Source organism: Telmatherina bonti, assembly GCF_933228915.1.
Source record: "Telmatherina bonti genome assembly, chromosome: 11".
NCBI lineage: Eukaryota > Metazoa > Chordata > Actinopteri > Atheriniformes > Telmatherinidae > Telmatherina > Telmatherina bonti.
This window is the reverse complement of record NC_136629.1, coordinates 13,354,332-13,485,537: the sequence shown is the minus strand read 5'-3', so window position 1 is coordinate 13,485,537 and position 131,206 is coordinate 13,354,332. Positions and strand designations below refer to the sequence as shown.

Genomic DNA, 131,206 nt, shown 5'->3' with positions numbered 1-131,206 from the left:
ATTTGATAGCTCTACAGTGCACATAAATCAATAATGTGTTATCAATAACTGTATTAAATATTAATAGCTACTAATTATGTCAGAAAAAGTTATGACTAAATACATTTTGTCTGCAAAATGGACGTCATTATGATGAGATACTATAGTTCATATATCTAATGGGCAATAATTTGGACAACTTAATAATGAAGAGGACCACATCCAACCAGAAAGTCACCGAACATCTCTGAAGTATAATACAATTTCAGATTACCAAAAAATGGAAAGATGTACAGCAGGTTTCATGAAGGGTCTCAAAAAGTTTTAAAGTGCCTGAAATTATGAATTTAGGTCTATAAGGTGTTGAAAACAGTCAGATTTTCATCCAAGGTCTTATATATGATTGAGACAACTCTTCATTTTTTTACTTATCTTCATGCCTGAGAAGTGTTGGCCTCATAGGATACATTGAATAAAGCACTAATCTGAAGGGGATTATGTCCATCTTTCTGAGAGGCTCAGATAGCTACAAGGGTTAGTACATAGTGATTAAACCCCAAAACCTGTGATGAATATAGGCAAGACATGCCCCAGTATGCAGCTTCTTCATTAACTGTTTTGTCTCAGAGTAACCTGCAGCCTGAATGACAGATAAGAATAGTGGATGCTTGTCATCACCCAGCTTTGCTCGCTGTCATCTTAGTCAGTGGTCTTAAATTTAGTTCATGACCCTTAAAAGGTCTGAAATTTAATTGGATGAAACCTGGAGGAATGCTGTGTCAGGGATACTCTTGAATATATAATTCATTCATTATGGAATAAATAGCTTCCAACACATGGAAGCCCATTACCTTAACACCTGTTGTGTCATCAACAGGTAAATCCATTCCAAAGTTGTCACTCTTTTCTGGTGCACTCTGCACACAAATAACAGTTAATCAATGTTAGATTTATATCTTCATCAATTCAATGATGTTAAGCAATATTGGGAAAAAAATGTATTTATCTTAAAATATTTTGATATATTACCTGGTATGCCTTGCAAATCTTTTTGCGGTTCACACAGGTATTTGGTACATTTAGGTCTTTGCAGACATTTTCCCAAAATCCTACACCTTTGTGGACACTGTACTTTGTAACACTTGTACCGGGTTCAATGAGCTTGTCAACACTTCGCACAACATCTTCCGTTCTTTTAGAATTTCTCCGTGCCTTTATAAAGAAATGTCACAAAAAAATTTTTAAGAATGACAATAATGACAAGTTATTCACACAGATATATATATATATATATATATATATATATATATATATATATATATATATATATATATATATATATACATATATACATATATATATATATATATATATATATACACACTATTCACAAAAAGTTAGGGATATTCAGCTTTTGGGTGAAATTTCACAACAAGCCTAAAATGCATTCAAACCTGTACAGGTGAACTTAATGTGATCTTCTCTAAGCTTTTAAATGCACATGTCCAACTGTTAAATGTTTCAATAAATTTTGCACAAGTTGCTGTTCTCTAACAAGGAGCTTAACGGCAAAAATCACAGCAGGTGTGTGATCCTTGAATTGACCAATAAATGTCCTGGTTCAATTAGAGCTGGTGTTTAAACAGTTGTCCTCATCATGCTGTTCACATTTTGACATCATGAGACCAAGACGACACCTAACAATGGAACAACAGTCCCTTGCCATTGCGACGCTTCAAACAGGACGTTCTCAGACAGAAGTGGCCACTGAGCTTGGAGTGTCACAGAGTGTCATCAGCAGGTTGCAACAGAGATATCGAGAGACTGGAAGAGTCACAGAAAGGCCTAGAAGTGGACGTCCTTTGGCCACATCCCGTGCTGATGACCGCTACATTGTGAACACTGCCCTGAGAAACCGGATGATGAATGCCACTCAACTCCAGGCACGTTTAAGAGAGGTGAGAGGCACCCAAGTGTCACGTCAGACCATTCCAAACCGTTTCCATCAGCGTGGTCTGTGTGCTAGACGACCTGCACGGGTACCTGACCACACCACCAGGCACAGGCATCATCGTCTTGCATGGGCCAGGGAGCATTTACGCTGGACGAGGAACCAGTGGGCCTCAGTGCTGTTCTCTGATGAAAGTCGATTCACACTGAGCAGAAATGATGGCCGGCAGCGATGTTGGAGACGTCAGGGAGAGCGCTATGCATCAGCCACTGTTGTCACCAGGCCAGCTTTTGGTGGTGGCGGTGTTACAGTGTGGGCAGGGGTGTCCACTTGGTACAGAACTGCCCTACACTTTGTGAATGGTACAGTGACAAGCCCATACTACCTGAATAACATCATTAATCCAGTGATTGTGCCCCTACATGAACAGCACAGGCCTAATTTCATCTTCATGGACGACAATGCTCCTGCTCATCGAGGCCGCATCATCAGGGAACGGCTGTTGGAGACTGGTGTACCTCAAATGGAATGGCCTGCACTCTCTCCAGACCTGAATCCCATTGAAAACCTGTGGGATCAGCTGAGCCGTCGTGTAGAGGCTCGAAACCCTGCACCCCAGAACCTCAATGACCTGAGGGCTGCCCTTCAAGAAGAGTGGGATGCCATGCCTCAGCAGGCAATAAGTTGCCTTGTGAACAGCATGAGACGTCGTTGTCAAGCTGTAATTGATGCTCAAGGGCACATGACGAAATATTGAGACGTTCAAATTTTTTGTTGTGGTGTAATTACCATTGTTGTTACCTTTTGTGTTGAATGAATTTTTTGAGATGAGGAAATCAGTAGTGCATCCTTCTACTTAAATGTCTTACTTTTATTATATTATATCACTGTAGCATGAACATATTGCATTTTCCATAAATTTCACCTGAAAGCCAAATATCCCTAACTTTTTGTGAGTAGTGTATATATAGTGGTGGTGAGAATCTAGCATGAGGGCAATGCATCAAATTTAGCTTCAAAGACAATTTCATTTGCTGCAAGTGATATAGTTTTATCTTTGGTTACATACTAAACAAAATTTAGTATTTGGTAAAAAGAAAAATTACTTTCTTACTTCAAAATCCGTTTTTATTTTCCATAATAAGTCTCGAAAATTATATATGTGAGATAATGTGGAGGCGGACAAACAATGAAACGATACATGACCCCCATCTCTTTTCTAACTGGCAAAAATGGTGGCGTTTCAACTCTCCCCCATGTTCTAACCATCCCCATCTCACTACACTTATTGGTCAATAAGCAGACGCAAAAGAAACTTGCCTTTCCAAATGTGGAGAAAGTGCAGTATCTGTAAAATAAAAAATAAAATAAAAAAAATACATGAATAAAAATGAAAAAAGATGACATATGACAATTAATTTAAGACTAATTTCTTGGAAAAGATGAATAGACACATTTCTAGGAAGTCCTGGTTATAATAGTGCTTAAGCATTCTATTAAAAACACAACAATCAAGCTTAATTTTACTTGTAGTGCGGTTTAAATACGTTTCTAATGAGATATTTTGTCTGTGAACTTGTGTTACGACTAAACTGTTTAGGAAAGATGAATAAAAATGTGGTAATATTGTAATGTTTAGCATTAATGTTTAGCATTGACGTAGGTAAGTATCTTATGGCTACAGTCGAAGATTAATACTTCATCATCACAAATTTATCAGACTAAAAGCAGCAAGAGGCGTTTCTATTCCCACTAGCGCCATACCCTGTAGCTAACTTGTAGCCTTTTATTTCCAATGGCCGCAAAACTTCTTTTTTTCTTTTCTTAAATGACGAAAAGTAACGTTAAGCATATCTAATGCATGCTTATCTTTTTCCCCCTTTGGTTTGCTGGATTAGGTTGCATAATATTTCTTGTTATCTTTGGGCAATCGTGAAAATATCACAGTGGGGGAGGGTGTTGAAATTATGTCCATGCTCTATTAAATACGCTTTCTGCAAGTCTTGGATGTCAAACGTTTAAATTTTTGGTCACTTACCTTTCATGTCTTGCCTTCGTATTGCTCATCTTGTCACCAAGTTGACTGGTGGAATTTAAACAAAATGCTGTTACATATAAAATGCCCTTAGAAAAACATCATCCTGTGGAGCCATGTCGTGGAACTATGATCCGTGTGCAATTACTGGTACCTGTTGTGGGTGTGGTGTTACAGGAAGCACGAGGGAAAAAAGAAAAGTTATACAAAATAATTAAAGCAAATCCTGTGTTTATGCCTGCTAATAACGCCCGTGGTGCCTCCCTGGACGGATGGTCAACAAAAACAAAGGGTAGTCTCAGGCTATGACCATTATCATCTTAGGAAAAAGTTTTGGTGGGTTAACAATGTCCTTTACCCATGTTGAAGTTGTATTTTTTTTCTTCTCCCAGGAATCAATCTACCTATTATCCATGAACCAAAATCTATTTAAAAAGAAGAAATGAATTAATTCACCGAAATCTGAAACTATCTAAATATCACTTAATTTATTGATGAGAATACTGTAGTTTTAGGACGTTAGTTTAAACAGTAATCAGTGTTGCCAACTGAGCGCCTTGTCGCAATATTTAGCAAGTTTTCAGGGCCTTGTAGTTATTTTTTTATATATAAAAAAAAAATAAAAACAGTGACAAAAAACGCCTTAACACCTGCAGCATGTAGTTACGTGAAAACCATCTCTCTCTCTCTCTCTCTCTCTATCTATCTATCTATCTATCTATATGTATATATATATATATATATATATATATATATATATATATATATATATATATATATATATATATATATATATATACGTGAAAACGAGAGGCGGATGGCTTGACCGCAGTTGTGGTGGGAGGGTGGGCCACCTTGTGCTCTAGCTGCGGTGTCCTCGCAGAAGACACAATAATTGCCATCAAGGAGGAGGTGCAGGAGATGGAGAGAAATAAACACAACTCTGACAGAAATGACACTAAAGATAAACTTGTGAATAAATCAGAATTCTCCACGTCTGATGTGTTGCATCACTTCTAGACGCTGCGTAAAGCAGCAGCGTTTGGTTCCAACATGAGAGGATGATTGACAACACAATCATTCAGATTGGATGATTGTGCAGGTGAACGCAGGTGAAGCGTGGATGCCATTTAGTACCATGTTATGTAACACCTCCACTATCTGCACACATTTTACTGCATCGAGGCACCTCCACCTGCCTCCATCTGCCCGATGGCCGCTACACCACAGCGTGTCAGGTTGTGGCGCACAGAGTTCTGTTCTGCGCTCTGGGTTGGAAAAAGGAGTGATCAGCCGCGACCTGTCAGTCACTTCCCCTTTGGAAGGTGCCAGGCTCGACTCCAGAGTCTCCAAGCTCATCCACACGGACAGAAAAGCCACTGTGTGCCTTTACCCATTGGGGTGTATTTTATCTCAAACCATCTCTACATGTTTTCCATCTGCAGGTCAGGGAAACACCCTGATCAGCCTGGGCGATCACATCATTTTAATGCAATTATTCATTTAGAGCTTTATTATTATGACAGCTTCTGTACGACTTATTAACAGTGTGAAATGACTTTTCACATGTAGAACTGCTTCGTTTCAGAACAGATGTTAGTGGTTGACGTTTTACGTGGTGAAGGAACAATATCAAATGTGCGTTTTGGTTTTTTTTTGTTTTTTTGGCAAACGCTGTTAATGTACAACATTCTGCGTAAAAGTTTAGATTTAATTTACACCAATTCTTTGGTTTTATTTTCTGCCTTTGGTGTCGCCATTTCCCGCTTCTCCAGATGTTGTGTGTATGCCAAGGTCAGAGTTGGCGTGGAAGTAGGGACATTTTACCGCCAAGTCGTGTTTTTATAAATCCCAAAATTTGACTATAATTGGCGTATGCCGGGATTTGTGCATGCGACAGCTTCGTAAATGAGGCCCAAGGGCATTTCATTAGCTGGTGTATGTAGACATAGATGGAGGTGATAAACTCAGAAATAATGAAACAGGATGATTGCTTTAAATGCTCTGTATTCCGTTCTGAGCTTCATAGACGGTAAATACACATGGGATAAATGAGTTGTGGTTTCCTAAAAATAAACAAATACAATCACTCACATTCTCTCATAATATCCAACTTGATAACTGAACATATTCCACATTAACTAGGCACTATTAGTCAATCTTAATTTCACACAAAGGCTGCCATAACAAAGACAATGAAACATATGTAAACCACAGAAGACTGTCACCACGTGTACTTGCTAACATAAATAGCACTTAGCTTATTAGCTTAGCCTGAGTTACAACTTAACTAAAAACAAGCATTTTCTTCCATATTAAACCTGTACAAGCACCCAGAATCAATGGCATAACTTGTCATTGACCGTTAAACTTATTGGGAGCCATTGCTGTATGAAAACAGTATTTTGTGTGGGTCAACAAAGTCAATGATGTGACACGCTCCACAGAGCTGGAATCCTGCTTCCACGCCGTATGAGGATGTGATGACAAGTCCTAACGCTTCAGATCAGGGCCCTCATAATCACATGGTTAATATTAGTGATCAGATGACACACTCAGATTGATTCTGATTAATCTGCTTGTAAACCAACAAGGTAGAAGAACATGTTCTTGTGTTTGTGTGTCTGTGTGAAGCTTTTCTGGTTTCCAGCATATATATATATATATATATATATATATATATATATATATATATATATATATATATATATATATATATATATTTATGTGATGGCAGTTAACCTAGAGAGACAGTTAAGGATTCCATCACACATCACCCAAACCAGTTGAGACCTGACATCACCCTGAACTCAGAGGCCACAAATCAGCTAATCCTGCTTGAGTTAGCAGTGCCCTGGGAAGAGAGGATGAAGGAGGCACATGACAGGAAGAGGGAAAAGTACCAAGAGCTGGTGCAGGATTGTCAGAGAGAAAGGTGGAGGACCAGGTGCATGCCAGTGGAGGTAGGCAGTCGGGGAACATAAGAAGCAAAGAGGAAGCGTCTGCCTGACAACAGAGACATCTCATCATGACGTCAGTGTTTTCCAGCAGGTGGGAAGAGACAATGCTGCTCCAGTCTACATCATTGACCTCCTGGTTTCTGATCTCGTTCAGTTCTGCTGTCAGGTTTGATGTATTTTTTCATCAGGAAAGGTGACAAGCTTTTGGCCTCATTTTGTTGCTGTTAAATGTCAACCAGATGAGCAGTTTGAATAATGCCATGTCAGTTTAATGCTGGGATTTATGTGCATTATTTTGTATCCCCTGCATGTCCTTTCTGGAACTTCCCAGGCCGACATTGTTAATAAGTTTGTTCTTCATCAGCAGTTAGCGGCAGCTGCTGCATGGGCCCCTCCACCGTCCAGAAGAACCACTAAGAAGCCAGGTCCTCCTGCAGCTTCCAGCTGCAGTCAGAGCAGAAGGTGATCGCCTCTGCTCCATGACCAGACTGAAGCCACCACACAGTCTGCTTTACGGTCACATATTAACGTCTAGTAATGAAGAAAGTGGATGAAAACATTTTTAAAGCTAAAATTAATGTAACATGTTTTCAACTGGGGCAGGTAATGTTGGGAAGCTAGAAAGATGTGAAAGTGGCGCCCTGTCTTGGCTCCTCCCCCTCTGGTTTTCCTCCTTGCGTGATCCAAGGCTTTTTTTATTTGCAGTTTTTCCACCAACAATTTTCTCTTTCTCTGTTTAGCAGAAGGAGGCAAATAAACCGAGCCGGGTTGGAAAAATCCTTCCTGCATTTTCTCAGCCATGTTTGCCTTCCGAGTTTCTTCTTCACTACTTTATATTTTCATCCTAACACGCTGTTTATATGCAGGGTGTGGAGTCAGGAAAAGAATCTTACTAAATGTAAGAAAGGAACAACTCCATTTCGGCCCGAACATTTGGATTGGTCAATTTTTACAGATTTAAAGTAAACTGTTGGGTCTAACTATATTTCTTATTGTTCATGATTATAAAATGTACAGACTACTATCAGGATGAGGAACCACTTCACCCAGAGTTAAAAAAAAAGTTTCTGAGCAAGATTACCTTTTCCCAGCTTTAATTAAAGAGCAGCTGGAGCTGCTGAAGTATTTAAATTGATACTTTAACTTTAGGTCTTTCTGAGGCTGCTGGATCAGGATGTTGCAACATTGGGATCCTGAGTCTGACTCTTCTCAACAGGAAGTTATCAGAGTCAGATGCAGATGTGTTGCAGCAGGGAAACTCCAGCCTCCTCTCTGCTGAGTCTTTTTACTGCTTTAAACAAAAATATTTGAAGTTTTTATTCTGTTCTGGCAGGAAAACTCACTGAAGTTATCTGCTGATTTAATCTTCTGCTTTGATAAACGTTGCATCGTCACATGCAGGAATCTCTCATTTAACTTCCTGAGAAAATTAGATAGAAAACAGTTTGATCATTTCTATCTCACAATTTATCCTGGACTTTAGATGTGAAGGACTTTTCAGCTTTTGACTGTGCAGCATTCAGAGGTAAATATAACTTTATTTCTACATGTTCACATAATTTATAGAGGGAAACAAAGACAGACTTTCCTTCATGTGGATGTGAATTAGTTTTATGTATAAAGATTAAAAAGCAGATAACAGATCTGCAGGCAGACATGTTAAGTGTGACACTAAAGCTTAGTAATATTATATTTCAAATAATTTTGTTTGACATATTTTGATTGTTTCCAAAGCTACTTATTTTTGTTTAACTTGTGCTGTGGGTTTGGACGACGTGCGAGAGCCGGTGTTATGTTTGTTATGAGAGTTCTTCAGGGTTTACCTTGAAGAGACTGAGCATTAATGTTTTGGGGACTTCCCTTCATCTGTTTACAGCTGCTATAAATCATAAATAACATGACAAATTAAACAAATATAAAGGTTTCTATCTGTTCTTGTGACATGTTCCTTTATTTTTTTCAAAATGAATTAAACTTACATACATGACTAACTGGTTGCATCAGTGCAGCGTAACTGATTTTTGCATCACTGTTCTGCAACATAAACAATACAACAAATAGGATAGAACAAAATAAACATCCAGCATTTAATATTTTAAATCTGTTTAGAGAGTCTCTGGGATGCTTTCATCTGTCTTGATGTTCTCAGGATTGGTTTTTGCAGTTGTTCTGGAGATTGTGAACCATCAGTGGTTCTTCAGGTTAAGTTCTGTCATCCAGTAGATCAGGGGTCTCCAACACATCGCGAGACCCTTTCCAGTCACTATTTAACAATAACAATGATGATTATATAAATAATAATAATGATCAACCCTCAAAAAAATCAATCAGGCATTTAGAAAAAACTGGTTAAAATAATCAACCAATCAAAATGACAGATGTCTTGTCCCTTTTTGAGATTAAACAAATTATTTGTCAGCTAGCTGCTAATCAAACGATTAACCTGTGCAGCTGTATGATTTAAACAGGGCAGGGGGAGGGAGGAGGCACGGGCCGATCAGATGAGGTGCCGGGCTTTTTGTAGAAAAGTTCAGACATACCAGTAAAAGACAAAAAACGCATTATTTCCATAAAGAGTGGGAAAAAGACTTTTGTTTCACAAATGTGAAAGGCAAGTCCGCGTGTCTGATCTGCGGCACGAGCCTGGCAGTTGGTAAAAAGTGTAACGTGGAGCGGCATTCCACCAAACGTCACAGCAGCTTCTCTTGGGACTTTCCAGCAGGAAAACCTGAAAAAAGAGAAGGTAAAAGATTTTAAAACTGTACTCCAAAATCAACAAGCTCTGTTAAAAACACCACTGAAGAAGGCCACTGCATCAACCGAGGCATAATTTGTGGCGCACATCGTTTGTGATCAAGCACAAAAAGGCCTTCACTGATGGCGGGGTCATTAAGGAGATCATGACAGCTGTGGCAGAATATAAGATGAGATTCTGTCTGCTTTTGCTGGTGTCCAACCTGGTGGAAATTTTGTGGCATGGAGGGTGCGTGCACTGTCCTCGGATGCAGTAAGACAACTGGAGTGGGACCTGAGCGGGTGCTACTGGTTTTCACACCAGTGTGACGAGTTCATGGATTCCAGTGACACGGCTGGCTGTTTCCAAACAGATGGCTTTTGATGACTTTTCCACTAAAGAGGAGTTTTTGACTTACTTGCTCTGAAAACTACCACCAAGGGGGTGGATATTTACAATGCCGTGAAGGAATACTTGGTGGAAAAAAACGTATCCAATGGAAAAACTGGTCTTATTAACTGATAGGGTACCATGACGGGTCATCACTTGGGATTTATCGCTCATTGCAAAGCAGACCAGGAATTTCCTAAATTTCTGAACTATCATTGCATCATTCACCAGCGGGCTATTTGTGGAAAAGTCTTGGGGTTTAATCCTGTCTTGACACCTGTTGTTAAAATCATCAACTCCACACGTACAAAGGCCAAACAACACTGAAGCTTCAAGCTTTCCCTGGAGGAATGTTCTGCAGATTATGGAAGTCTTGCTCCTTCATACCGAAGTCAGATGGCTGAGGAGGGGTAAGATACTACAACGCTTTCTATCCTTGCTTGATGACATCAAGGCTTATATGGAAATGAGGGGAGAGGAAACTTCATTACTAAGTAATGCAGAGTGGCTAGATCTGGCCCTCTTGGCCGATGTGACTGAAAAATGAACCAACTGAACCAGCAGTTGCAAAGTAAAGTATCGGTGCTGTGAAGGAATTCAGTCCCAAACTCTCATTTTACATCCAGTAAATCTAAACCAAAAGATTTCAACACTTTCAGTCAGTTGCAAAGATGCTGGACAGCAACACAGGAGCAGAATAAGTGTTGAAGGTACAAAGATACATCTGTTGTCCAGACTGGGACAGGAGTTTTCAGAGAGATTCTCTGACTTTTAGAAAGTTGGAGCCCTGTGTCACATTTATTGCCAACCCTTTCCTGGATGTGGACGTCAGTGAGTTGTCAGGACAGATGGCTGATCTTTTCAGCGTTGATCCTGTGGAGATGGAGACGGAGGTCTTCAACCTCCAAACTAATGTCCATCTGAAATCCCAGCAGTACTCACAACATTTCTGGAGTTTGGTAGAGATAGAAATGACAGAAATCTTCACCAGCACAATATGATGGGTGTGTGTATGTTGTAGTGTGCTTGTGTATGAAGGAGTGTGAGGGCGGATGGAAGGGGGGCTATTGGGTGTGTATGTGTGTAGAGTGGAGTATGTGATGGGGGCGTGTGTGTGTGAATAAAGGGGGTGTGTCTAATGGGGCATGTATGGGTATATAAAGGGGGAAGGGTGGGGTGGAAGGTGTTGGCATGTATAGGGGGCAGTGTATGAGGGGAGGTGGGGTGGGAGGTGGGGTGGGGTGTGTGTAAAGCAGAGGAGTGTGTGAATGGGAACTGAGTAGGGGGTTAGTGATAAGGAGTGTGAGGGTGAGTCGAGGGGGAGTGTGTGTGTTTGGGGGGGTGTTATGGGGTGTGTGGGTGTATGGGGGAGTAGGTGGGGGGTAGAGGGGTGGGGGGTGTTATGGGGTGTGTGTAAGTCATGGGATAGATAGGGTGTGTGTATGGAGGGAGTGTGTGTGGGTGGGTGTGTGTGTGTGTGTGTGGTTGGAGGGAAGAGGGGTCTTGGTGCGGCCAGGCTGCCTCTCGGTGGCGGTCTGGGTGTCCTGGCCCTCCATTGGCGTGGGCTGGGCCCTCTTCCCACGGGGGTGGGGTGTTTGTTTTGGGCTCTTGGGGTCCTGGGGCCGCGCTCTGTCTGCCTTGGGTGGCCAGTGCCCGGCGGGGCTGGGGTTTGCCACTTCCGGGCCGTTGGCCTGTTCTTCCTGACTATGGGGGGCTCTGCCTGGGACCCCCGCCACCTCCTGGGTGGACGCATGGCTGCCTCCGAAGCGGGGTGATTGGGGTCTGTGCTCCTGGCCTTCTTCTCGCCTTTGTGTGGGTGGGGTCGCATTGGCATAATTACTCTTCTCTGATCACGTTCCAGTCTGTATGTTCTGCATGTGACACTGACTCGCCTGCAGGTTTATTTACTAACAACGGCTGCTTTTCTTTCTGTGTGATTTAGCTTGTGAGTCCTAGGTCTTCCTGATAGTAGACTCCTGCAGGGGGAACGCAACTCCAATGTGTACAGGTGTATGGATGTGTGTGTATATATAGGCGGGTGTGTATGTGTGCTTATGTACATGCAAATGCATGTAGGTTGTTCTCTTTCTCATTATTTCTTTTTCTCTTTCTCTCTCTCTTTTTCTCTCTACAAAGTGTTTTTCAGTTTTCTCTTCTTCTCAATTCTCTTTCTGTCGTCCTTCTGTCCTCTCCGGTCCGGCCCAGCAATACAAACTTTGTAGTACAAACAATTATGTAAAATAAATAGAAAAATAAAATAAGAATCCAGAATATCAAGGGGAGCATTATATTTATACTACTTTCCTGGGCAAAGTAAATTTGCTCAGCAGAATACAGCATCCAGATAATCATTCTGCTTGCTTAAATGCTGGGCAAGCCAAAAAAAAAAAAAAGAAGAAGTCTTCACCAGGCTGCTCTGAAAATAAGTGCTTTGTTTGGGTCCATATATTTGTGTGAATCTGCCTTTTCTGACATAAATGTCATCAAATCAAAGTAGAGAAACAGATGGAAAGATGAGCATTTAAATGGAAACACTCCTGCAGACAGATCTCTGGTTGGATCCATGCAGTTCCAGTCTTCTCACTGATGGAAACTGTTCAAAATACAGACGTCATACGATGCATGAGATTACAGTGGATTTATGTCACAAAGTTTTATCATTTGTGTTCTTATGTTTTGACACAATGTGAATTTAGAAAAGATTCATTCATATTATTACCAAGCTAGTGACCTTAATTTTTTTCAAGAGAACAACATGCATTTGCTAGTAGTGAATTTTATTTTATTTTATTTATTTATTTATTTATTGTATTTTTATACATCAGTGTTCCCTTTCGCAGTATTCTAAGTGTTGAAATACATGCAACAGGCACATTTGTGAATTTAAGTTATCAAACACAATTTCTGTCATGTGAACATTTTAAGGCATTTCATGCAAAATGAGGAAAGGCAATGTAAATAAATGTTACTTGACATAAGTAGCTCTGTTGCGTTTTCATTGCTTAAAAGTAATTCTCAGAAGATAAAAGGTTGGAGAGCCCTGCAGTAGATTTTTCTTTCAGAAGCCACCTGTGTGCCATCCTCAGTCTTCATGTTGGAAGACCTGTGGTTAATCTCATAGAGAACATGTGCTCGGCGCGCTCATGTGCTGCGTTTGTCTGAATCTTACATGGTCTCCAGCATTCAGCTTGGGCAGTTTGTTTGTCAAAGTTGAACATCTGTTTTGACTTTTGTTGTTTGAACTGCTTTACACTGTCCCCTCCATCGTCTTCAGAAGGTTCTTATGAATGGGGACATTGGGCCTAAGTGCAGGGGACACGGAGGTCTCCAGTGGTGCAGAGCGGTACACCAACAGACTGGTAGAAGTGGGTTTCAGTCTCCTTCAGTCTTCTGCAACAGTCATTTCACTATCTGCACCGACTTTCCACAAACCCATCAGACTGTGGATAGTGTGGACTGGAAGTGAAAAAAGTTCCACTCTTCAGAAAGCTGTTTCAAAGCTCGTTCAGAAAAAATGTGGTCCATTATCAGAAAAGATTTTATCAGGCGGCCCATGTCTAGAGGAAGTAGCTTTCAGAGAAGTTATCACAGCATCTGCTGATGTGGTGTGCAGCCTGCAGAGTTCTGGCAACAAGTTGTAGTCAGTAACTAGTCTTTCCTGCAGAACTACCTTTTTATACGGCTTTTCTGGCACCCAATGTGGTCAAAAAGGCTCAGCTGGATTCCTCCTTCGATATTTTAAGCATGTCGCACATGTCGTTTTATACGTGACTTATGATCTCATGATTAACTCATGGCAAATACATCACATCATAAGCTCTTGTCTTACAATTCTCAATTCCAAAATGTCCTTTGTGTGTCCTCTGAAGCACGACTTTACGGAGGCTTGTCAGGATCACTGTTTTACTTCCCTTGAAAATAATCCAACCAACCACGGACTGCAGACGTCTCTCTGCCGTTCCAGAGGGGAGTTCCAAAAAGCTGGATTAAGGGAAAGCCTGGCTTAACTTGATAAATTTGTCTCTTTTAAGAGAGACTTCCATCACCGTGGCTTATCTGAATGCCCGCTGAGTAATCATGGTAACTTATGCTCCAGAACTAGCATGCTCGTGGGCAGGCTAACGTTAAGTTTAGCTTAGCTGTGTCTCAAAGGTCTGATGGGCTGAAACAGACTCCTAAAAGAAAGTTCCACTGGGTATGATTCATGGTAATTATTGAAACAAATTAATGTCTTATGTCATGGTTTGGACCTTTTGTGTCTTCAGTTCTGGGTTCCTGTTTTTTTTTGTTGTTGTTGTTTTTTTTTCTTTTTTGTACTTTTCCCTGTATTGCTCCATTGTGTCTTGTTTCCTGTTTTGCCTGCTGTTCATTTGCTCACCTGGTTTCATTTAGTTAAGTCATTCCACCTTTGTCTTGTTTTGTGTGTATATGTACCACTTGATTTCTGTTCTTCAGTGCTGGTTCATTATGTTTGTGTTCTGCTCAGAGTTTAGTTAGTGATTAAATGATATTTCAGCATTTACGTTGTTGCCGGCCTGTCCTTCTCTGCATTTGGGTCCACACCTCCACCAATCTATGACAGTAATCCCAAATTTCACAAACACCTGACCTGCACTGTCTCTGGTTGGCTAACAGCAAAACTGGGATCAGCTGAGCCCTGTTCATACAGGCAGGGAGAGAGAGAGAGAGAAAGAAAGAAAGAAAGAAAGAAAGAGGTCATGTAGAGAAATAGATGAAGAGAGCATCTAACCAGTTAATGGAGTTAAACAAGCTAAAGTTAAGTCACACTAAAAACCACAGCTGTTCTACATTCTTCCTTCTTGAAGAGGGATATTGGGTACCTGTCAATCAAAAGGACAGGTCCCTAATTATGCCAAACTTCGAGATTATATAACTTCGAAAAGGAGGAGTTATGAAAAACTCTTTAACTTCTAAAAACTGGAGACTCAACACATCATTACTTAAAGATACTGACTTCATTAGTTTCTTTAAAAAAAGAGTGGAATAAGTATTTACAAAATAATGACCTTTTAGGAACATCAGCATGCATGTTGTGGGAAGCAGGAAAAGCTGTAATGCGAGGACAAATAATCTGTTTTTCATCTTCTAAGAAAAAGAACGAGAATGCAAGAAAATCACAGTTAGAACTTGAAATTAAAACGCTGGAGGATGCCAATGGTGTCTCCCTGGGTGATGACATCTTGAATAAAATATGAAAGGCCAAGATAGAGCTAAATGAAATACTGAAGAAGAAAACACAGCTTCTACAACAAACACTTTTCTTGGAGAACTTTAAATATGCCAACAGGTCTGGGAAATATTTAGTCAGTCAGGTAAAAATGAGTAAGGAAAAAAATATCTCATACTCATCAGGGACCATGACCATCAAGAAATAAATTTAGTATTCAGGGACTTTTACCAAAACTTATACACACTACAAATGAATCCATCAGACAACAATATAATCCTTTTCTCAGTAGCATCAATCTTCCTAAAAAAATTATGTACAGGCAACTGCCTTGGAATCACCTCTCTCAGTAGAAGAACGCCACAAAGCCCTCCAATCAATATTATACTTATCAATATTATAGACTACCATTAAGAGTTTAGAAACAATAAGTATTTCTTTAGATGCAGAGAAAGCCTTTGACATAGTTAACTGAAAATCTTTATTAGCAACTCTACACAAATTTAGATTTGAACCCTCTTTTATGGACTGGATACAAATATTATACAACTCACCCAAGGCCTGTGTGAAGACTAATGACCAAATTTCACCAAGCTTCAGTTTACAGAGAGGCACCAGACAAGGCTGTCCACTTTCACCCTCACTATTTGCTATCTTTATTGAATCTTCAGCAGCTGCTATCAAGCAAATTAAAGATTTCAAAGGCATCCAGGGAAAAATATAAAACACAAAATAAGTCTTTTTGCCAATGATATATTACTTTTCCTACAGACTTCATAAACTTCTCTATCAAAGACCCTCTCACTAATCAACATTGTTGGGAGTAATGGTGTTTATGTATAAAGGCGTTACTAACTGCATTATTTTTTTTTATAATGGAGTACTCTAATTACTTTTCCCATCATTGTAACGCCATTGCCTTTACTAAGAATATAAAGTCTTTATATATGTATGTATATGTACATATATATATATATATATATATATATATATATATATATATATATATATATATATATATATATATATATATATATATATATATATATATATATGTATGTATATGTACATATATATGTATGTATGTATGTATGTAATATGTATATATGTGTATGTATATATGTGTATGTATATATATATATATATATATATATATATATATATATATATATATATAATGTGTGTGTGTGTGTATATATGTATGTATATGTACATATATATATATATATATATATATATATATATATATATATATATATATATATATATATATATATATATATGTATGTATATATATATATATATATATATATATAATGTGTGTGTGTGTATATATGTATGTATGTATGTGTATATATATATATATATATATATATATATATATATATATATATATATATATATATATATATATATATATATATACACACACACATATATGTAAGGAGCACCGCATGTATTATCAGTTAAAAAAAAAAAAAAAAACCTTTTTACCCATTAGTTGAAAAAATTCCAGTAATCAATGTTTTCTCACACCTGCCGATGCTGGCCGGGGAGCACACCATGTATTACCAGTAAAAACAACTTTTTGATGAGACCATACATATCAGATTCCAAAAACACAGAAAAGATATAGTTACCCTTTGTGCAAGCACGAATAGGGTTTGTTGGTTATTGATAGACCCATGTAAGAAGATTGGAAAGGGGGGGTGCATCATCAGGAATCATCTTCATAATTGACAGTGATAAGTAACTGATGATGGGATGAAACAAGTCTAACTTTTGCATTTAGACTGTTTTTGTTCAAGGCATATGTTCTTTCCTAATTTGTACTCGTCTGCATCTAACATGCAGTGAGACGCACATGCTACCAGTTTTCATTTATCAATCTTTTAAAAACAGCACATGAAAATTGTCAGTATATTATTGAACAGTGTTAGAAATAGAAAAATAACCTAACTGGTTTCACACAACCTCATCTGTCCAACTGCAGGTTTCACGCTGAAGAATGGAAGATTTCTCCATCAACACAACCTCAGGAGATCAAAGCTTTGATTATAGCAACATTTATATCTATGACACTGATTACAACTATGATTACAATAATGCCAGTACAGCAGAACTTACCATAAATGTGGTGCATTGGATCATCGTCTGTACTGGACTTCCTTTGACTCTGGTGGCCATCGCTGCAGTTTATTCTCTGGTGTGTATCAGATTGACCTTCTTCAGTACAATGAATGTTGTAAAAGATGGACTTCATTTTAGCTCAGCTCTGAACCCAACCATACATTAGATTATTGAATATATAAATAGATATGTTGTAAATCATGGCCACTTGAAGTTCAGAAAACATTTCATACTTATTTAGTAACATGTATCAATATTTTTCTGCAGGTAGGAAAAGATCACATTACTCCAGTCTACATGATCAACCTGCTGGTTTCTGATCTCATTCAGCTCTGCTGTCAGGCTGCATGGAAAGCAGAACACTTTAATATATTCACTTTTTGCCTCCATATATTTGGTCTAATGGCCAGTGTTGGATTCATGGTGTGCATCTCCTTGGAAAGGTAAAAATATATTTAGTGTGTCGATCTGGTGTCAATGTACAGCTCTGACGATTAAATACTTTATTTCTGAAGCTCTTCAGCAGTATTAGCGTCTATGTTTCTTTGCAGGTATCTGATGATCACTCAGCCGCTGTGGTTCAGATTCAGAAGAAACATCAAGAACTCTGTGGTTGTTTGTGTCGTGGTCTGGATGCTTCCTCTTGTTTACGTCATCCCCACCTTCTTTAAGGCTAGTTTTCAGCTCATAGATACCGTATGTGGAGTCTTTCTCCTCCTCCCCTTCCCTCTGTTCATCTTCTTCCTGGTTGGGACCAGTAAAGCCCTGTCAGCAGCTCGTAGTGTCCCTGCTGATGAAAAACGAAGAATTGTAGCCATTCTGGTTGCAGTGCTGCTGATTTACACACTGCTGTTCCTGCCCAGTATTATTCTGATCCTGATGGAAGAAGCTAAATTTAACCCCATTTTGAACACCACAGCTTTTTTGCTGCTTAAAATCAGTCCTCTTGCAGACTTGACGTTGTATATTTTCATCAGGAAAGGTGTCGTCGACGAGCTTTTGGCCTCTTTGTCTTGTTGTAAAATGTCAACTAATCAGCAGGTGATCAGCATGAGTAACGACATGCCAGCTACATGCAGTCAGAGTGTATAGATTTTACCATTTTAGACAAGAAATTACAGATTTTCAGACGTAGAATTATGGTATAGATATAAGAGAGATAGTCACCCGGCCTTTGTTAATTATTCTTCTGTTTTCCTTTCGGCCTTCCTTCTGAGCTGGAAGAGTTTATTTTCTCAGCTGACATTACTGTTGTCTTCTTGGTGTTTTGTTGCTTCTCAGTTTCTTGTTCTAAAAATGTTCAGTAAATAATAAGTTAATAAATCTTTTCGGCGAATATGTTAAAATGTCTTGTTCTGTATTTGGCTTCATATCCACAACCAGCCTGGTACCTCTGGTGTTCCTCAGGTATCAGTGCTTTGGCCTCTGCACCACAACCCACTTTTGTTTTGTTTGCAACTCGTGGTCCTTTAAGATTCTACAAATGTTCTCCTGAAAGATACATTATAAAATGAGCAAACTTGCTTTATGTTTGCACATCAGTAAAATAAAAAGGAGACCAGAGCAATTTTACTTATTACATATAATGCTAAATATAATAAAAGTGAAACTCAATCATCATGCCAAAAAAAAAAAAGCCTGAAACCTGTTTTCAGTATGTGTAGTTTAACGTCCTAGTTACTCATAATTATACAATATATACTGTTTTCAATGTTCCTCAGATATCCAAGAGGTCTGCATTTATTATCTGAGGAGCATTCCTCCCCATCTTCATCATCCTCCATGACAGGCCACAAAATTCTCTCTCAGTGACTGGAAAACAAGTCATTATTGTCATCTTTAATGCATCTTTGTTTATATGAAGGACTTTGCACAAAGTTGGTTTGACTTTGTCTTCGAGACTAATTATAAACATAGACCATAAACAGCATGATATAAGCTAGGCTGTTTTGAGTTTATAAAAAGTTTCATATTGGTATGAGGATTGAGAGATTCTGAATTCCTTGGAAAAATCTTGGGATCGATTTTGCTCTCTCCTTCAGAAGGTCCCAAATCTTGACGTCCTTCGGACATTTCCTGAGATGCTTCACCTGTCAGCCTGTCCTTGAAATCACCTTCAATTAAAAACCAGAAAACATTTCTTGCTTGAAGATATGATACTTCTGACCCCGCTTCGTTGATAAGACACATGTATCTCTGTATATTTAGTGAATAAATCGTCAGCCATCATGTTGAGTACGATTGCTGCTGAAGGAAACCATGCTAACATGTTAGCAAAGCACTCTGTGTAAACAGACACACATTAACAATATTATTAAAAAGAAAAATAAACACAGTAAACATTGTCACTCACCGCTTGGAATAGCAGCCGCTCATGCAGCCACTTCAGTATCATAAGGCAGGTCCCAGCCCAGGACAGTAAGGCCATGCACTGCTGTCTTCCTGTCAGCATTCCTTCCAGCTAGATGAGCAGAGTTTACTTACAGCTGAGTCACTTCGGTTTCAGGTGAGAAGGTGGGTATTTATTTTCTTGCATTTTAAGACATTAAGTGTGTAATATTATGATGAACTTTAGAATATTTCATTATGTGATAGAAAACGCAACATTACTGCTGTTCCTTCTCTAGCGATACCTGTCCTGCAGTCTGCAGATGTATTCCTGATTTAAATATGGAGTTAAAAAAAGGTCCCCAATCACTGTGTTACAGCTTTAGGTTACATCAATCCTTATCAAGTGTAAATGGCTGTGTCATGTCAGATCAACCACTAGGTGGTGGTCTTTCATTACTGGTTTAAGTGCTGGAGAGGAAGAAGCAGTTCAGCTGGGTTTTCTCATCTGGGTTATGTTGTGTTGTATGTATGTATATGTACATATATATGTACATGTACATATACATGTACATATACATATATGATATATGTACATGTACATATATCTGTGTACTGCAAGGCTTTTTCATTCTGTTTACGGTCGCCTCAGCATCTGCAGAGCCTCCTGATAAAATGATGGTGATTTTGTGGTTTTCTTTGCTTTTGAGTCTTAAAAATGTCCTTATTGTTGTTCAGGTTTTGTTTGTTGAAATAGCTTGCATTCTATTTTTAAGGGCTGATTGTGTATATAATTATTTTGTGACTGTATATTTTAGGATGTTCTTAAATTTTGTCTCAGTGTGTTCACTTCCGTATTTTTGTCATTTCCTTGTATTTGAGTTTTCCTGGTGTCCAGTGAAGACGAGCACCCGTATGGAACTCTTCAAGGCCTTTTATTGTTGAAGCCAAGGGTCAGCTGCATCACGTAAATTAAATAAAATTCCTTACAGACTGGATAATGGAACAAATGTCAATATCAGGGCAATCCTCAATGTTGATTGTTGAAGTTTGTGGTGATTCCCATACAAGACATGGACTATTGCAGGACTTAGACCAGAAAAAGGGACAACTCTGTAGGAAGGAATGGTCATCATTCTTCCTAAAACAAATTAAAGATAAATTATTTTATATATGTTCCATTACGCTGAGATGAACAAAGTACATTTAAAGTATTTATGTATAATTAAAAAGTATGTAAAAAAAAACATGAAAAGAAAAGGTGTATAGAAAAGTATGAACATATTTAAGTGTGCGTTTATGTAAGATGTATTGTTTCATCCAGGAAAACACACTTTTTGTTGTTATCAATTCAGACATCAACAAGTTAAAAGTCTCCCAGAAAGATCAGGAGAAACTCTTCCATCATTCACCTCCAATAGACTGGAGTACTGGAATGGTCTTTTAACAGGACTTACCAGTAAAACCAATAGACTGGAGTACTGGAATGGTCTTTTAATAGGACTTACCAGTAAAACCAATAGACTGGATTAAGGGAATGGTCTTTTAACTGGACTTTCTGTAAAACCAGTAGACTGGATTGATGGAATGGTCTTTTAACAGGACTTCCACGTAAAACCAGTAGACAAGATTACTCAAACAGTCTTTTAACAGGTTATCCCAGTAAAACTAGTCGACTGGATTACTAGAATTGTCTTTTAAGAAGACTTCCCAGTAAAACCAGTGGGCTTTTAACAGGACTTCCTGAAAAGTTCATCAAACATCTGCAGCTCATCCAGATGCTGCTGGAGCTTTAACCAGGACTATGAGATGTGAACACATCACACCAGTTTTAATATCTGTAAACTGGTTTCCAGTTTGAACTGGTTTCCAGTCAGTCACAGGAGAGTTTAAAACCCTGCTGATTGTTTACAGAATCCCAGAACGGTTTAGGACCAGAATATATTTCTGATATTCATTCATTCCTTCATTTTCCTAAACGCTTAGTCCGATCAAGGGTTGCAGGGAAGCTGGAGCCTATCCCAGCAGTCTTTGGGCGAAAGGCAGGGTACACCCTGGACAGCTCGCCAGTCCATCGCAGGGCCATTTCTGATATGTTCAGAGAATATAAACCAAGTACACCAGAGTCCAGACCAGATTCCAGAAACATTGATGAAACATCTTCTGGGAAATACAAGTTGATCTACGGCGTTCTCAGTTTTAGGTCCATCTCTTTTCTTTTATCTCTAGATGCTGACTTTGGGTTCGTCACCAGCATAAACTTCCATAGTTATGTTGATGTATGCAGCTTTACACGGCCTGGTGACACTCACCGTATAGACGACCTTCTTAACTGAACCATCTATATTAAGACATAAATTACAGTAAACTTCCTTCAGAACAACCAGGACAAAAATGAAATTTTAATAGCTGGTCCTGAAGCACACAGGGAATAACTACTTTTAAAACTTCAACCATTTTCTTTTGATCCCTCTGAAGAAGCAAAGAACCATGGTGTTTGAATAGAACCTTGTTATTATATCCCATTAAAAACATAATAAAAACAGGATTTTTTCATCTCAGGAATATCTCCAGAGAGACGGTTCCTCTCTCAGGCCAATGCAGAGGCACTGATCCATGCTTTTATCAGTTGTAGTATAGATTACTGCGATGTTCTTCTCTCTGATCTTCCTAAGAAGACCAGAAATCCACTGCAGTTTTTACAGAGCTCAGCTGTTCATCTACAAAGTCCAGAAAGAGAACTTGTATGACACCAGCTTTATTACCTCAGCACCGGCTCCTTGTGTGCTTTCAGACTGGTTTTAAAATGCATTAATTATTTTTCTGAAAAGTTTTTGCCCATAGTGTTTATCTTGCTTTTAGCTTACAAACTTTCCTTTTTTTCTCAGTTTCAGTAGAAACTCTGTATTACAATCATACAAAATACATAAAGAAATAAAATAAAAATCCAGAAAATCAAGGAGATCATCATACCAGTAATGCTCCCCTTGGCAAAGTAAATTTGCTCAGTAGAACACATCATCCAGACCATCATTCTGCTTGCTTAAATGCTGGACAAGACAAAAAAAAACATTTGTTTTTTACTTTGTTGAAGTTTATTTTGTGTAAAGTTTAAGCACAGTATTTTCCTTCTGAGTCACATGATCATGGCCGCCAATCAGATGTCATGATGTTATGATGATGCTGTGAGTGATAAAGATATTTTGTTTTGATATTTTACTCATTAAATGGAGATTATTGCACTAGTTTAAGCTATAATTTTACTTTTATATATTTTCAATTTTCCCATTAATAACTGTAAAAAATCTTGTATTATTCTGAAGAATTTTTTTGTCTTTATAAAATTATAGTGACAATGATACTTTTTCAGTATCATTTATTATTTTAAAAGCATTTCTTTCAACTATTACTGTTATTTATATTTAATATTGCCTTTGCAGCAGTTATATTAATGCACACTGTACAGTCAGGATTTACCTTTAAAGCGCAAGAAGTATCAATATTAAAATTGATGACAACAGACCATAAACTAATGGTTTTGTATCGACAGGGGAAATGTTGGTATCGCCTATCCCTACTGGTGGTGAAGCAGGTTAAACCTTGATAGATGAGCGATGAGGAAAACCCCGTTAGACTTGAAGTGAAACATGACTGAAACAGAAAGTCAGAACTCTGAACCCTCGCTGACGAGGTCTTCTCTGCTCAGGGGTCTGACATTACATAACACTGAACCGTTTACTCCCAGAAATGAGTCATCATAAAAAAAAAAAAAACTGCGCCTCCTCAGATATGACTCAGCAGAATGTACTGACACCAATGACTCAGCGAAATGAAGCAAAGAGCAAAGTGTAAGCAAACATGTTAATTTTGAAATTTTGTCCCGAGATCTGTCGTGTTTGTTCATCTTGTGTATTTTTGCGTCTGAGCAGAGGATAAAAGTCCAACTTCGCTCTGTTTCATCTCAGTTTTCAGCTGGGTGAGTTTTTATCGACACAAATCCAGAAACATGAAGTTTTATCTGCTGCTGCTTCTGTTGCTGCCTCTCTGCACAGGTACGTACTTTTTCCTTCAGTCCAGGTACCGCTTCTTCTAGTCCAGTTCATTAGAAATGAACAAACTGCTTCATAACTGATGAAACATTTTAACCACTTTTACTTTTGTGTTACATTCATGTGTTTTACACATTAAAAACTAATTAAAGTAGCGGAACTGCCTCTTTTTTTTTTTTTTTTTTTTTTTTTTTTTTTTACAGAAAATTGCTTCCTGAACTTGTCTATAAACTTAAGAACTTTATGTCATAAACAACTAAACAGAGGATTTCGACCTCATGAGAAATTTTACTATAAAACAGGTATCAGGAAAGGCGAGAAGTCACGACTGAAAGGACGATAAGGTTCAAAATGCAGACCAGTAACATGAGCCTGAGTGAAGGAAAAAATCAAATTGCTCTTCCGAAAGCTGCACTAATTTAAGTGAATTTGTTTCATTTTATATATATATATATATATATATATATATATATATATATATATATATATATATATATATATATATATATATATATATATATATATATATATTTTTTTTTTTTTTTTTTTTTTTTTTTTTTATCTCAAATGGTTAACAGGACTTAATCCTGTTAACTGATTAACTGATCAAAATATGCAGATCAATAACACTTTACCTATAATGATTGACATTAATATGCAAGTTTTAATTTGATCTCAATTTAGCTGTTTTAGTTTTGGGTTTTTCTGCTTGTTTTTAAGTCTGAATAATATACTATATGATGTTAATAATATTTTATAGGCCTTTCTAGTCATCTTGCCGATAAAAGCACAAGTACAATTTTTAATTGTAATATTCTTATTAAAATTTTTATATTTATTACTATTATTATTATTACTACTAATATTACGATTTTGAACTTTTGAAAATTATTAATAGTATTTTCATTTTTATTATTGAATAGTTAACTATTTTTATTCTAATTATTTGTAATATAATTTATTACAATTATTTTATTTGTTAATTATTGCATTTTAATTATGTTGTTACTTATGTTTTTATTTTTATTATCACTCCATGACTGTTATTAATGATGGAAATCTGGTTATTTACAAAGATTCGGCTGTATTTTTTTCTTCATTTAGCATCACATTGAGAAATTGTTTGAGTTAATTATCATTTTTAGTTTTTATGTTGGTGCAAAAATTCTGTTTTTATCAAATCTTTTCATGTGTGTTTTTTTTTTTAACATAAAATATGTATTTAATATTAATGTCATATTTTATTCATATGAAAATTTTAAAGATGAAATTGGTTGAATCGTCCTCTCAGTGGGGTAATTAAGTTAATTAACCGTCAAATCCAGATTGAGCCGGTATAATCTAGTTTAAACCTGATCTGCTCTGTTTTGCAGCTCAGTATTCTATAGAGTGCTACGGTGAAGACTTCCTGCTGGTCAGAAACATGCTGCTGCAATGCAACAGCAAGACCCCCCAGGCCTGTTACACCAAAGGTGAGTGTGGATAAAACCAGGACCCAGATAAAACCAGGTCCAGGTGCAGTTTCTTATCTGGTTTCTGTTTGCAGATAATGGAGAGAAAGGCTGTACGATTCTGAAGAACTGCAACCTGCCGAAATGGACCTGCTGCCACACCAGTCGCTGCAACGCCTAGAAAACCATCACAGCAACATTTCGCTCCACGATTCTGCCTGAATGAACCATAAAATCCTGTTTAGTTGTTCCACAACTTTCTGTCAATCAAACACACTTGTCTCTGATTGGTCACTCTCCGGCTTAGACTTAACCCTGACGGGTCACGTCTATAAGTCACATAAAAGGCTGAAGAAAATACAGAAATAAAAGTTTGTGATAAAAGTAATCCACCAAATGTTTAAGCTTCATGTTGACTTATTCCTTTCATATTTTTGTTTCATTTAATTTTAATCTCCATTTTTGTGTTTTAACATCGACAGCTTTGCTAAAGTCTGTTAAAAATAAACATTTTTCCCTTTGAGATCAATTTACATGCATTCATGTCTCTTTCAAATCAATAAATTCAAGTCAAAATGACTTGTTTGAGTCTCTGCAAAGGAACCATGAAGCAACCTGGAGTTTGGAAATGTGGTTCATTTGAAGATGACGACTCCTGATCGATAAATATTTCATTTAGGAGTGATGTCCTGAAAGAACCCAACCAGTCAGAAAACACAGAAAACTAAGAACTAATGAGCGTGTTTAACTCGTAAAGGGAACATCTCGATGTTCTCGAGATCGTACAGACCAATGCTGTCAGCTGTTCTGTCTTTTCACATGTCTGAGAATTATCAGGACACTCGACAGAAAACGCATAATTGAGCTTTCTTAATACTCTGCGTTCTGGACTTTAATGGTACAAAGACATGAATCGTTCTCCAGCAGTGCTGAGAACCTTAACTTTGTCTTTTGCATAACGCTGCAGCTGAGTTTCGCTTCATGCAACACGCTAGCAACCGGACATCAACACACCGGCTGCCTGAACACACATCTTGGCCAATGCATCAAAGAAATACAAAACATTATGATAGGAAGAGAGACAGAATAAAAGACAAGAGTTGAGACTTTTACCGACTAGAGAGATCTCAGAGTACAGGTAGGATGAAGATGAAGAGGATGAGCTGTCAATAGATGGCGCTACTGAAAACCCCTGCAAATGCTCTGCAGTTCATCTGAGGACTGAAGTTAGACATTTCTGTTTTCAGATTCCGGTTTTGACACAATGAATGTTTTGTTTATATTTTATATAGAATATTCAATTTAGAGGAAAAAATATATAAATGGTTTAATTTATTTTTGGATTTTTTTCTCTTTTCAAAGATTTGTTTTTAAAATGACGTAGTTGTGACAGGAACTGCATTGATATAACAATTAAAAATCAGACTCAAAGGAAACATGAACAGTCATTTTCTTCTCATTTATTTGTATTTTGTTTAAATCTTCAGTACAGTCTGTCGTCCGACAGGAATGCGTTTAAAAAGACATGATTGGCTCAAAACAGTCACATGAAAATCAGCATGAGTATCAGTGTTGACTCTGAACACTGATTATGAACGCTTTAATCCAGAAACTCCCCGAGACCCCATCAAATCCACACCCTGCCCCCACCCCATCCACATTTCACATGGCCCCGCCCCTCCCTGAACATCCAGGCAAGTTCCTGAACTCTGCACAAGCCCTTTATAGAGACGAGCATAGAAAACATGAAGAAAGATGAGTATTAAAAAAGGCAACAGCATGAAACCACCCCTCCCCCGTTCATACCACCCCCACACCCCTTAAAGACCCCACCCCAGAGCGACATCATCATCCAGACATTCGAAAACCGTTTGAATAGAAATGGTCCAGAAAAGACAAAAACATCACCAGCAGTCATTGAGAGTCACTGACCAATCAGAATAAAGATGTCACATTTCCTGTCACATGATTGGACCAGAGAGGTGAGTTGAACATGACAGTGGCCAAGTTTTTTTTTTTTTTACAGTGTTGTTGAGGAGCTGCTGCCCTCTAAAGATGAACAGAAATATACAGACAGGCATCTGCAGTATATACAAACTGCTGCTGCACAGATCCTAAATTACAAAGATGTCTCACTCTGATTGATTCTGCAGTCAGAGTATGAACAACAACACGTAGGTCACAGCTTTTAATCTGGAGGACAACTTGGAGTTCCACACTTCCTGTTTATATGTGCATCTCAAATCAGAAACATTGGCAAATTTCTTTAACTAAAACCCAGACTTTCCCTGAAACTGGAAAACTTCTAATTGAGTTTTTTTAACCACTTTTATAGTTCATTTATTTTAGACTACATCCACCATGTTTGTTGACGTTCTCAAACAGTTTCTTCAAACTTGGGGGGTTCAAACTGAATTTTTAATATGATCCCATTAATAAATAGTATTTTTTATTAGTAAAAATTATTTTTAATACATGCAAATTATAGTTTTAATTACTACAATCTTAACTATAAAACAAGTATCTAAAATGAATAACCCCCAAAACTTCTTGTTGCTTCCTCCAAGGTTTGTTTAATTACTTACAGAGATAAGAACCAAAAATTGCAAACAATCCCCCTTTTGCACCTGAATCAATTTTCACATTTTAAAAAATGAAAAAACTTTCTCAAATCAGGGAACTTTTACCTGAAATGCTGATTTCAGACATAAATGGCAGAACTCCAAACATTGCACCTCCACATTAACAGGATGAAATCACGAGCCACCATCGCGTCATTAACCACAGATAATTCCTGATTCTGTCCGCTGTTAAGTCGAGCGTCCCGCTAAAATCAGCTGAATTTTTTGTTAGAAGCTCCTGTTTGCAATATTTAATGGATGCACAGATTATTATTATTAGTAAAACTTAAAAACAGGAAGAGTCCGTGGTTTTTCACTGGCTTAAAAGTGGAGTTATGAGAACCGGACATTAAAGATGAAAACATCCATCTGTCGTATCGACCATCACTTTGTCATTGTATGCCCAACTGCAATTAAAACGTAATCTGAATGTGAACCAGAACCAAAACAAGGACCTGAAAAGATGTCCTCATTTCGCCTATAACAGGCATGGTCCCCACAAAGGCAGCTGGACCAGAACACATGCACACTCTCTCTCTCTATGAAGGTGGGGTCAGGGGGGGCAGGCCCTCATCGCTGGGCGTGGCTGTGTCGTCACTCGGCTCAAGACTGTCCTTCAGACTTACTGTGCTGTCTGAGGGGGGAGGAGTCGACTCAGAATGGGGCGGGGTCAGCTCAGAAGTAGGTGGGATTAATTCAATGGGGGGTGGGATCTCAGGTAAGGGTTCCTGTGTCCCATTGGCGGTCGGTGGAGGGTTTGGCTCAAGGATGGGCGTGTTTGCTGATGGAGTGGGCGTGGTTACACTGGGAGTGGGCGTGGTTGATGAGGAAGTGGAGGTGGTGAGGGCGGGGTTGGCTCTGCGGGATGCAGAGTTAGAGATGAGGCCGTCACCAAGAGAGAGAGATTTCTCCACCACTCGCCACTGCATGATGCTCGTGTCTTTTCCTCCTGTCGAGATCAGGTGACTGTCGTTGAACAGGAAGCTGACGTTGGTCACATGACTGCTGTGGGCGCTGTATTTATGGCTGGGAGCCTGCAGACACACAGAATATTGATTACTGATCTATTGTTTAAACAAATCACTTCAAATCACTTTCTATAAAGTCCTCACTTCAAATAAAATTCCTTACCTCCTGTTATCTGTACCTAGCAACTTTTCTCCGATAAAATACATAAAATGTATAATTAAATAAAAATCAAATAGATAAAAAGATATTATATATTATAATTTATATAATTTCACTATATATATATAGTTTAAAGAAAAAGATCAGATTTTTAAAAAAGAAGTCACTTTAATACATTTTTATGAAAATAATTTTTTAAAAATAAAATTACATTTATAAGAGATTAAATATAAATGTAAATATCTTACGGATATAATTAAAAAATATCATATAATAAATTAAATAAAAAAATAAATTACAGCTTATTTTAAATTTATCATATATCATTTTTTAATATATGTTAATGTTCATAGTAATATTTATAGAAACGTCGTATTATTGTTAATACTGTTATTAATATTACCGTTATTATTATTTTAATAATTTTTACTTATAGAAAAAATTAATTAAATATTGATTATTGGGAAGTGTTGGGATAAAATAATTTTATTTCTTTTCAGATATCCAAGTAGAAATGGTCATTTTCAATGTATGTTCGTTATTCATGTGTCCTAATTATTGTTTATTACATGTCTGTAATAAATCGACAGAACTGAGTACAAACCCTGACTTCACTTTTCTCTTTAAATTCCAGCTTGTTGATAATGTTTCCTAAAAGAATCATTAAATATAAACAACCTAATAAAGTACTTGTTAATGCTGAGACATTTTCAAGTTATTTTACTGGTCCAACTCAGGACCCGATCCTTAAATCTGAACTAAGCCTGAACTAAATATGAAATAAACCAGGACTAAATCTAGACTAAATGTGGACTAAACTAACTCAATCTGCACTTAACCTGTATTAACCCTGGACTAAACTTGAACTACACCTGGACTTAACCCAAAATAAACCTGAACTAAACCTGGACTAAATGTGAAGTAAATCTGGAATAAACATGAGGCATGTAGTGCGCAGCTTGATTTTCTCTTACTGAGGTAACTTCGGGGTTAACGCAGGGTTTTCCGTACCATGATGATGGTTCGTGTTTATCACCCCGGTAACTTCAGCTGAACGGCTAACCTGCGTCGGAGCAGGTTATGTTCTAGATAAGAGATCGATGAGTATAAAAGCACCACCTCTTGACCAATCAATTTGAAAAAATCAGCCCGCCCATTCTCACGACGTCGGCATGCAGATCTTAAAGGAGGCGCTTAGGAGAAAGAGTTTTGAGAGATAGACGCATCCTTCTGATGAAGAAATAAAGTCTTGTCAATGACCGCTTTGAAATATGTTTTTGTTTAAGATTGAATATAAAGAAGAAACTGAGGAAGTTCTGCCTGAAACATCTGGGCTGTAACGTTAGAGTACTTTTTATACTGTCTGATAAATTAATAACATATTGTTTGCCAAATTTACGCATTAACAGTCAGCTATTTCTGCCCGCATTCCTTCTTTGCTGTTGCTGTGGTAACAGTGATGTTTTTGAACTGGAATATGTGTTTAAATTCTACATAATCTGAATGTCTGCTCCTCCTTTGTGAAGTAGCTGCTCTGCAGGGTTTCTCAAAGTTCACGATCGGTCAGAGGCTGCAAATTCTGCCCCTTTTATGTGAGCACACTGATCTTGATTTTTATTTTTTAAATATTTATTTAACCTTTATTTTACCAGTAAGATCAACTGAGAAGAACTTCTTGTTCACAATGATCACCTGGCAAGAGGCCCCAGCAAACAATACAAAAACAGACAAAACAAGATCAAACGAGGCCAAGGAAGGACAGGTAAAAGGAAACAATACAAACAAAACAAGATTCTGAAGTTAAAACAACTTAGATAGCTATCAAAATAAATGGATAAAATAAATTAATTCCATTTTAAACAAGGCAATTGATAGGAATTTTGCAAGTAGCTCCAATCCTTTGCTTTGCAATCCAAAAGGACTTCTGACAGGAGACTGTACGGGCTTTCGGGACAGATAGGACCTCAGGAGATCGTTACTATGGGAACGTTTCAAAAAGTTGGTGAAGTTCTGGCGTGTTTTCACTAAAAGAGTCCTGTGGGTAAATAGGGACCAGTGATGAAGACGCTTGGTGTGGAGGGATGGCCAACCAATCAATTCTACAGATCACAATGAGTGGAACACGGTGCACCATTGGCAAAGCAGATGGATGAGTGGTAGAGCGCATCCAGGCAGTTAAGTCATAAGCAATAATCCGGAATAGAGTATGAAGACCTTCATCAAGGTCCAGAGTGTGTGACAGAAGCCTGATGGGAAAACCTTGGTTGAATTACTGAGTTGATAACCAGCTTGGTAGTACCGCTTATCCAGACCCTGAATGTCTGGGTAAGTCAATGCAGGTAACCGAGCGATATCCCAAGTATGTTCATCTCGCTTCGTAGTACAGACCTCTGGACTAAAGCTGAACTAAAGAAACTTGTTCTGCTTCGTGTTTGTTTCAGAATAAGTCTAAATTTACTGCTTTATGAGGACATTTTGGTTTCAAGTCCAATGGAGGACGTGTGTCTCACCTTCGGGGTGGAGCAGGGATACGAGAACAGGTGAACCTTACAGAAGTCGTCTGCCAACGCAATCACCTTCCTGTTATTTGACCTCATCAGAGCGTTGATATCGGTGCCGTCTGAGCCCTCCGGCCAGACACCTGAAACACACACACACACACACACACACACACACACACACACACACACACACACACACACAAGCAACAGATTCTTTCATCAGATATTTGGGTTCTTCAGAAGTTTGGAGACAAAACCAGCACCAGAACCAAATCAAAGTTAAAACAGCTGTTTACACATACACACGCATACACACACAAATCCACAGTCATGTTTACTGACCAAACACGTGGAATCCCAGTACGCAGGTGTACGTGGCCCAATCAATATCTTTACACTCCGAACGATTCCGGATCAGTTTGCATCCATTAGGAACATCCCCTAAAACACACAGCGGTTACTACACAATACTACACAGTACTACACAGTACTACATCATAACCTCTATAGAGTCCTACACAGTGTTACAGAGGTGCTGGGCGGACTACTTACAGTAGAGGATCTCGTAGTCTCCAGAGTTGGACATGATGAAGTTGTTGTCAGGTGACCAGTCCAGGTGTGTGATATAGCTGGAATGTCCCTGTGAACACATTCAAGGAACTCATGAGGACACCTGGACACATTCATCCTCATTATCATTACTTTTATCATCATCATCATCACCATGATGAAGACTGCAGGCAGTGTGATGTCATTAAAGGGGTCTTTTTCTTTCCTAATGGTTTTATTTAATGGAGGGAACTTCAGATCTCAGACTAGACGGATGTCTGATCTCCACATGTTCAGAGGTTGAAGTTCTAATTTGTTTTTTAATAAAGCCACAAAACTTCCTTAGAAATGTTTTCGTGCTTCACATGTGCCACATGTGAAAGCATGTGATACAAATGAAGCTTGTGATACACACAAAGCATTTGATACATTTAAACATTTGAAGCACACGAAGCATGTGATACACGTGAAACGTGATGAACATGAAGCATGTGATACACGTGAAACGTGATGAACATGAAGCATGTGATACACGTGAAACGTGATAAACATGAAGCATGTGATACACGTGAAACGTGATAAACATGAAGCATGTGATACACGTGAAACGTGATGAACATGAAGCATGTGATACACGTGAAACGTGATGAACATGAAGCATGTGATACACGTGAAACGTGATGAACATGAAGCATGTGATACACATGAAACGTGATGAACATGAAGCATGTGATACACGTGAAACGTGATGAACATGAAGCATGTGATACACATGAAACGTGATGAACATGAAGCATGTGATACACATGAAACGTGATGAACACGTAGCATGTGATACACGTGAAACGTGATGAACATGAAGCATGTGATACACATGAAATGTGATGAACATGAAGCATGTGATACACGTGAAACGTGATGAACATGAAGCATGTGATACACATGAAACGTGATGAACATGAAGCATGTGATACACGTGAAACATGATGAACATGAAGCATGTGATACACATGAAACGTGATGAACATGAAACATGTGATACACGTGAAACGTGATGAACATGAAGCATGTGATACACGTGAAACGTGATGAACATGAAGCATGTGATACACGTGAAACGTGATGAACATGAAGCATGTGATACACGTGAAACGTGATGAACATGAAGCATGTGATACACGTGAAACGTGATGAACATGAAACATGTGATACACGTGAAACGTGATGAACATGAAGCATGTGATACACGTGAAACGTGATGAACATGAAGCATGTGATACACGTGAAACGTGATGAACATGAAGCATGTGATACACGTGAAACGTGATGAACATGAAGCATGTGATACACATGAAACGTGATGAACATGAAGCATGTGATACACATGAAACGTGATGAACATGAAGCATGTGATACACATGAAACGTGATGAACATGAAGCATGTGATACACATGAAACGTGATGAACATGAAGCATGTGATACACGTGAAACGTGATGAACATGAAGCATGTGATACACGTGAAACGTGATGAACATGAAGCATGTGATACACATGAAACGTGATAAACATGAAGCATGTGATACACGTGAAACGTGATGAACATGAAGCATGTGATACACATGAAACGTGATGAACATGAAGCATGTGATACACATGAAACGTGATGAACATGAAGCATGTGATACACATGAAACGTGATGAACATGAAGCATGTGATACACATGAAACGTGATGAACATGAAGCATGTGATACACATGAAACGTGATGAACATGAAGCATGTGATACACATGAAACGTGATGAACATGAAGCATGTGATACACGTGAAACGTGATGAACATGAAGCATGTGATACACATGAAACGTGATAAACATGAAGCATGTGATACACGTGAAACGTGATGAACATGAAGCATGTGATACACGTGAAACGTGATGAACATGAAGCATGTGATACACGTGAAACGTGATGAACATGAAGCATGTGATACACGTGAAACGTGATGAACATGAAGCATGTGATACACGTGAAACGTGATGAACATGAAGCATGTGATACACGTGAAACGTGATGAACATGAAGCATGTGATACACGTGAAACGTGATGAACATGAAGCATGTGATACACATGAAACGTGATGAACATGAAGCATGTGATACACATGAAACGTGATGAACATGAAGCATGTGATACACGTGAAACGTGATGAACATGAAGCATGTGATACACGTGAAACGTGATGAACATGAAGCATGTGATACACGTGAAACGTGATGAACATGAAGCATGTGATACACGTGAAACGTGATGAACATGAAGCATGTGATACACGTGAAACGTGATGAACATGAAGCATGTGATACACATGAAACGTGATGAACACGTAGCATGTGATATTATTGTTACAGCTCAAGATGATGAGGTGGATAGATGGCAGCCAGCAGGTGCCGCACTAGAGACACGTTACAAAGTGAATGATTTTCGACTTAATGAAAATAAAAGTTATCTTTTCAAGTTACTTCAAGAAGTTATTCACATAATCGGAAATATAAAGAGAAAGATGGTTTAAAACAAAAAGGAGGAAGGACACAAGTTACTGCTAAAGAGGAAAGCGCCTCTGGTCTCCGAAATTTAAAAAGAAATCAAAATATTTCGTTCTGAAACGGCTGGAAACTTTGGAGCCGTAAAGAAAGATGTAAGTGAACTTAAAGAGGGCCTTGCTGAGCTGAAAATCAGAATGGATGCAGCAGAACAAAGAGTTGTTGAAAATGAAGATCAGGAAATCAATATGGCAAAATCATTAATCCACAGCCAGCTGAAACAACTTGATGCAAAATGTGAAAACCTGGAAAGTCTTGATCGATGGAACAACTTACAAATATACCCAGTGCCAGAAAACTGCGAGGGGAACAATTTGGTTGAGAAAAACTAATCGAAGATAAACTTGGATTTGGATTTGACGGAGATGTGCACATTCAAAGAGCACACGGAACTGGAATAAAGAAGACTGGACTGGAGATTCCCAGACAAATAGTGAAATTCCAAAATGACAGAACTAAACAGCGTTCTGCGTGCAGTGTGTTTTATTTGCAGATGATACAAATTTATTTTCTTCTGCAGATGGTTTTAAATCTACTGTAAGAGAAATATCAAATGAAATGACTAAATTAAAAAGATAGATTATTGATAATAAGTTAATACTATCATTCTGCGAGCCCATAGAAGTAGCCTGTAGAGGCTTTGCAGGTCGCTCTTTCTATAAAGTCCTCAGCCAGCTGGGAGTGACAGGGACAGCCAAGAATAGGGTCATTAGATCGACTAGCAAGGCAGCAGAGAAAGCCTCAACCGGGACGCAAGCCAGGACTTGACCACCCTGTCGGAGTCGCCTGGGTGAGGATGTCTGATGTTGCAAAACCCAAAACACCTGATGAACCCAGGACACATCAGTGATGATGCGTCCCAGTAAATCCACGAGATGTTTCTTTGACACGCTGAATTTGGAAAAGACTAAATGTATGGCAGGAAGTTTAACTTTCTATAGATGGAGTTAACGTAGAAAGAGCATTAAAAATCAAGGTTTTAGAAAACATATTAGATGACAAACTCATACAGAAAAAATCACATTATATACATAAAAACAAAAGTAGACAAAATATTCCTAAATAAGTTTAATTTCTAGAGATGAATGCGTTGAGGATGTTGTGTTGTGCTTCGATTTTACCAGATTTCACTTATTGTTTGGTAGTATGAGGAAATACTTATAAGATTAATATCGCCCTCATTTTTTGTTCCAAAAAAGAACCCTAAGAATAATCGATAAAGTTTGCTACAGAGAACATAAATAGACTTTTTTTTAATTTTATCTGGATTATTGAAAATAAAAAGATTTCATTTAGTTACAAACATCAATTGTAATGTATAAAGCAAAAAAACAAAAATTTACCTGAATAATTACAGAAATTTTAGTTAGAAAGGAAGTGCTGTAGACGATGGCTGGATTTCAACCCAAATTATCTCAACTGACCATAAAACAAATGTGTATTTCTGTTGCAGGCGTTAAATGTTAACCTGAAAAGTTTTACATCTATTGTTTTGTTTAAAAAATGTTTTAAAAGATAAAAATGAGTTGCTATGTTTTAGAAGATGACAAGAAAATTTAACTTGTTATTTCCTTCTATTATTTTCTTCTGTTTTATGTGAATGTAAGCGGTGTTGTAGCGAATTGAAGGTAATATATAGAGAAGAGCAGGTTTTCTTCAACCTGCTCCTTTTCATTTCTGGTGTAGTGAAAAGAAGGAATATAAGTGAATATTTATTTATTTATTTAAATAAATAAAATAAATATATAAATAAATCTCCAAAGGAGTTCACGCTGAAGTTCTTCATGTATGAAAGCAGAACAAACTTGTGGATTTTACTCACCGAACACTTTCCATACCGACTGTACTTGCGTCCTCGCTCAGAGACGGTGTAGAGGTAAATAAAGTTATCGTGGGATCCGACGGCCAGCAGGCTGCCGTCTGTGGAGCACAAACACGTCATGTCGATCTGACAGCTTCATCATCATCGTCATCATCATCATCATCATCATCACCCACCAACAGAGAAGCGCATCACTGACAGCTGCTCGTTCCCATCGGTGTGGATCCCGACCAGATCTGTGGTTTCAGCATCCAGAACAAACCACCTGAAAGACCAGAGACAGAGATCCAGTTCAGACCAGGTTCAGCCCCCTGAGCCTCCTGACTGCAGATGGGCAGCTGTCTGGACAGGTGGGCACACCTGAGGTGGTAATCAGTTGCATCTGTTTGCTGCCAACAAGCCGGGAGTCAGATGATGTATTTATTGACTGAACACATTTCAGATTCAGAACAAATTTTTATCATCTGTGCTCATCATCAATAAACAGAACCGGTCCAGAAGACTGCAGTCGGATTGTCCAGACCGCCGGACTTCGTTCACCAAACAAACAAATGAGTTCAGAACAACGGCAACCCCCAACAATGGCCGATCCTAGCATCATCTACACCCAGCCAGTACTGTGGAATCTTATCTAGACTGTCTTTTCCTCTCTTTTTTTTCCCAATATCCAGTTGCTAGCGTGTCTGGTGCCTATAGGGGGATCCATGATGCTAATTCTAGTTTTTTGAGCTTTCTACAGTGATGTAGTCTTGAATATTCATCAGACATATGAGCGGCACAGTTTTTTATTTGAGTTTTCCAGAGCTCTCTACATTCGGTTTCCATGGTGACGGAAACTATTGGTTTTAGAGGTTTTTTTTTTTTTTTTACTTCAAAATTTTAGTGACGTCCCGGAGGAGGGACTCAGTGATTGGTCATCTTCTCCAGGTTCGGCAAGTTCACAAGAAGGAAGCCCCGCCCACCTTCACTGCTCAGTATAAATACTCCTAGCAGTTGACCAATCAGACGCAGCCTGCAGGCAGGACATAGGGCGGAGCTTTCTCTGTTGGCTTGTTTCTGGCAGAGGCTGATCTGAGAGGATCAGATGAATAAAGGGTTTTGTGACAAATGCTTGATTTTTTTCTTGGCCTTCTGGACATGCAAATTAAAATAAATTAGACTGAAATGTGCATAATAGAGACACTTTAAAGAGAAGCCCAGCTGTAATGTCCTGGTCTGGATGTGCAGAGCAACAACAGGTTCAGGGATGTACATAATAAATGTTCCTGAGCCTTAAAGACAAGTTCAAAAGGAACGTTTTTATGGTCAAAATGTTCCATCCTACTACTGTGAGTCCTGGATCCACAGATCTGGTCGGGATCCAGAACTCACAGATGAAAACTATAGAACTGAAGAAAACAATTGTTATCCTACAAACATCCAGTTGTCATACGAACATCTGAGCTCTGATATGATTCAACAAGGTCAGCGTTTGTTCTGATTTTCTGCTGGTCAGTTTATTTACAATAATAAATTATAATAAAAAAAAAACTTCTTTCATTTCATGAATTCAACAAAGGTTTCATTTTATCCATGCAATAAACTGCACACAAGCCAGATTCATCAAGTCAAGGTCACCCAAGGTCCTGATGCGTTCAGGAACCAGACTATAGACTGCAGGATGTTGGTCCTGATGCGTTCAGGGACCAGATTACAGACAGCAGGATGTTGGTCCTGATGCGTTCAGGGGACCAGACTATAGACTGCAGGATGTTGGTCCTGATGCGTTCAGGGACCAGATTACAGACGGCAGGATGTTGGTCCTGATGCGTTCAGGGACCAGATTACAGACGGCAGGATGTTGGTCCTGATGCGTTCAGGGACCAGATTATAGACAGCAGGATGTTGGTCCTGATGCGTTCAGGGACCATATTACAGACGGCAGTATGTTGGTCCTGATGCGTTCAGAGACCAGATTACAGACGGCAGGATGTTGGTCCTGATGCGTTCAGGGACCAGATTACAGACGGCAGGATGTTGGTCCTGATGCGTTCAGGGACCAGATTACAGACGGCAGGATGTTGGTCCTGATGCGTTCAGGGACCAGATTATAGACTGCAGGATGTTGGTCCTGATGCGTTCAGGGACCAGATTACAGACGGCAGGATGTTGGTCCTGATGCGTTCAGGGACCAGACTATAGACTGCAGGATGTTGGTCCTGATGCGTTCAGAGACCAGACTATAGACTGCAGGATGTTGGATGTGATGCGTTCAGGGGACCAGACTATAGATTGCAGGATGTTGGTCCTGATGCGTTCAGGGACCAGACTATAGACTGCAGGATGTTGGTCCTGATGCGTTCAGGGACCAGATTATAGACTGCAGGATGTTGGTCCTGATGCGTTCAGGGACCAGATTACAGACGGCAGGATGTTGGTCCTGATGCGTTCAGGGACCAGACTATAGACTGTAGGATGTTGGTCCTGATGCATTCAGAGACCAGACTATAGACTGCAGGATGTTGGTCCTGATGCGTTCAGGGACCAGACTACAGACTGTAGGATGTTGGTCCTGATGCGTTCAGGGACCAGACTACAGACTGTAGGATGTTGGTCCTGATGCGTTCAGGGACCAGACTACAGATGGCAGGATGTTGGTCCTGATGCGTTCAGAGACCAGACTATAGACTGTAGGATGTTGGTCCTGATGCATTCAGAGACCAGACTATAGACTGCAGGATGTTGGTCCTGATGCGTTCAGGGGACCAGACTACAGACTGTAGGATGTTGGTCCTGATGCGTTCAGGGACCAGACTACAGATGGCAGGATGTTGGTCCTGATGCGTTCAGAGACCAGACTATAGACTGCAGGATGTTGGATGTGATGCATTCAGGGGACCAGACTATAGATTGCAGGATGTTGGTCCTGATGCGTTCAGGGACCAGACTATAGACTGCAGGATGTTGGATGTGATGCGTTCAGGGGACCAGACTATAGATTGCAGGATGTTGGTCCTGATGCGTTCAGAGACCAGACTATAGACTGCAGGATGTTGGATGTGATGCGTTCAGGGGACCAGACTATAGATTGCAGGATGTTGGTCCTGATGCGTTCAGGGACCAGACTATAGACTGCAGAATGTTGGTCCTGATGCGTTCAGGGACCAGACTATAGATTGCAGGATGTTGGTCCTGATGCGTTCAGGGACCAGACTACAGGCGGCAGGATGTTGGTCCTGATGCGTTCAGGGACCAGACTATAGACTGCAGGATGTTGGATGTGATGCATTCAGGGGACCAGACTATAGATTGCAGGATGTTGGTCCTGATGCGTTCAGGGACCAGACTATAGACTGGAGGATGTTGGTCCTGATGCGTTCAGGGACCAGACTACAGGCGGCAGGATGTTGGTCCTGATGCGTTCAGGGACCAGACTATAGACTGTAGGATGTTGGTCCTGATGCGTTCAGGGACCAGATTACAGACGGCAGGATGTTGGTCCTGATGCGTTCAGGGACCAGACTATAGATTGCAGGATGTTGGTCCTGATGCGTTCAGGGACCAGACTACAGGCGGCAGGATGTTGGTCCTGATGCGTTCAGGGACCAGACTATAGACTGTAGGATGTTGGTCCTGATGCGTTCAGGGACCAGACTATAGATTGCAGGATGTTGGTCCTGATGCGTTCAGGGACCAGACTATAGACTGCAGAATGTTGGTCCTGATGCGTTCAGGGACCAGACTATAGATTGCAGGATGTTGGTCCTGATGCGTTCAGGGACCAGACTACAGGCGGCAGGATGTTGGTCCTGATGCGTTCAGGGACCAGACTATAGACTGTAGGATGTTGGTCCTGATGCGTTCAGGGACCAGATTACAGACGGCAGGATGTTGGTCCTGATGCGTTCAGGGACCAGACTACAGATGGCAGGATGTTGGTCCTGATGCGTTCAGAGACCAGACTATAGACTGCAGGATGTTGGATGTGATGCGTTCAGGGGACCAGACTATAGACTGGAGGATGTTGGATGTGATGCGTTCAGGGACCAGACTATAGACTGGAGGATGTTGGTCCTGATGCGTTCAGGAACCAGATTGCAGATTTCTTCAGATGACATTTTAGAGGATACATGAGAAACGGTTGGTGAATGAGGTCCAAGGTGAACATTTATCCATCTGGATGAGTTACTGACTTTCCAATGTGTGTTCCTATGGCAACCACAGCACCGCTGGGATGGAAGTCTGCACAGTGTCCATGTTCCTGAGGGACAAACACAACTGTCAATCATCACTTAATTAGTCACCTGTCAGTCAACCTCACACACACACACACACACACACACACACACACACACAACACACACACACACCTCCAGCATGCGACTCCACTGCAGGCTGTGATCCACAGAGTTCCAGAGACAAACCATCCGGTCCTGAGCGCACGTCAGAAACAGCTCTCTGGATGGGTGAGACGCCAAACCCCACAGCTCGTCTGTGTGTCCCTGAATGCATCACAGCACAATGAGACAGACAGGGACCTTGAATGTACCACAAAGTTACAGAAACCATAAATGCATCACAAAGATACAGAGACCCTGAACACATCACCAAACATCAACATATATGTGAGGAGGTCCTCTGTCTCCTTCATACAGCACGATGATGTCATAATGATGTCATGTGACCTCACCTGCACCGCCACCAGAAACCCATCATTGAAGGTTCCTCTCAGGATGAAGTTCCGCGACGTCCCGACCAGAAACTCGTCTCCTTTTCCCTCGGAGACCGCCCGGATGGTTCCGTACTGATCTGGAACCTGCAACAACACATGGTCACTTGACCTCCATCATGTGACCACAGCCTGAAACACGACTGCTCTGTGTCTGCATGCACGCGCGTCACCTCGATGTCACGGTCCGCTCGCAGCTCGTGGTCCCACAGGATGATTTTTCTGTCTTTTCCTCCTCCGGTCAGCAGAGTGCCGCTCCTCATCTCACACATGCAGAACACACTTCCCTCATGACCTTTGACCTGCCGACTGATCTGAAAGGCTGCACACGTACACATACACACACACACACACACACACACACACGCATACAGATGAGTTTCTTAGCATTAGAACAGAAGGAAGATGAACCTGAATGCATCACATTCAAACAGGCTGAATCTGATCTGCTTGTCGTTTCTCATCATGGTCACATGATCAGCCGAGTCCAGTTCCAGTCAGAGTCCGATCCAGATGTTAGGACCATCTTCCTGGTCTTACGCTGTACTGGTTTTACACCAGGATGCAGAAAGATGGAACAGCTTTGTATGGTCCAGTCCTGGTCCTGGTGCATGCTGGAAAAGGTTCTGACTGGTCTGGTTCTGGCTGGATTGACACAAATATTCAGTTTTGTTTTTGTTTGTTTAGTGTTTAGTCTGTCAGCTGTGGCTCCGCCCCCTCCGCAGGTATCAGCACTTGATCTTATTAGAACCGTTTTATCAGATTTTTTCTATTAAAATGTAAAAACTTTTGAACAATTGGGTTGCAGGTTTCAGATGAGACTAAACTCCCTCGCGGTGCAGTTCCTGCAACAACCAGCAAGTGGCAGCAGAGCGTAAAGAACGAGCTTCACGTGAAGCTGCCAGATGAAGCGTGATTGACTCCTCACGGTTACTCGGCGGGAAAACATTTAATTCCTGGCATCAGTCCACATAAAACCTGTTCTGCAGCGAGACGGTAAAATCATTACAGATGCTGCTCCAACACATCCTGCTGCTCCTCTTCCTCTTTCTCTGGGAGTAAACTGGTTCCAGGGCAGCAGTCATGTCTACACCAGTTTAATAGAACTTTCTGGTCTTCATGGAAAAACTAAATCTGTGTTTTTAGTTTAATTTTTCTTAAGCTGTCTTTTTCTTAATTAATGAGGAATAGATAAAACTCTTATTTATATGAGAAAAATCAACAAACTTTATTTAAAAAACACTTGACACTGATGACTTAAGGTACCGAGTCAGCAGTAAAGACGTCACTAAACATCACTTTTCACCGTGTTTTCCTAAAAGTACGTTGTGGGTGAAATCCACAAAAATAAAAACCTCTACAAACTCAAACTTTTAACTTTACATACAAATATACATACATACACACACATATGATATCAATGGACTTTCCTATCTGTATTTCTATTCTTTTATTATCCGTTTTTACTGTTTTTAAGTTTATAAATCTTGTCTCTAGGTTTTAACCCCAGTTTTTCCCTCATAGAGATCCTTCACGTTGGTGGCTGTTGCCAAGGTAACTGGCCTTATCTGGGTGATTGTGAGGTGGACAGTTGTCTTGGTGGACACAGGTGGTCTGGTTGTGGTGTGAATGGATCTCCTGCATGTTGTTTCCTCGCAGCAGCATCACACCAGATGCTGATGTTAGGACAGATGTTTGTTTCATGTCTGAATCTTCTCGGTTTCAGCGCTTTTACTCGTATTCGGGCGTCTCGTCTTCTCCCTGACAGTCGGGATGAGTTGCCCTCACGTGCACGTTTAATTCTCCAAATGGACACACGTTCCTGCCTTGTTGCAGGAATGAATGGAACTGTTGCAGAACCGCAGGTCCGAAACGGAACCGGAAGAACCCCTCTCACCTCTCGGCCCCTTCCCAGGCGGGGTCTCTGCGGTGCTCCTGGTCCAGATGAGCAGAATCCCTCCAGAGTCTCCGGTCAGGATGTCTCCGGTCCTCAGGAAGGCCAGACACTGGATGAACTTCGGCTTCTCGTATTTCTGAGAATATCAAGAGAAAGAGTTCAGAACAGAACTGAAGAGACGTGGACTGCTGGTAAAACCGGCTCCATCCAACACCATCGATCTGCAGAGCAAATAGAAAAAGCTAAACCATTTGGTTGCTATAGAAACAGATTAAACTCACCCCAAAGATCCCCTGTTTCCGGGCCAGTGAGGGTCCGTTCCAGGTCCAGAAGAAGATGTGGGATTTTCCACAGGTGACGATAGTGTTGGAGTCGGTGGGGTGGAACTCCACGGCCAGAACCACCTCGTTGGTGGTCTGTCGGGTCAGCACAGGCTGGTTAGAACCGGATGTTTGCTCTGATGTGTGAAGGAAGAAAAGCGGCTTTCACCTTGATCTCGGCGAGCTTGGACTTCTTCTGCCACTCCCAGACGGTCAGCATGTGGTCGTTACAGTCGTCGATCACGCTCAGGTAGTGGCCCGAGTCCTGACAGGACACACAGCGCCGTTTTACCGCTTCCTGTTTCCGTAACATTTCCCATCATGCCGCGGGGCCGTACTTACAGATTTAGAGAAAGCCAGTGATCCGACGCCGCGTTCGAACGTTCCCAAGCCGAGCACCTGCAAGGTGGACAGACTGACGCTGTCCCAGACGCGGACGTGAGGCTGCAGCGCCTGAAGGACATGCACACACCTCATCTTAGACAGTTACCATGGCAACGGCAGTCACAGAGTCCTGACTGTGTTTGTTCTCACCCGTCCGTCTTTGTCCACTCCGGCGATCTGTCCCGTGGCGATCCTGATCTTATCGGGGTGGATGGCCAGACTGACAGACACATAGAGACACTGTCACGCACCCAGAACCGCACACCGACCAATCACAGAGCAGGAAGAGACTCTGAGCGTTTTCTCACCACTTGACGCAGTCGGTGTGTCCGAGGTAATGTCTCTGAGTCCGTTCCTCATAGTTGAACAGAACCACAACCGAGGCGATGAAGTAGACCATCTCCCCGGTGGGAAGCAGGCAGACATTGGCCCGGCAGTCTCTGCCGCGGTAACCGTACCTGCACGTCGTCAAGGAAACGGCTGGAGAACATCTGGAGAAGCTCAGAGAACTTCTACTGCGGTTCTACTGAGAGCTACTGAAGTTCTACTAAGGTTCTACTGCCACTTTACAGGAATCTGCTGAGGTTCTACCGAGGTTCTACCGACATTTTACTGGGATATGCTGAGGTTCTACTGAAGTTCTACTGGGATCTAATGAGGTTCTACCAAGGTTCTACTGAGACTTTACAGGGATCTTCTGAGGTTCTAGAGTTTCCACCAAGTTACTACTGAGACTTTACAGGGATCTGCCCAGGTTCCACTAAAGTTCTACTTGGATCTACTGAGGTTCTACTGACACTTTACTGGGATCTACTGAGGTTCTACTAATTCTAATGATGTTCTACTGAGTTAGTAATGGTGTTCTGCTTAGATCAACTGCAGTTCTAGTTATGTTCTACAGAGGTTCTACTCGGTCTACTGAAATAAAGACAGACACTTACTGAGATCTACTGAGATATGCAGAGGTTCTACTGGGAACTCTGGGAGATCTACAGATTTCATGCTGGGATCTACAGTTTGACTGAGGACGTACTGAACCTGAGTGAAGGTCTGCTGAGGATCTTCTGAGGTTCTGCTTAGATCTACTGATGACAGATTTAAGGGAAGTTCAGGATCTATGGAAGCTGACGTTACCATGGGAACAAAATCTGCATGAAGGAAGAACAGCTGGAGATCTACTGAAGAGCCACTTTAGACCATCTCAGGAGTATTTATGGATCTTTTTGGGCAGGGAAAGATAATCTGAGGATGTTCTCTGGCAGCTCGAATCCGTCTCATCGGTGGACGGAACGATTCTGATTAAACAGATGTCGAGGTCAGAAGGATCCAGGATCTTGTATCTGCTGATCAGAGTTCAGCTCCTGTGTTGGGGTCACACAGATCTGATTCTGGGACCCTGTGATGGATTAAATCTAAAATATGAAAACATTTGATCTCAGAGGTCTTAGATCAAACGTTCCTATGGAAACATCAATTTTAATTTGGCTGTGATAAACGTGGAGCCCCATCATGTTCATGCCGTGAAGGATACACCCACTCCAGCTTGAGTCTCTCTGATGGAAGTTCTGTCCGGACGTCCTCGTAGTTATCCACATCGGAGGGGATAAACATGGTGATTGGTCGACCACGCATGAACATCTTGATGTGGTTCCCCTCTGAGAAGCAGATTCACGTGTTAACGCTTGTCTCTGTTCTACCGAGTTTCTTTATAGGATGAAGAAAAATGTTTTCATTCGCTCAGATGCTGAGACGTTGATCTGATCTGAAACGTAACGCAAATCTACTCTCCTCCCCTCTGATACTCGCTCTTCAGCTCAGTTATCAGACAACTGGACTTCTACACGCCAATATCTCACAAAGATTAAAAGAACCAAACTGGATCAGATGGTCCTGGATCAGATGCAGATTAGATGCGAGCCAACAGGCCACGCCCCCTTCCACACCTGAGCATCACCTTGTAGCTCCTCCCACAGCCTCCTCTCGCCTTGTGGGAGATCATTGGACCATAGATCAGGACTGTGTTCACCCTCAAAAACTTCCTGTTGGAATGGATGGAAATGTCTCCTGTTGAGTCCAGATCAGGCAACCAGGCCCCGTGTTGCCAGGTCTGCTTGTTAGCAGCAACTTTCACTTTGTTTTCCTGTGAAGTTGCTTCTAAATATCATCAGGCGCGTCGTTGCAGCTTTTAAGTCTGGTCCTACTCGCCTAATGAACCGTATTGCTTCTCTCACTACTATTCACAATAAGGCAACAACTCCTGGATCCTGTCTACAACCCTGTTTCCTTGGTTACCGCCATCATTCGAGCAGGTGACGTAACCAGCAAGACAACATCCATATTGTTCTTGTTTTCTCAACTTGTCTTGTCGAGCATTATAGCAAACAGAATGACATCTGGCAGCTGCTGTTGCGCTGAGTAAATTTGCTTTGCCAAGAGGAGCTTTATTGCTACACTCCGATTCAACCACAGACTAGACAACCTGCTGTACAGAAACACAACAAAAAATATCCCATGGCCCCCCGCAGGAAGACAAAGTCCACAACTGTCAGGAGCACCAGAGATGAACAAGCTAAAAAAAAAAACAAACAAAAAAAACAACAACCCGTATTTCAGCTCAAAATAGAAACACTGTTATTGAGTAAACCTGTAGGACAACACCATGACTGTCAGCGTGCAGGAAATACAGTGAAGAGGGATCGTCCCAGTGTGACCCCATCAGCACAAAGGTCAGAGGCAGGCCAGGAAGACCCAGAGATCCTAGCGATTGGCAGTCACCCCCAAGCACGGACCCCCGTCACCACACTGTCCCCCAAAGCCAGGGGGCTCTGGCTGGGGGAGGGGTCAACCAAAAGACCCCCCTCTCCCAAAGCAAAGGGATTTAGGGGCAAAAAGACAAAGACTGAAGTCTGAATATTACGCTGCAGTCGTCTGATTGGTGGAAATAAGCATAATTCCCTTCACTCCTGTGCCGAGTTTAAATATAAGTGGAACTTATTGTTGTTTAAATCCAGAAAACAAGAAGTCCACCATCTTTTCTTTCTATTTTACGTCATACCACTATTACAATCCTGCCACCTACCAGGTAAGGATGTGGATCTAAGCAGACATCAAAATCTACTAAACTGTCCCATGCCGAAACAATCACACCTCAAAATGAGCTAAGTAAAAACCAGTTCAGCAACTGGCAACAGAATCTGATCCCAGAATAAAAAAAAATCTGAGCTTCACATGGTCTCGGCAGCGGTCCAACTAAACCGCCTGCTGAGAATCCAAAACCTCTGCTCATCGCATCCTGATTCGCGGAGGAAACCAGATCAGAACATCTGAGGAGAACCATGGATCACTGTTGTCTGTGAAGCCTTCAGCCAATCATCAAGCCTGGAGGACAGCACGGTAACCTGCAAAGCTAGCCCACCCTGCATCGCTTCAACCCCAGCATGCATCGCATCATCATAGCAAAAGTTTCTGAGTGGGCAGCAGCTTTAAGGAAATATCTGAGAAAACAGGAGGTTGCTTGTCTTTATCTCAGTGTTTCTAAAACCCGGTCCTCAGGACCACCTGCCTGCATGTTCTATAGGTAACCCCACCACAACACACCTGAATGAAACAAGGCTGCAAAGAACTTGATGAGCAAGTTAAATAATCTGACTCAGGGCATGCAGAGCATGCAGGGCAGGGGGGCCTGGGGACCTCGATTGAGAAACACCAACTCACATGGAGGTAAATGATGATGATGTCACAGACAGGTGTGACATCATCTGAGCAGCCAAAAAGAGAGAGAGCGGGTGGGTGAGCAATGTTGACAATGTGAAGCAAAGAGAGAGACGTGATTGGTTCAGAGCAGAAACAGGAAGTGCTCCAAAGCTGCTGCTAGTGTGTTAGCATGTTAGCATGCTAGCATGTTTGTCAGAACTTACCCGCTTGGCTGTTTTTCTCTCTGGTTGATAATTTGGCTGGTTTGAGACAAAGACATTATAACTCAACAACAACAACCACATCACAAACAAACAAACAGAAATGTTTGGAGGTTCAGATGGAAACTGATTGACATGATGATGATGAGGATGTTGAAGAGGAGGAGGAAGGTGTTTATACCTTGGCTGACCACTGGTTCTTTGTGTCTGAAAGAGAAGAGAACAAACGTTTGCGATCCAGTAACCTGGTCAGACATATTATATTCATAAAAACAACACTCCATCAGGCGTGCGTGTGCATGAACGTGTGTGTGTACCTTTCAGCGTTCTTCACCACCTTGGACAGTAGTTTGGAGGTGGAAGCAGCTTTGACCAGTTTGTTCCGGTTTTCATCTGAACTCTCCCAGGTGCTGCTCTGTGATCGTTCCATACCTGACGAACGCTTCACACTTGGACCCCTGGAAACGTGCACGCACATACAGTCAGCATCATTGTATTGCAGGATGATGATGAGGAAGATTCTCTGAGCTGAAGCTCGATGGATCAGATTTATGATTCTGCTGGTTTTTATACTGAAGTGATTTATTTTCATCTGAGTTTATTATATTTAGCTTATTCATCCTTTTCATATCTTCTAAAACCTGAATTCATCAACTTCAGTTGAATTCATGATCTTCATGTGTGAATCGTCTATTTAAAATGGGAATTTATTATCACCTCTCTGTTATTTACTTTTATTTCTCAGTTATTAGTTGTCTGTATTTATTATTTACAGGCAGTATCTTTACTCAGAATGTTTGTTTAGTTTGTTTTAGATCTTTCAGATTCAGCTCAGAGATCAGTCAGTCTCCCTCGTAAGAAGCAAAGACAAAAATAAGTAAAGTTAGTGAGCTGCGAAACATCAGAAACTCAAGGCCCAGACTTCATTCAGACTTTATAAGGCTTCATAAAGCTTCAAGAGCATTCATAAGGTTTCATAAGGCTTGGTGAAGCTTTATAAGGCCTGCTGGAGAAGGCAGATCCAGAGAGGGACCGAGAGAGAGGGTCTTCAGGTGAAGCTGAGAGAAGTTCATGTTAGTAGCTGTGAGAAAATGCAAAAGTTTCAATCAGCAGAAAGTACACAGGAACTGGAAGAGATGCAAAGTTATCCTGGATCTGCAGCAGGTCTGCGGAGACCTGCTCTAAGACCTAATCTGAGACATGCTCCAAGAACTGCAGGGGTTTCTGAGACTTGGTCCGGTTTGAAAACTTTTTTTCACATGTGAAGCTGGAAATACGCAGTTTTATTGTGAAAATCCGTTTTCTTGACTTGATGAGAGTGAAAGTCGACGCTGAAAGGCTGAACTTCCTGGTACGGGCATCCATGGACGACTGAATGTTTACAACTCTGATGATCTTTCTAGTTTGGAAATGACTTTTCAATCCTTCCGATTGATAATCAACAACTCTTGTTTCTTTCAGGGCTGGGCTATACTTCTTATGAGCAACATCACCCATGTACGCATCATGGCTGCTATGTGTTTCTCGTGTTTGTTCTTCTCAAGCAGGTAGCTTGCAAGAAACTGTCATATGCGCAAGCTGCAATACTGACTTGATCACTAGACGAGCTCGTCCGAGCAGGAACATGAACAACATATCAAAACTAAACACACTGGCGGTAAGTTTTGTAGAGCACCTCCTGGACCTTCTACGCAACTACTAGTGTCTTTACGATTTTCCCTTCCTGTTGCACAGTGACAAATACTAATACTTTAGCTAGCAACAAGATGTTAAACTATTGTTTATGGAAATTAACTGTAAATGTAACTGGTAGATTGGCCTTTTTCACCATTTCTAGTTTACAAGAGTTCTAGTCCTGTGCATCCCTAGTGGTGACCTCCAGTATACACCGATTTGGCCACATCATGTTTTAGTTTTTGGCAGCAAGTATATACACAGACGTAGTGGAGCATTGCGCAAGCCTATGTAAAATGCAGATATATCGCAAGCCTAAGACGGGAAGTCGAATTAGGTGCCGGAGAGCTAAAATCCTGTTACACAGCTGACGCATCCTGGTTTAAATGTTGGCTACCGAGTAATGTTACGGTTAGTACGGAGATCATGGTAACCCAACGAAAACCACCCCACCTGCTGGTAGAAACCAGGGCTTACAGGTTAAAGACATTAGTAAAAATAATTAGTTCAATCGCTTCTAAAAAGTAATGATTCTGTGTTATATTGATCGTTTGTTTATAACTCGGACAGTGAACAAACTGGACCATCTACAACCTGGACCATAATTGGCCTAGTCCGTCAACAACCTTGTCCGTCAACGACCTGGCCCGTCAACGACCTCATCCGTCAACGACCTGGCCCGTCAAATGCCAGGACCGTCAACGACCTGGACTGCCAACGACCTGGACTGTCAACAACCAGGCAGCAAAGATCGCAAGATGTTTTGTGTTTGTCAAGACGGTTTACCAGCACATTCTCAGTTATTCCTTCTCGTCACCTTATTGGCGGATCCAGAAAACCTGACCTTGAGCTTGGGGCAGATCATTGGAGGACAGTGGGCGGGGTTAGTAGCTACTGAAAGAGTGATGTCACCAGGAGATAGTGAGGTCAGATGCAGCTGACAGATCAGAAAGCGGAACCTTTTTGGAGGGGTGTGGCCTTTGCTGCTTTCAGAGGACTGGGCCGGTCTCTGGGGGGTGTGAGGGTTATGGGGGGGCTGAGGAGAGGAAGGACAGGAAGATGAGTCCTTGGAGGGAGGAGGTTCCTCACGCTCCTGGATCTCCTCCATCTGTGACCGTTGACTGCTGACATCCTTCTTCCTGTCTGCTCCACTGTGGACAGAACCGGGACGGTGAGACACCACACACAACTGGTTCCACTGGATCTGTAGGTCCAACGGACTGCTGTGTTTACTCTAAACTTCAGCAGATTGAACACATGATCAGTAAAGTGATTGACAGAATCAGTCAGACTGATCAGGTCCAGTCTGCAGACACTGAGCTGAAACACAAAACAGAACTTTTGGCAACAAGCGGTCAGTCCTCGTGTCTCTGTCCATTTCTTTTACCTCTTGGCGGCGGAGGACACCGTCTCCTTCCTGGTGACAGAGGTGGATTCTCTTTTCCGTCCAGATGTCCCTCCGTTAGTGATGCAGGACATGGAGTAAGCTTCACGCATTGCAGCTCCACCTGTGAGGAACAGAACTGCGCTGTAAATGGCAACCGTTACCTACCAGGACGGACCTGGATTGTCAACATGCATCAAACTTGTCCTCCTTCGGACGCTCACCTTTTCCTCCGTGCTGCTTCTTGGTTGCCGCAGCAGCAGAGTCTTCGGAAGCAGCGAGACGACGGAGGACGTCGGCAAGAGCAGCCTTCATCACCGTCAGCTCGTCCTCCTGCTGCTGGACACGAAGCTCCAAAGCAGAGAGACGGTCGTTGACGTCGGAGACACTTGCAGCAGACATGCTGTCATCTGGAAAATCAAGATTAACTTCTGATAAAGAGAGGGGCGGAACCAGAAGGGGGGCATGAATGGGGCTCTGACTACCACCCCTGGTGCCTCCCCATGAACAGATCATTCTGACAAACATTTAGTCAAACTGACTTTTACCTGCTAAAACTCAGATGTCAGTGAAAGCAGCATACGTGGGAGTTTGTATCATGTTTGTATGATGAGGTGAGTAAGGGCTACAACATGTATGTGGAAAAGTACATGTTTGTACATTTTAAAATTATTTCTGTATGTGGAAAGGTTCCCGTGATCATCATGTGAAATACAAGATTTTTATATTCCTGATTGCTGGAATGAAATGTTTACTGGTTTTACAGCTGCAGCGATCTAAAAGCTGGAATAAACCCGAACGTGACGACATGACATATTTCCATTCTAGATTGCGCCGTCTGTTGGCAGCAAATTGTAGTAGCTCTGACTTGCTATCTTAATTTTTTTTTTTAAAGTACAAAGTCTTCTCACATAGATGTTACCTCAAATTAGGTTTTTTTTTTCCTGAGGATTTCATGCCAGTTCGGAAGGTGTGTTGCAAGGAAGATTTTTCTGCATATTTTTGGCTCTTTCAAGGCTTGTTATGATGAGTCTCCATGACAACAAAAGACTTGTTTAATATCGGGATCAACTGATTAACCTCTCCCAAATCAGGATTATCAGCGAAACAACACATCAAATCCCGATGGAGTTGAAAAGAAAGAGAAGAGGATGCAGAGCGGGAGTCAGAGAGCGGAGAAAGCGATGGATATTTAAACCATTTCTCCCAACCATCGTCATGGGTAATGTGAGATCGCTAGCTAACAAAACGGACGACCTCGTGAGCTAACAAGGTCTCAGAAAGAATACAGAGAGTGCAGTATTATGTGCTTCACTGAGACATGGCTGCATGAACACATACCTGACTGTAATGTGTCTGTACCGCGCTTTAAAACGGTCCGTGCAGACCGCAGCAGACAACACAGCGGCTGCAAACACAGCATCCAAACTCATTCATGGCGATTTCCGGAGACTTCAGCGTCTCCCTCTCTGCAACTCTACAAACATTCCAGCAGTTTGTCAGCTGCTGCACCAGAGAAAATAAGATGTTGGACTTATTTTATGCAAATATGAATAATGGATACAGTTGTTCTGCCCTGCCTCCTTTAGGAAGATCTGACCATAATCTGGTTCTTCTCACCTCCACCTGCAAGCCCATCGTTCAGCAGCAACCAGTCATCACAAAGACTATCAAAATCTGGTCTGCTGAAGCTGAAGATGCTCTTAGAGGAGGCTTTGAGGCTACAGACTGGAACGTCCTTTGTGAACCTCATGGAGACGATAGCAACGCCATGACTGAGTGTGTGACAGATTACATAAACTTCTGTGTGAACAGCATCGTCCCAACAAGAACAGTGAGGCGCTTCCCCAATAACAAACCCTGGATCACCAGTGACCTGAAAAAGCTGCTGAACATCAAAAAGAAAGCCTTCAGGGATGGGGACAGGGAGTTATTGAGGGCAATACAACTTAAAACACAAACTAAGAAGTGCAAGGAGGACTACAGGAAGAAGCTAGAAAGTCAGCTCCAGCAGAATAACGTGAGGGATGAGTGGTCTGGAATGAAGAAGATCACCGGCTTCAAGTTAAAGGGGGACCAGCCTGATGGAGGTCTGGGCAGAGCTAATGAGCTGAACATATTCTTCAACAGGTTCAGTTCATCCCCTACCTCCAGTCTAACAGACCACACACCCTCCATAAGCCCACTGCTTTCCTGTCACGCCTCCAATCTGTCACCCTGCAGCTCAGTCATGGACCAGAACACAGCTTCATCTCCCTCCACATCAGGACATCCTGAGACCTCCACCTTGTTTGTGTCCTGCAATCAGGTTATGAAGCAACTTGAGAAACTGAACCAGAACAAGGCTGCTGGTCCAGATGGTGTCAGTCCCAGAGTTCTGCTCCAGACAATTATGTCAGATTCTCCAGCACATTTTCAACACCAGTCTGATACTAAATAGAGTCCCAGTGCTGTGGAAAACCTCCTGCCTTGTTCTAGTGCCTAAAAAACACAACCAGCTGAACCAAGTGACTACAGACCAGTTGCCCTGACATCTCACATCATGAAAGTCCTGGAGAGACTCTTACTGGCTCACCTCAACAAGCAAGTAAACACCTTTCAGGACCCATTACAGTTTGCATATCGTAATGGACTTGGGGTTGAAGATGCCATCATATACCTGCTCCAGAGAGCACACTCTCATCTGGACCATTCAGGCAGCACTCTGAGGGGTCATGTTCTTTGATTTCTCAAGTGCTTTTAATACCATTCAGCCTGCTTTGTTATGTGAGAAGCTCCATAAATTCCAGGTAGATACCTCCACAAACACCTGGCTCTATGACTACCTGACAAACAGACCCCAGTTTGTGAGACTGAAAGGTTGTGTGTCTGAGATGGAGGTTAGCAGCACTGGTGCACCACAAGGAACTGTACTCTGGCCATTCCTCTTCACACAGTACACCTCAGACTTCCAGTACAACCCGGAGTCCTGTCATCTACAGAAATACTCTGATGACTCTGCAGTTGTGGGGTGTATCAGGGATGTACAAGAAGCAGAGTACAGAGAACTGGTAAGTCAGTTTGTTAAATGGCGCGGTGACAATCATCTTATATTAAATACCAGCAAAACAAAAGAGATGATTGTTGACTTCAAGAGGAACAAGAATAAACAAAGCACTGTTTCCATCCTGGGAGAGGAGGTGGAGGTGGTGGAGGAATACAAGTATCTTGGAGTTCAGCTGGACAACAAACTGGACTGGAAATGCAACACTGACTACATCGACAAGTCTGTTGTGGAGAGTGCAGTCAGCTTTGCAGCCATCTGCTGGGGTAGTAGCATCAGAACCAGAGACTTGAAGAAAATCAACAAACTGATCAAGAAAGCTGGTTCTGTGCTTGGAGTAACTCTGGAGCCGCTGGAGCTGATTGTCCAAAGAAGAATGCCGCACAAGCTGATGAAGATGATGGAGGATTCTTCACACCCTCTCCACAACACAGTGATGAAACAACAAAGTGTGATCAGTGAGAGGCTTCTTCAGGTCCGAGGTAAGACTGAAAGATACAGAAGATCATTCTTGCCAGCAGCCATCAGCCTCCGGAACAAGACCTCCTCAAATTAATTATTATATACTACAATAATCCTTTGGGGATTAATAAAAGTATTTTTCATTTCATTTCATGTCAAACCAGAATATCCCAGTGTGAGCGCCGACCCCCACCAAGCAGCTCATCTAATGGTTTCCAGTCCATGTTCTGGTCCTATGTTCATGTTATATGGATCTAGGGCTGGGCGATATGACCTTTTAGTAATATCCCAATATTTTTATGGCATGTCACGATATACGATATATATCTCGATATTTACCTTAGCCTTGAATGAATGCTTTGGTGCATACAATCATGTCAGTAAGATGATTTTGTGTCTACATTAAAACATAATTGTTCATACTGCATTAAAATATGCTGATTTTAAACATTCATGCCAAAAGGATGAAATTTTAATGAAGCAAATTGATCAAAACCGTATTTATTGAACAGTTAAAGCAGTGGCAGAAACATGTCATTTTAAAACAAAATAAAGTGTCTTTGCATGATGTAATAAATGCAACGTATATGTGCTCTAGGGGGTGACTTTTCAAATGATTAAATAAATTTGTGGTACTACTACCTTTTGTGGCGACATTTTTGCAACATACTTTGCATACGACAGTTGTTTGGTAAACATCCTCTCTCCGGTATCCAAACCACCGCCAGATGATGGATCCTGTACTATTTTTCTTCTATTCTTTTCTTTTTTTGCCACTGAAACAGTCTATCCCTTTGAAAAAAAAAAAATTGAATTCCATTAAAACGACATTGTATAAATCAGCTTTGTCCTGTTTTATTAAATGTTAGATTATCAAATATCAAATTTAACCAAAGGATTGTTGTGTTTTGTGGAATAGCTAGCTGCATGTCCAACCCTCTTCCTTTATCTGGGCTTGGGACTGCCACAGTGACCCAAAAGAGACACTTTGACAGAGATACAGTTATGTTTTTTTATTTGTGTAGTTTTCTTACTTTTAGTTTAGTCTTTTTTTTTTCTTTTCTTAGTTTTAGCTTGCTTTGGGTTGAACTATTGTAAGGCTTTGCTTTATGGATACGTTTTTGAGTTGTCGTGTATTTTTTTTCATCGCAGAGTTTAGCGTAGAAATCAGTCTTATAATACAGGCAGTATGTCCTCATATCTCCAATAAATGGCTTCAGCCAGTTTTTAATTCAGGATTTGATTCCCACTCCTTTCTGTACTTTCTAGAGACATGACGAGCTAGATAAATATGCTTGTGTCACATACACAGTGGACGAGGTGAGTAAGTGACAGAGGCTGTGAATCTAATCAAATAGAATTAATTATTTTTGCGTGACGTGAAAAACTTTGCAATTTACGTCCCCCTCTGTAATCCAGAGCGGGATCAGTGGCGGATTTGGCTGTTCATTGTGACTGTAGGTGGAGTCGTGCAGGTGTCCTCTCTGCTCCTCTGACTGGCTGCAGCTGCAGCCAGAGCAACTGAGTGCTTTAGGACAGGGAGAGACTCTCGTTCTGACAATAACTTTACAATATGCGTTTTAAAGTCAGTCGCCAAAACACCAGGAAAGTCTCCAATGACTCCAGTAAAAGTCCCTAGATTTGTCGCTAGTCGCTTTTTACCAAAAAAGTCACCAAGTTGGCAACAGTGGCTACACGCTGCCTCTCATGACGTAGCACGTAGCTCACGCTATGTACGTAACGAGGTGCGCTTGCTTTAACTCTCTGTGCAAAGCGGTGCAGAGTCGAGGAGGAGGGAGAAAACCCCGCCCACAGCTAAAAACAACTGCGCGGCAACAGGATACTCGAATATGACAAATATGGGCATTTTCTATATCGCACAGGGGACTAGCCACGATATCTCGAGTATATTCAATATATCGATATATATCCACGATATATATCGATATATCGTGGATATGGATCCACTATCAGATTCCAGATCCATTGAAAATTAATCCACAGTATCTTGTCTATAGTGTGTTTGTTGCATGTTTGTTCTCTTGAAGGGATGAAATGTTGTTACCGTTCTGGATGGTGGTATGCAGAAAGTTGTTCCTGTTCTGGATGGTAGCATCCAGAATGTTGTTCTTCTTCTGGATGGTAGAATCCAAAACATTGTTCCTGTTCTGGATGGTAGGATCCAAAACATTGTTCCTGTTCTGGATGGTAGTATGTAAAACGTTCTTGTTCTGGATGGTAGTATTCAAAACATTGTTCCTGTTCTGGATGGTAGCATGCAAAACGTTCCTGTTCTGGATGGTAGCATGCAAAACGTTCCTGTTCTGGATGGTATTATGCAAAACATTGTTCCTGTTCTGGATGGTAGTATGCAAAACGTTGTTCCTGTTCTGGATGGTAGCATGCAAAACGTTGTTCCTGTTCTGGATGGTAGTATGCAAAACGTTGTTCCTGTTCTGGATGGTAGTATGCAAAACGTTGTTCCTGTTCTGGATGGTAGTATGCAAAACGTTGTTCCTGTTCTGGATGGTAGTATGCAAAACGTTGTTCCTGTTCTGGATGGTAGCATGCAAAACGTTGTTCCTGTTCTGGATGGTAGCATGCAAAACGTTGTTCCTGTTCTGGATGGTAGTATGCAAAACGTTGTTCCTGTTCTGGATGGTAGTATGCAAAACGTTGTTCCTGTTCTGGATGGTACTATGCAAAACGTTGTTCCTGTTCTGGATGGTAGTATGCAAAACGTTGTTCCTGTTCTGGATGGTAGTATGCAAAACGTTGTTCCTGTTCTGGATGGTAGGATCCAAAACATTGTTCCTGTTCTGGATGGTAGTATGCAAAACGTTCCTGTTCTGGATGGTAGTATGCAAAACGTTCCTGTTCTGGATGGTAGTATGCAAAACATTGTTCCTGTTCTGGATGGTAGTATGCAAAACGTTGTTCCTGTTCTGGATGGTAGTATGCAAAATGTTGTTCCTGTTCTGGATGGTAGTATGCAAAATGTTGTTCCTGTTCTGGATGGTAGTACCTAAAATGTTGCCGGGATCCACATCTACCTTTGATATCTTGTAAAACTTGTTGAAAACTTGGATTTTGTCACCATTTATTGTGGAGTTATATAAGATAAGTTATATGCAGATATATCGAAAACATTCCTGTCTGACAATGAGGATGAATCCTTCACAACATTCCAGCATCCAGATGCCGATCCGGATCACTTCCAACATTTAATGGAGTCTAAGTTAGACCAGCATCAGGTATCCTGAATATGTGAAATCAATCAGAACTCATTAATAAATCTCATTATCCTGCAGCTGGACACCTCTGGCTCTCCCTACAGATCATCATCCAATCAGAAGAAAGCTGGAAGAAGCATGACTGATCATGTATTGATCCTGAGCAAACCTGATCAGAGTGGATCTGCAGGGAGTTAGAACAAAACCATTTTCAGGGTCTGAAATGACTGAAAACCTGAATGATGCCCGGCGGCACTGCATGTGTTAGCACGTCGGACGCACACACATTTTTCCCTTCACACACTCAGCTCGCTGTACTTGTGAGGACCAGTTTTGCCTTAATGATTTCTCTGCTTCACATGTGATGATTTTCACCTTTCTGACGCCGTCTTGTCTACCTGGAGTCCAAATCTGGGGCCCAGACACAGATTCCAGACTTGGAGCCCAGACAGTTGCAGGCCTGACATATTCCAGGGGCCGCTGCTCGCCTTCTGGCTGTATATTTTCCAAGTGTGGACACTTTAACCTGCAGCAGATCTGTAACCTGTGGCCTTTACATTTATTACCAGTGAAGCTGGTTTATGCTCATTTGTGTTGAGAAATTAGCAAAGATAAAAAAAAAAAAAAAAAAAAAAAAAAAGCAACACTGAAAGGCATCAAACACATTTTTTGAAAATGTTTGGAGGCAGAGATGTTCCAGAAAAATGGATTTCAGACGTTTTATATGAAGCTGAATCATGCAAGCATACTTAAAATAAGTGGATCGGGCTCCTAAACTCAATCCTGCTGCAGGGTTTGATCGTAAAACGTGTGTTTTACAAACGCAAACACGTTCATTAGAGCAGCTACTCATCAATGACTTGTGCCTCCTTACAAAGACAGTCGTGGCAAAGATCATTAAAATGACAAAAAACATCTAGATTCAGCTCCTCCAGACTTGATCATTTACGATGAATCGCGTCATGTTGACAATATCGTTGTACAGGAATGTATGTGGATGTGGGGAAAACGGTAGGGACAACGGTAGGGACGCATCCCCTACAAGTTTTCTCTGTCCTATTCGGTCACACAAACAGCAAAGATCACAGTTTCTGCGGCAACATTGCTGCCATTTATGACCGACTTGATTCTTATTGGCTGCCCCTGTTGTCCCTCTGCAGATAGTGAGAACCTTTCCTCCCCCTGGTTACGGTTTCTGCTGGTTACAATTGTTCCTCTGATTATTTTCTTTCGCTAAAATCTTAAGCATGATCGGTCATTCAGCACTGAAATGGTTTAGAAGAGTTCATCTAAGTTACGTGGTGTAGTGGTCATCAGCAAGAAGGTTGTTGGTTCGAGACTCAGCTGGGGGGAAATGTGAGCCTCTCCGTGTGGAATTTGCATGTTTTCTCAGCGTACTTCCTCCCACCCACAGGACATGAATGTTAGGTTAATAGCTTTAGTTAATTCCTCACTTCTTACACGCAAGTCGCATTGGATAAAATTGTCTGACAAATGACTGAAGAATTGAGAGCCAGATTATTCTAGAGCAAACTTTGGGCCCCGATGTTACCAGGGGGCCTCCCAAAATTTACATGAAACATAAGCATGTCTTTATTTTAAATAAGAACTAAAATAAATCACCGAATAATTTCAATAAACATGGTTCCACACACAAAACTCGATTTTGTCTCATTTAATCGTACGACGACACTGAAAAGCAGCTTCTTTACATCTTATCTGGTGAGAAGAGTCGAAACACAGCAGAAGTCTGTCGTAAAATAACGCGTTTGAGATCGGCTAGCGTTAACTCTAAACATGTTCAGTCACCACACGCAAACGTCACGCTACAGGTTAAAGTTAAAAATTCATACTTGACCATTTTCCTGTCAAAGCTGTAACCATAGTAACACTAGTATGTAAACCAGTGAAAATGCTGCAAAAAGACTGTTGGCATGTTCAGCGTGTAAGATGATAAATAACCAGTAAAAGTTAAGACCTGGTGGTCAGGTGGTCTAGATGTGCCCCCCACCACCGAAGCAGATACTGCTCTGGGCCCCATAAAGGTTCAGACCGGGCCTGCAAAGCATAGATCAATACATTATGTTGATCTGCATGGTTCATCAAATACCACAAATCATTTCCTGGGTCTCATTATCCAGATCAGAGTCCACATGTGCATGTCCACGCGCGACACAGATTTTGTTCTGACTGGTCTGGGTTGTACTGGACCAGGGATCAGACTGTGGTTCTAGTGAAAGGGGGGTGGGCTGTTTGGGGGTCTACGAATTCTCCTTCTGGAGGAGCTGTTGGATTTGTGGCCCTGCCGCCATCGGAGGGGCGGTGCAAAGTCTTTTTGATAAAAACAGCAGTGACACGTGTAAAGCAGTTTGAGGCGCGTGCGGCTCCCGCCGTCTAGCCGAGGCGCGTGCAGGTGAGCAGGTGATGTTGGGGGTTGCAGCGGCGGCAGGAACTCACCTAAACTGCCGGTAAATCCGTCCATTTTCCTGGAGAAAAGCGGGAGTCCGGGCCGGAGGCCTGCTGGAGGCTGGGTGCACACTGCGGGCCTCCGTCCGGGTTTTTCCACCGCAGCGGGGGGAGGGAGAGGAGAACCGAGCCGGGTCTGTCTCTACTGCGCTGCCCGCCCCGCGAGCCCGATTTTTCGCCACTTCTTCCCGCGAGGGATGAGACCGCGGCTCCGGAGGGTCCTACAGCCGAAAAGAAGCAAAGAAGCTGCGGAGCCGCAGACACGACGGACCGACGCTGCTGCGCGTTTCCGACTCCGCCTGCACTGGCAGCGCGCGCTTCCCCTGGAGAGGTGGGGGGAGGGGGGAGGCTGCGAGAGGAGCCGGGGGGAGGAAGCACCGAGGCGGGTCAGGTTTCAGTCTCAGCCTGGAGGTGTGAGCTCCACTGCGGAGAGTCCGAGCTGCCGCGGAAATGCAGCGCCCTCTGTCGGTCGACGCGCGGTGGAGCAGGTCAGATCACTTCAGGTCAGATCAATGTGTGCTGATCAGTATTGATTAGCTGGTCAGTACAAGTCAGGTTTAAAGGGAAAAAAAAAAGTTTTAACACTTATGATCAATGACAAAGAAATACAAGGTAAGTTTTTTTTTATTTGAATATTAAAAAAAAATCACATATAAAAACAATCCCTTCACAATCAGCGGAAAACTTAAATCAAGACCTTTTTCTACTGAAAAATCCTCAAACTTTAAACAAAACTCTTTCAAACTTGTAAGCTTTTTCCAGTGTCAATAAAGTTTTCAATATTCACATTTAACTGAACAGGTGATGCATGACCTAAAACCTAAAGCACTGAATGATGAGCCACATTCATTCTTCTTATGTGGTTTCTGTTCGGAGCTGGTCTCCAGCAGTCGGGATGGAGGACTGACTGGCTGACTGGAATGTCTTTTAGGTAAACACACCTGCATTATTGATAATTTCTTTTGTTATATTGTTTTCCTAAACTGAAGCAGTTTGATGATAAACTGATTACTGGAGGGAGAAAGTCTTTCAAACTAAAACAGAAAATGATGATGATGATGATGATGGAGGAGGCACTGAGGAGTAAACAGCCAATCAGGTCACACTGTGTGATGAACAGAGGACTGAACATGTTATACGGGAGAAGCGAAGGCAGTCTGGTGAACTTGCATGAAAACAGCAAACATAAATCAACATCCTGGAACAGAGGCCACGTCTTTTGGTTACCATAGCAACCATATTGTTGGACGAAGAATGCACCGACAAGGTGAACAGAAGAAGGCACGTCTGACTGAAGGAACGCGGTCCAACAACACCCAGTATGCAGGTGGAGGTCTCAGGGCCTGTATCTGACCTTGTGGATGTCGGCAATCAGAGCCCGGGCCAGGTAGATCCCCACCATCTGATGAGAGACGCAGAATCACGTTAACACATCTGTACATACACTTACCGTCCACATGTTCAAGTGCCTGGTAACACAAATATAAGATCAGCCAATCACACCACAGCCAGATTGGCCAACATTTGGATCCCTCGTATCAACTGAGCAGTTCTTTAATCGGTTCTTTGACAAACTTTATGGACTGGCAGTGCAGTCGTCCAAGCCTACAACGGCCGAAATCGCTGCAGGTTGGGAGACCAGGTCGGCCCAAAACTACACGAGGACGGCCCTGATCAGCAGTGTGCAAGCTTCTTCAGGGGATCTTACGATGCATCCACATCAGGATAGTCTGGTAGCCTCTGTCCAACTGGGACTCCGGTCAACTGGGGGCCAGGACAGATGATGTAGAGAGAAGGAGTCACGACAGTACTGGTGGGGACACACTGAGTAACTGGACGGTACAAGTGTCTCATAACCGTTCTGCTTGTCATTGGTCAGTGTATCTACTGGAACCCCATTACTTAAGGCAGTGAGGTTCAGGATCACCAGTCTGGTAAATATAAAGGTTTATAAAAATGTTCAGGATCAGATCTTTAGTTTGTGTGTAGTCCAGGAGGAAGTGATGACGTTGGACCAGACGTCCTGAATGCGTTTTCTCACCTTTTACCTCGTCTTTGTATTTTCTATCAACTTCAAATGTAATGAACTTACATTCCACCACCCTCCAAATAGTACAAGTACAAATAAATACCAGACATTTCTACAGAATTTGCTTGTGCTGTGTTAAAAACCAGTCAGTGTTACTGGTCTGGTACAACGCATCTTTTCTCTCCACAACAAACCAAAACTAACTGAACCCCAAATCAGATCCCGCTGAGGTACCCATGAAGCCTCATGTCGGCTCTGTGGACTGGTGATTAATGCCCATCAGTGTGAATACTTGGCTTTTTTGTATTGACAACTCTGAGCCAGCTTTCCTATCTGAAGGGCGTCAACGATAAACTAAAGTCTGTTTCAGAAATAAATAAGTTGACTCTTCAAACAGAAAAGCACAAAGCTAAACTTTAAAAGTCAATTCTCTCCTTTGTGATAACTCTTTATAACAGTCCCAGTTGATGAGGAGCAGCGGCTCTGTACCTGCAGCACGGAAATGACGACGAACACACCGGCCACGATGTAGAGATTTCCTGGTAACCAGTCTTCCAGAGCCGCAATGCAGCCTTTAACGTAGATCTGGTCGCTCCACTGTCCCTGCACAGAAACATCACAGCACCTTTTCTTCTACTAAAATTAATTTGCAGGTTCCAAAGCAGTAGGGTCATGTGACATGGCTAACACCAGTTAATTCAGGTCTGGGTCAGACTTCAGGACGTGGACGTTCATTTCATACATCTCCATCCTCACACGTCCATGCCTATTTCATGTTGCCACAGTTAAGTCCGTTCATCCACCAGTGGGCAGTGCTGAGTTCAGATACTGGTTTTGGCGGTAATCCACAGCTATTACTGAGTTTCACTCACATGACATGGAAGACGTGTGAAATAAAGATTTGGAGCCGGAAGTGGTTTGCGCCTCTTTAAAACACAGTGTAATGGATAACAGCAACTACGCTTAGGGACTGAATGGGCTTGTGTAAATACGGACAAAAAATACATTTAAATTTAGGATATGACCAAGCAGCAACCTCCAGCAGGTAGAAGTGAAGCCTATGCGGAAGAGACAAACACTGCAGTTCCCCCATCATCCACTAGGGGCTGCAAAACAGAGCAAATCTCCATAGACTCCCATGTTAAAAAGACCAACTTCACAGAAGAAATAAACATTTTAAAGTCTGGTTCAAAAATCCATTTAAGGTTTAATAGGTCAGGGTTACCTTCATGACAACTGTGGGGGGAGTGAACTTATTTCTAACTCGCCCGTTTAAAAGTAATTTCATCTCGACATTTGGCTTAATAAAGGGCGTGTCCTTTTGAATGACAGGCCGACTAACAGCGTGACTTAACTTTAGCCATCTACATTTTGTGACATTGACGTTGTGTCAAATGAAACCCAGCAAAAAAGATGTTTCTGATCATGAAAAATATCACAAAAAGAAAACTACTAATATTTTTTTTTGCTGTTCACAATTCAGTTCTCTCCTTCAGGTGTTTTTAGTTTGGCGGTTTCTTCATTGTCTTCTTCCTGTTCCTCCTCCTCTTCTCTGGTTTTGTGTCAGCTGTACAACACAACACTGCCCCTCTGGTTTCTGGTGGTATTGCTCCATTCTTTGCATCAACTGACAGATAACTGAGCTCCCTGAAAAATCAATTTCTGTACGTGACCAACGCAGGAGACAAAACTGTCTGTCTGTCTCCGTCTTCTGGGTCCAGCAGAAATGGACCTGAACAGGTGTTGCCTGGAAGAACAGGAAGTGCACTCACCTCTTTTTTGCTCCTCACATCATAGCCACACTGAGTGTTCACCACCGACTCCTGCAACAAATGAAAGATGACCCAGAGAGCTTTAGTCTGGAAGAGTCCAGTTTCAGGCCCAGATCGCTGACAAGTGATCAGGGATTGACTCACAGCAGGATCGTAGATGCAGCAGGAGAAAGGGACACCGCACTTTTCTCTGCTGCGATGAGTCCCGTTACAACTGAAGTACACGTTCAGATCCCAGTCGTCTGGTTTCTGAGCCCCGCAGCAGTGGTTCTGGTAAAGACCAGCAGATCCAGGTTAGAGCCCAGATCCAAGCGGTGACGTGATGCCATTATGGCACAGATATATGTGAATGTGTATTAAAAAAATACATTTTCTATCTATCTATCTAATAAATAAATATATTCATTTTTATAATTCATGTTTTGTCAATATAAAAATGATCATCACTGAACTTTAATAATTATTAAATAAATGAACTCTAATGAACATCAGACAATAAATTGTAAGACTTTGTCGTCGATAACAGTGGCTTTCTGGGATTCTTTTCCAAATTTCTCATGTTTTTAAAAGCATTTGTCTGTGTTTGTTGTTTCCATGGTTCGATGTACCTGTCGTCATGGCAACCAGATGCTTTATCAGACTGCGGGGTTAAACCTGGCATCATTTCTGTAGCATTTGTTAGTGGGATTTTCCCGTGAGAAATGACACGAACATATTGCTAATGCTAAATGCTAACTCAACAGTGATGCACATGCAGCTCGAAACAATTGTCATGCAAGATGGAACAACTTCCTGTGTGCGTGTGTGTGGTGGCTTAGTCAGGAGAAAAATAATTATAAGTCTGTCTCCCTGGTAACAGATGTCGTACACAGAAATACTTGATCTCGTTCATTCTGGCAGGATGGGCGAGCATTTCCAAAGCTAATTTCAGTATCGGCCCAGATCTGGAGCCGAGCTACAGGTTTCAGACTGAACTAAAAATGAAGTTTCACCATCTTCTGCAGAGAGTCGATGAGGTTCTGCAGGTCGATGTCGTCTCTGTAAGCTCTGATGTTCTGCAGGAAGAACTCATTGATCCACTCCCGGACCTGACTCTGGAAAACCACGGCCAGAACCGCCGCCGTCAGCTCCAGGAAGAAGATCAAGCCGATGACGCCGGAGAACTGAGCGACAGAAGACAGACGAGGAATGAAAGCCAGCCAACAAACAAACAAACAAAGCTTCACTTTTAACCTACAAACTTCAGCAGACAGATGTTTTCTCTCAGAGCTCCAACGCAGCCGGCGAAACCCAGAGTGAAGGTGATGCCGCCGACCACCAGGACCAGCCAGACCGGGTCGAAACCATGCATCCTGGTCACCTGAGATAGGTCCATCAGAACTCCCTGTTTGCAGCAGGACAGGCAGAGCAGAAAGTCACACAGGCTCAGAGACAAGAAGAAAGGGGTTGAGGGTAATGTAGTTCCCCATTCACCTTCTCACTCCAGGCCCAGAACCCGGCTGCGATGAAGGCGGCTCCGGCCAGCTGCAACACAAACACGTTCATGAGTGTTTCAGGTCAGACCCATAAAGCCAAGCCAACTTAATTTATAAAGAACTTTCTGACAGCTAGAGCTGAAAAAAGTGCTAAACATAACATGATTAACATATTAAAACACAATGAAATAAAAATTAAAACCATAAAATATAAAACAATGAAACAGATAAAAACAATAAAAGTAAAAAATAAAACTTATCCTGGGTCATAAACACATTTAATAAAGACTACATGCTTTACAGCAGAGTTTCAAACGTCAGCACCGGCGTCCACATAGCCACAGGCCAGCTCTCCTGTGGGATCTGAGGACGCTAATAGTCTTAAATCATCGACTGTCTGATTTACAATCTTTGTGGATGTGGATGTCAGCTTGAGTGTGTTTCACAGGTGTGACCAGTTCTCTCCCACTCTGCTTTGTCCTGTGTATCTGTACAGTGAAATGTCAAGTTGGTCATTTTATTGAATATCAGTGTAAGTCTGTTGTCTTTTCAGTAGGGATAGGAAAATCTAATCGAAAAATTGAAAGTTGGGATTTTTTTGCTTCCCAATTTTAAAATTTCGGCACCCAAAAAATCGGAATCAAATCGGGACAAAAGCATATCGTCACAGCCCTACTTTTCAGTCAAATTCAGTTCCACTGTTTCACACACACACATCCGTGCTTTTTTCTGCCCGTCATGTAAACATCTCACACACTCTATCCAAAATATTAAAAACATTGAAGATAATAATGTTTTCTAAATGTATTATGTGTTATGATATAGACATAAATGTTATAAAATTATATCAATTATTATGTTTCAAGACAGAAAGAACACTCAGTGGAATTATAATTATTCGTAAGGTCATCTCTGGCATTTGGCACAAACTAAACCATTTAAAAACTGTTATAAAATGAAGAATTTTATGGTTCTTTATGACGTTCCTGCAGCATTAAAACAATGTCATAAGTGAGCTGACTGTGGCAAGATGGCCACCAGTTGGGGATGTTGGAGTCTATTGGCCAGTAGCGTGGGGGAGTCATCTAGCCTTTATTATACGTATCTATGTTCAGACCAACGTCACACTTCCTCCTCACTCACCACACAGGATGCCAATTACATCACTTCCTGTCAGGCTGACACAAACAGGAAAAAGAGCTTCCTGCTCACAGCTCTTTAGTGTGCACGTAACACGCACACACCAGGACCTTGCATGATCTCGCCATGCACCGAGACTCACCCAAAAGATGATGTTGTAGCTGAACATCAGATACTTGTAGCAGCAGCTGACCTCCGGGTTGTCATAGCGATAGTAGTACATCTGTAGGAGACACACAGCGTTACACATCCAGATCACGGTTCTGGAGGATGACTCGGAGTTTCCGGTTTCTGAACCGACCCACTGACCAGTATGACCCGCTCCCACGACCCAAAGTGTGAAGGGTTGTAAACCTGCAGAGGAGCGAGGACACCTTCCAGCTGCTAGCTGGACCGAACAGCGTTTTTAACATTTAAACTGATATTTTTTATCACAATAGGATGCTTTGTTCAGCAAATCGCAAATCGTTTGATCAGTTTCTATGTTTCCACGGCGCCTGAGCCAACTTTCAAACACAGACCCGCTCGCTTTAGATCTAGTGGGTGCAGTTTAAGCACCGCTGGACGAACACACAGCAGCCAGACTGTTTCATCCATCTCCTGAGTCGGTTTTATCATTTCCTCCATTTCAGGTTTTGTTGTGATATTTTCATGCTTTAATGTCTGTTATTCTATTTTTTTTTTTATTCATCATATGACTTTTATATATATTTTTTATTTCCAATTTAATCATGCAAAAATTCTGATACTAATCTGTTTCCTTATTTTTATCATTTTAAAATGATTTATTTTTCTTTAACTGACTTGTCAGTATAACACTGTTTTTTAGTTTTATTAATAGTCCATATTGTTGTTGAAATGAAGACATTAATGGACACTACAATCCTAATTTAAGTGGTTAAGATGTATTGATATCATTGTTGATTTCAGGATCGTATGTATCAATATCAGTATGGACTATAAGTCCCTTAAACTCATTTTATCAAACAGAGAAGGAAAATGTTTGTCTCACCCAGCCTTAGTCTGAAAGGCAGTATCTGAACATACAGACAGCACCTGAACGTGCTGCTTTCCAGCTGTCAGAACTCGGAAATCTGTGAAATTGTTGCGGGAAATGACAACACAATCTGAGAAATGCGAAGGAACCCGTAAGTTTCTGACAACCCCAGGAGTCTCGCTCGCAGTCCATTCTTGTATTTATTATATTACATGTCTGGTTAGTTTCTGGTAAACAGCAGTGAGCTCTTGTCTCGATGCAGCGGCTTGTTCATTAAAAAAAAAAAAAAAAAAAAAAATTCAATATGTTTGGTTTATTAATCACAATCGCTTGAATTCGCTGGTGTTTACACGATGCATATTTTTACAAAGAGTTTGTCATTTTTTTCTTTTATAAGACGTCTGAAGATGCTCACAATGTGTTTGTTATGGAGGAGTCCATTTTTTCCTTTCCAACACCCTCCCCCCCCCAACTATAACAAAACATTGTCAAACATGGCAGAATTAATGACAGTCCACGTTAGTCTCAACTTCAGAGGGAACATAGACAGGATTTAATTTAAAATAATGGTGAAATAATGAATATGATGCAACGAAGCACTGCAGAAATAAACTCAATGAGCGTAATAATCAGGTTGCATTACAACCATAGACCGTATATGAAAGATGGACGGAGCCTCAAACGGTTAAAAGTGAAGCTTTTGCGGAAGTGACAAACCCTGCTGTTCCCCCTTCTTCCACTAGGGCAGGGGTGCCCAAGTCCAGTCCTTGAGATCTACCATCCTGCAACCTTTAGATGCAACCCTTGTCCAGCACAGATGAATTCTCTTCTGCATGTCATTCAGCTCTGCAGAAGCCTGCTAACTAGCCACTTATTTGATTCAGGTGTGTTGGAGAAGGGTTGCACCTAAGAACAGCAGGATGGTAGATCTCGAGGACCGGACTTGGGCACCCCTGCACTAGGGGCTGCGAAACAGAGCAAATCCCCATAGACTCCCATGTTAAAAAGACCAACTTCACAGCAGAAATTAACATGTTTACAGCCTGGTACAAAAATACATTTTCGGTCTAATAGATCACGTTTGCCTTCATGACAACTGTGGGGGGAGTGAATTTTTTTCTAACTCACCCGTTTAAAAGTAATTTAATCTCAAATTCGGCATACTTAGAGGCGTGTCCTTTTGATTGACAGGTACCCAATCTCCTGCTTTAAGTCAGAAGAACGTAGAACAACTGCGGTTTTTAGCCAGTTAGCAACGTGACTTGGCTTTAGCCCGCTTACCTCCGTTAGCTGGTTAGCTCCTGTTATCTCCAGGTTAACTCGGTTAGCTCTTAGCTACAGAAAGCTCGGAGTTCGCTCGATGTCAATCATCCACCGTGACGGAGTCCATCTCTTTATATACAATCTATGGTTACAACTCAACATACTGCGTTAGATCCTTTTTCCGTTATGAGATTCACTCATGGCATCCGATAAAATTCAGGCTGTAATTTAGTCACCGATTTAAAAGGATTTTACATACCTATTAAATTAATTTCTTAAGTGAACAAAGTGTGTGTGTGTGTGTGTGTGTGTGTGTGTTGGTGGGTAGGAGGTGGGGTGGGGTTCTCCTGATAAAAGGGTTCTGTCCAGGGGAGGAAGTCCGTGGATGGACAGGGGGGGCATTTCTGGCTGAATAACTTCATGCATCATTATGTTTTGGATTTCCACCCATATCCATCAGATCAGTCACCGGCCACATGTTCCTGTTTAACCAGTTCCTGTAAAATACAGATCAGTTGCGATGCCGAATATATCCGTTGTTCCCAGTTATGGTGGACTGAGAGTATTCTGGAGAAATTCTGTACCAGTTTCCAGTATGATAGTTTATGGAACTGTGATAAGCTACAGGAAGCTTGTTGACACCAGAAACAGCCATGAGCAGAAATTTAAAGCCACCAGTTTGGTTAATAATTAATTGGAGAAACAAAACCATTCAAGATTTTACCCAGGTTTTCTCCAGAGCTTCATGAAGACAGTAAAATTCATTTACTGTCAGTCCTTCATCATTTATTCCTTTAGGCATGTTGCTTTTCTCATATAGTGTGGCTCATTTCTCCTAATAAAGTTCAGGTTAATTTGACTTTATTTTATTTGGAAAAGTATCGGAGTAAGTTGGTTAAATAAATCTTAAGCTTTTCCATTTTTGTCAAATCTGGCCTAGAACAGAGATCTGCTTGGAGCCATAAACCTGATTTAGCCGTACATTTATTACGTTTTCCACCTGCGGCAGCGGTTGGAGTGTTGATGTTTGCTGAGATGAACATCTACACCTTCGATTGGGCTGTGGCGAATTTACATTGATGGTTTGTCGTGTTTGCTGATTTTTTCAGATAATAAGGGAATGAGATTTTCCTATTTTGGGAATAATGTTGCGTCATCAGTTTTCCAACACAGATTTTCTTTAACATCATTACATTTTTAGGATTAATGATTCCAGCATTTCAGGAGGAAAGTGAACAGGTTCAGTGAGATGGGACAACACTGAGGGATTCCTGCATTAATCAAAGATTGGAGCGACGCCATGAGGAAGAATAACCCAGCTGCTGACTCTGAAACAGTCCACCAACCAGGTTTCTGGCATAAAGCACCACTTTAGCGTGCTGATGAGAGAAACTCAAGTTTTACCGGATCGAATGCTTCATAGACACTCCGTTATGTCCAGGACTAATCCTACGCCGTGGATCGATCTGCCCTTAAAAAACAACATTGTGTTTCTGCAATAATGTGTGAGAGCCCGTCTGAAGAGGAAAGTGAGTTAATCTGCAGTCTGAGCTCCTCAGGGTAAGGCTTCTTCTGGTTTCTGTAAGTTCGGGGTCTTTGTTGGGTTTTTGAATGGAAACTATAACCCCATGTCTCATTGTGGTTGGGAGGGTTACTGGTCTCAAAAATCTCTGCTAACACTTGGTAAAGTAGTTCTCCGATATCCTCCCATGTCTCCCACGAGGCTGTCTGACCCAGAGGCTTTATTACAGGAGAATCAGCAAATTACTGCATCGCTCTCTGTGACTGTTAGCTGATTATCATGTTGCTGTTTTTTATTATCTATGCTGGAATATATTGTGCAATTCACTTTAAGGGTGGGGGTAGCCCTTTGTGTAGATGCACCCTGAGACTACCATTTCCTTATCTGGTGCACATCTGGTACACATGTACCTGGCCATTCGTCTTCTTTTAACTATTATAGGGGCTAATAGGGCATGGATGAGGGTGGTTGTGGGTGTAAGGGGACTATGGATGTATGTGTGTTTTATCTATTTTGATGTAAATTGTTTTATTATATAAAGCACTTTGTATTGTTTTTAAGCATGAAAAGTGCTATAGAAATAAAGTTTGATTTGATCCAGAATCTGTAGATTTCAGAGGATATGGAGATGAATCCTGTGAGATCCACCCCACAGCCATAAAGCTGCAGCATTGCTCCCCATGCCAACCACCCAGGGGCAATAACCATGGCAACAAGCCCCCAGACCAAGCAGGCAGAGCCCCCAGTGTGGAGGATCTCCCCATAAGTAAAAAACTGGAGTTAAAAGAAAATTAAACAACCTTCAGAAATAATACGAACAAATCAGGGCAACAATAATAAAATACATATAAATAACTTTATAATATAAAGTGCTAAAAAGAATGACATAGCAGGTCATGTGCTATAAACCATTGGTCAATTCTAGACATAGAAGTTATAATAGAATAGAATAGAGTAGAGTAGAATAGAAGTCATAATTTGAGCTGAATCATGAGTATTACACAACATCTGGGTTGAAGTGTCGCCAGGCATTCATTACACAAGTCGGAAAAATCATGTTGGTTTGTTTTATAGCCAGGAAGATATCATCAAAAATAGAAACCAAACTGAGATCACCTCTGATTTCCGTGTTTGCAACTGAATGTGCTCATTTCAGGTGGTGTATATTGGGGGTAAAATGAGTTTTTTTGTGTTGTTATTGTAGAAGTATGTTGACTGAGATGAACTTCAGGTTGTTAGTTATTTATGAGAATTAATCAGTGATCATTTCATCTGCCTTATTGTGTAAAATCTGGCCTTAAATAATGGTAGCAACATGACTGAAACAAACATTGTATCGGCATTGCTGATCAATCGTCTGTGATGTAGTAGATCAAAAGTTTCACTGCTGTCTTCCTGAGCCTTTTTTTAAAAAAGATTTTTAAAAATGAGCTCAAACTATATGTAAAATCTTTTAATTGTATGGAAAAGCCCATAGCTCAAACAATGTATTCCTATTTACATGATATTCCCTTGGACTCAACTGTCTCAGGCTAAAGTCTTATATATATATTATATTTCAACAATGTTCAACTGCCTTTCACTCATTTTTCAATCTTCAACCAATTTCAACACTTTGAAACACCATTTTGACATTTAAATCTTTCACCCGTTGACCTCAGTTGTACAACTTCAGCTGATCATTCAGCAAGCAGATTTTAGCCATCTTTAAACATCTTCAACTTATTTCAGCTCAGCTTTCAGCCGTTTTCATCATGTTCAGTTTTTGCTTTATACACTTCTTTAAAGCTTCATTTCATTTCAGCCTTCTTTAGCATTACAGTTCAAACTTTCTTTAGCTTTACAGTTCAGCATTACAGTTTCAGCGTTTGTGCATGAAAGCATTCACACTGCTGTTCTGCAAGAACAGCTTTTTTCTACCTTTTGCAATGTTTTGTGACATTTTTGCACTTTTGATTAATTTAATTTTTTAAATGTATTTCTCGAACTATTTACAATTGTTCCCTTGTTTCAAATGTTACAATTGTAAAAGCAGAGCCATGTTTGTTATATTGCAAATGTTCACTTGTATGTGAGTTATCAAATAAATAAAAAATAAAAAAGTCTTCCTGAGCCAATCAGAATGAGCCTCTCCAGACAACAGACCATCAGCAAGGACATAAAGAGCCACAAATACCAGAATCCAGCAGGGTATCCCAAACCTGAACCTGATGATCACTTATCTGATCAGTCTGGTATATCCGCTTTGCTCACACGGATCAGACTCTCACAGCTACTTAAATTAATCAATAACTCCACAAAGTGACCGTGGGTCTTGTTTTTTAATCGTCAGAGGCAGGATTCCGGTAATAACGTGACTGTCTGTAAAGTTACCGCGAAGTTTGTGTTATTGATTAGCTGATTAGCAGAGTTTGGGAGTGCACAGGAAGTAGCTAAAGCTAGCAGAGTGAAGCTAACAGGTGACGGTTGAAAACAAATAAACAAACAAAGAGGAAAAAAGCGGAATCGTTTAAATAAACCATATAACTAACCTCAGATCAATGTGATCGACGGGTTCCAGTCGCTTCCGGTTCTTTTATAAGTTAATATACACTAAAGCTTTTCCGCTTCCTAAACAAACAAAACTGGAACTATTTCGTCTTCTTCCCCCTTCTTCTTCGTTGTCCTTATATCGCGGCAACAAACTGCAAGCACACAGCGCCGAACAGTGGTTTGAAGCGGAACTGCAGCGCGATGCAGGAAAATGCAACTAATGTTTATTTTATCGTCTCATTACATTTCATTTAAATGTTTCTTCTACGTTTGTTTTTCTCTTTCATTTTACCTTTTGTTGACGGTGACATTTCCGTTTCAGAACACCTTGCCCCAAAACTCATATTCTCAATAACTAAAAAATTAATCTTATCCAGATGTTTCCATCCTGGGAGAGGAGGTGGAGGTGGTGGAGGAATACAAGTATCTTGGAGTTCAGCTGGACAACAAACTGGACTGGAAATGCAACACTGAATACATCTATAAGAAAGGTCAGAGCAGACTCTACTTCTTAAGGAACTTGAGATCATTTAATGTCTGCACCAAGATGTTGCATATCTTCTATAACTCTGTTGTGGAGAGTGCAGTTAGCTTTGCAGCCATCTGCTGGGGTAGTAGCATCAGAACCAGACTTGAAGAAAATCAACAAACTGATCAAGAAAGCTGGTTCTGTGCTTGGAGTAACTCTAGAGCCGCTGGAGTTGATTGTCCAAAGAAGAATGCTGCACAAGCTGATGAAGATGATGGAGGATTCTTCACACCCTCTCCACAACACAGTGATGAAACAACAAAGTGTGTTCAGCAAGAGGCTTCTTCAGGTCCGATGTAAGACTGAAAGATACAGAAGATCATTCTTGCCAGCAGCCAGCAGCCTCCGGAACAAGACCTCCTCAAATTAATTATTGTATACTACAATATTGAATTTCCCTTGTGGGATTAATAAAGTATTTTTCATTTTTCATTTCATTTAATTTCATTTAATTTTTCATGATACTGAGAAATTATTGACTCAAAGATAAAACAGAAAATATAAATTATATTTTAAAAGAGCAACACCTAAATAGATCAACATTTTTTTTTAATTTTCACATTACAATGAAGAGCTGTATTTATTATGAAATCCGTTTCCATTCATTTAAATTTTATTAATCTATTATTGATTATTTAAACCTCCATCATTAACTCTTTTTTTTTTAATCATAGAGGGCTGAGTCAGCTGTGTGAAATGAACGATCCTCCAACACCTGATTTACCTGGAGCAGTAAAATGTTTTCATATTCAGTCAGTGTTATGACACCTGACAACTCAATTTCATCACGTCAAATAATCTTTCAGTTCAGAGAAAAAGACATTTCAAAGCACAGACTGGAACTGTTTTTATCTCCAAGCAGATGTTTTTATCATCTCTTCAATACTTAAATCACTGTCAACTTTAACTAACCAACTGTCTTTTAACTGTTATAGGGTCTAATATGGCACGGCAGACGGTGGTTGTGGGTGGGTGTAAGGGGACTGTGGATGTATGTGTGTTTTATCTATTTGAACTGTTTTATTATGTGAAGCACTTTGTATTGCTTTTTTAAGCACAAAAGTACTATAGAAATAAAGTTTGATTTGAATGAGCTTTGACTAACCAATCTGAGTTTAACTAACCAGTGTGGGCTTTAATAAACCATTCTAAACTTTAGTTAGTCAGTTTATTTATTTTGAACAAATGAAAGAAGGAAAGACAATATATGTACACACACATGTAAATACATATTCATACTAAGGAAGAAAATTATAATATTCATACTATTAATAATAATAATAAAAAATAATAATGCATCATGAATTCATCAATTAAAGAAATCTGAAAGAAAAAGGAGTGGGAAGAAGTATAGACTTATTTCTTATTCTTACCCCCTTCTACTCATCTTGGTTCATATTCTGTATCGTCTCACGTCACAATATGCTTATTCAGTTTAATACACATATTTACATTCATATATATATATATATATATATATATATATATATATATATATATATACACACACACATACACACACATTTCCATATGCATACAAAAAAATAATCAGTGCTTTAACTAACCAGTTTGAATTTAACTAACCAATCTAAACTTTAACTAATCATTCAACACTTTAACACTTTAACTAACCAATCTGAGCTTTAACTAACTGATCAGCAAGTTCACTAAAAGCTCGAGTGTTAACTGATCGAAACTTCAACTAACCAGTTTGAATTTTACTAACCACAGTAAATAGGTAAATAATAAATAAGTAAACTTTAAATTTTAACTAACCAGTGTCACATTTCGAAAACTTCTGCAAACTTTAAATAAATACACTTAACTTGAACAAAGTACTCTTAACTTTAAGTAACTACTCTGAACTTGAACCAAGTAACTTAACAAAGTATTCTCAACTTTAAACAATTGTAATGTTAACTAAACAATCTTAACTTTAACTAACTAGTCTGAACTGGTGTTTAATAAACCACACTGTTCCATGGAACCTAATGGGGAAGTGTGCCCAAACGCTTGACTAGTTCTGCATATTAAATCTCTTCAACACTCTAAACCTTAACTAGCAGTTCTGAGCTTTAACTATTGATCAGAGCTTTAATGTCTGCGTATTGATCGTTAACAGTTTATCCAGAAGAATTCTTCAGGACAGAAAGAAATTGGAAGTGTTTTTACAGATCAACAGGGATTAATGTACTTCACATGGACTGAAGACTTTTTGACGGCTTCAGGCTGAGCCCGATTTGTCTCACTTTTCTGAATCTTGCTGTTACCATGGAGACAGGGAGCTGATGGTGTTGGAGCAGGATTCTGGGTCAGGCAGTGAGGATCAGCTGCAGTTAGTCTAAAACAACACAAACAAACAAAGATGAAGCAGAAATAGAGTCACGTGACTCCAGTCCGACCTCTGACCAGTCTGATCCAGAACAAAGAGGTGACAGTCACGTAACGAGAATAGAAACATCAGCAGGCTGCAAATACAGTCAATCTATCAATAAGCTTATCAATCAATACATTATGATCAGAACCAGCAACAGGACTGATTCAGAACCAGAACCAGCTCTGGATGGTTCAGACCTGATGGATTCAGAGTTTACTCGACGTGTGTGTGAGTATGTAAGTGTGATGTGATCTGTTACAGTGAAACTTCGCCTTTGGCATCCTGTAATCATCGCCATGGCAACGAAGTCAATGATGTGACACGCTCCACAGAGCTGGAATCCTGCTTCCACGCCGTATGAGGATGTGATGACAAGTCCTAACGCTTCAGATCAGGGCCCTCATTATCACATCATTAATATTAGTGATCAGATGACAGACTCAGATTGATTCTGATTATTCTGCTTGTAAACCAACAAGGAAGAAGAACATGTTCTTGTGTTTGTGTCTCTGTGTGAAGCTTGTCTGGTTTCCAGCATATTTATATATATATATATATATACATATATATATATATATATATATATATATATATATATATATATATATATATATATATATATATATATATATATATATATACATACATATATATATCTAGGGGAGGGACCAGACCAAGCACGGCTCATCAACCCCTATGATGACGACAAACCTGGGCATAAATGTTCCCTTGGTCGGACGTGGGTTACCGGGACCCCCCTCTGGAGCCAGGCCTGTATGTGGGGTACGAGGGCGAGCATCTGGTGGCCGGGCCTTCGCCCATGGGGCCCGGTCGGGCTCAGCCCGAAAGGGTGACATGCGCCCCACCTCTTGTGGGCTCACCATCTGCGGGAGGAGCCATAGGGGTCGGGTGCAGTGTGAGCTGGGCGGCAGCAAGGGGCGGGGACCCTGGAGGTCCGATCCCCAGCTGCAGAAGCTGGCTCTAGGGACATCGAATGTCACGTCTCTGGTGGGGAAGGAGCCTGAGCTTGTGCGCGAGGTTGAGCGGTTCCGACTAGATATAGTTGGACTCACCTCGACGCATGGCTTGGGCTCTGGAACCAGTACCCTCGAGAGGGGCTGGACTTTCTTCCACTCTGGAGTTGCTCATGGTGAGAGGCGCCGACCCTTTCTGGAGTCTGTGGAGGGAGTGCTGGAGGGTGTTCCTTCTGGGGACTCCATAGTTCTGCTGGGGGACTTCAATGCTCACGTGGGCAATGACAGTGAGACCTGGAGAGGAGTGATTGGGAGGCATGGTCCCCCCCCTCTGAACCCAAATGGTGTTTTGTTATTGGACTTCTGTGATCGTCATGGATTGTCCATAACGAACACCATGTTCCAACATAAGAGTGTCCATATGTACACCTGGCATCAGGATTCCCTGGGCCGCAGTTCGATGATCGATTTTGTAGTCGTTTTGTCGGACCTGCGGCCACATGCCTTGGACACTCGGGTGAAGAGGGGGGCGGAGCTGTCAACTAATCACCACCTGGTGGTGAGTTGGCTCAGATGGTGGGGGAGGAAGCCGGTCAGATCTAGCAGACCCAAATGTGTTGTGAAGGTCTGCTGGGAACATCTGGCTGAGTCCCCTGTCAGAGCGAGCTTCAACTCCCACCTTCAACAGAGCTTCAACCATGTCCCGAGTGAGGCGGGGGACATTGAGTCCGAATGGGCTGTGTTCTGTGCCTCTATTGCTGAGGCGGCCAGCCGGAGCTGTGGCCGTAAGGCCGTTGGTGCCTGTCGTGGCGGCAATCCCAGGACTCGTTGATGGACACCAAGCAGTGAGGGATGCCGTCAAGCTGAAGAAGAAGTCCTATTGGGCCTTCTTGGCCTGTGGGACTCCGGAGGCAGCTGATGGGTACCGACAGGCTAAGCGGCATGCGGCTTCGGCTGTCGCCAAGGCAAAAACTCGGGCATGGGAGGAGTTCGGTGAGGCCATGGAAAAAAAGACTTCTGGACAGCTTTGAGGCGATTCTGGTCCACCATCCGGCGGCTCAGGAGGGGGAAGCAGTGCTCCATCGACACTGTGTACAGTGGAGATGGGGAGCTGCTGACCTCAACTCGGGACGTTGTGGGTCGGTGGAGGGAATACTTCGAAGACCTCCTCAATCCTACCAACACGTCTTCTGATGAGGAAGCAGAGCTGAGGGACTCAGGGGTGGACTCTCCTTTCTCTGGGGCTGAGGTCGCTGAGGTGGTCAAAAAGCTCCTTGGCGGCAAGGCCCCAGGGGTGGACGAGATCCTCCCAGAGTTCCTTAAGGCTCTGGATGCTGTGGGGCTGTCCTGGCTGACATGCCTCTGCAGCATCGCGTGGACATCGGGGGCAGTGCTGCTGGATTGGCAGACTGGGGTGGTGGTCCCCCTTTTTAAGAAGGGGGACCGGAGGGTGTGTTCCAATTACAGGGGAATCACACTCCTCAACCTCCCTGGTAAGGTCTATTCAGGGGTCCTGGAGAGGAGGGTTCGGATAGTCGAATCTCGGATTGAGGAGGAGCAGTGCGGTTTTTGTCCTGGCCGCGGAACAGTGGACCAGCTCTATACCCTGTTTGGGGTCCTGGAGGGGGCATGGGAGTTTGCCCAACCAGTCTACATGTGATTTGTGGATCTGGAGAAAGCGTTCGACCGTGTCCCCTGTGTCCACCGGGGGCTCCTGTGGGGGGTACTCCGGAAGTATGGGGTACCGGACCCCCTTGTGCGAGCTGTCCGGTCCCTGTACGACAGGTGTCAGAGCTTGGTCCGCATTGCCGGTAGTGAGTCGGATTCGTTTCCGGTGAGGGTTGGACTTCGCCAAGGCTGCCCTTTATCACCGATTCTGTTCATAACTTATATGGACAGAATTTCTAGGCGCAGCCAAGGTGTTGAGGGGATCCGACTCGGTGGCCTGAGGACTGGGTCCCTGCTTTTTGCAGATGACGTGGTCCTGTTGGCTTCATCTGGTCGTGATCTCCAGCTCTCGCTTGAGCGATTCGCGGCCGAGTGTGAAGCGGCTGGGATGAGAATCAGCACCTCAAAATCTTTTTTTTTTTTTTTTTTTTGTCTTGTCCAGCATTTAGGCAAGCAGAATGATGGTCTGGATGCTGTGTTCTGCTGAGCAAATTTTCTCTGCCAAGGGAAGCTTTATAGATATAACTAGAAAAATTGCTGTTCTTGCAGAACAGCAGTGTGAATGCTTTCATGCTGAAAGCTTGAACTGTAATGCTAAACTGTAATGCGCATAGGTGTAGAAATTGTTTGAAGGTTGTGAAATGAGTGCAAGACAGTTGAACATGGCAAAAAATAAGTGAAAAACAGTTAAAAATGGCTGAAATATCCTGGTTGAAGCCTTTAGCTGAACTATCTATGAAGATGAAGCAAGCAGTAGAATTGTTGAAGTCTGAAATGGTGTTTAAAAGGAGTAAAAAGGGGTTGAAAGTTGAACTGAAAACAGTGGAAGACAGTTGAACATGGCTGAAATGTCCTGGTTGAAGCCTTTAGCTGAAGTAAATATAAAGCTGAAACCATTAGTACAAGTGTTGTAGCCTGAAATGGTGTTTAAAAGGAGTAAAGAGAGTGGAAAGTTGAACTGAAAACAGTGGAAGACAGTTCAACATGGCTGAAATGTCCTTGTTGAAGCCTTTAGCTGAAGTTACTCTCAAGTGGAAGCCATTAGTACAAGTGTTGAAGCCTGAAATGGTGTTTAAAAGGAGTAAAAAGGGGTTGAAAGTTGAACTAAAAACAGTGGAAGACAGTTCAACATGGCTGAAATGTCTTGGTTGAAGCCTTTAGCTGAAGTATATATAAAGCTGAAACCATTAGTACAAGTGTTGTAGCCTGAAATGGTGTTTAAAAGGAGTAAAGAGAGTGGAAAGTTGAACTGAAAACAGTGGAAGACAGTTGAACATAGCTGAAATGTCCTTGTTGAAGCCTTTAGCTGAAGTATATATAAAGTTGAATCCATTTGTACAAGTGATGAAGCCTGAAATGGTGTTTAAAAGGGGTGAAGAGGGTTGAAAGTTGAACTGAAAACAGTGGAAGACAGTTGAACATGGCTGAAATGTCCTTGTTGAAGCCTTTAGCTGAAGTTACTCTCAAGTGGAAGCCATTAGTACAAGTGTTGAAGCCTGAAATGGTGTTTAAAAGGAGTAAAAAGGGGTTGAAAGTTGAACTAAAAACAGTGGAAGACAGTTGAACATGGCTGAAATGTCTTGGTTGAAGCCTTTAGCTGAAGTATATATAAAGCTGAAACCATTAGTACAAGTGTTGTAGCCTGAAATGGTGTTTAAAAGGAGTAAAGAGAGTGGAAAGTTGAACTGAAAACAGTGGAAGACAGTTCAACATGGCTGAAATGTCCTTGTTGAAGCCTTTAGCTGAAGTTACTCTCAAGTGGAAGCCATTAGTACAAGTGTTGAAGCCTGAAATGGTGTTTAAAAGGAGTAAAAAGGGGTTGAAAGTTGAACTAAAAACAGTGGAAGACAGTTGAACATGGCTGAAATGTCTTGGTTGAAGCCTTTAGCTGAAGTATATATAAAGCTGAAAACATTAGTACAAGTGTTGTAGCCTGAAATGGTGTTTAAAAGGAGTAAAGAGAGTGGAAAGTTGAACTGAAAACAGTGGAAGACAGTTCAACATGGCTGAAATGTCCTTGTTGAAGCCTTTAGCTGAAGTTACTCTCAAGTGGAAGCCATTAGTACAAGTGTTGAAGCCTGAAATGGTGTTTAAAAGGAGTAAAAAGGGGTTGAAAGTTGAACTAAAAACAGTGGAAGACAGTTGAACATGGCTGAAATGTCTTGGTTGAAGCCTTTAGCTGAAGTATATATAAAGCTGAAACCATTAGTACAAGTGTTGTAGCCTGAAATGGTGTTTAAAAGGAGTAAAGACAGTGGAAAGTTGAACTGAAAACAGTGGAAGACAGTTAAACATGGCTGAAATGTCCTGGTTGAAGCCTTTAGCTGAAGTATATATAAAGCTGAAACCATTAGTACAAGTGTTGTAGCCTGAAATGGTGTTTAAAAGGAGTAAAGAGAGTGGAAAGTTGAACTGAAAACAGTGGAAGACAGTTCAACATGGCTGAAATGTCCTTGTTGAAGCCTTTAGCTGAAGTTACTCTCAAGTGGAAGCCATTAGTACAAGTGTTGAAGCCTGAAATGGTGTTTAAAAGGAGTAAAAAGGGGTTGAAAGTTGAACTGAAAACAGTGGAAGACAGTTAAACATGGCTGAAATGTCCTGGTTGAAGCCTTTAGCTGAAGTATATATAAAGCTGAAACCATTAGTACAACTGTTGTAGCCTGAAATGGTGTTTAAAAGGAGTAAAGAGAGTGGAATGTTGAACTGAAAACAGTGGAAGACAGTTCAACATGGCTGAAATGTCTTGGTTGAAGCCTTTAGCTGAAGTATATATAAAGTTGAATCCATTTGTACAAGTGATGAAGCCTGAAATGGTGTTTAAAAGGGGTGAAGAGGGTTGAAAGTTGAACTGACAACAGTGGAAGACAGTTGACAACGGTTGAAAAATGAGTAAAAGACAGTTAAACGTGGTTAAAATGTTCTTGTTGAGGCCTAAGCTGGACAGGAGACATAAACAGCTCTGTATTAACAGTGCTGAATCATCACTGAACACCTTTGACCAATTAGTTGTCATGACAACGGCCCCTCCCTTCACCCACTGCAGTTCCAAAATGACACGCTGGGGCTGAGAGGGGGAGACTTTTTGCTTCGCAGACCCTCTGTGAGCCTTCCGAACTGCTCGACGTTACACGAAAACCGTAACAGATATCGAAATAATTCTTTCACCGTGAGTGGCATAAGGCTTTGAGGAACACAGGGATGTAATTTGTTTGATCCTAGAGCGAACTGAATTTAAATGACAGCGAGTTAAAAAAAAAGTGGAGCTGAGAGGACATTTTTCCTGTTGTCTATGACAGCTTGAATGGGGAAAAAGCAGACTTTAGGTCGCTTGGAGGGCCGTAGTTCAAAATCTGTAGATCCCAGCTCTTTCATTCTTTGACTGAGTTAAAGCCAGGAAGATTTCCAAGGTTTTGATGTATAATATGTGTCTGTAGGGCAAAACCTTCAGGAGTTATGAGAATTTGTTCGAGGAGCGAAAAGTTTTAAAAATTTAGAGTGGAGCTAGAGTGACAGCAAAAATCTGATTTTGAAAAAAGTTGTATGATTTTAAAACTGCGATATTTCAAAAACGGTAGAACATATGGACAAGAAAAGTCATTTTTAAATAGCTGAATTTCTTGTGACTTGTTTAAAGTTTGAATGGTGTTTCTAGGTGAAAATTTGTGGAAGGAGTAGCGTTTTGAAAAGGCGAAAGTTTTTGTGGAATTTTCAGCTGTTTCCATTCATTTCAATGGTAGAAAAAAAAGTAGAAAAAGTAGAATATTTGAAAAAGTAAAACAGTTACAGAGTAGAAACTTCAGAGCACCCTTCTGCTGAACGAGCTGAACGTTTTGATACCAAACTTGTTGAAATTGGTAGAACCTAGCGGAAGCAGTGAACGACCGAAAAACGGCGGAAGAATAATAATAATAACTAGAAAAATTGCTGTTCTTGCAGAACAGCAGTGTGAATGCTTTCATGCTGAAAGCTTGAACTGTAATGCTAAACTGTAATGCGCATAGGTGTGGAAATTGTTTGAAGGTTGTAAAATGAGTGCAAGACAGTTGAACATGGCAAAAAATAAGTGAAAAACAGTTAAAAATGGCTGAAATATCCTGGTTGAAGCCTTTAGCTGAACTATCTATGAAGATGAAGCAAGCAGTTGAAGTGTTGTAGCCTGAAATGGTGTTTAAAAGGAGTAAAGAGAGTGGAATGTTGAACTGAAAACAGTGGAAGACAGTTGAACATGGCTGAAATGTCCTTGTTGAAGCCTTTAGCTGAAGTTACTCTCAAGCGGAAGCCATTAGTACAAGTGTTGAAGCCTGAAATGGTGTTTAAAAGGAGTAAAAAGGGGTTGAAAGTTGAACTCAAAACAGTGGAAGACAGTTGAACATGGCTGAAATGTCCTTGTTGAAGCCTTTAGCTGAAGTTACTCTCAAGTGGAAGCCATTAGTACAAGTGTTGAAGCCTGAAATGGTGTTTAAAAGGAGTAAAAATGGGTTGAAAGTTGAACTAAAAACAGTGGAAGACAGTTGAACATGGCTGAAATGTCTTGGTTGAAGCCTTTAGCTGAAGTATATATAAAGCTGAAACCATTAGTACAAGTGTTGTAGCCTGAAATGGTGTTTAAAAGGAGTAAAGAGAGTGGAAAGTTGAACTGAAAACAGTGGAAGACAGTTGAACATAGCTGAAATGTCCTTGTTGAAGCCTTTAGCTGAAGTATATATAAAGTTGAATGCATTTGTACAAGTGATGAAGCCTGAAATGGTGTTTAAAAGGGGTGAAGAGGGTTGAAAGTTGAACTGAAATGAGTGCAAGACAGTTGACGACGGTTGAAAAATGAGTAAAAGACAGTTAAACGTGGTTAAAATGTTCTTGTTGAGGCCTAAGCTGGACAGGAGACATAAACAGCTCTGTATTAACAGTGCTGAATCATCACTGAACACCTTTGACCTATCAGTTGTCATGACAACGGCCCCTCCCTTCACTCACTGCAGTTCCAAAATGACACGCTGGGGCTGAGAGGGGGAGACTTTTTGCTTCGCAGACCCTCTGTGAGCCTTCCGAACTGCTCGACGTTACACGAAAACCGTAACAGATATCGAAATAATTCTTTCACCGTGAGTGGCATAAGGCTTTGAGGAACACAGGAATGTAATTTGTTTGATCCTAGAGCGAACTGAATTTAAATGACAGCGAGTTTAAAAAAAAGTGGAGCTGAGAGGACATTTTTTCTGTTGTCTATGATAGCCTGAATGGGGAAAAAGCAGACTTTAGGTCGCTTGGAGGGCCGTAGTTCAAAATCTGTAGATCCCAGCTCTTTCATTCTTTGACTGAGTTAAAGCCAACAAGATTTCCAAGGTTTTCATGTACAATATGTGTCTGTAGGGCAAAAGCTTCAGGAGTTATGAGAATTTGTTCGAGCAAGAGAAAGTCTTCAAAAATTTAGAGTGAGGCCAGAGTGGGGCGAGAGTGGGAGAGATGAGGTGATCGGACGATATTTCATATGATTTTAAAACTGCGATATTTCGTAAAAGGTAGAAGATATAAAAATTCTGAATAGAAGTTTTATCGGAAAGACCCTACTGACCTATTTAAACTTTGAATGGTGTTTCTAGCCCAAAGTATGCGAGAGATTTAAGTTTTCAAAGGAGACCATTTTTAGGAAAATTTACCCAAATTTCTCATTAATTTCCTATGGGAAAATGAAGGATCAAACAAACCTCCGTATCTCAAAAAGTCTTGTATTTACAGACAAAAAAAGTCATTGCACCCATCTACAAGCCGAGCCGGTCGATTTGATGTATGAACGGAGTCTGTGGCCCAAAAGCTGCGTGAGTTTTAGGCGACCGACCGTTTTTCTGCCCCCATGAGGAGAGAGAAGTCAATTGTAACACTAGAAAAATTGCTGTTCTTGCAGAACAGCAGTGTGAATGCTTTCATGCTGAAAGCTTGAACTGTAATGCTAAACTGTAATGCGCATAGGTGTGGAAATTGTTTGAAGGTTGTAAAATGAGTGCAAGACAGTTGAACATGGCAAAAAATAAGTTAAAAAACAGTTAAAAATGGCTGAAATATCCTGGTTGAAGCCTTTAGCTGAACTATCTATGAAGATGAAGCAAGCAGTAGAAGTGTTGAAGTCTGAAATGGTGTTTAAAAGGAGTAAAAAGGGGTTGAAAGTTGAACTGAAAACAGTGGAAGACAGTTGAACATGGCTGAAATGTCCTGGTTGAAGCCTTTAGCTGAAGTATATATAAAGCTGAAACCATTAGTACAAGTGTTGTAGCCTGAAATGGTGTTTAAAAGGAGTAAAGAGAGTGGAAAGTTGAACTGAAAACAGTGGAAGACAGTTCAACATGGCTGAAATGTCCTTGTTGAAGCCTTTAGCTGAAGTTACTCTCAAGTGGAAGCCATTAGTACATGTGTTGAAGCCTGAAATGGTGTTTAAAAGGAGTAAAAAGGGGTTGAAAGTTGAACTGACAACAGTGGAAGACAGTTCAACATGGCTGAAATGTCCTTGTTGAAGCCTTTAGCTGAAGTTACTCTCAAGTGGAAGCCATTAGTACATGTGTTGAAGCCTGAAATGGTGTTTAAAAGGAGTAAAAAGGGGTTGAAAGTTGAACTGAAAACAGTGGAAGACAGTTGAACATGGCTGAAATGTCCTGGTTGAAGCCTTTAGCTGAAGTATATATAAAGCTGAAACCATTAGTACAAGTGTTGAAGCCTGAAATGGTGTTTAAAAGGAGTAAAGAGAGTGGAAAGTTGAACTGAAAACAGTGGAAGACAGTTCAGCATGGCTGAAATGTCCTTGTTGAAGCCTTTAGCTGAAGTTACTCTCAAGTGGAAGCCATTAGTACAAGTGTTGAAGCCTGAAATGGTGTTTAAAAGGAGTAAAAAGGGGTTGAAAGTTGAACTGACAACAGTGGAAGACAGTTCAACATGGCTGAAATGTCCTTGTTGAAGCCTTTAGCTGAAGTTACTCTCAAGTGGAAGCCATTAGTACAAGTGTTGAAGCCTGAAATGGTGTTTAAAAGGAGTAAAAAGGGGTTGAAAGTTGAACTGACAACAGTGGAAGACAGTTCAACATGGCTGAAATGTCCTTGTTGAAGCCTTTAGCTGAAGTTACTCTCAAGTGGAAGCCATTAGTACAAGTGTTGAAGCCTGAAATGGTGTTTAAAAGGAGTAAAAAGGGGTTGAAAGTTGAACTGAAAACAGTGGAAGACAGTTGAACATGGCTGAAATGTCCTGGTTGAAGCCTTTAGCCGAAGTATATATAAAGCTGAAGCCATTAGTACAAGTGTTGAAGCCTGAAATGGTGTTTAAAAGGAGTAAAAAGGGGTTGAAAGTTGAACTGAAAACAGTGGAAGACAGTTGAACATGGCTGAAATGTCCTGGTTGAAGCCTTTCAGCTGAAGTATATATAAAGCTGAAGCCATTAGTACAAGTGTTGAAGCCTGAAATGGTGTTTAAAAGGAGTAAAGAGAGTGGAAAGTTGAACTGAAAACAGTGGAAGACAGTTGAACATGGCTGAAATGTCCTGGTTGAAGCCTTTCAGCTGAAGTATATATAAAGCTGAAGCCATTGTACAAGTGATGAAGCCTGAAATGGTGTTTAAAAGGGGTGAAGAGGGTTGAAAGTTGAACTGAAATGAGTGCAAGACAGTTGACGACGGTTGAAAAATGAGTAAAAGACAGTTAAACGTGGTTAAAATGTCCTTGTTGAGGCCTAAGCTGGACAGGAGACATAAACAGCTCTGTATTAACAGTGCTGAATCATCACTGAACACCTTTGACCTATTAGTTGTCATGACAACGGCCCCTCCCTTCACTCACTGCAGTTCCAAAATGACACGCTGGGGCTGAGAGGGGGAGACTTTTTGCTTCGCAGACCCTCTGTGAGCCTTCCGAACTCCTCGACGCTACACGAAAACCATAACAGATATCAAAATAATTCTTTCACCGTAAGCGGCAGAAGGCTTTCAGGAATACAGGGATGTAATTTATTTTACCCTAGAGCGAACTGAATTTAAATGACAGCGAGTTAAAAAAAAGTGGAGCTGAGAGGACATTTTTCCTGTTGTCTATGACAGCTTGAATGGGGAAAAAGCAGACTTTAGGTCGCTTGGAGGGCCGTAGTTCAAAATCCATAGATCCCAGCTCTTTCATTCTTTGACTGAGTTAAAGCCAGGAAGATTTCCAAGGTTTTGATGTATAATATGTGTCTGTAGGGCAAAAACTTCAGGAGTTATGAGAATTTGTTCGAGGAGCGAAAAGTTTTAAAAATTTAGAGTGGAGCTAGAGTGACAGCAAAAATCTGATTTTGAAAAAAGTTGTATGATTTTAAAACTGCGATATTTCAAAAACGGTAGAACATATGGACAAGAAAAGTCATTTTTAAATAGCTGAATTTCTTGTGACTTGTTTAAAGTTGGAATGGTGTTTCTAGTTAAAAATTTGTGGAAGGAGTAGCGTTTTGAAAAGGCGAAAGTTTTTGTGGAATTTTCAGCTGTTTCCATTCATTTCAATGGTAGAAAAAAAGTAGAAAAAGTAGAATATTTGAAAAAGTAAAACAGTTACAGAGTAGAAACTTCACAGCACCCTTCTGCTGAACGAGCTGAACGTTTTGATACCAAACTTGTTGAAATTGGTAGAACCTAGCGGAAGCAGTGAACGACCGAAAAACGGCGGAAGAATAATAATAATAATAATAATAATAACTAGAAAAATTGCTGTTCTTGCAGAACAGCAGTGTGAATGCTTTCATGCTGAAAGCTTGAACTGTAATGCTAAACTGTAATGCGCATAGGTGTAGAAATTGTTTGAAGGTTGTGAAATGAGTGCAAGACAGTTGAACATGGCAAAAAATAAGAGAAAAACTGTTAAAAATGGCTGAAATATCCTGGTTGAAGCCTTTAGCTGAACTATCTATGAAGATGAAGCAAGCAGTAGAAGTGTTGAAGCCTGAAATGGTGTTTAAAAGGAGTAAAAAGGGGTTGTAAGTTGAACTGAAAACAGTGGAAGACAGTTGAACATGGCGGAAATGTCCTGGTTGAAGCCTTTAGCTGAAGTATATCTGAAGCTGAAGCCATTAGTACAAGTGTTGAAGCCTGAAATAGTGTTTAAAAGGAGTAAAGAGAGAGGAAAGTTGAACTGACAATAGTGGAAGACAGTTGAACATGGCTGAAATGTCCTGGTTGAAGCCTTTAGCTGAAGTATATCTGAAGCTGAAGCCATTAGTACAAGTGTTGAAGCCTGAAATAGTGTTTAAAAGGAGTAAAGAGAGAGGAAAGTTGAACTGACAATAGTGGAAGACAGTTCAACATGGCTGAAATGTCCTGGTTGAAGCCTTTAGCTGAAGTATATCTGAAGCTGAAGCCATTAGTACAAGTGTTGAAGCCTGAAATGGTGTTTAAAAGGAGTAAAAAGGGGTTGAAAGTTGAACTGAAAACAGTGGAATACAGTTCAACATGGCTGAAATGTCCTGGTTGAAGCCTTTAGCTGAAGTATATCTGAAGCTGAAGCCATTAGTACAAGTGTTGAAGCCTGAAATGGTGTTTAAAAGGAGTAAAAAGGGGTTGAAAGTTGAACTGAAAACAGTGGAAGACAGTTCAACATGGCTGAAATGTCCTGGTTGAAGACTTTAGCTGAAGTTACTCTCAAGCGGAAGCCATTAGTACAAGTGTTGTAGCCTGAAATGGTGTTTAAAAGGGGTGAAGAGGGTTGAAAGTTGAACTGACAACAGTGGAAGACAGTTGACAACGGTTGAAAAATGAGTAAAAGACAGTTAAACGTGGTTAAAATGTTCTTGTTGAGGCCTAAGCTGGACAGGAGACATAAACAGCTCTGTATTAACAGTGCTGAATCATCACTGAACACCTTTGACCTATCAGTTGTCATGACAACGGCCCCTCCCTTCACTCACTGCAGTTCCAAAATGACACGCTGGGGCTGAGAGGGGGAGACTTTTTGCTTCGCAGACCCTCTGTGAGCCTTCCGAACTGCTCGACGTTACACGAAAACCGTAACAGATATCAAAATAATTCTTTCACCGTGAGTGACAGAAGACTTTCAGGAACACAGGCATGTAATTTATTTGATCCTAGAGCGAAGTGAATTTAAATGACAGCGAGTTAAAAAAAAGTGGAGCAGAGAGGACATTTTTCCTCTGTCAATGGCAGCTTCAATGGGGAAAAAGCAGACTTTAGGTCGCTTGGAGGGCCGTAGTTCAAAATCTGTAGATCCCAGCTCTTTCATTCTTTGACTGAGTTAAAGCCAGGAAGATTTCCAAGGTTTTGATGTATAATATGTGTCTGTAGGGCAAAAACTTCAGGAGTTATGAGAATTTGTTCGAGGAGCGAAAAGTTTTAAAAATTTAGAGTGGAGCTAGAGTGACAGCAAAAATCTGATTTTGAAAAAAGTTGTATGATTTTAAAACTGCGATATTTCAAAAACGGTAGAACATATGGACAAGAAAAGTCATTTTTAAATAGCTGAATTTCTTGTGACTTGTTTAAAGTTTGAATGGTGTTTCTAGGTGAAAATTTGTGGAAGGAGTAGCGTTTTGAAAAGGCGAAAGTTTTTGTGGAATTTTCAGCTGTTTCCATTCATTTCAATGGTAGAAAAAAAGTAGAAAAAGTAGAATATTTGAAAAAGTAAAACAGTTACAGAGTAGAAACTTCAGAGCACCCTTCTGCTGAACGAGCTGAACGTTTTGATACCAAACTTGTTGAAATTGGTAGAACCTAGCGGAAGCAGTGAACGACCGAAAAACGGCGGAAGAATAATAATAATAATAATAATAATAAACGTGAATAAAGAGAAACAGGAAAACTATTGTGTGAATGCTTAAAAGCATTCACACAATAAACGTGAATAAAGAGAAACAGGAAAACTATTGTGTGAATGCTTAAAAGCATTCACACAATAACTAGAAAAATTGCTGTTCTTGCAGAACAGCAGTGTGAATGCTTTCATGCTGAAAGCTTGAACTGTAATGCTAAACTGTAATGCGCATAGGTGTGGAAATTGTTTGAAGGTTGTAAAATGAGTGCAAGACAGTTGAACATGGCAAAAAAATAAGTGAAAAACAGTTAAAAATGGCTGAAATATCCTGGTTGAAGCCTTTAGCTGAACTATCTATGAAGATGAAGCAAGCAGTAGAAGTGTTGAAGTCTGAAATGGTGTTTAAAAGGAGTTAAAAGGGGTTGAAAGTTGAACTGAAAACAGTGGAAGACAGTTGAACATGGCTGAAATGTCTTGGTTGAAGCCTTTAGCTGAAGTATATATAAAGCTGAAACCATTAGTACAAGTGTTGTAGCCTGAAATGGTGTTTAAAAGGAGTAAAGAGAGTGGAAAGTTGAACTGAAAACAGTGGAAGACAGTTCAACATGGCTGAAATGTCCTTGTTGAAGCCTTTAGCTGAAGTTACTCTCAAGTGGAAGCCATTAGTACAAGTGTTGAAGCCTGAAATGGTGTTTAAAAGGAGTAAAAAGGGGTTGAAAGTTGAACTGAAAACAGTGGAAGACAGTTGAACATGGCTGAAATGTCCTGGTTGAAGCCTTTAGCTGAAGTATATATAAAGCTGAAACCATTAGTACAAGTGTTGTAGCCTGAAATGGTGTTTAAAAGGAGTAAAGAGAGTGGAAAGTTGAACTGAAAACAGTGGAAGACAGTTCAACATGGCTGAAATGTCCTTGTTGAAGCCTTTAGCTGAAGTTACTCTCAAGTGGAAGCCATTAGTACAAGTGTTGAAGCCTGAAATGGTGTTTAAAAGGAGTAAAAAGGGGTTGAAAGTTGAACTGAAAACAGTGGAAGACAGTTGAACATGGCTGAAATGTCCTGGTTGAAGCCTTTAGCTGAAGTGTATATATAAAGCTGAAGCCATTAGTACAAGTGTTGAAGCCTGAAATGGTGTTTAAAAGGTGTAAAAAGGGGTTGAAAGTTGAACTGAAAACAGTGGAAGACAGTTAAACATGGCTGAAATGTCCTGGTTGAAGCCTTTAGCTGAAGTATATATAAAGCTGAAACCATTAGTACAAGTGTTGTAGCCTGAAATGGTGTTTAAAAGGAGTAAAGAGAGTGGAAAGTTGAACTGAAAACAGTGGAAGACAGTTGAACATAGCTGAAATGTCCTTGTTGAAGCCTTTAGCTGAAGTATATATAAAGTTGAATCCATCTGTACAAGTGATGAAGCCTGAAATGGTGTTTAAAAGGGTTGAAGAGAGTGGAAAGTTGAACTGAAAACAGTGGAAGACAGTTCAACATAGCTGAAATGTCCTTGTTGAAGCCTTTAGCTGAAGCTACTCTCAAGTGGAAGCCATTAGTACAAGTGTTGTAGCCTGAAATGGTGTTTAAAAGGAGTAAAGAGAGTGGAAAGTTGAACTGAAAACAGTGGAAGACAGTTGAACATAGCTGAAATGTCCTTGTTGAAGCCTTTAGCTGAAGTATATATAAAGTTGAATCCATTTGTACAAGTGATGAAGCCTGAAATGGTGTTTAAAAGGGGTGAAGAGGGTTGAAAGTTGAACTGACAACAGTGGAAGACAGTTGACAACGGTTGAAAAATGAGTAAAAGACAGTTAAACGTGGTTAAAATGTTCTTGTTGAGGCCTAAGCTGGACAGGAGACATAAACAGCTCTGTATTAACAGTGCTTAATCATCACTGAACACCTTTGACCAATTAGTTGTCATGACAACGGCCCCTCCCTTCACCCACTGCAGTTCCAAAATGACACGCTGGGGCTGAGAGGGGGAGACTTTTTGCTTCGCAGACCCTCTGTGAGCCTTCCGAACTGCTCGATGTTACACGAAAACCGTAACAGATATCGAAATAATTCTTTCACCGTAAGCGGCAGAAGGCTTTCAGGAATACAGGGATGTAATTTATTTTATCCTAGAGCGAACTGAATTTAAATGACAGCGAGTTAAAAAAAAGTGGAGCTGACAGGACATTTTCCCGTTGTCTATGGCAGCTTCAATGGGGAAAAAGCAGACTTTCGGTCGCTTGGAGGGCCGTAGTTCAAAATCTGTAGATCCCAGCTCTTTCATTCTTTGACTGAGTTAAAGCCAGGAAGATTTCCAAGGTTTTGATGTATAATATGTGTCTGTAGGGCAAAAACTTCAGGAGTTATGAGAATTTGTTCGAGGAGCGAAAAGTTTTAAAAATTTAGAGTGGAGCTAGAGTGACAGCAAAAATCTGATTTTGAAAAAAGTTGTATGATTTTAAAACTGCGATATTTCAAAAACGGTAGAACATACGGACAAGAAAAGTCATTTTTAAATAGCTGAATTTCTTGTGACTTGTTTAAAGTTGGAATGGTGTTTCTAGGTGAAAAGTTGTGGAAGGAGTAGCGTTTTGAAAGGGCGAAAGTTTTTGTGGAATTTTGAGCTGTTTCCATTCATTTCAATGGTAGAAAAAAAGTAGAAAAAGTAGAATATTTGAAAAAGTAAAACAGTTACAGAGTAGAAACTTCAGAGCACCCTTCTGCTGAACGAGCTGAACGTTTTGATACCAAACTTGTTGAAATTGGTAGAACCTAGCGGAAGCAGTGAACGACCGAAAAACGGCGGAAGAATAATAATAATAACTAGAAAAATTGCTGTTCTTGCAGAACAGCAGTGTGAATGCTTTCATGCTGAAAGCTTGAACTGTAATGCTAAACTGTAATGCGCATAGGTGTGGAAATTGTTTGAAGGTTGTAAAATGAGTGCAAGACAGTTGAACATGGCAAAAAAATAAGTGAAAAACAGTTAAAAATGGCTGAAATATCCTGGTTGAAGCCTTTAGCTGAACTATCTATGAAGATGAAGCAAGCAGTAGAAGTGTTGAAGTCTGAAATGGTGTTTAAAAGGAGTTAAAAGGGGTTGAAAGTTGAACTGAAAACAGTGGAAGACAGTTGAACATGGCTGAAATGTCTTGGTTGAAGCCTTTAGCTGAAGTATATATAAAGCTGAAACCATTAGTACAAGTGTTGTAGCCTGAAATGGTGTTTAAAAGGAGTAAAGAGAGTGGAAAGTTGAACTGAAAACAGTGGAAGACAGTTCAACATGGCTGAAATGTCCTTGTTGAAGCCTTTAGCTGAAGTTACTCTCAAGTGGAAGCCATTAGTACAAGTGTTGAAGCCTGAAATGGTGTTTAAAAGGAGTAAAAAGGGGTTGAAAGTTGAACTGAAAACAGTGGAAGACAGTTGAACATGGCTGAAATGTCCTGGTTGAAGCCTTTAGCTGAAGTATATATAAAGCTGAAACCATTAGTACAAGTGTTGTAGCCTGAAATGGTGTTTAAAAGGAGTAAAGAGAGTGGAAAGTTGAACTGAAAACAGTGGAAGACAGTTCAACATGGCTGAAATGTCCTTGTTGAAGCCTTTAGCTGAAGTTACTCTCAAGTGGAAGCCATTAGTACAAGTGTTGAAGCCTGAAATGGTGTTTAAAAGGAGTAAAAAGGGGTTGAAAGTTGAACTGAAAACAGTGGAAGACAGTTGAACATGGCTGAAATGTCCTGGTTGAAGCCTTTAGCTGAAGTGTATATATAAAGCTGAAGCCATTAGTACAAGTGTTGAAGCCTGAAATGGTGTTTAAAAGGTGTAAAAAGGGGTTGAAAGTTGAACTGAAAACAGTGGAAGACAGTTAAACATGGCTGAAATGTCCTGGTTGAAGCCTTTAGCTGAAGTATATATAAAGCTGAAACCATTAGTACAAGTGTTGTAGCCTGAAATGGTGTTTAAAAGGAGTAAAGAGAGTGGAAAGTTGAACTGAAAACAGTGGAAGACAGTTGAACATAGCTGAAATGTCCTTGTTGAAGCCTTTAGCTGAAGTATATATAAAGTTGAATCCATCTGTACAAGTGATGAAGCCTGAAATGGTGTTTAAAAGGGTTGAAGAGAGTGGAAAGTTGAACTGAAAACAGTGGAAGACAGTTCAACATAGCTGAAATGTCCTTGTTGAAGCCTTTAGCTGAAGCTACTCTCAAGTGGAAGCCATTAGTACAAGTGTTGTAGCCTGAAATGGTGTTTAAAAGGAGTAAAGAGAGTGGAAAGTTGAACTGAAAACAGTGGAAGACAGTTGAACATAGCTGAAATGTCCTTGTTGAAGCCTTTAGCTGAAGTATATATAAAGTTGAATCCATTTGTACAAGTGATGAAGCCTGAAATGGTGTTTAAAAGGGGTGAAGAGGGTTGAAAGTTGAACTGACAACAGTGGAAGACAGTTGACAACGGTTGAAAAATGAGTAAAAGACAGTTAAACGTGGTTAAAATGTTCTTGTTGAGGCCTAAGCTGGACAGGAGACATAAACAGCTCTGTATTAACAGTGCTTAATCATCACTGAACACCTTTGACCAATTAGTTGTCATGACAACGGCCCCTCCCTTCACCCACTGCAGTTCCAAAATGACACGCTGGGGCTGAGAGGGGGAGACTTTTTGCTTCGCAGACCCTCTGTGAGCCTTCCGAACTGCTCGATGTTACACGAAAACCGTAACAGATATCGAAATAATTCTTTCACCGTAAGCGGCAGAAGGCTTTCAGGAATACAGGGATGTAATTTATTTTATCCTAGAGCGAACTGAATTTAAATGACAGCGAGTTAAAAAAAAGTGGAGCTGACAGGACATTTTCCCGTTGTCTATGGCAGCTTCAATGGGGAAAAAGCAGACTTTCGGTCGCTTGGAGGGCCGTAGTTCAAAATCTGTAGATCCCAGCTCTTTCATTCTTTGACTGAGTTAAAGCCAGGAAGATTTCCAAGGTTTTGATGTATAATATGTGTCTGTAGGGCAAAAACTTCAGGAGTTATGAGAATTTGTTCGAGGAGCGAAAAGTTTTAAAAATTTAGAGTGGAGCTAGAGTGACAGCAAAAATCTGATTTTGAAAAAAGTTGTATGATTTTAAAACTGCGATATTTCAAAAACGGTAGAACATACGGACAAGAAAAGTCATTTTTAAATAGCTGAATTTCTTGTGACTTGTTTAAAGTTGGAATGGTGTTTCTAGGTGAAAAGTTGTGGAAGGAGTAGCGTTTTGAAAGGGCGAAAGTTTTTGTGGAATTTTGAGCTGTTTCCATTCATTTCAATGGTAGAAAAAAAGTAGAAAAAGTAGAATATTTGAAAAAGTAAAACAGTTACAGAGTAGAAACTTCAGAGCACCCTTCTGCTGAACGAGCTGAACGTTTTGATACCAAACTTGTTGAAATTGGTAGAACCTAGCGGAAGCAGTGAACGACCGAAAAACGGCGGAAGAATAATAATAATAACTAGAAAAATTGCTGTTCTTGCAGAACAGCAGTGTGAATGCTTTCATGCTGAAAGCTTGAACTGTAATGCTAAACTGTAATGCGCATAGGTGTAGAAATTGTTTGAAGGTTGTAAAATGAGTGCAAGACAGTTGAATATGGCAAAAAATAAGTGAAAAACAGTTAAAAATGGCTGAAATATCCTGGTTGAAGCCTTTTAGCTGAACTATCTATGAAGATGAAGCAAGCAGTAGAAGTGTTGAAGTCTGAAATGGTGTTTAAAAGGAGTATAAAGGGGTTGAAAGTTGAACTGAAAACAGTGGAAGACAGTTGAACATGGCTGAAATGTCCTGGTTGAAGCCTTTAGCTGAAGTATATATAAAGCTGAAACCATTAGTACAAGTGTTGTAGCCTGAAATGGTGTTTAAAAGGAGTAAAGAGAGTGGAAAGTTGAACTGAAAACAGTGGAAGACAGTTGAACATGGCTGAAATGTCCTTGTTGAAGCCTTTAGCTGAAGTTACTCTCAAGTGGAAGCCATTAGTACAAGTGTTGAAGCCTGAAATGGTGTTTAAAAGGAGTAAAAAGGGGTTGAAAGTTGAACTGACAACAGTGGAAGACAGTTCAACATGGCTGAAATGTCCTTGTTGAAGCCTTTAGCTGAAGTTACTCTCAAGTGGAAGCCATTAGTACAAGTGTTGAAGCCTGAAATGGTGTTTAAAAGGAGTAAAAAGGGGTTGAAAGTTGAACTGAAAACAGTGGAAGACAGTTGAACATGGCTGAAATGTCCTGGTTGAAGCCTTTCAGCTGAAGTATATATAAAGCTGAAGCCATTAGTACAAGTGTTGAAGCCTGAAATGGTGTTTAAAAGGAGTAAAGAGAGTGGAAAGTTGAACTGAAAACAGTGGAAGACAGTTCAACATGGCTGAAATGTCCTTGTTGAAGCCTTTAGCTGAAGTTACTCTCAAGTGGAAGCCATTAGTACAAGTGTTGAAGCCTGAAATGGTGTTTAAAAGGAGTAAAAAGGGGTTGAAAGTTGAACTGACAACAGTGGAAGACAGTTCAACATGGCTGAAATGTCCTTGTTGAAGCCTTTAGCTGAAGTTACTCTCAAGTGGAAGCCATTAGTACAAGTGTTGAAGCCTGAAATGGTGTTTAAAAGGAGTAAAAAGGGGTTGAAAGTTGAACTGACAACAGTGGAAGACAGTTCAACATGGCTGAAATGTCCTTGTTGAAGCCTTTAGCTGAAGTTACTCTCAAGTGGAAGCCATTAGTACAAGTGTTGAAGCCTGAAATGGTGTTTAAAAGGAGTAAAAAGGGGTTGAAAGTTGAACTGAAAACAGTGGAAGACAGTTGAACATGGCTGAAATGTCCTGGTTGAAGCCTTTAGCTGAAGTATATATAAAGCTGAAGCCATTAGTACAAGTGTTGAAGCCTGAAATGGTGTTTAAAAGGAGTAAAGAGAGTGGAAAGTTGAACTGAAAACAGTGGAAGACAGTTGAACATGGCTGAAATGTCCTGGTTGAAGCCTTTAGCTGAAGTATATATAAAGCTGAAACCATTAGTACAAGTGTTGTAGCCTGAAATGGTGTTTAAAAGGGGTGAAGAGGGTTGAAAGTTGAACTGAAATGAGTGCAAGACAGTTGACGACGGTTGAAAAATGAGTAAAAGACAGTTAAACGTGGTTAAAATGTCCTTGTTGAGGCCTAAGCTGGACAGGAGACATAAACAGCTCTGTATTAACAGTGCTGAATCATCACTGAACACCTTTGACCTATTAGTTGTCATGACAACGGCCCCTCCCTTCACTCACTGCAGTTCCAAAATGACACGCTGGGGCTGAGAGGGGGAGACTTTTTGCTTCGCAGACCCTCTGTGAGCCTTCCGAACTCCTCGACGCTACACGAAAACCATAACAGATATCGAAATAATTCTTTCACCGTAAGCGGCAGATGGCTTTCAGGAATACAGGGATGTAATTTATTTTATCCTAGAGCGAACTGAATTTAAATGACAGCGAGTTAAAAAAAAGTGGAGCTGACAGGACATTTTCCCGTTGTCTATGGCAGCTTCAATGGGGAAAAAGCAGACTTTAGGTCGCTTGGAGGGCCGTAGTTCAAAATCTGTAGATCCCAGCTCTTTCATTCTTTGACTGAGTTAAAGCCAGGAAGATTTCCAAGGTTTTGATGTATAATATGTGTCTGTAGGGCAAAAACTTCAGGAGTTATGAGAATTTGTTCGAGGAGTGAAAAGTTTTAAAAATTTAGAGTGGAGCTAGAGTGACAGCAAAAATCTGATTTTGAAAAAAGTTGTATGATTTTAAAACTGCGATATTTCAAAAACGGTAGAACATATGGACAAGAAAAGTCATTTTTAAATAGCTGAATTTCTTGTGACTTGTTTAAAGTTGGAATGGTGTTTCTAGTTAAAAATTTGTGGAAGGAGTAGCGTTTTGAAAAGGCGAAAGTTTTTGTGGAATTTTCAGCTGTTTCCATTCATTTCAATGGTAGAAAAAAAGTAGAAAAAGTAGAATATTTGAAAAAGTAAAACAGTTACAGAGTAGAAACTTCAGAGCACCCTTCTGCTGAACGAGCTGAACGTTTTGATACCAAACTTGTTGAAATTGGTAGAACCTAGCGGAAGCAGTGAACGACCGAAAAACGGCGGAAGAATAATAATAATAATAATAACTAGAAAAATTGCTGTTCTTGCAGAACAGCAGTGTGAATGCTTTCATGCTGAAAGCTTGAACTGTAATGCTAAACTGTAATGCGCATAGGTGTGGAAATTGTTTGAAGGTTGTAAAATGAGTGCAAGACAGTTGAACATGGCAAAAAATAAGTGAAAAACAGTTAAAAATGGCTGAAATATCCTGGTTGAAGCCTTTAGCTGAACTATCTATAAAGATGAAGCAAGCAGTAGAAGTGTTGTAGCCTGAAATGGTGTTTAAAAGGAGTAAAGAGAGTGGAATGTTGAACTGAAAACAGTGGAAGACAGTTCAGCATGGCTGAAATGTCCTGGTTGAAGCCTTTAGCTGAAGTTACTCTCAAGTGGAAGCCATTAGTACAAGTGTTGAAGCCTGAAATGGTGTTTAAAAGGAGTAAAAAGGGGTTGAAAGTTGAACTAAAAACAGTGGAAGACAGTTGAACATGGCTGAAATGTCTTGGTTGAAGACTTTAGCTGAAGTATATATAAAGCTGAAACCATTAGTACAAGTGTTGTAGCCTGAAATGGTGTTTAAAAGGAGTAAAGAGAGTGGAAAGTTGAACTGAAAACAGTGGAAGACAGTTGAACATAGCTGAAATGTCCTTGTTGAAGCCTTTAGCTGAAGTATATATAAAGTTGAATGCATTTGTACAAGTGATGAAGCCTGAAATGGTGTTTAAAAGGGGTGAAGAGGGTTGAAAGTTGAACTGAAATGAGTGCAAGACAGTTGACGACGGTTGAAAAATGAGTAAAAGACAGTTAAACGTGGTTAAAATGTCCTTGTTGAGGCCTAAGCTGGACAGGAGACATAAACAGCTCTGTATTAACAGTGCTGAATCATCACTGAACACCTTTGACCTATTAGTTGTCATGACAACGGCCCCTCCCTTCACTCACTGCAGTTCCAAAATGACACGCTGGGGCTGAGAGGGGGAGACTTTTTGCTTCGCAGACCCTCTGTGAGCCTTCCGAACTCCTCGATGCTACACGAAAACCATAACAGATATCGAAATAATTCTTTCACCGTAAGCGGCAGAAGGCTTTCAGGAATACAGGGATGTAATTTATTTGATCCTAGAGCGAACTGAATTTAAATGACAGCGAGTTAAAAAAAAGTGGAGCTGACAGGACATTTTCCCGTTGTCTATGGCAGCTTCAATGGGGAAAAACAGACTTTAGGTCGCTTGGAGGGCCGTAGTTCAAAATCTGTAGATCCCAGCTCTTTCATTCTTTGACTGAGTTAAAGCCAGGAAGATTTCCAAGGTTTTGATGTATAATATGTGTCTGTAGGGCAAAAACTTCAGGAGTTATGAGAATTTGTTCGAGGAGCGAAAAGTTTTAAAAATTTAGAGTGGAGCTAGAGTGACAGCAAAAATCTGATTTTGAAAAAAGTTGTATGATTTTAAAACTGCGATATTTCAAAAATGGTAGAACATATGGACAAGAAAAGTCATTTTTAAATAGCTGAATTTCTTGTGACTTGTTTAAAGTTGGAATGGTGTTTCTAGGTGAAAATTTGTGGAAGGAGTAGCGTTTTGAAAAGGCAAAAGTTTTTGTGGAATTTTCAGCTGTTTCCATTCATTTCAATGGTAGAAAAAAAGTAGAAAAAGTAGAATATTTGAAAAAGTAAAACAGTTACAGAGTAAAAACTTCAGAGCACCCTTCTGCTGAACGAGCTGAACGTTTTGATACCAAACTTGTTGAAATTGGTAGAACCTAGCGGAAGCAGTGAATGACCGAAAAACGGCGGAAGAATAATAATAATAATAATAATAATAATAATAAACGTGAATAAAGAGAAACAGGAAAACTATTGTGTGAATGCTTAAAAGCATTCACACAATAATAATAAACGTGAATAAAGAGAAACAGGAAAACTATTGTGTGAATGCTTAAAAGCATTCACACAATAATAATAATAATAAACGTGAATAAAGAGAAACAGGAAAACTATTGTGTGAATGCTTAAAAGCATTCACACAATAATAATAATAATAAACGTGAATAAAGAGAAACAGGAAAACTATTGTGTGAATGCTTAAAAGCATTCACACAACTAGAAAAATTGCTGTTCTTGCAGAACAGCAGTGTGAATGCTTTCATGCTGAAAGCTTGAACTGTAATGCTAAACTGTAATGCGCATAGGTGTGGAAATTGTTTGAAGGTTGTAAAATGAGTGCAAGACAGTTGAACATGGCAAAAAAATAAGTGAAAAACAGTTAAAAATGGCTGAAATATCCTGGTTGAAGCCTTTAGCTGAACTATCTATGAAGATGAAGCAAGCAGTAGAAGTGTTGAAGTCTGAAATGATGTTTAAAAGGAGTTAAAAGGGGTTGAAAGTTGAACTGAACACAGTGGAAGACAGTTGAACATGGCTGAAATGTCCTTGTTGAAGCCTTTAGCTGAAGTTACTCTCAAGTGGAAGCCATTAGTACAAGTGTTGAAGCCTGAAATGGTGTTTAAAAGGAGTAAAAAGGGGTTGAAAGTTGAACTAAAAACAGTGGAAGACAGTTGAACATGGCTGAAATGTCTTGGTTGAAGCCTTTAGCTGAAGTATATATAAAGCTGAAACCATTAGTACAAGTGTTGTAGCCTGAAATGGTGTTTAAAAGGAGTAAAGAGAGTGGAAAGTTGAACTGAAAACAGTGGAAGACAGTTCAACATGGCTGAAATGTCCTTGTTGAAGCCTTTAGCTGAAGTTACTCTCAAGTGGAAGCCATTAGTACAAGTGTTGAAGCCTGAAATGGTGTTTAAAAGGAGTAAAAAGGGGTTGAAAGTTGAACTAAAAACAGTGGAAGACAGTTGAACATGGCTGAAATGTCTTGGTTGAAGCCTTTAGCTGAAGTATATATAAAGCTGAAACCATTAGTACAAGTGTTGTAGCCTGAAATGGTGTTTAAAAGGAGTAAAGAGAGTGGAAAGTTGAACTGAAAACAGTGGAAGACAGTTCAACATGGCTGAAATGTCCTTGTTGAAGCCTTTAGCTGAAGTTACTCTCAAGTGGAAGCCATTAGTACAAGTGTTGAAGCCTGAAATGGTGTTTAAAAGGAGTAAAAAGGGGTTGAAAGTTGAACTAAAAACAGTGGAAGACAGTTGAACATGGCTGAAATGTCTTGGTTGAAGCCTTTAGCTGAAGTATATATAAAGCTGAAACCATTAGTACAAGTGTTGTAGCCTGAAATGGTGTTTAAAAGGAGTAAAGACAGTGGAAAGTTGAACTGAAAACAGTGGAAGACAGTTAAACATGGCTGAAATGTCCTGGTTGAAGCCTTTAGCTGAAGTATATATAAAGCTGAAACCATTAGTACAAGTGTTGTAGCCTGAAATGGTGTTTAAAAGGAGTAAAGAGAGTGGAAAGTTGAACTGAAAACAGTGGAAGACAGTTCAACATGGCTGAAATGTCCTTGTTGAAGCCTTTAGCTGAAGTTACTCTCAAGTGGAAGCCATTAGTACAAGTGTTGAAGCCTGAAATGGTGTTTAAAAGGAGTAAAAAGGGGTTGAAAGTTGAACTGAAAACAGTGGAAGACAGTTAAACATGGCTGAAATGTCCTGGTTGAAGCCTTTAGCTGAAGTATATATAAAGCTGAAACCATTAGTACAACTGTTGTAGCCTGAAATGGTGTTTAAAAGGAGTAAAGAGAGTGGAATGTTGAACTGAAAACAGTGGAAGACAGTTCAACATGGCTGAAATGTCTTGGTTGAAGCCTTTAGCTGAAGTATATATAAAGTTGAATCCATTTGTACAAGTGATGAAGCCTGAAATGGTGTTTAAAAGGGGTGAAGAGGGTTGAAAGTTGAACTGACAACAGTGGGAGACAGTTGACGACGGTTGAAAAATTAGTAAAAGACAGTTAAACGTGGTTAAAATGTTCTTGTTGAGGCCTAAGCTGGACAGGAGACATAAACAGCTCTGTATTAACAGTGCTGAATCATCACTGAACACCTTTGACCAATTAGTTGTCATGACAACGGCCCCTCCCTTCACCCACTGCAGTTCCAAAATGACACGCTGGGGCTGAGAGGGGGAGACTTTTTGCTTCGCAGACCCTCTGTGAGCCTTCCGAACTGCTCGACGTTACACGAAAACCGTAACAGATATCGAAATAATTCTTTCACCGTGAGTGGCATAAGGCTTTGAGGAACACAGGGATGTAATTTGTTTGATCCTAGAGCGAACTGAATTTAAATGACAGCGAGTTAAAAAAAAGTGGAGCTGAGAGGACATTTTTCCTGTTGTCTATGACAGCTTGAATGGGGAAAAAGCAGACTTTAGGTCGCTTGGAGGGCCGTAGTTCAAAATCTGTAGATCCCAGCTCTTTCATTCTTTGACTGAGTTAAAGCCAGGAAGATTTCCAAGGTTTTGATGTATAATATGTGTCTGTAGGGCAAAAACTTCAGGAGTTATGAGAATTTGTTCGAGGAGCGAAAAGTTTTAAAAATTTAGAGTGGAGCTAGAGTGACAGCAAAAATCTGATTTTGAAAAAAGTTGTATGATTTTAAAACTGCGATATTTCAAAAACGGTAGAACATATGGACAAGAAAAGTCATTTTTAAATAGCTGAATTTCTTGTGACTTGTTTAAAGTTGGAATGGTGTTTCTAGGTGAAAATTTGTGAAAGGAGTAGCGTTTTGAAAAGGCGAAAGTTTTTGTGGAATTTTCAGCTGTTTCCATTCATTTCAATGGTAGAAAAAAAAGTAGAAAAAGTAGAATATTTGAAAAAGTAAAACAGTTACAGAGTAGAAACTTCAGAGCACCCTTCTGCTGAACGAGCTGAACGTTTTGATACCAAACTTGTTGAAATTGGTAGAACCTAGCGGAAGCAGTGAACGACCGAAAAACGGCGGAAGAATAATAATAATAATAATAACTAGAAAAATTGCTGTTCTTGCAGAACAGCAGTGTGAATGCTTTCATGCTGAAAGCTTGAACTGTAATGCTAAACTGTAATGCTCATAAGTGTAGAAATTGTTCGAAGGTTGTGAAATGAGAAATGAAATGAAACAGTGGAAGACAGTTCAACATGGCTGAAATGTCCTTGTTGAAGCCTTTAGCTGAAGTTACTCTCAAGTGGAAGCCATTAGTACAAGTGTTGAAGCCTGAAATGGTGTTTAAAAGGAGTAAAAAGGGGTTGAAAGTTGAACTAAAAACAGTGGAAGACAGTTCAACATGGCTGAAATGTCCTTGTTGAAGCCTTTAGCTGAAGTTACTCTCAAGTGGAAGCCATTAGTACAAGTGTTGAAGCCTGAAATGGTGTTTAAAAGGAGTAAAAAGGGGTTGAAAGTTGAACTGAAAACAGTGGAAGACAGTTGAACATGGCTGAAATGTCCTGGTTGAAGCCTTTAGCTGAAGTATATATAAAGCTGAAACCATTAGTACAAGTGTTGTAGCCTGAAATGGTGTTTAAAAGGAGTAAAGAGAGTGGAAAGTTGAACTGAAAACAGTGGAAGACAGTTGAACATAGCTGAAATGTCTTGGTTGAAGCCTTTAGCTGAAGTATATATAAAGTTGAATCCATTTGTACAAGTGATGAAGCCTGAAATGGTGTTTAAAAGGGGTGAAGAGGGTTGAAAGTTGAACTGACAACAGTGGAAGACAGTTGACAACGGTTGAAAAATGAGTAAAAGACAGTTAAACGTGGTTAAAATGTTCTTGTTGAGGCCTAAGCTGGACAGGAGACATAAACAGCTCTGTATTAACAGTGCTGAATCATCACTGAACACCTTTGACCTATTAGTTGTCATGACAACGGCCCCTCCCTTCACCCACTGCAGTTCCAAAATGACACGCTGGGGCTGAGAGGGGGAGACTTTTTGCTTCGCAGACCCTCTGTGAGCCTTCCGAACTGCTCGACGTTACACGAAAACCGTAACAGATATCGAAATAATTCTTTCACCGTGAGTGGCATAAGGCTTTGAGGAACACAGGGATGTAATTTGTTTGATCCTAGAGCGAACTGAATTTAAATGACAGCGAGTTAAAAAAAGTGGAGCTGAGAGGACATTTTTTCTGTTGTCTATGACAGCTTGAATGGGGAAAAAGCAGACTTTAGGTCGCTTGGAGGGCCGTAGTTCAAAATCTGTAGATCCCAGCTCTTTCATTCTTTGACTACGTTAAAGCCAGGAAGATTTCCAAGGTTTTGATGTATAATATGTGTCTGTAGGGCAAAAACTTCAGGAGTTATGAGAATTTGTTCGAGGAGCGAAAAGTTTTAAAAATTTAGAGTGGAGCTAGAGTGACAGCAAAAATCTGATTTTGAAAAAAGTTGTATGATTTTAAAACTGCGATATTTCAAAAACGGTAGAACATATGGACAAGAAAAGTCATTTTTAAATAGCTGAATTTCTTGTGACTTGTTTAAAGTTTGAATGGTGTTTCTAGGTGAAAATTTGTGGAAGGAGTAGCGTTTTGAAAAGGCGAAGGTTTTTGTGGAATTTTCAGCTGTTTCCATTCATTTCAATGGTAGAAAAAAAGTAGAAAAAGTAGAATATTTGAAAAAGTAAAACAGTTACAGAGTAGAAACTTCAGAGCACCCTTCTGCTGAACGAGCTGAACGTTTTGATACCAAACTTGTTGAAATTGGTAGAACCTAGCGGAAGCAGTGAACGACCGAAAAACGGCGGAAGAATAATAATAATAATAAACGTGAATAAAGAGAAACAGGAAAACTATTGTGTGAATGCTTAAAAGCATTCACACAATAATAACTAGAAAAATTGCTGTTCTTGCAGAACAGCAGTGTGAATGCTTTCATGCTGAAAGCTTGAACTGTAATGCTAAACTGTAATGCTCATAAGTGTAGAAATTGTTCGAAGGTTGTGAAATGAGAAATGAAATGAAACAGTGGAAGACAGTTCAACATGGCTGAAATGTCCTTGTTGAAGCCTTTAGCTGAAGTTACTCTCAAGTGGAAGCCATTAGTACAAGTGTTGAAGCCTGAAATGGTGTTTAAAAGGAGTAAAAAGGGGTTGAAAGTTGAACTGACAACAGTGGAAGACAGTTCAACATGGCTGAAATGTCCTTGTTGAAGCCTTTAGCTGAAGTTACTCTCAAGTGGAAGCCATTAGTACAAGTGTTGAAGCCTGAAATGGTGTTTAAAAGGAGTAAAAAGGGGTTGAAAGTTGAACTGAAAACAGTGGAAGACAGTTGAACATGGCTGAAATGTCCTGGTTGAAGCCTTTAGCTGAAGTATATATAAAGCTGAAGCCATTAGTACAAGTGTTGTAGCCTGAAATGGTGTTTAAAAGGAGTAAAGAGAGTGGAAAGTTGAACTGAAAACAGTGGAAGACAGTTGAACATAGCTGAAATGTCTTGGTTGAAGCCTTTAGCTGAAGTATATATAAAGTTGAATCCATTTGTACAAGTGATGAAGCCTGAAATGGTGTTTAAAAGGGGTGAAGAGGGTTGAAAGTTGAACTGAAATGAGTGCAAGACAGTTGACGACGGTTGAAAAATGAGTAAAAGACAGTTAAACGTGGTTAAAATGTCCTTGTTGAGGCCTAAGCTGGACAGGAGACATAAACAGCTCTGTATTAACAGTGCTGAATCATCACTGAACACCTTTGACCTATTAGTTGTCATGACAACGGCCCCTCCCTTCACTCACTGCAGTTCCAAAATGACACGCTGGGGCTGAGAGGGGGAGACTTTTTGCTTCGCAGACCCTCTGTGAGCCTTCCGAACTCCTCAACGCTACACGAAAACCGTAACAGATATCAAAATAATTCTTTCACCGTGAGTGGCAGAAGGCTTTGAGGAACACAGAGATGTAATTTATTTTATCGTAGACTTAACTGAATTTAAATGACAGCGAGTTAAAAAAAAGTGGAGCTGAGAGGACATTTTTCCTCTGTCAATGGTAGGTTTAATGGGGAAAAAGCAGACTTTAGATTGCTTGGAGGGCCGTAGTTCAAAATCCATAGATCCCAGCTCTTTCATTCTTTGACTGAGTTAAAGCCAACAAGATTTGCAAGGTTTTGATGTATAATATGTGTCTGTAGGGCAAAAGCTTCAGGAGTTATGAGAATTTGTTCGAGCAAGAGAAAGTTTTCAAAAATTTAGAGTGAGGCCAGAATGGGGCGAGAGTGGGAGAGAAGAGGTGATCGGACGATATTTCATATGATGTTAAAACTGTGATATTTTGTAAACGGTATAAGATATTAAAATTCTGAATAGAAGTTTTATCGGCAAGACCCTACTGACCTATTTAAACTTTGAATGGTCTTTCTAGGCCAAAGTATGTGAGAGATTTAAGTTTTCAAAGGAGACCATTTTTAGGAAAATTTACCCAAATTTCCCATTCATTTCCTATGGGGAAATGAAGGATCAAACAAACCTCCATATCTCAAAAAGTCTTGTATTTACAGACAAAAAAAGTCATTGCACCCATCTACAAGCCGAGCCGGTCGATTTGATGTATGAACGGAGTCTGTGGCCCAAAAGCTGCGTGAGTTTTAGGCGACCGACCGTTTTTCTGCCCCCATGAGGAGAGAGAAGTCAATTGTAACACTAGAAAAATTGCTGTTCTTGCAGAACAGCAGTGTGAATGCTTTCATGCTGAAAGCTTGAACTGTAATGCTAAACTGTAATGCTCATAGGTGTAGAAATTGTTCGAAGGTTGTGAAATGAGAAATGAAATGAAACAGTGGAAGACAGTTCAACATGGCTGAAATGTTGAACTGTCTTCCACTGTTCAACATTTCTATGAAGATGAAGCAAGCAGTAGAAGTGTTGAAGTCTGAAATGGTGTTTAAAAGGAGTAAAGATGGGTGAAAGTTGAACTGAAAACAGTGGAAGACAGTTGAACATGGCTGAAATGTCCTGGTTGAAGCCTTTAGCTGAAGTATATATAAAGCTGAAACCATTAGTACAAGTGTTGTAGCCTGAAATGGTGTTTAAAAGGAGTAAAGAGAGTGGAAAGTTGAACTGAAAACAGTGGAAGACAGTTGAACATAGCTGAAATGTCCTTGTTGAAGCCTTTAGCTGAAGTATATATAAAGTTGAATGCATTTGTACAAGTGATGAAGCCTGAAATGGTGTTTAAAAGGGGTGAAGAGGGTTGAAAGTTGAACTGACAACAGTGGAAGACAGTTGACAACGGTTGAAAAATTAGTAAAAGACAGTTAAACGTGGTTAAAATGTTCTTGTTGAGGCCTAAGCTGGACAGGAGACATAAACAGCTCTGTATTAACAGTGCTGAATCATCACTGAACACCTTTGACCTATCAGTTGTCATGACAACGGCCCCTCCCTTCACCCACTGCAGTTCCAAAATGACACGCTGGGGCTGAGAGGGGGAGACTTTTTGCTTCGCAGACCCTCTGTGAGCCTTCCGAACTCCTAGAAAAATTGCTGTTCTTGCAGAACAGCAGTGTGAATGCTTTCATGCTGAAAGCTTGAACTGTAATGCTAAACTGTAATGCGCATAGGTGTTGAAATTGTTTGAAGGTTGTAAAATGAGTGCAAGACAGTTGAACATGGCAAAAAATAAGTGAAAAACAGTTAAAAATGGCTGAAATATCCTGGTTGAAGCCTTTAGCTGAACTATCTATGAAGATGAAGCAAGCAGTAGAAGTGTTGAAGTCTGAAATGGTGTTTAAAAGGAGTAAAAAGGGGTTGAAAGTTGAACTGAAAACAGTGGAAGACAGTTGAACATGGCTGAAATGTCCTGGCAAAAACTTCAGGAGTTATGAGAATTTGTTCGAGGAGCGAAAAGTTTTAAAAATTTAGAGTGGAGCTAGAGTGACAGCAAAAATCTGATTTTGAAAAAAGTTGTATGATTTTAAAACTGCGATATTTCAAAAACGGTAGAACATACGGACAAGAAAAGTCATTTTTAAATAGCTGAATTTCTTGTGACTTGTTTAAAGTTGGAATGGTGTTTCTAGGTGAAAATTTGTGGAAGGAGTAGCGTTTTGAAAGGGCGAAAGTTTTTGTGGAATTTTTATTTATTTATATAAAGTTGAATGCATTTGTACAAGTGATGAAGCCTGAAATGGTGTTTAAAAGGGGTGAAGAGGGTTGAAAGTTGAACTGAAATGAGTGCAAGACAGTTGACGACGGTTGAAAAATGAGTAAAAGACAGTTAAACGTGGTTAAAATGTTCTTGTTGAGGCCTAAGCTGGACAGGAGACATAAACAGCTCTGTATTAACAGTGCTGAATCATCACTGAACACCTTTGACCTATCAGTTGTCATGACAACGGCCCCTCCCTTCACTCACTGCAGTTCCAAAATGACACGCTGGGGCTGAGAGGGGGAGACTTTTTGCTTCGCAGACCCTCTGTGAGCCTTCCGAACTGCTCGACGTTACACGAAAACCGTAACAGATATCGAAATAATTCTTTCACCGTGAGTGGCATAAGGCTTTGAGGAACACAGGAATGTAATTTGTTTGATCCTAGAGCGAACTGAATTTAAATGACAGCGAGTTAAAAAAAAGTGGAGCTGAGAGGACATTTTTTCTGTTGTCTATGATAGCCTGAATGGGGAAAAAGCAGACTTTAGGTCGCTTGGAGGGCCGTAGTTCAAAATCTGTAGATCCCAGCTCTTTCATTCTTTGACTGAGTTAAAGCCAACAAGATATGCAAGGTTTTCATGTACAATATGTGTCTGTAGGGCAAAAGCTTCAGGAGTTATGAGAATTTGTTCGAGCAAGAGAAAGTCTTCAAAAATTTAGAGTGAGGCCAGAGTGGGGCGAGAGTGGGAGAGATGAGGTGATCGGACGATATTTCATATGATTTTAAAACTGCGATATTTCGTAAAAGGTAGAAGATATAAAAATTCTGAATAGAAGTTTTATCGGAAAGACCCTACTGACCTATTTAAACTTTGAATGGTGTTTCTAGCCCAAAGTATGCGAGAGATTTAAGTTTTCAAAGGAGACCATTTTTAGGAAAATTTACCCAAATTTCTCATTAATTTCCTATGGGAAAATGAAGGATCAAACAAACCTCCGTATCTCAAAAAGTCTTGTATTTACAGACAAAAAAAGTCATTGCACCCATCTACAAGCCGAGCCGGTCGATTTGATGTATGAACGGAGTCTGTGGCCCAAAAGCTGCGTGAGTTTTAGGCGACCGACCGTTTTTCTGACCCCATGAGGAGAGAGAAGTCAATTGTAACACTAGAAAAATTGCTGTTCTTGCAGAACAGCAGTGTGAATGCTTTCATGCTGAAAGCTTGAACTGTAATGCTAAACTGTAATGCGCATAGGTGTAGAAATTGTTTGAAGGTTGTGAAATGAGTGCAAGACAGTTGAACATGGCAAAAAATAAGTTAAAAAAAGTTAAAAATGGCTGAAATATCCTGGTTGAAGCCTTTAGCTGAACTATCTATGAAGATGAAGCAAGCAGTAGAAGTGTTGAAGTCTGAAATGGTGTTTAAAAGGAGTAAAAAGGGGTTGAAAGTTGAACTGAAAACAGTGGAAGACAGTTGAACATGGCTGAAATGTCCTGGTTGAAGCCTTTAGCTGAAGTATATATAAAGCTGAAACCATTAGTACAAGTGTTGTAGCCTGAAATGGTGTTTAAAAGGAGTAAAGAGAGTGGAATGTTGAACTGAAAACAGTGGAAGACAGTTGAACATGGCTGAAATGTCCTTGTTGAAGCCTTTAGCTGAAGTTACTCTCAAGTGGAAGCCATTAGTACAAGTGTTGAAGCCTGAAATGGTGTTAAAAGGAGTAAAGAGGGTTGAAAGTTGAAGTGAAAAGAGTGGATGACAGTTGAACGAGGCTGAAATATCCTGGCTGAAGCCTTTTGCTGAAGTAACTATGAAGATGAAGAAAGTGTTGAAGCTTTAAATGTTGCTTGAATGCAGTAAAAATGGTATACAGTTGAACTGAAATGAGTGCAAGACAGTAACAGCAGGCATAAAGAGGACAGGTCAACTTATCAGGACACAAATGGGAGATAAGACAATTTAAAGGTTAAAGGTCAAAGATCAGTACACATATAGGAGACAGGTAGAGGACAGGGAAACTGATCAGGACACATGTGGGAGACAGGTAGGGGACAGTTAAACTGATCAGGACACATATAGGAGGCAGGTAGGGGAAAGGTAAAGTGATAAGGACACATATAGGAGATAGGTAGGGGACCGGTAAACTGATCAGGACACATATAGGAGACAGGTAGGGGACAGGTAAACTGATCAAGACACAAATGGGACAGCAAGAGGTCTGCTAAACTGATCAGTATGTAAATCAGATACAGGAAGCAGACAGAGAGGAAGATCTGTACAGTAACAGGACATAAACAGCTGTGTATTAACAGTGCTGAATCATCACTGAAAACTTAGCTGCTCCTCAGTTGCCCGGGGCAACGGCCCCCACCCTTGCTGATTTCCTTTGTCACTCTGCGCGGAGGGGAGACTTTTGCTGCGCAGACCCTCTGTGAGCCTTCAGAACTGCTCGACGTTACACGAAAACCATAACAGATATCGAAATAATTCTTTCACCGTGAGTGGCATAAGGCTTTGAGGAACACAGGGATGTATTTTATTTGATCCTAGAGCGAACTGAATTTAAATGACAGCGAGTTAAAAAAAAAGTGGAGCTGAGAGGACATTTTCCCGTTGTCTATGGAAACTTGAATGGGGAAAAAGCAGACTTTAGGTCGCTTGGAGGGCCGTAGCTCAAATTCTGTAGGTCCCAGTTCTTTCATTCTTTGACTGAGTTAAAGCCAACAAGATTTGCAATGTTTTGATGTATAATATGTGTCTGTAGGGCAAAAGCTTCAGGAGTTATGACAGTTTGTTCGAGCAAGAGAAAGTTTTCAAAAATTTAGAGTGAGGCCAGAATGGGGCGAGAGTGGGAGAGAAGAGGTGATCGGACGATATTTCATATGATGTTAAAACTGTGATATTTCGTACACGGTATAAGATATTAAAATTCTGAATAGAGGTTTTATCGGCAAGACCCTACTGACCTATTTAAACTTTGAATGGTCTTTCTAGGCCAAAGTATGTGAGAGATTTAAGTTTTCAAAGGAGACCATTTTTAGGAAAATTGACCCAAATTTCCCATTCATTTCCTATGGGGAAATGAAGGATCAAACAAACCTCCGTATCTCAAAAAGTCTTGTATTTACAGACAAAAAAAGTCATTGCACCCATCTACAAGCCAAGCCGGTCGATTCGATGTATGAACGGAGTCTGTAGCCCAAAAGCTGCGTGAGTTTTAGGCGACCGACCGTTTTTCTGCCCCCATGAGGAGAGAGAAGTCAATTGTAACACTAGAAAAATTGCTGTTCTTGCAGAACAGCAGTGTGAATGCTTTCATGCTGAAAGCTTGAACTGTAATGCTAAACTGTAATGCGCATAGGTGTGGAAATTGTTTGAAGGTTGTAAAATGAGTGCAAGACAGTTGAACATGGCAAAAAATAAGTGAAAAACAGTTAAAAATGGCTGAAATATCCTGGTTGAAGCCTTTAGCTGAACTATCTATGAAGATGAAGCAAGCAGTAGAAGTGTTGAAGTCTGAAATGGTGTTTAAAAGGAGTAAAAAGGGGTTGAAAGTTGAACTGAAAACAGTGGAAGACAGTTGAACATGGCTGAAATGTCCTGGTTGAAGCCTTTCAGCTGAAGTATATATAAAGCTGAAGCCATTTGTACAAGTGATGAAGCCTGAAATGGTGTTTAAAAGGGGTGAAGAGGGTTGAAAGTTGAACTGAAATGAGTGCAAGACAGTTGACGACGGTTGAAAAATGAGTAAAAGACAGTTAAACGTGGTTAAAATGTTCTTGTTGAGGCCTAAGCTGGACAGGAGACATAAACAGCTCTGTATTAACAGTGCTGAATCATCACTGAACACCTTTGACCTATCAGTTGTCATGACAACGGCCCCTCCCTTCACTCACTGCAGTTCCAAAATGACACGCTGGGGCTGAGAGGGGGAGACTTTTTGCTTCGCAGACCCTCTGTGAGCCTTCCGAACTGCTCGACGTTACACGAAAACCGTAACAGATATCGAAATAATTCTTTCACCGTGAGTGGCATAAGGCTTTGAGGAACACAGGAATGTAATTTGTTTGATCCTAGAGCGAACTGAATTTAAATGACAGCGAGTTAAAAAAAAGTGGAGCTGAGAGGACATTTTTTCTGTTGTCTATGATAGCCTGAATGGGGAAAAAGCAGACTTTAGGTCGCTTGGAGGGCCGTAGTTCAAAATCTGTAGATCCCAGCTCTTTCATTCTTTGACTGAGTTAAAGCCAACAAGATTTGCAAGGTTTTCATGTACAATATGTGTCTGTAGGGCAAAAGCTTCAGGAGTTATGAGAATTTGTTCGAGCAAGAGAAAGTCTTCAAAAATTTAGAGTGAGGCCAGAGTGGGGCGAGAGTGGGAGAGATGAGGTGATCGGACGATATTTCATATGATTTTAAAACTGCGATATTTCGTAAAAGGTAGAAGATATAAAAATTCTGAATAGAAGTTTTATCGGAAAGACCCTACTGACCTATTTAAACTTTGAATGGTGTTTCTAGCCCAAAGTATGCGAGAGATTTAAGTTTTCAAAGGAGACCATTTTTAGGAAAATTTACCCAAATTTCTCATTAATTTCCTATGGGAAAATGAAGGATCAAACAAACCTCTGTATCTCAAAAAGTCTTGTATTTACAGACAAAAAAAGTCATTGCACCCATCTACAAGCCGAGCCGGTCGATTTGATGTATGAACGGAGTCTGTGGCCCAAAAGCTGCGTGAGTTTTAGGCGACCGACCGTTTTTCTGCCCCCATGAGGAGAGAGAAGTCAATTGTAACACTAGAAAAATTGCTGTTCTTGCAGAACAGCAGTGTGAATGCTTTCATGCTGAAAGCTTGAACTGTAATGCTAAACTGTAATGCGCATAGGTGTGGAAATTGTTTGAAGGTTGTAAAATGAGTGCAAGACAGTTGAACATGGCAAAAAAATAAGTGAAAAACAGTTAAAAATGGCTGAAATATCCTGGTTGAAGCCTTTAGCTGAACTATCTATGAAGATGAAGCAAGCAGTAGAAGTGTTGAAGTCTGAAATGGTGTTTAAAAGGAGTTAAAAGGGGTTGAAAGTTGAACTGAAAACAGTGGAAGACAGTTGAACATGGCTGAAATGTCTTGGTTGAAGCCTTTAGCTGAAGTATATATAAAGCTGAAACCATTAGTACAAGTGTTGTAGCCTGAAATGGTGTTTAAAAGGAGTAAAGAGAGTGGAAAGTTGAACTGAAAACAGTGGAAGACAGTTCAACATGGCTGAAATGTCCTTGTTGAAGCCTTTAGCTGAAGTTACTCTCAAGTGGAAGCCATTAGTACAAGTGTTGAAGCCTGAAATGGTGTTTAAAAGGAGTAAAAAGGGGTTGAAAGTTGAACTGAAAACAGTGGAAGACAGTTGAACATGGCTGAAATGTCCTGGTTGAAGCCTTTAGCTGAAGTATATATAAAGCTGAAACCATTAGTACAAGTGTTGTAGCCTGAAATGGTGTTTAAAAGGAGTAAAGAGAGTGGAAAGTTGAACTGAAAACAGTGGAAGACAGTTCAACATGGCTGAAATGTCCTTGTTGAAGCCTTTAGCTGAAGTTACTCTCAAGTGGAAGCCATTAGTACAAGTGTTGAAGCCTGAAATGGTGTTTAAAAGGAGTAAAAAGGGGTTGAAAGTTGAACTGAAAACAGTGGAAGACAGTTGAACATGGCTGAAATGTCCTGGTTGAAGCCTTTAGCTGAAGTGTATATATAAAGCTGAAGCCATTAGTACAAGTGTTGAAGCCTGAAATGGTGTTTAAAAGGTGTAAAAAGGGGTTGAAAGTTGAACTGAAAACAGTGGAAGACAGTTAAACATGGCTGAAATGTCCTGGTTGAAGCCTTTAGCTGAAGTATATATAAAGCTGAAACCATTAGTACAAGTGTTGTAGCCTGAAATGGTGTTTAAAAGGAGTAAAGAGAGTGGAAAGTTGAACTGAAAACAGTGGAAGACAGTTGAACATAGCTGAAATGTCCTTGTTGAAGCCTTTAGCTGAAGTATATATAAAGTTGAATCCATCTGTACAAGTGATGAAGCCTGAAATGGTGTTTAAAAGGGTTGAAGAGAGTGGAAAGTTGAACTGAAAACAGTGGAAGACAGTTCAACATAGCTGAAATGTCCTTGTTGAAGCCTTTAGCTGAAGCTACTCTCAAGTGGAAGCCATTAGTACAAGTGTTGTAGCCTGAAATGGTGTTTAAAAGGAGTAAAGAGAGTGGAAAGTTGAACTGAAAACAGTGGAAGACAGTTGAACATAGCTGAAATGTCCTTGTTGAAGCCTTTAGCTGAAGTATATATAAAGTTGAATCCATTTGTACAAGTGATGAAGCCTGAAATGGTGTTTAAAAGGGGTGAAGAGGGTTGAAAGTTGAACTGACAACAGTGGAAGACAGTTGACAACGGTTGAAAAATGAGTAAAAGACAGTTAAACGTGGTTAAAATGTTCTTGTTGAGGCCTAAGCTGGACAGGAGACATAAACAGCTCTGTATTAACAGTGCTTAATCATCACTGAACACCTTTGACCTATTAGTTGTCATGACAACGGCCCCTCCCTTCACCCACTGCAGTTCCAAAATGACACGCTGGGGCTGAGAGGGGGAGACTTTTTGCTTCGCAGACCCTCTGTGAGCCTTCCGAACTGCTCGATGTTACACGAAAACCGTAACAGATATCGAAATAATTCTTTCACCGTAAGCGGCAGAAGGCTTTCAGGAATACAGGGATGTAATTTATTTTATCCTAGAGCGAACTGAATTTAAATGACAGCGAGTTAAAAAAAAGTGGAGCTGACAGGACATTTTCCCGTTGTCTATGGCAGCTTCAATGGGGAAAAAGCAGACTTTCGGTCGCTTGGAGGGCCGTAGTTCAAAATCTGTAGATCCCAGCTCTTTCATTCTTTGACTGAGTTAAAGCCAGGAAGATTTCCAAGGTTTTGATGTATAATATGTGTCTGTAGGGCAAAAACTTCAGGAGTTATGAGAATTTGTTCGAGGAGCGAAAAGTTTTAAAAATTTAGAGTGGAGCTAGAGTGACAGCAAAAATCTGATTTTGAAAAAAGTTGTATGATTTTAAAACTGCGATATTTCAAAAACGGTAGAACATACGGACAAGAAAAGTCATTTTTAAATAGCTGAATTTCTTGTGACTTGTTTAAAGTTGGAATGGTGTTTCTAGGTGAAAAGTTGTGGAAGGAGTAGCGTTTTGAAAGGGCGAAAGTTTTTGTGGAATTTTGAGCTGTTTCCATTCATTTCAATGGTAGAAAAAAAGTAGAAAAAGTAGAATATTTGAAAAAGTAAAACAGTTACAGAGTAGAAACTTCAGAGCACCCTTCTGCTGAACGAGCTGAACGTTTTGATACCAAACTTGTTGAAATTGGTAGAACCTAGCGGAAGCAGTGAACGACCGAAAAACGGCGGAAGAATAATAATAATAACTAGAAAAATTGCTGTTCTTGCAGAACAGCAGTGTGAATGCTTTCATGCTGAAAGCTTGAACTGTAATGCTAAACTGTAATGCGCATAGGTGTGGAAATTGTTTGAAGGTTGTAAAATGAGTGCAAGACAGTTGAACATGGCAAAAAATAAGTGAAAAACAGTTAAAAATGGCTGAAATATCCTGGTTGAAGCCTTTAGCTGAACTATCTATGAAGATGAAGCAAGCAGTAGAAGTGTTGAAGTCTGAAATGGTGTTTAAAAGGAGTAAAAAGGGGTTGAAAGTTGAACTGAAAACAGTGGAAGACAGTTGAACATGGCTGAAATGTCCTGGTTGAAGCCTTTAGCTGAAGTATATATAAAGCTGAAACCATTAGTACAAGTGTTGTAGCCTGAAATGGTGTTTAAAAGGAGTAAAGAGAGTGGAAAGTTGAACTGAAAACAGTGGAAGACAGTTGAACATGGCTGAAATGTCCTTGTTGAAGCCTTTAGCTGAAGTTACTCTCAAGTGGAAGCCATTAGTACAAGTGTTGAAGCCTGAAATGGTGTTTAAAAGGAGTAAAAAGGGGTTGAAAGTTGAACTAAAAACAGTGGAAGACAGTTGAACATGGCTGAAATGTCTTGGTTGAAGCCTTTAGCTGAAGTATATATAAAGCTGAAACCATTAGTACAAGTGTTGTAGCCTGAAATGGTGTTTAAAAGGAGTAAAGACAGTGGAAAGTTGAACTGAAAACAGTGGAAGACAGTTAAACATGGCTGAAATGTCCTGGTTGAAGCCTTTAGCTGAAGTATATATAAAGCTGAAACCATTAGTACAAGTGTTGTAGCCTGAAATGGTGTTTAAAAGGAGTAAAGAGAGTGGAAAGTTGAACTGAAAACAGTGGAAGACAGTTCAACATGGCTGAAATGTCCTTGTTGAAGCCTTTAGCTGAAGTTACTCTCAAGTGGAAGCCATTAGTACAAGTGTTGAAGCCTGAAATGGTGTTTAAAAGGAGTAAAAAGGGGTTGAAAGTTGAACTGAAAACAGTGGAAGACAGTTAAACATGGCTGAAATGTCCTGGTTGAAGCCTTTAGCTGAAGTATATATAAAGCTGAAACCATTAGTACAACTGTTGTAGCCTGAAATGGTGTTTAAAAGGAGTAAAGAGAGTGGAATGTTGAACTGAAAACAGTGGAAGACAGTTCAACATGGCTGAAATGTCTTGGTTGAAGCCTTTAGCTGAAGTATATATAAAGTTGAATCCATTTGTACAAGTGATGAAGCCTGAAATGGTGTTTAAAAGGGGTGAAGAGGGTTGAAAGTTGAACTGACAACAGTGGAAGACAGTTGACAACGGCTGAAAAATGAGTAAAAGACAGTTAAACGTGGTTAAAATGTTCTTGTTGAGGCCTAAGCTGGACAGGAGACATAAACAGCTCTGTATTAACAGTGCTGAATCATCACTGAACACCTTTGACCAATTAGTTGTCATGACAACGGCCCCTCCCTTCACCCACTGCAGTTCCAAAATGACACGCTGGGGCTGAGAGGGGGAGACTTTTTGCTTCGCAGACCCTCTGTGAGCCTTCCGAACTGCTCGACGTTACACGAAAACCGTAACAGATATCGAAATAATTCTTTCACCGTGAGTGGCATAAGGCTTTGAGGAACACAGGGATGTAATTTGTTTGATCCTAGAGCGAACTGAATTTAAATGACAGCGAGTTAAAAAAAAGTGGAGCTGAGAGGACATTTTTCCTGTTGTCTATGACAGCTTGAATGGGGAAAAAGCAGACTTTAGGTCGCTTGGAGGGCCGTAGTTCAAAATCTGTAGATCCCAGCTCTTTCATTCTTTGACTGAGTTAAAGCCAGGAAGATTTCCAAGGTTTTGATGTATAATATGTGTCTGTAGGGCAAAAACTTCAGGAGTTATGAGAATTTGTTCGAGGAGCGAAAAGTTTTAAAAATTTAGAGTGGAGCTAGAGTGACAGCAAAAATCTGATTTTGAAAAAAGTTGTATGATTTTAAAACTGCGATATTTCAAAAACGGTAGAACATATGGACAAGAAAAGTCATTTTTAAATAGCTGAATTTCTTGTGACTTGTTTAAAGTTGGAATGGTGTTTCTAGGTGAAAATTTGTGGAAGGAGTAGCGTTTTGAAAAGGCGAAAGTTTTTGTGGAATTTTCAGCTGTTTCCATTCATTTCAATGGTAGAAAAAAAAGTAGAAAAAGTAGAATATTTGAAAAAGTAAAACAGTTACAGAGTAGAAACTTCAGAGCACCCTTCTGCTGAACGAGCTGAACGTTTTGATACCAAACTTGTTGAAATTGGTAGAACCTAGCAGAAGCAGTGAACGACCGAAAAACGGCGGAAGAATAATAATAATAATAATAACTAGAAAAATTGCTGTTCTTGCAGAACAGCAGTGTGAATGCTTTCATGCTGAAAGCTTGAACTGTAATGCTAAACTGTAATGCGCATAGGTGTGGAAATTGTTTGAAGGTTGTAAAATGAGTGCAACACAGTTGAACATGGCAAAAAATAAGTGAAAAACAGTTAAAAATGGCTGAAATATCCTGGTTGAAGCCTTTAACTGAACTATCTATGAAGATGAAGCAAGCAGTACAAGTGTTGAAGTCTGAAATGGTGTTTAAAAGGAGTAAAAAGCGGTTGAAAGTTGAACTGACAACAGTGGAAGACAGTTGAACATGGCGGAAATGTCCTGGTTGAAGCCTTTAGCTGAAGTATATATGAAGCTGAAGCCATTAGTACAAGTGTTAAAGCCTGAAATGGTGTTTTAAAGGAGTAAAGAGAGTGGAAAGTTGAACTGAAAACAGTGGAAGACAGTTCAACATGGCTGAAATGTCCTTGTTGAAGCCTTTAGCTGAAGTTACTCTCAAGTGGAAGCCATTAGTACAAGTGTTGAAGCCTGAAATGGTGTTTAAAAGGAGTAAAAAGGGGTTGAAAGTTGAACTGACAACAGTGGAAGACAGTTCAACATGGCTGAAATGTCCTTGTTGAAGCCTTTAGCTGAAGTTACTCTCAAGTGGAAGCCATTAGTACAAGTGTTGTAGCCTGAAATGGTGTTTAAAAGGAGTAAAAAGGGGTTGAAAGTTGAACTGAAAACAGTGGAAGACAGTTGAACATGGCTGAAATGTCCTGGTTGAAGCCTTTAGCTGAAGTATATATAAAGCTGAAGCCATTAGTACAAGTGTTGAAGCCTGAAATGGTGTTTAAAAGGAGTAAAGAGAGTGGAAAGTTGAACTGAAAACAGTGGAAGACAGTTGAACATGGCTGAAATGTCCTGGTTGAAGCCTTTAGCTGAAGTATATATAAAGCTGAAACCATTAGTACAAGTGTTGTAGCCTGAAATGGTGTTTAAAAGGAGTAAAGAGAGTGGAATGTTGAACTGAAATGAGTGCAAGACAGTTGACGACGGTTGAAAAATGAGTAAAAGACAGTTAAACGTGGTTAAAATGTCCTTGTTGAGGCCTAAGCTGGACAGGAGACATAAACAGCTCTGTATTAACAGTGCTGAATCATCACTGAACACCTTTGACCTATTAGTTGTCATGACAACGGCCCCTCCCTTCACTCACTGCAGTTCCAAAATGACACGCTGGGGCTGAGAGGGGGAGACTTTTTGCTTCGCAGACCCTCTGTGAGCCTTCCGAACTCCTCGACGCTACACGAAAACCATAACAGATATCAAAATAATTCTTTCACCGTAAGCGGCAGAAGACTTTCAGGAATACAGGGATGTAATTTATTTTATCCTAGAGCGAACTGAATTTAAATGACAGCGAGTTAAAAAAAAGTGGAGCTGAGAGGACATTTTTCCTGTTGTCTATGACAGCTTGAATGGGGAAAAAGCAGACTTTAGGTCGCTTGGAGGGCCGTAGTTCAAAATCCATAGATCCCAGCTCTTTCATTCTTTGACTGAGTTAAAGCCAGGAAGATTTCCAAGGTTTTGATGTATAATATGTGTCTGTAGGGCAAAAACTTCAGGAGTTATGAGAATTTGTTCGAGGAGCGAAAAGTTTTAAAAATTTAGAGTGGAGCTAGAGTGACAGCAAAAATCTGATTTTGAAAAAAGTTGTATGATTTTAAAACTGCGATATTTCAAAAACGGTAGAACATATGGACAAGAAAAGTCATTTTTAAATAGCTGAATTTCTTGTGACTTGTTTAAAGTTGGAATGGTGTTTCTAGGTGAAAATTTGTGGAAGGAGTAGCGTTTTGAAAAGGCGAAAGTTTTTGTGGAATTTTCAGCTGTTTCCATTCATTTCAATGGTAGAAAAAAAGTAGAAAAAGTAGAATATTTGAAAAAGTAAAACAGTTACAGAGTAGAAACTTCACAGCACCCTTCTGCTGAACGAGCTGAACGTTTTGATACCAAACTTGTTGAAATTGGTAGAACCTAGCGGAAGCAGTGAACGACCGAAAAACGGCGGAAGAATAATAATAATAACTAGAAAAATTGCTGTTCTTGCAGAACAGCAGTGTGAATGCTTTCATGCTGAAAGCTTGAACTGTAATGCTAAACTGTAATGCGCATAGGTGTGGAAATTGTTCGAAGGTTGTAAAATGAGTGCAAGACAGTTGAACATGGCAAAAAATAAGTGAAAAACAGTTAAAAATGGCTGAAATATCCTGGTTGAAGCCTTTAGCTGAACTATCTATGAAGATGAAGCAAGCAGTAGAAGTGTTGAAGTCTGAAATGGTGTTTAAAAGGAGTAAAAAGGGGTTGAAAGTTGAACTGAAAACAGTGGAAGACAGTTGAACATGGCTGAAATGTCCTGGTTGAAGCCTTTAGCTGAAGTATATATAAAGCTGAAACCATTAGTACAAGTGTTGTAGCCTGAAATGGTGTTTAAAAGGAGTAAAGAGAGTGGAAAGTTGAACTGAAAACAGTGGAAGACAGTTCAACATGGCTGAAATGTCCTTGTTGAAGCCTTTAGCTGAAGTTACTCTCAAGTGGAAGCCATTAGTACAAGTGTTGAAGCCTGAAATGGTGTTTAAAAGGAGTAAAAAGGGGTTGAAAGTTGAACTAAAAACAGTGGAAGACAGTTCAACATGGCTGAAATGTCTTGGTTGAAGCCTTTAGCTGAAGTATATATAAAGCTGAAACCATTAGTACAAGTGTTGTAGCCTGAAATGGTGTTTAAAAGGAGTAAAGAGAGTGGAAAGTTGAACTGAAAACAGTGGAAGACAGTTGAACATAGCTGAAATGTCCTTGTTGAAGCCTTTAGCTGAAGTATATATAAAGTTGAATCCATTTGTACAAGTGATGAAACCTGAAATGGTGTTTAAAAGGGGTGAAGAGGGTTGAAAGTTGAACTGAAATGAGTGCAAGACAGTTGACGACGGTTGAAAAATGAGTAAAAGACAGTTAAACGTGGTTAAAATGTTCTTGTTGAGGCCTAAGCTGGACAGGAGACATAAACAGCTCTGTATTAACAGTGCTGAATCATCACTGAACACCTTTGACCTATCAGTTGTCATGACAACGGCCCCTCCCTTCACTCACTGCAGTTCCAAAATGACACGCTGGGGCTGAGAGGGGGAGACTTTTTGCTTCGCAGACCCTCTGTGAGCCTTCCGAACTCCTCGACGTTACACGAAAACCGTAACAGATATCAAAATAATTCTTTCACCGTGAGTGACAGAAGACTTTGAGGAACACAGGGATGTAATTTATTTTATCCTAGAGCGAACTGAATTTAAATGACAGCGAGTTAAAAAAAAGTGGAGCTGAGAGGACATTTTTTCTGTTGTCTATGGCAGCTTCAATGGGGAAAAAGCAGACTTTAGGTCGCTTGGAGGGCCGTAGTTCAAAATCTGTAGATCCCAGCTCTTTCATTCTTTGACTGAGTTAAAGCCAACAAGATTTGCAAGGTTTTCATGTACAATATGTGTCTGTAGGGCAAAAGCTTCAGGAGTTATGAGAATTTGTTCGAGCAAGAGAAAGTCTTCAAAAATTTAGAGTGAGGCCAGAGTGGGGCGAGAGTGGGAGAGATGAGGTGATTGGACGATATTTCATATGATTTTAAAACTGCGATATTTCGTAAAAGGTAGAAGATATAAAAATTCTGAATAGAAGTTTTATCGGAAAGACCCTACTGACCTATTTAAACTTTGAATGGTGTTTCTAGCCCAAAGTATGCGAGAGATTTAAGTTTTCAAAGGAGACCATTTTTAGGAAAATTTACCCAAATTTCTCATTAATTTCCTATGGGAAAATGAAGGATCAAACAAACCTCCGTATCTCAAAAAGTCTTGTATTTACAGACAAAAAAAGTCATTGCCCCCATCTACAAGCCGAGCCGGTCGATTTGATGTATGAACGGAGTCTGTGGCCCAAAAGCTGCGTGAGTTTTAGGCGACCGACCGTTTTTCTGCCCCCATGAGGAGAGAGAAGTCAATTGTAACACTAGAAAAATTGCTGTTCTTGCAGAACAGCAGTGTGAATGCTTTCATGCTGAAAGCTTGAACTGTAATGCTAAAGTGTAATGCGCATAGGTGTGGAAATTGTTTGAAGGTTGTAAAATGAGTGCAAGACAGTTGAACATGGCAAAAAATAAGTGAAAAACAGTTAAAAATGGCTGAAATATCCTGGTTGAAGCCTTTAGCTGAACTATCTATGAAGATGAAGCAAGCAGTAGAAGTGTTGAAGTCTGAAATGGTGTTTAAAAGGAGTAAAAAGGGGTTGAAAGTTGAACTGAAAACAGTGGAAGATAGTTGAACATGGCTGAAATGTCCTGGTTGAAGCCTTTAGCTGAAGTATATATAAAGCTGAAACCATTAGTACAAGTGTTGTAGCCTGAAATGGTGTTTAAAAGGAGTAAAGAGAGTGGAAAGTTGAACTGAAAACAGTGGAAGACAGTTCAACATGGCTGAAATGTCCTTGTTGAAGCCTTTAGCTGAAGTTACTCTCAAGTGGAAGCCATTAGTACAAGTGTTGAAGCCTGAAATGGTGTTTAAAAGGAGTAAAAAGGGGTTGAAAGTGGAACTGACAACAGTGGAAGACAGTTCAACATGGCTGAAATGTCCTTGTTGAAGCCTTTAGCTGAAGTTACTCTCAAGTGGAAGCCATTAGTACAAGTGTTGAAGCCTGAAATGGTGTTTAAAAGGAGTAAAAAGGGGTTGAAAGTTGAACTGACAACAGTGGAAGACAGTTCAACATGGCTGAAATGTCTTGGTTGGAGCCTTTAGCTGAAGTATATATAAAGCTGAAACCATTAGTACAAGTGTTGTAGCCTGAAATGGTGTTTAAAAGGGGTGAAGAGGGTTGAAAGTTGAACTGAAATGAGTGCAAGACAGTTGACGACGGTTGAAAAATGAATAAAAGACAGTTAAACGTGGTTAAAATGTCCTTGTTGAGGCCTAAGCTGGACAGGAGACATAAACAGCTCTGTATTAACAGTGCTGAATCATCACTGAACACCTTTGACCTATTAGTTGTCATGACAACGGCCCCTCCCTTCACTCACTGCAGTTCCAAAATGACACGCTGGGGCTGAGAGGGGGAGACTTTTTGCTTCGCAGACCCTCTGTGAGCCTTCCGAACTCCTCGACGCTACACGAAAACCCTAACAGATATCGAAATAATTCTTTCACCGTAAGCGGCAGAAGGCTTTCAGGAATACAGGGATGTAATTTATTTGATCCTAGAGCAAACTGAATTTAAATGACAGCGAGTTAAAAAAAAGTGGAGCTGAGAGGACATTTTCCCGTTTTCTATGGCAGCTTCAATGGGGAAAAAGCAGACTTTCGGTCACTTGGAGGGCCGTAGTTCAAAATCTGTAGATCCCAGCTCTTTCATTCTTTGACTGAGTTAAAGCCAGGAAGATTTCCAAGGTTTTGATGTATAATATGTGTCTGTAGGGCAAAAACTTCAGGAGTTATGAGAATTTGTTCGAGGAGCGAAAAGTTTTAAAAATTTAGAGTGGAGCTAGAGTGACAGCAAAAATCTAATTTTGAAAAAAGTTGTATGATTTTAAAACTGCGATATTTCAAAAACGGTAGAACATATGGACAAGAAAAGTCATTTTTAAATAGCTGAATTTCTTGTGACTTGTTTAAAGTTGGAATGGTGTTTCTAGGTGAAAATTTGTGGAAGGAGTAGCGTTTTGAAAGGGCGAAAGTTTTTGTGGAATTTTGAGCTGTTTTCATTCATTTCAATGGTAGAAAAAAAAGTAGAAAAAGTAGAATATTTGAAAAAGTAAAACAGTTACAGAGTAAAAACTTCAGAGCACCCTTCTGCTGAACGAGCTGAACGTTTTGATACCAAACTTGTTGAAATTGGTAGAACCTAGCGGAAGCAGTGAACGACCGAAAAACGGCGGAAGAATAATAATAATAATAATAATAATAATAATAATAATAATAAACGTGAATAAAGAGAAACAGGAAAACTATTGTGTGAATGCTTAAAAGCATTCACACAATAATAATAATAATAAACGTGAATAAAGAGAAACAGGAAAACTATTGTGTGAATGCTTAAAAGCATTCACACAATAATAAACGTGAATAAAGAGAAACAGGAAAACTATTGTGTGAATGCTTAAAAGCATTCACACAATAATAATAACTAGAAAAATTGCTGTTCTTGCAGAACAGCAGTGTGAATGCTTTCATGCTGAAAGCTTGAACTGTAATGCTAAACTGTAATGCGCATAGGTGTGGAAATTGTTTGAAGGTTGTAAAATGAGTGCAACACAGTTGAACATGGCAAAAAATAAGTGAAAAACAGTTAAAAATGGCTGAAATATCCTGGTTGAAGCCTTTAGCTGAAATATCTATGAAGATGAAGCAAGCAGTAGAAGTGTTGAAGTCTGAAATGGTGTTTAAAAGGAGTATAAAGGGGTTGAAAGTTGAACTGAAAACAGTGGAAGACAGTTGAACATGGCTGAAATGTCCTGGTTGAAGCCTTTAGCTGAAGTATATATAAAGCTGAAACCATTAGTACAAGTGTTGTAGCCTGAAATGGTGTTTAAAAGGAGTAAAGAGAGTGGAAAGTTGAACTGAAAACAGTGGAAGACAGTTCAACATGGCTGAAATGTCCTTGTTGAAGCCTTTAGCTGAAGTTACTCTCAAGTGGAAGCCAATAGTACAAGTGTTGAAGCCTGAAATGGTGTTTAAAAGGAGTAAAAAGGGGTTGAAAGTTGAACTGACAACAGTGGAAGACAGTTCAACATGGCTGAAATGTCCTTGTTGAAGCCTTTAGCTGAAGTTACTCTCAAGTGGAAGCCATTAGTACAAGTGTTGTAGCCTGAAATGGTGTTTAAAAGGAGTAAAAAGGGGTTGAAAGTTGAACTGAAAACAGTGGAAGACAGTTGAACATGGCTGAAATGTCCTGGTTGAAGCCTTTAGCTGAAGTATATATAAAGCTGAAGCCATTAGTACAAGTGTTGAAGCCTGAAATGGTGTTTAAAAGGAGTAAAGAGAGTGGAAAGTTGAACTGAAAACAGTGGAAGACAGTTGAACATGGCTGAAATGTCCTGGTTGAAGCCTTTAGCTGAAGTATATATAAAGCTGAAACCATTAGTACAAGTGTTGTAGCCTGAAATGGTGTTTAAAAGGAGTAAAGAGAGTGGAATGTTGAACTGAAATGAGTGCAAGACAGTTGACGACGGTTGAAAAATGAGTAAAAGACAGTTAAACGTGGTTAAAATGTCCTTGTTGAGGCCTAAGCTGGACAGGAGACATAAACAGCTCTGTATTAACAGTGCTGAATCATCACTGAACACCTTTGACCTATTAGTTGTCATGACAACGGCCCCTCCCTTCACTCACTGCAGTTCCAAAATGACACGCTGGGGCTGAGAGGGGGAGACTTTTTGCTTCGCAGACCCTCTGTGAGCCTTCCGAACTCCTCGACGCTACACGAAAACCATAACAGATATCAAAATAATTCTTTCACCGTAAGCGGCAGAAGACTTTCAGGAATACAGGGATGTAATTTATTTTATCCTAGAGCGAACTGAATTTAAATGACAGCGAGTTAAAAAAAAGTGGAGCTGAGAGGACATTTTTCCTGTTGTCTATGACAGCTTGAATGGGGAAAAAGCAGACTTTAGGTCGCTTGGAGGGCCGTAGTTCAAAATCCATAGATCCCAGCTCTTTCATTCTTTGACTGAGTTAAAGCCAGGAAGATTTCCAAGGTTTTGATGTATAATATGTGTCTGTAGGGCAAAAACTTCAGGAGTTATGAGAATTTGTTCGAGGAGCGAAAAGTTTTAAAAATTTAGAGTGGAGCTAGAGTGACAGCAAAAATCTGATTTTGAAAAAAGTTGTATGATTTTAAAACTGCGATATTTCAAAAACGGTAGAACATATGGACAAGAAAAGTCATTTTTAAATAGCTGAATTTCTTGTGACTTGTTTAAAGTTGGAATGGTGTTTCTAGGTGAAAATTTGTGGAAGGAGTAGCGTTTTGAAAAGGCGAAAGTTTTTGTGGAATTTTCAGCTGTTTCCATTCATTTCAATGGTAGAAAAAAAGTAGAAAAAGTAGAATATTTGAAAAAGTAAAACAGTTACAGAGTAGAAACTTCACAGCACCCTTCTGCTGAACGAGCTGAACGTTTTGATACCAAACTTGTTGAAATTGGTAGAACCTAGCGGAAGCAGTGAACGACCGAAAAACGGCGGAAGAATAATAATAATAATAATAATAATAACTAGAAAAATTGCTGTTCTTGCAGAACAGCAGTGTGAATGCTTTCATGCTGAAAGCTTGAACTGTAATGCTAAAGTGTAATGCGCATAGGTGTGGAAATTGTTTGAAGGTTGTAAAATGAGTGCAACACAGTTGAACATGGCAAAAAATAAGTGAAAAACAGTTAAAAATGGCTGAAATATCCTGGTTGAAGCCTTTAGCTGAACTATCTATGAAGATGAAGCAAGCAGTAGAAGTGTTGAAGTCTGAAATGGTGTTTAAAAGGAGTAAAAAGGGGTTGAAAGTTGAACTGAAAACAGTGGAAGATAGTTGAACATGGCTGAAATGTCCTGGTTGAAGCCTTTAGCTGAAGTATATATAAAGCTGAAACCATTAGTACAAGTGTTGTAGCCTGAAATGGTGTTTAAAAGGAGTAAAGAGAGTGGAAAGTTGAACTGAAAACAGTGGAAGACAGTTCAACATGGCTGAAATGTCCTTGTTGAAGCCTTTAGCTGAAGTTACTCTCAAGTGGAAGCCATTAGTACAAGTGTTGAAGCCTGAAATGGTGTTTAAAAGGAGTAAAAAGGGGTTGAAAGTGGAACTGACAACAGTGGAAGACAGTTCAACATGGCTGAAATGTCCTGGTTGAAGCCTTTAGCTGAAGTTACTCTCAAGTGGAAGCCATTAGTACAAGTGTTGAAGCCTGAAATGGTGTTTAAAAGGAGTAAAAAGGGGTTGAAAGTTGAACTGACAACAGTGGAAGACAGTTCAACATGGCTGAAATGTCTTGGTTGGAGCCTTTAGCTGAAGTATATATAAAGCTGAAACCATTAGTACAAGTGTTGTAGCCTGAAATGGTGTTTAAAAGGGGTGAAGAGGGTTGAAAGTTGAACTGAAATGAGTGCAAGACAGTTGACGACGGTTGAAAAATGAATAAAAGACAGTTAAACGTGGTTAAAATGTCCTTGTTGAGGCCTAAGCTGGACAGGAGACATAAACAGCTCTGTATTAACAGTGCTGAATCATCACTGAACACCTTTGACCTATTAGTTGTCATGACAACGGCCCCTCCCTTCACTCACTGCAGTTCCAAAATGACACGCTGGGGCTGAGAGGGGGAGACTTTTTGCTTCGCAGACCCTCTGTGAGCCTTCCGAACTCCTCGACGCTACACGAAAACCCTAACAGATATCGAAATAATTCTTTCACCGTAAGCGGCAGAAGGCTTTCAGGAATACAGGGATGTAATTTATTTGATCCTAGAGCAAACTGAATTTAAATGACAGCGAGTTAAAAAAAAGTGGAGCTGAGAGGACATTTTCCCGTTTTCTATGGCAGCTTCAATGGGGAAAAAGCAGACTTTCGGTCACTTGGAGGGCCGTAGTTCAAAATCTGTAGATCCCAGCTCTTTCATTCTTTGACTGAGTTAAAGCCAGGAAGATTTCCAAGGTTTTGATGTATAATATGTGTCTGTAGGGCAAAAACTTCAGGAGTTATGAGAATTTGTTCGAGGAGCGAAAAGTTTTAAAAATTTAGAGTGGAGCTAGAGTGACAGCAAAAATCTAATTTTGAAAAAAGTTGTATGATTTTAAAACTGCGATATTTCAAAAACGGTAGAACATATGGACAAGAAAAGTCATTTTTAAATAGCTGAATTTCTTGTGACTTGTTTAAAGTTGGAATGGTGTTTCTAGGTGAAAATTTGTGGAAGGAGTAGCGTTTTGAAAGGGCGAAAGTTTTTGTGGAATTTTGAGCTGTTTTCATTCATTTCAATGGTAGAAAAAAAAGTAGAAAAAGTAGAATATTTGAAAAAGTAAAACAGTTACAGAGTAAAAACTTCAGAGCACCCTTCTGCTGAACGAGCTGAACGTTTTGATACCAAACTTGTTGAAATTGGTAGAACCTAGCGGAAGCAGTGAACGACCGAAAAACGGCGGAAGAATAATAATAATAATAATAATAATAACTAGAAAAATTGCTGTTCTTGCAGAACAGCAGTGTGAATGCTTTCATGCTGAAAGCTTGAACTGTAATGCTAAACTGTAATGCTCATAAGTGTAGAAATTGTTCGAAGGTTGTGAAATGAGAAATGAAATGAAACAGTGGAAGACAGTTCAACATGGCTGAAATGTCCTTGTTGAAGCCTTTAGCTGAAGTTACTCTCAAGTGGAAGCCATTAGTACAAGTGTTGAAGCCTGAAATGGTGTTTAAAAGGAGTAAAAAGGGGTTGAAAGTTGAACTGACAACAGTGGAAGACAGTTCAACATGGCTGAAATGTCCTTGTTGAAGCCTTTAGCTGAAGTTACTCTCAAGTGGAAGCCATTAGTACAAGTGTTGAAGCCTGAAATGGTGTTTAAAAGGAGTAAAAAGGGGTTGAAAGTTGAACTGAAAACAGTGGAAGACAGTTGAACATGGCTGAAATGTCCTGGTTGAAGCCTTTAGCTGAAGTATATATAAAGCTGAAGCCATTAGTACAAGTGTTGTAGCCTGAAATGGTGTTTAAAAGGAGTAAAGAGAGTGGAAAGTTGAACTGAAAACAGTGGAAGACAGTTGAACATAGCTGAAATGTCTTGGTTGAAGCCTTTAGCTGAAGTATATATAAAGTTGAATCCATTTGTACAAGTGATGAAGCCTGAAATGGTGTTTAAAAGGGGTGAAGAGGGTTGAAAGTTGAACTGAAATGAGTGCAAGACAGTTGACGACGGTTGAAAAATGAGTAAAAGACAGTTAAACGTGGTTAAAATGTCCTTGTTGAGGCCTAAGCTGGACAGGAGACATAAACAGCTCTGTATTAACAGTGCTGAATCATCACTGAACACCTTTGACCTATTAGTTGTCATGACAACGGCCCCTCCCTTCACTCACTGCAGTTCCAAAATGACACGCTGGGGCTGAGAGGGGGAGACTTTTTGCTTCGCAGACCCTCTGTGAGCCTTCCGAACTCCTCAACGCTACACGAAAACCGTAACAGATATCAAAATAATTCTTTCACCGTGAGTGGCAGAAGGCTTTGAGGAACACAGAGATGTAATTTATTTTATCGTAGACTTAACTGAATTTAAATGACAGCGAGTTAAAAAAAAGTGGAGCTGAGAGGACATTTTTCCTCTGTCAATGGTAGGTTTAATGGGGAAAAAGCAGACTTTAGATTGCTTGGAGGGCCGTAGTTCAAAATCCATAGATCCCAGCTCTTTCATTCTTTGACTGAGTTAAAGCCAACAAGATTTGCAAGGTTTTGATGTATAATATGTGTCTGTAGGGCAAAAGCTTCAGGAGTTATGAGAATTTGTTCGAGCAAGAGAAAGTTTTCAAAAATTTAGAGTGAGGCCAGAATGGGGCGAGAGTGGGAGAGAAGAGGTGATCGGACGATATTTCATATGATGTTAAAACTGTGATATTTTGTAAACGGTATAAGATATTAAAATTCTGAATAGAAGTTTTATCGGCAAGACCCTACTGACCTATTTAAACTTTGAATGGTCTTTCTAGGCCAAAGTATGTGAGAGATTTAAGTTTTCAAAGGAGACCATTTTTAGGAAAATTTACCCAAATTTCCCATTCATTTCCTATGGGGAAATGAAGGATCAAACAAACCTCCATATCTCAAAAAGTCTTGTATTTACAGACAAAAAAAGTCATTGCACCCATCTACAAGCCGAGCCGGTCGATTTGATGTATGAACGGAGTCTGTGGCCCAAAAGCTGCGTGAGTTTTAGGCGACCGACCGTTTTTCTGCCCCCATGAGGAGAGAGAAGTCAATTGTAACACTAGAAAAATTGCTGTTCTTGCAGAACAGCAGTGTGAATGCTTTCATGCTGAAAGCTTGAACTGTAATGCTAAACTGTAATGCTCATAGGTGTAGAAATTGTTCGAAGGTTGTGAAATGAGAAATGAAATGAAACAGTGGAAGACAGTTCAACATGGCTGAAATGTTGAACTGTCTTCCACTGTTCAACATTTCTATGAAGATGAAGCAAGCAGTAGAAGTGTTGAAGTCTGAAATGGTGTTTAAAAGGAGTAAAGATGGGTGAAAGTTGAACTGAAAACAGTGGAAGACAGTTGAACATGGCTGAAATGTCCTGGTTGAAGCCTTTAGCTGAAGTATATATAAAGCTGAAACCATTAGTACAAGTGTTGTAGCCTGAAATGGTGTTTAAAAGGAGTAAAGAGAGTGGAAAGTTGAACTGAAAACAGTGGAAGACAGTTGAACATAGCTGAAATGTCCTTGTTGAAGCCTTTAGCTGAAGTATATATAAAGTTGAATGCATTTGTACAAGTGATGAAGCCTGAAATGGTGTTTAAAAGGGGTGAAGAGGGTTGAAAGTTGAACTGACAACAGTGGAAGACAGTTGACAACGGTTGAAAAATTAGTAAAAGACAGTTAAACGTGGTTAAAATGTTCTTGTTGAGGCCTAAGCTGGACAGGAGACATAAACAGCTCTGTATTAACAGTGCTGAATCATCACTGAACACCTTTGACCTATCAGTTGTCATGACAACGGCCCCTCCCTTCACCCACTGCAGTTCCAAAATGACACGCTGGGGCTGAGAGGGGGAGACTTTTTGCTTCGCAGACCCTCTGTGAGCCTTCCGAACTCCTAGAAAAATTGCTGTTCTTGCAGAACAGCAGTGTGAATGCTTTCATGCTGAAAGCTTGAACTGTAATGCTAAACTGTAATGCGCATAGGTGTTGAAATTGTTCGAAGGTTGTGAAATGAGAAATGAAATGAAACAGTGGAAGACAGTTCAACATGGCTGAAATGTTGAACTGTCTTCCACTGTTCAACATTTCTATGAAGATGAAGCAAGCAGTAGAAGTGTTGAAGTCTGAAATGGTGTTTAAAAGGAGTAAAGATGGGTGAAAGTTGAACTGAAAACAGTGGAAGACAGTTGAACATGGCTGAAATGTCCTGGTTGAAGCCTTTAGCTGAAGTATATATAAAGCTGAAACCATTAGTACAAGTGTTGTAGCCTGAAATGGTGTTTAAAAGGAGTAAAGAGAGTGGAAAGTTGAACTGAAAACAGTGGAAGACAGTTGAACATAGCTGAAATGTCCTTGTTGAAGCCTTTAGCTGAAGTATATATAAAGTTGAATGCATTTGTACAAGTGATGAAGCCTGAAATGGTGTTTAAAAGGGGTGAAGAGGGTTGAAAGTTGAACTGACAACAGTGGAAGACAGTTGACAACGGTTGAAAAATTAGTAAAAGACAGTTAAACGTGGTTAAAATGTTCTTGTTGAGGCCTAAGCTGGACAGGAGACATAAACAGCTCTGTATTAACAGTGCTGAATCATCACTGAACACCTTTGACCTATCAGTTGTCATGACAACGGCCCCTCCCTTCACCCACTGCAGTTCCAAAATGACACGCTGGGGCTGAGAGGGGGAGACTTTTTGCTTCGCAGACCCTCTGTGAGCCTTCCGAACTCCTAGAAAAATTGCTGTTCTTGCAGAACAGCAGTGTGAATGCTTTCATGCTGAAAGCTTGAACTGTAATGCTAAACTGTAATGCGCATAGGTGTTGAAATTGTTTGAAGGTTGTAAAATGAGTGCAAGACAGTTGAACATGGCAAAAAATAAGTGAAAAACAGTTAAAAATGGCTGAAATATCCTGGTTGAAGCCTTTAGCTGAACTATCTATGAAGATGAAGCAAGCAGTAGAAGTGTTGAAGTCTGAAATGGTGTTTAAAAGGAGTAAAAAGGGGTTGAAAGTTGAACTGAAAACAGTGGAAGACAGTTGAACATGGCTGAAATGTCCTGGTTGAAGCCTTTAGCTGAAGTTACTCTCAAGTGGAAGCCATTAGTACAAGTGTTGAAGCCTGAAATGGTGTTTAAAAGGAGTAAAAAGGGGTTGAAAGTTGAACTGACAACAGTGGAAGACAGTTCAACATGGCTGAAATGTCCTTGTTGAAGCCTTTAGCTGAAGTTACTCTCAAGTGGAAGCCATTAGTACAAGTGTTGAAGCCTGAAATGGTGTTTAAAAGGAGTAAAAAGGGGTTGAAAGTTGAACTGAAAACAGTGGAAGACAGTTGAACATGGCTGAAATGTCCTGGT

General features: G+C 40.3%; 4 protein-coding genes across 5 annotated transcripts; 2 read left to right on the top strand and 2 right to left on the bottom strand.

The window, feature by feature from the left end:
* Nucleotides 1-17,769: 17,769 nt before the first annotated feature.
* Nucleotides 17,770-18,459, top strand: LOC306762277 (mas-related G-protein coupled receptor member A4-like; the record flags this gene model as incomplete). The annotated part of the gene is made up of 2 exons (XM_079248719.1): nucleotides 17,770-17,810; nucleotides 17,919-18,459. 2 exons carry the CDS (start codon nucleotides 17,770-17,772, stop codon nucleotides 18,457-18,459), a joined length of 582 nt encoding a protein of 193 aa, XP_079104845.1.
* A 5,057-nt stretch (nucleotides 18,460-23,516) lies between these two features.
* Nucleotides 23,517-25,573, top strand: LOC306762191 (uncharacterized protein). The gene is made up of 4 exons (XM_079248612.1): nucleotides 23,517-23,543; nucleotides 23,661-23,747; nucleotides 25,118-25,216; nucleotides 25,291-25,573. Exons 1-4 carry the CDS (start codon nucleotides 23,525-23,527, stop codon nucleotides 25,374-25,376), a joined length of 291 nt encoding a protein of 96 aa, XP_079104738.1. The 5' UTR covers nucleotides 23,517-23,524; the 3' UTR covers nucleotides 25,377-25,573.
* Nucleotides 25,574-27,038: 1,465 nt separating this feature from the next.
* eml4 (EMAP like 4) lies at nucleotides 27,039-60,105 on the bottom strand. 2 transcript variants are annotated; one of them, XM_079248532.1, is made up of 24 exons: nucleotides 59,898-60,105; nucleotides 50,927-51,133; nucleotides 50,706-50,826; nucleotides 50,278-50,469; nucleotides 47,962-48,102; nucleotides 47,826-47,851; nucleotides 47,648-47,683; nucleotides 45,262-45,385; nucleotides 44,039-44,188; nucleotides 43,881-43,950; nucleotides 43,689-43,799; nucleotides 43,516-43,611; nucleotides 43,308-43,442; nucleotides 43,027-43,162; nucleotides 41,303-41,451; nucleotides 41,091-41,216; nucleotides 40,771-40,902; nucleotides 40,594-40,661; nucleotides 36,598-36,686; nucleotides 36,422-36,519; nucleotides 31,998-32,085; nucleotides 31,788-31,886; nucleotides 31,455-31,585; nucleotides 27,039-28,850 (listed from the first exon to the last, which is right to left on the bottom strand). In XM_079248532.1, the coding sequence occupies exons 1-24, from the start codon at nucleotides 59,920-59,922 to the stop codon at nucleotides 28,356-28,358; spliced, it is 3,045 nt and encodes a 1,014-aa protein (XP_079104658.1). In that variant the 5' UTR covers nucleotides 59,923-60,105; the 3' UTR covers nucleotides 27,039-28,355. The 2 variants fall into 2 exon arrangements, with proteins under 2 accessions (XP_079104658.1, XP_079104659.1); XM_079248533.1 differs by having other exon boundaries at nucleotides 50,927-51,112.
* A 407-nt stretch (nucleotides 60,106-60,512) lies between these two features.
* tspan14 (tetraspanin 14) lies at nucleotides 60,513-72,754 on the bottom strand. The gene is made up of 9 exons (XM_079249148.1): nucleotides 72,636-72,754; nucleotides 66,465-66,545; nucleotides 65,181-65,231; nucleotides 64,945-65,091; nucleotides 64,700-64,870; nucleotides 63,852-63,977; nucleotides 63,708-63,758; nucleotides 62,425-62,538; nucleotides 60,513-61,308 (listed from the first exon to the last, which is right to left on the bottom strand). Exons 2-9 carry the CDS (start codon nucleotides 66,543-66,545, stop codon nucleotides 61,243-61,245), a joined length of 807 nt encoding a protein of 268 aa, XP_079105274.1. The 5' UTR covers nucleotides 72,636-72,754; the 3' UTR covers nucleotides 60,513-61,242.
* Between the last annotated feature and the right edge of the window lie 58,452 nt (nucleotides 72,755-131,206).

Coding starts and splice junctions, on each gene's coding strand:
- LOC306762191 (XM_079248612.1), top strand. Junction 23,748..25,117: donor GTTGCTGCCTCTCTGCACAG/GTACGTACTTTT, acceptor TCTGTTTTGCAG/CTCAGTATTCTATAGAGTGC. Junction 25,217..25,290: donor CCAGGCCTGTTACACCAAAG/GTGAGTGTGGAT, acceptor TTCTGTTTGCAG/ATAATGGAGAGAAAGGCTGT.
- eml4 (XM_079248532.1), bottom strand. CDS start 59,922: ATGGACGGATTTACCGGCAGTTTAG. Junction 51,134..59,897: donor CGGATTTACCGGCAGTTTAG/GTGAGTTCCTGC, acceptor TCTCTTTATCAG/AAGTTAATCTTGATTTTCCA. Junction 40,662..40,770: donor AGTGGAGTCGCATGCTGGAG/GTGTGTGTGTGT, acceptor TTTGTCCCTCAG/GAACATGGACACTGTGCAGA.
- tspan14 (XM_079249148.1), bottom strand. CDS start 66,545: ATGTACTACTATCGCTATGACAACCCGGAGGTCAGCTGCTGCTACAAG. Junction 65,232..66,464: donor GCTACAACATCATCTTTTGG/GTGAGTCTCGGT, acceptor TTTGTGTTGCAG/CTGGCCGGAGCCGCCTTCAT. Junction 61,309..62,424: donor TCGTCATTTCCGTGCTGCAG/GTACAGAGCCGC, acceptor GTCTCTCATCAG/ATGGTGGGGATCTACCTGGC.